The 142522-nt window shown below is 40.0% G+C and overlaps 11 protein-coding genes across 27 annotated transcripts in view; 6 read left to right on the forward strand and 5 right to left on the reverse strand.

Moving 5' to 3' along the window:
- The window catches only part of gpr61 (G protein-coupled receptor 61), a 6957-nt gene extending 4214 nt beyond the window's left edge, over positions 1 to 2743 (reverse strand). Inside the window, exon 1 of the mRNA XM_027007038.2 lies at positions 2583 to 2743. The gene's annotated coding sequence lies outside the window, so the exon portion shown is untranslated. The remainder of the gene's footprint in view (positions 1 to 2582) is intronic.
- Positions 2744 to 19888: 17145 nt separating this feature from the next.
- amigo1 (adhesion molecule with Ig-like domain 1) lies at positions 19889 to 26259 on the forward strand. 3 transcript variants are annotated; one of them, XM_027007076.2, is made up of 2 exons: positions 19889 to 20315; positions 20751 to 26259. In XM_027007076.2, exon 2 carries the CDS (start codon positions 20866 to 20868, stop codon positions 22345 to 22347), a length of 1482 nt encoding a protein of 493 aa, XP_026862877.2. In that variant the 5' UTR covers positions 19889 to 20315; positions 20751 to 20865; the 3' UTR covers positions 22348 to 26259. The 3 variants fall into 3 exon arrangements, with proteins under 3 accessions (XP_026862877.2, XP_026862879.2, XP_026862878.2); XM_027007078.2 differs by having other exon boundaries at positions 20756 to 26259; XM_027007077.2 differs by having other exon boundaries at positions 19889 to 20310.
- On the reverse strand, positions 24486 to 32775 carry atxn7l2b (ataxin 7-like 2b). Of its 2 annotated transcripts, none has more exons than XM_027007074.2 (10): positions 32659 to 32775; positions 31468 to 31536; positions 30951 to 31269; positions 30350 to 30558; positions 30120 to 30202; positions 29454 to 29665; positions 28905 to 29088; positions 28563 to 28684; positions 27434 to 28265; positions 24486 to 27325 (listed from the first exon to the last, which is right to left on the reverse strand). In XM_027007074.2, exons 1-10 carry the CDS (start codon positions 32753 to 32755, stop codon positions 27308 to 27310), a joined length of 2145 nt encoding a protein of 714 aa, XP_026862875.2. In that variant the 5' UTR covers positions 32756 to 32775; the 3' UTR covers positions 24486 to 27307. The 2 variants fall into 2 exon arrangements, with proteins under 2 accessions (XP_026862875.2, XP_026862876.2); XM_027007075.2 differs by lacking the exon at positions 32659 to 32775 and adding an exon at positions 31677 to 32507.
- Positions 32776 to 33446: 671 nt separating this feature from the next.
- Positions 33447 to 38771, reverse strand: sypl2b (synaptophysin-like 2b). Of its 2 annotated transcripts, none has more exons than XM_027007085.2 (5): positions 38603 to 38771; positions 37653 to 37768; positions 37307 to 37508; positions 35267 to 35430; positions 33447 to 34682 (listed from the first exon to the last, which is right to left on the reverse strand). In XM_027007085.2, exons 1-5 carry the CDS (start codon positions 38669 to 38671, stop codon positions 34553 to 34555), a joined length of 681 nt encoding a protein of 226 aa, XP_026862886.1. In that variant the 5' UTR covers positions 38672 to 38771; the 3' UTR covers positions 33447 to 34552. The 2 variants fall into 2 exon arrangements, with proteins under 2 accessions (XP_026862886.1, XP_026862885.1); XM_027007084.2 differs by having other exon boundaries at positions 35242 to 35430.
- A 2182-nt stretch (positions 38772 to 40953) lies between these two features.
- sort1b (sortilin 1b) lies at positions 40954 to 54338 on the forward strand. The gene is made up of 20 exons (XM_027007106.2): positions 40954 to 41522; positions 42791 to 42850; positions 43699 to 43772; positions 43912 to 44014; positions 44309 to 44470; positions 44753 to 44826; positions 46316 to 46365; positions 46926 to 47053; positions 47264 to 47408; positions 47586 to 47741; positions 48114 to 48220; positions 48477 to 48579; positions 49337 to 49508; positions 49751 to 49941; positions 50199 to 50388; positions 50740 to 50856; positions 51097 to 51205; positions 51455 to 51567; positions 51675 to 51804; positions 51979 to 54338. Exons 1-20 carry the CDS (start codon positions 41271 to 41273, stop codon positions 51991 to 51993), a joined length of 2451 nt encoding a protein of 816 aa, XP_026862907.2. The 5' UTR covers positions 40954 to 41270; the 3' UTR covers positions 51994 to 54338.
- Positions 54339 to 54562: 224 nt separating this feature from the next.
- ngrn (neugrin, neurite outgrowth associated) lies at positions 54563 to 58190 on the reverse strand. 2 transcript variants are annotated; one of them, XM_027007103.2, is made up of 5 exons: positions 58118 to 58190; positions 57653 to 57759; positions 56477 to 56722; positions 56278 to 56388; positions 54563 to 56110 (listed from the first exon to the last, which is right to left on the reverse strand). In XM_027007103.2, the coding sequence occupies exons 3-5, from the start codon at positions 56680 to 56682 to the stop codon at positions 55510 to 55512; spliced, it is 918 nt and encodes a 305-aa protein (XP_026862904.2). In that variant the 5' UTR covers positions 56683 to 56722; positions 57653 to 57759; positions 58118 to 58190; the 3' UTR covers positions 54563 to 55509. The 2 variants fall into 2 exon arrangements, with proteins under 2 accessions (XP_026862904.2, XP_026862903.2); XM_027007102.2 differs by lacking the exons at positions 57653 to 57759; positions 58118 to 58190 and adding an exon at positions 56910 to 57083.
- Positions 58191 to 58455: 265 nt separating this feature from the next.
- nfyal (nuclear transcription factor Y, alpha, like) lies at positions 58456 to 66830 on the forward strand. Of its 7 annotated transcripts, XM_035521965.1 has the most exons (11): positions 58456 to 58560; positions 59428 to 59524; positions 59884 to 59970; positions 61121 to 61267; positions 61466 to 61597; positions 62771 to 62873; positions 63307 to 63479; positions 63927 to 64100; positions 64452 to 64559; positions 64782 to 64824; positions 65861 to 66830. In XM_035521965.1, the coding sequence occupies exons 2-10, from the start codon at positions 59450 to 59452 to the stop codon at positions 64782 to 64784; spliced, it is 1002 nt and encodes a 333-aa protein (XP_035377858.1). In that variant the 5' UTR covers positions 58456 to 58560; positions 59428 to 59449; the 3' UTR covers positions 64785 to 64824; positions 65861 to 66830. The 7 variants fall into 7 exon arrangements, with proteins under 7 accessions (XP_035377858.1, XP_035377854.1, XP_035377857.1 ...); XM_035521961.1 differs by lacking the exon at positions 64782 to 64824 and having other exon boundaries at positions 58457 to 58560; XM_035521964.1 differs by lacking the exon at positions 64782 to 64824 and having other exon boundaries at positions 58457 to 58560; positions 63307 to 63461.
- Positions 66831 to 67329: 499 nt separating this feature from the next.
- On the forward strand, positions 67330 to 81466 carry ahcyl1 (adenosylhomocysteinase-like 1). 4 transcript variants are annotated; one of them, XM_027007039.2, is made up of 17 exons: positions 67330 to 67825; positions 73991 to 74108; positions 74767 to 74910; positions 75791 to 75891; positions 76096 to 76198; positions 76593 to 76687; positions 76900 to 77006; positions 77329 to 77445; positions 77571 to 77634; positions 77780 to 77868; positions 78166 to 78236; positions 78683 to 78777; positions 79212 to 79310; positions 79399 to 79467; positions 79609 to 79687; positions 79788 to 79908; positions 80278 to 81466. In XM_027007039.2, exons 1-17 carry the CDS (start codon positions 67640 to 67642, stop codon positions 80282 to 80284), a joined length of 1665 nt encoding a protein of 554 aa, XP_026862840.1. In that variant the 5' UTR covers positions 67330 to 67639; the 3' UTR covers positions 80285 to 81466. The 4 variants fall into 4 exon arrangements, with proteins under 4 accessions (XP_026862840.1, XP_026862842.1, XP_026862841.1 ...); XM_027007041.2 differs by having other exon boundaries at positions 73994 to 74108; XM_027007040.2 differs by lacking the exon at positions 80278 to 81466 and having other exon boundaries at positions 79788 to 79912.
- A 1859-nt stretch (positions 81467 to 83325) lies between these two features.
- Positions 83326 to 84880, forward strand: hspa1b (heat shock protein family A (Hsp70) member 1B). The gene is given in 9 exon segments (XM_035521856.1): positions 83326 to 83608; positions 83611 to 83838; positions 83841 to 83910; positions 83912 to 84068; positions 84070 to 84296; positions 84298 to 84341; positions 84344 to 84532; positions 84535 to 84669; positions 84672 to 84880. Coding segments are annotated over 9 exon segments (1506 nt in total). The 3' UTR covers positions 84845 to 84880.
- A 1461-nt stretch (positions 84881 to 86341) lies between these two features.
- kcnc4 (potassium voltage-gated channel, Shaw-related subfamily, member 4) lies at positions 86342 to 102901 on the forward strand. 2 transcript variants are annotated; one of them, XM_035522162.1, is made up of 5 exons: positions 86342 to 86503; positions 87323 to 87629; positions 97406 to 98339; positions 98525 to 98719; positions 101147 to 102901. In XM_035522162.1, exons 2-5 carry the CDS (start codon positions 87426 to 87428, stop codon positions 101212 to 101214), a joined length of 1401 nt encoding a protein of 466 aa, XP_035378055.1. In that variant the 5' UTR covers positions 86342 to 86503; positions 87323 to 87425; the 3' UTR covers positions 101215 to 102901. The 2 variants fall into 2 exon arrangements, with proteins under 2 accessions (XP_035378055.1, XP_035378054.1); XM_035522161.1 differs by having other exon boundaries at positions 86342 to 87629.
- An 11087-nt stretch (positions 102902 to 113988) lies between these two features.
- On the reverse strand, positions 113989 to 138087 carry slc6a17 (solute carrier family 6 member 17). 2 transcript variants are annotated; one of them, XM_027003890.2, is made up of 12 exons: positions 137758 to 138087; positions 130663 to 131077; positions 127997 to 128154; positions 126736 to 126862; positions 125803 to 125984; positions 125404 to 125514; positions 124612 to 124853; positions 122967 to 123159; positions 122636 to 122828; positions 121133 to 121292; positions 120832 to 120994; positions 113989 to 119722 (listed from the first exon to the last, which is right to left on the reverse strand). In XM_027003890.2, the coding sequence occupies exons 2-12, from the start codon at positions 130958 to 130960 to the stop codon at positions 119354 to 119356; spliced, it is 2196 nt and encodes a 731-aa protein (XP_026859691.2). In that variant the 5' UTR covers positions 130961 to 131077; positions 137758 to 138087; the 3' UTR covers positions 113989 to 119353. The 2 variants fall into 2 exon arrangements, with proteins under 2 accessions (XP_026859691.2, XP_026859692.2); XM_027003891.2 differs by having other exon boundaries at positions 119354 to 119722; positions 130663 to 130997.
- Between the last annotated feature and the right edge of the window lie 4435 nt (positions 138088 to 142522).

Below are 142522 nucleotides of genomic sequence, written 5' to 3' on the forward strand. Positions count from 1 at the left end.
TCACTAAAGATAACACTTGCAAACCTTATAACACTTCCTTGCTAGCTCCTTTTCCTTGCTAGGACCAAAATGAACATTACCATTTAATTTTAATGCATAAAAATATGAAACACAACCATTTTTCAAACTTCAGCTTCTGATGAACCATATATTCCTCTGGCAAGCTACCAGCTTGCTTGAACTTGCTTGATACCTTACTACATATCATTACATCATTACATATAGCCACCACTCTGCCCTGACATTTACTCTCTCAAACTGTTCATCTGTAACTTTCCATGTGTAACTTTTCCACACACTGTGCTCCACTAAAATAGTAGGAAAATTCATTGAAACACTTCTACATCCCTGTCCACCTCACTAAAACTGTCAAGTTCCTAGGTGATGTGGTTGATGATGTGACCAACTTTGAAAATGTATCAGGATATGTTTACATTTATATTTATGGCATTTGGCAGATGCTCGAATTCATTTACTCATAGAATGTATCCTAGCCAGTAAAGTAGGTTAGAGACTTTGCAGCCTGAGGCCAAAGACCACATTGATCTGGCAATTAATTGAATATGACAATGTACAGAACACAGATCATTGAGGGCCTTTATGAACATGACCTTGCTGCACTCTGGGAGGAGAATGGTTTTTACAGTGTTGCATAAAACTGAACAAACTAGAGTTTGTTTTTGGTGATTTGCACAAACAATATTAGTATGCTGTTATGAATGATAATAGTCACTCTACTCTCCTCCTTTGTCTTTATTTTCTGTACTACCTGGTCTCAAATGTATGTGACTGGAAGAGTTTTCCAGCAAAGTGGAGCAGCTTCTGTAGTTAAGTGGACCACTACTGGAGAAAACTCTGTAGTTCAATCACAGGCTAAAGGCAAAAGCACTACACAGTACGACTGCCATTTTGACCCACTTTGGGTTTGAAAAGATGGGCACAAACCTATTACATTCGCATTTACCCTCAGACCCCCAGACTGCCAGCCCCACAGCACTGACTCCCAAAAGGTGATTAGAGTGAACCAACTGCCCTCAGCCTGTCCATCAGCCCACAGTGGTACGTTTTTAACTCTTGCATGGCCTGGACTTCACATGGCAATATGCGGCGGTTACATAACAGCACGGTTGTTTCTAAGTCAAGACACAAAAGAAGCTCTTTAACCTGCAGCCTGAGGTTAAGCAGCAATATCAAGCAGTAAAGCATGTGAAGAGCCCCAGGAAAATACACCAATCGTCACAAGGATTCTTTGATAATTAGTGTGCAATAGGCAGAGTTCCTCTTGAGTGGAATTTCTTCAGCCCGTGGAGTTCTTCACAACATTCACCCTCTCTAAATCATTGTCTTTACTGATGTCATACGATAAGTACAAATGTTGGAGAACAACACTGAAATTTGAGGAAAAAAATACACTACTTATCATTTATTAGATACTCACTAAATATATGCAATAAATACAATTAGATTTTATGAGTTCTCATATAATCTATTCAATGTCTGTTGTAATTATCCATAGGAATATCAGTCAAAATAATATACAGCAAGAGATTCCTGCAATACTTATTATTATTCAAAACAAGTAGTGTAAATCCATATGTGGCTTGTATTTGTTGACATTAGAGAACATGTTAAAGATGTTAAATATCACACTGTTAGTGTCACAAAGCTTTGAGAAACTGCATTTAACATAAAGTCAATTAAAAGTAATCAATGCCTCTTGTAAACCCTACAAATATTCAAATATATACCCAGAAATAGTCAAAAACAGTGAAATTAATAGCTTAAAAGGTTGTGCTTTTCTGAGCTTTTTATGAACTAAGAAACATATGACTCCATAATATGCACATGACTACATTCCAGCGATGAAAACCACCCATGTTGTTTAACAACTTCTTCACCCCACTCTTCAACCTCATTCTCATCCACAGAGAGGCACATTGTGGGCTGTCACGGTAACTAATCCACACCACAGTTCTGTATATTTTCATATACCTATAGTTCCGTTGGCCCTTGTAGTGAGCATGGGGGCAATCCGTCTAGCAAGTGTTTGACATAAGGGTCTGAGGCCTGGACTCTCTATAAGCCAAACACACCAAACACTTTTATGGTAGATACCACACCAAGCACTTTTCTAACCACTGCCACTGTTCTAACCACTGCTGAGCTGCAATAGCGAACTGGACAAATGGACACCCTTTGTGCTTGCCAGCCCCATCTATATGACCAGTCACCAAGCTCAGCCATAAGTGTCTATGGTTTGTGTACTTTATTGGACACACCAACTTCCAACACTTCAATGTAAATGTTACTGAAAGTGAGCTCACATATAGTTCACATAAATTTAGAAATACAGTTTTCACAAAATCTTGTCTGTAGCTAACACCTCTCCACAAGCAGACAGCTAGCAGAAGTATCTGGAACAAGTTCATAACAGTCTGGATTTCCTTACTATGACTGTGCAAATCCTGCAGGAGCAAGAACAGGTGAGTTTAAGCAAGCGCAGATTTGCCCCATCTGACTCTTGGCGGCGGGCACAGAGACACAGCAGGTTGGTGAGTGACACAAGAGTGTTGGGGACATACCTCAGCCTCCAAAAGGTTGCTATGGTGTACATCAGCTCCAAGAGGGATGGTCTCCTCCAACGTTCCAAATGCTTGTGTCGCAAAACAATGTAAGGGAGCGAGAGAATGACGGTGAGAGAGAGAGAGAGGCACCCGAGTCTTCTCCTCACCTGGCCCTTTCATCTCTCAGCCCTCCCCCTTCACCCGCCCACACGCGTGTGCACACACACGCGTGCACTCACCCTCACATTCCACACTCCCCGTTGCCCCCCGCCCCTGTAAACTATGCTCCAGGCAGACGGCCGGTCCAGGTGGTCAGGCTGCTGCTTGAGCGAATGAGAGGAAAAAACATGGGAAGACATGCGAAACCCTCTCCTCAGACACTTGCTTCTAGCACACACATTCATGCACGCACACAAACACACACACACATACATACACATACATACACACACATACACACACACACACACACACACACACACACACACACGCGTGCGCGGTTCCTCACACACTCTCTCTCTTGCACACTCACACATGCACACATAAACATGTGCTCTCCCTTACACACACAGGGCAACTGCAGAATAGAGTGCAGTGGAGATAGGGATGCTGCCGGTTAGGCAGCTCTTGTTTTATCACAGGGTCTTAGTGCCCCTTTCTTGTACTAGGTGCCACTGATTAATTCAGAGACACACACACACACACACACACACACACATATATACACACACAGACTTATCCTCATGGGATCACTCTAGGCTAAAGTTGGGGAAAAAATGGAAATAAATGCATTCCATTTATAAGACTTGACAGCGTTATTTCTGTGTATCTCAATGTGTCCAAAGAGGTCTGGGTAAGTGTGCCCATACTCATATCCTTCCAAATCCCTTTCACAACAGAGAAAGATAAATGAAAACGAACAACAGATATGCTAATGAAGGGCAGGATTGAATGGGATTAGCCAAGTGCTCTCAGACTGCATTGCTAGGAGCATGGCAAGATGACAACGGGTTTATCCAGTCTACAACTGCATCACAGTCCTAGGGAAGACTATTAAATAAATCTGTCACAAATTAATGGGCCGTTCCATGTTTGGGGGTTTGTTTCTATTTGATTTGCTTGTAGCTGGATGCTTGAGATCCGAATCTGGATACTGGTGGGATTTTTCATGCTAAATGTCTGTCTGGATGTATTCCAAAGAATATGACACACATGTAGTGGCAATAAATAGTTAAGAGTACTGTTTTGTGCTTGATAGAGTAGTTTAAATTTCAATACAGTTTGGTGAGCTTTTGTAAGTTGCATTTCCTTAGTAATTAGAAATGAAATACAATCAACCTAGCAAATGAATAGAATAACTTTAATGGCATACCTGGAAAGAAATAACGTATTGTAACAATACTTCTACCTGAATATTTAAAAAGTACATTCTTAGAGTAGCTTTATTATAAACGGACTGGTCTTAGAAGCTTTTAGATAAATCTTAATATTTTCATTGCAAAAAGGTTTATCCATTAATGACTAAATAGCTTATAATATAAATAACCTTTTATAGTTTATCTTTGATAGAATATTAGTGTTTGTTATTTGACAACAAGAAAAGTTTGTAAAAACATATGAATAGACTTAAATTGTAATAAAAATGCAGAATCTACTTGTACTTAAATTACCGTATAGTATTATAGTACACTTTGGGTTAAAGTCCCAACATTTCCACAGTACTAGAGCACCTTTCCACTTTCATTAAAGGAATGAACATAAATCAAACTATTATTCAAAGAGATACATAAAACAGAACTTGATGGAAAAATGAGCTATATGGGGAAATAAGAAGCTCCCTCTCCAATATGAAGGTCATGTAAACATTGTGTAAGTGTACCTATGGTGCTGTCATGTGAAAGAGTGGATGGATGGAGTGTATTACGCTATTCAGAAGTCAGTTGTACCTTTGCGGCACACTCCTCGTGTGGGAGTGGGTCACCTCCCATCTCCCACTACACTGTTCCACTCCTCCTGGAGGGTGTTGGGAGTGAGTCAATCACCTCCCATCTACCCCTGCACTGCAATGTTCCACTCCTCCTGGAGGGTGTTGGGAGTGAGTCAATCACCTCCCATCTACCCCTGCACTGCAATGTTCCACTCCTCCTGGAGGGTGTTGGGAGTGAGTCAATCACCTCCCATCTACCCCTGCACTGCTATGTTCCACTCCTCCTGGAGGGTGTTGGGAGTGAGTCAATCACCTCCCATCTACCCCTGCACTGCTATGTTCCACTCCTCCTGGAGGGAATGGGGAGAGGGTCACCTCCCATCTACCCCTGCACTGCTATGTTCCACTCCTCCTGGAGGGAATGGGGAGAGGGTCACCTCCCATCTACCCCTGCACTGCTATGTTCCACTCCTCCTGGAGGGAATGGGGAGAGGGTCACCTCCCATCTACCCGTGCACTGTTCCACTCCTCCTGGAGGATGTGGGGAGGGAGTCACCTCCCATTCACTCTTGCACTGTTCCACTCCTCCAGAGAGACATTCATTAGTGATTACCCTTCTCTGTCATCAACAGCAAGGACACTGTGAGAAGGGCGGCGCCAATGTGAAACCAACATTGATCTATTAGTGGATCAATACAGCTCCATCAAAAGGTTCACAGAACTTTGTGAAGTGACTGTTAAGTGTATTACAGAGTTAGGGATTATTATATCTGACACAGAAATTTTAACACTAACACCTGGCATGGCTCCTTGTGTGTGTGATAAGGAGGGTGGTGGGGCAGGGGGGGTACAGAGAGAGAGCGCACTGAACATGTTGAATAAAGACAGAAATAGCACATACTTGCTCACCCCAGCAGCACCAATCATGGAAGAGGCAAAATACAATGGTCTCCATGACAACCTTGGAGACCATAGACTCTAAGCTACCTCTGAGTAATAACAGTTCAACCATCTCCCTGTGCGACAGCCAGTTATAACCAAGTATAAATGTAGCAATCCCAAAATAAACACACAAACGCAAACCCTGTTAGAAAAATATGATTCATAATGTTTGATCCTATTACATCAGAGGCACACAATAAAAGGCTAGGGCAGCAATAATGATTTCTATTAATGATTTCCTTTTAATCATATATCACTTGCTGTAATTTCTAGTGTTCTTTTCTTTCATTTTTTATGTCTTGGCTTAACGTATATGCACAAAATTACATGTAAATTTTATAGCATCCTTACATTAACATTATTTTGGCCTACACTACTAGAAGGGAAAAAACAAAGTAACCATTTTAACATTTTTCTTGTATGTGAATAAAAATAAAAAAAACATATTGTTGACTCACCGCTTCCAAGCAATCTAGGAGTCAGGGATGCACTTCTCTCATCTCCACTTTCTCTTCTTACATCTCCCTTGCATCTACTATTTAATTTGTCAGCTAACGTCCATATCATAATCCACCAGAGGAGGGCGCTGTTACATAAGTACATGAACATGCTAAAGAAGGAACGTACTCCCCTGAGATCACGTAGCACAATGTGGATAAATATGTTAGACATATCACTGCTGCTTGTCACAGTGGCCTCTCCGAATTCATCTTAAAGCCTCAGTCAAGCATTATGGCTTCAAGTAATGGTTCTATGTTCAGTCACGGAGGGCATATTAAATATACATGTTGTGCTGTTTAAATATTATCGGCTTTTTAAATGGAAATGTGTTTTGTTTTTTTTTAAGAGTGAGTATTGCAGTGTTAAACACTAGCCTTTCAGTTGTATTCAGTCTCAAGGGTTTGGGGATGTAATACTCAATAATCAATAGTGAGCAGCTACGCCTGAACAGTCTATCGTCCTTGTGGAGAATAATCAGAACTGAAATAATATGATTATGTATTATTCACATTTGAAGGAAAGTACATAAAACTTGTTGTCCGTACGCATCGGTGAGCAAAACTCAATAGTCGCCCACTTTTCTTACCCATGAGCTTTTGGTTTTCTGAGTGAGCAAAAAGGATTGTGAAACCATCACAGGCTTGTGCGTGTTTGTCGATTTTAGTGTGCCATGGATGATCAAGCAAGAAGGGTACATTTATTTCTCTTTTACTAAAACGATGGAAATAAATTCCATAGGTTCCAGGCATTCAAACTGCTCCAACCTACTTCAGAGTGGCTCTAATGGATAGGATGACACAGCAATAAAACTGTGCTAATTCCCAGCTACCAAAGCAAAGCAAGTGCGCTACATCTGGACATGGACTGCAAGTAGCTGAGCTGCCTGCGAGCGCACAGGACCCTCCATCTCGTTTCCGACATTTTGAATCTGAGGACTGCAGGGCTGCTGGTGCTGAAGCCCTCCCCCCTGATAGCAGAGAGATGAGCAGCTCTAGTCTCTGACCCACTTAGAGCTTCCGCAGGAGAGAGAGATATGATTGAGTCAGTGAAGAGCATTACTGAAAACATACTTACACACACACAGGCAGACAGACAGAGAGAGAAGAGAGAGAGGGTTAGAGAGAGAGCCAGAAAAGGCCAAAAAGCTTTTTAGATAATCACTTGTTGCCTAACTTGTCTCTCATCCCAGCCTTTGTCTCAACCTGCGCTCAATTTACTGATCAGTGAGATCCACTTATCAGTCTTTTAAAAAGAAACATATTACCAATGATTAGCAAAGTTTCCATTTCCTTTTCTAAACTGATAGCTAGTGGCCTATTGGACTTTAGTCTGTAAACTGCAAACAGACAAAGCCAGTGGGGATTAATTTGAATATGTACATGGCATGAGAACAAGGCCTGGTGTCAGATTAACAGCCTGGACAGAATACGAACAAAACCGTTGCTCTTTTATTTCTCCATATAATCCGGTGAGGGGGTCACTCAAAATAGGCAACCAATATAAAATAACATGGAGGATTTGCGTTCGAAAAACCCTGCATCTCACACATGCCAATTTACAAGTCAACAGTGGCACCAGCAAGCAATTATCAATGAAAGCGCTGGCGTGCAGACTCGAATAACGTGCGGGGAGAGCTGCGAGTGTCCATGAGTGGGCGGTGCTGTATAGTAAAAGCGTGATGTGTTTACTGCCCCTGAGCAAGGTTTATGACCGCAGTCTTCTCTGGGGAATTTTAAAAAATCAGGAAAAAATATATGTACTGTAATCTCAAGTTCGACAGCGGACTTGCCCGACGACAGTTATGAGAAGAATATAAAGACCTGAAAGCTAAGTATGATGAGAACATTTTCAGGGATTCACAAGGGAGATGAAGGATATGTTAACCCTGGATAGAGTTTCCCAGCTCAGGTTGTCTCTACTGAGGTGTGATGCTGCACCAGATCAGTTTCTTTTTGCTTGAAACTCAGTGAACTCGTTGGTTTAAAAAAGAACCCAGCAGTATAAAGAAAGATTTTCAGCAGGTTGTGTGAATACAGAGCAAATACACGAGTTTTTAACTCAATGTCTCCGTGCATCACAGCTAGCGTTTTCACCAATAGGGGCGCACATGTTCATGACCTTCTCATGCATGCAGGACTGCTGCAGCTTTCTTCTTTATTCTTAGACGTTAATAAGTGTTGGTTCTTTTAGTATAGCGCTACTAATATACCAGTTGAGGTAAACTATACAAAAGAGTTGTATGCAAATGCCAAGTATAAAAGCGTCACTGTGTTTGAGTGGCTTTAAAGATACAATAAGATTAGCTGTCCATTAAGAAAACGTTAAGTAAAGGGTCACAGTGACACAGGAGCCTGGGGGTGGGGGTGTCTCTTTTTTTCAAGAACAGCAAGTTTCATATTTATAACAAGGCACTTGGCAGCCAGCCATGCAATTCACAGAAAGTCAGTAATGCTACTCCAAAACATTCCTGAAAAGGTACTACTAGAATTTGCTTCTCTAATTTCCTTGGTGCAGGCCCTTGCTCTGCACTTGCAGCTGTTTCGTCCTTGAATGATGAAGATCAGTCCCCTTGAGAGTTGACATCGCACTGTGGCAATCGGTGATCTTCACAGGGAGACGGCAGGGTGCCTGGCCCTTCTCTGTTCCCGGGGCTCCGTGACTAATGAGTAGGTGGAGAAACATTCTGGCCCCTGCTGTCTCTGCATCGGTGCAATAGAAACGTGTCATGTTGGCCCAAAAGAAAGCAGCAACCATGCAGCTATTAGGCTCTTAAAGGCTGCTAGCAAGGGTCAAGATGAGCAGAATATTTAAAAAAGTCGGCAAGTTAGGTTTTTTTTTTTTTTTTTAAAGATGCACTCACACAGCAAAGCTTTCAAAGCAAGCTGTCTCAGTCATTTAGCTACATAAGGGAAATCCGACTCAGATGCCATCACTGAAGTCAGAAGACTGCTCCCTAAAACTATCATAAAAATACATAGATAGAGGGGATAGGAGAAGGCTTTTTTCAAAGAGAGGAAAAGAGCAGATCACTAGAATGAAGCATAAATCAGGGAGATGAGTGAGCCTGGAGCCTTGGACAAACTGAGTCCTCTTCACAAAGATTCAAGGCCACTGGCAGCCTTTAAAAGGCCTGGAACATTTCATCACTTGAATGGCAAAGATGTCTGCTACTGAACACAGGGTGCTGCTTTTTCAGGCAAGCAGATTTTTAAAGACATAGCATAGGGCAGTTTCTTGAATTACGATTAAGAAAAAAAAAAAAAGGGGAAATATGTGGTGACATTAAAATAATCCCCATTAATTAATCAAAATTGTCAAAATTCAAAATTCTCTTAGCTTGTTTAAGCCCTAAGGAATGTTGTTTCCTCCTATTACAAGCAGTGTGTTCTATGCTTTTGTGTGAAATATGGTTCTGTTTTTATGATTATGAAGAGAGGAATTCAACATTTTTTAAAGATTCGTACATTTTGGCCAGTAACTCTTCATTGAACTTGCCTTAACTATACGTCTACCACAACCTCCCTTTTCACCTTTATAGCAAATAATCCAAAAAAAGAATTAAATAAATATGTGCATGGAGGCAATGTGGGATATTTCACCCCAACAGGTAGCCTCTGTGTGCCTGGCACATGTCTGAAATAACAGCTCCCTCTGTTTGTGAACATGGCTTATGCCACATCAATAATTAAGGAAGGTACAAGATAAACATGTAGGCCTGTCTCGTGTTCAGTGCTTGACATTGCGTACATACACATGAGCATACACACAAACAAACACAGCCTCCCAAAAGAAAAAGGTTGCTAGGATTTGTCCTCTGTGCCATGTTATGAAACTGTGTCCTTTGATGACAACATTGTGATTTCATTAGTCTTTAGTCAGTTATTTTTATATGGTCCCTGTAACCAGATGAACTGATCTAAATGGAAAGAAAAACTTTATCATGGGATAAATAAACCGAAGCTTATATTCTAATGCTTATAAAACTAACTAAAACATATAGAAATATGTTACTGTGTAACATACTGTAAAACAGCACTGTACTGTATTTTCCACACACTACCCTCTTAATCCCTAGTGTGTAAGATATGCACATGCGTTAGTTCTGGTCTAGGGCAGGGCTGTGGTATTAACCTCAGGCACATGTTGGCAGGTTAATAATAACACTTGACTACGGGAGGCTGGAGCAAACCAGCCATTTCTTCTGAGGACACCAGTGACACACCATCAGGACCCACTAACTCCAAATACTGAGATGGCAAAAATCTCTAACAGCAGTACTATTTAAGAAATATTCTGTTCTATGTATAGAATGCTTAGTTTTATAATTATAATACACAATGTGAACTATTATAGAAATGGGGACTAATTTGTAGTTTGTTACCAAAGGATTCACTTGCTCAGATGCCTTCTCTGCCAATAGTGTGCATAATTTACATTTAGTAGACGTTTTTATCCAACGCAAGTTACAATTATAACTGACTACAACTTGAGTAATTGAGGGTTAAGGGCCTTGCTCAGGGGCCCTTTGTGGCAGCTTGGCAGTGGTGGGGCTTGAACTGGCAACCTTCCGATTACAAGTTAAGTATCTTAACCATGAAGATACCACTACAACAATGTTAGGTTGGTTTCAATACCATTATGAAGCTGAGATGATTTTGTACTTTAATGCAGTTTTCTTGCTATCTAACAATCAGGAGAGTGGACAAAAGACTTAAAGGCCTTATAGAGTGTGGTAGAGAACCACAAGGTTAAGATCCTGAGGGACTTCCAGAACCAGACAGATAAACAAATAGCGGCAAACCAATTGGACATTGTGATGGTTGATAAGTTGAAGGAAACAACACTGGTAATAGATTCCAAAGTCAAAGAAACATCCCAAAGAAGGAATATGAAAGGATGGATATATGCCATAAACTGAAAGAGAAAACCCAGGCAAGATTTTTTTTTAATACATACAGTATCATTGGTTTATGTGTGTGTGTGTGTGTGTGTGTGTGTGTCTGTGTGTGTGTAAAATATATATATATATAGCCATCCAAACAACAGTCAATCTATGGACTTGGACAATAAACAATAGACAATGGGCAACTGAAGTGGAAAAGTGAATTGTGAATGGGCCCATCATTTATTTCCTCTTGCTCTGAAGGTCCAAGTGTGGCAGCAGGTTAGACCTTAAGTCTCACAATAAATTTAATAATGCACAATAATTTAATATGAATCAACATATTGTATACAATACTCCTATGTCTAAGTTCCTGTTAGATAGTGAGAGCTGCAATGTTTACAGATATCTGTGTTTAACTTGCAAACTCATCCTCAATAAAAGAGAGAGAGAGAATCTAGGAATATAGTGCATGTAGACTCTGAAACCTTATACAGTTTCAGTTGGCTACTTACTGGTGGACCATATTAACAATGCCAACAGCAAGGTCTCCTTGTTTGTCTCAAGGGAAGTTCCTGCAGGTGTGCACATAATGGTCAAATAAAACATTCATAGATAAACAGATAAACAGTTTACAGGAGTTTTAAAATGTGAATGGACCAGTCACAAATTTCTTTTAAAATGTACAGAAACTTTTAAATTGTGAATAGACCAGTCATGGGCATTCAGATATATGAATGAAGTAAAACTTTAACCATAGAAAACTCCCCATCTGCGGCTAAAAACTTTGGCCTATGCTGCAATTTACAGTACGAGGCTGGACTTGCAAATGCACAGCATAAATCACCAGTGTAGTTTTACATCATTACATCATACATTATTATCATTATGATAAATGTAATTATCGCTAATGCCTTTTCTTCGTTAACGTTACAGCCTCCCTGACTTGAAGCCAGTTATATTTCATTGTGCCACAGCATCACAATGATGAATACTTTATCATAATTATGGTTTGGCTGCCATTAGAGTCTGAGCAGTAAGGAGAGAACCACAGCTCTTATTGTTATGTTTCTTAACTATTCCACCACATTTTCCTATTTATTATTAATGTCCTCTGTTTATCTTTTTCCCACTTTTTCTCTCAATCTTAAATAATCCACAGTTTCCCATTGTCAGCAATATGTAGAGAGGAGCGAGACTAATTATATAACTCAGTTTTCCAAATCATTAGCTGAGGTGGGTGAAGCAGGAGGCTGCAGGCTAGAATAACATTGTGATGGGGAGAAATATGTAGATTTTCTGCAAACTGCAAACTCCAGATCATAGCTCATCTGCCTTTATTTTCCTGTCCTCCACTGGATAATCCCCAAGACCTCTGAACTACATAACCTGACAGGCTTGTATGCGTGGGAGTTGGTCAGAGTCTTTCAATTGTTTAACTATTTGTGGTGCTGTTTACAACAGTTGTCTCAAACTCACAGACATTAAGAGGCAGATATTTACACATGAAATGTTCATAATGAAAGCATGTTTGTGGTTTGGACACACAGTATTTGATCTTTACGTGCAGTTTGTACTTGTGTTTCATGCAAACAACTGATATGTACCAGGAATCAGATGTAGATAGACTTCGGGGTGGGGGGTGGGGGGGGGCTCATTAGGCTGTGACACTAGGCATGAGCGTAAAGCTCCTCTGCACAGGCTCATAAATCTTTGCACACAGACAACTGCTTCCTTGTCATTACGACTTTTTTCGCTTTTTTTACGATGGACAGATGTGCTTGAAATTTATTTGATCTCTGTGGAATAAAAGCTAAGCATCTGGATAACAACCTACCAGGTTTCTCATAAAATTTAAGATTGATGCAGCAATGTAAAACCAAAGGTTTCAGTATATTCATCTATAGATTGCCATGCAAAGCTCCTCGTGTAAGTACTTTTTGGAGATTACCGTCTGAAAGAAAAAACTCTCAAAATGCCTGAGTTCAAATTCTTAATGAGCTCCTTCAACAGACGTTGGCAGTTGAGCAGAGAGCGATCGAGAGACTTTCTGACAGCAGTAGTGCCACGAGGCCCAACATAATGATACAAATGGTGCAGTGCCTCCAATCATGCACAGCCATTATTTACCATAAGCACTCAAAGCACAACTGGTCAATGTCAAGAATATATCTTCCTGGGGGACAAACGAGTAGGTCATTAAAGTGCTATTGAAGAAACTATTCATATTCATACATGCTTTCAGCGGTAAGTGACCTTGTCTGTGCTTCAGCCTAACGAAAAATGGCTTCTCCCTAGCAAAGGGTTTTAGTGACTACACATTGCTGGAGTGCCTTCGAAGATGCACAGTACAACGAAGTGCTTAATCTTACCTTGGACCGCAGGCCGCAAGTCAGAGCAAATGTCAAACTCTGCATTTGCTTAGACATTATCCATTAGCGAGAGGATGTGGGCGACTGGCTGGTTGTCCGGATATGGGCACCTGTTTTCCTGTCTGCCCGCGCTAATGGGCAGAGACAGATCTGTTCGGCTGGAACAAAAAGCAAACAAGGTGTTAGGTGAATTAATGCGTGGAGGGTGGAAGCATAACTCAAGCAACTACATCTGGAATTAGCTGCAGCACTGTGGCGCTGCTCTAAGTTCTTTGTTTATGGTGGAATTAATATAACTAATACAGGTGTGAGAGAGCGGATCCAGAGACTTGTCAAAGTGATGATGAATCCAGATACAGAGATTGACACTTCCTGTCTATGGGGCATAGTACAAAGGCCTAGGGTGTCTGGCATAGAGGGCCAAATTCTGTTGCTAAGCAGTGAAGGTGGAGGGACATAAACAGAGAGTTCCAGTTGTTAGCACATTAGCCTTTTACATGTTGTTTTACATGTTTTGTGAGTGACAGCAACAAAAAGACCCACACATCGTAAACCAACAGCTTTGAGAGGTCTGTGAGTTTAATCTTTTTCAGACTGAGGCCAATGTAGAGTTCAAAATCTTTGAATCTACCTACTAAGATTACAGGTAATCCTGGCTCATTTTGCCATGAGTTTGCTGTGCTCTTCTCTTTCAGTTACAGCTGTCTCCAAGAGCCCTGATCAAATACACGTGAAAGTTAGGGGGGCTGCCTTTGAACCAAACATCTGCCATGCTATTGTTCCCTGAGTCAGTCAGATTATTCTATAAATAAATGCCTTTTGTCTTGCACATTACATTTCCTTGCAGGTGCAGTGGGATAGACTAATTTAACAGCAATTTATCCATCTTAATATCCCGTAAGTGAGAAACACAAGCCCTGTGATATGGGAAATAATTTTGAACTATTTAGGAAATATTGCAATCATAATCAAAATGCAGGAAGGTCCAGTTTTCATTCCATTTTTCTATTGTTAAAATTATTAGGTGCTTTGAATTGTTTTCTTGTTTTGGACATCATCTCCAGCACCTCTCCAAAGACAAAAAGTGATTTTTAGCTCGGTGTCTCCAAGTAAGCAACTTATTCTTTATGGTGGATTAGAAATGTGGTGAAATAGTGCTATGGTAAATTTTAGAATGAGGTAATGGTGTGCTGCATTATTGAGGAGGCTGGGCCAGTAAAGTTTAAATGATGAGAAATAAGCTCTCTATCATTTAGGCAACCAATAAATAGGCTTAATATCCATGTGGAGGAGAAGTTTGTCTGTGTTAATGATAATTTTGCATCAAATAGAAACACACACTTTCTCTGTGTAAATGGTTAAATATTTACATGTTTCTATTGCACAATGATGGACGTAAAATTAATTTTAGAACTAACTAGGTATTGTGACCTAAGTGAAGACATCCTTTGCATCTTTCCATCTCTGTTAATGAGATGTCCTTTTCCCCTGGCTAACGTGAACCTTGCAGACATCCCATCAGCAGTCAGAGGCCACACAACCATCACTACACATGGAAGACCAAAACAGTTGCCAGGCAACACTATCCCGTTCACAGCAGGAGTTGGAGTGAAATCGAACATTAATCATTTTAAATGCAAATGTTCTGGACTGGCAGGGTTGAGTCAACCAGGAATTCTACTAGTTAGATTGTGTGAGAAGTGTGATCAAAAACAAACAAAACCAACCATGGTGTTTTTTGGTTTTTTTTCCAAATTCACAGAGATGACAATAATCACACAAGCAGGTGTGTGGTTTAAGATCTTGAGGAGTAACTGCTTTGGTATTTTTGGAATTTTCATTTCTCCCTTACTTCCATGGCCAATCACCATCGGTCACCAGTTGTAGTTTATGACCCTGGCTACCATGACAACAAGCTTTGACTCGAATCTTACCTTCTTAATGTCTCCCATGATTATTTGTACATAATAACTGGTATTCTGACTGGTCTTGTTTCTGTTAAGGGTTATAAGTGATTATATATAGTATATCCAGTATAAAGCAGTTCTGTTATGGTCAAAAGTATCCTGAATTTATTAATGGTCATTAATGATGAGAGGAGAAGAGGCTGTAGTGTGATGGTTTCAACAGGGAAACATGGAATACCAGAGAGTTGCACATATTTGGTAGAGTCTGAGGGAGGAAAGAGACAGGGTTAATGAGCTTTGGTACTTTACATGAGGTCTACATACATGGGGGAGAGCTTGCTACAAGGTAGGTGGAGCCAAAGGTCCCATGCAGACAACCAAACTGGGTGGAAAAGAGGAGTCGGTCGGCTATTAGCAAAGGTTTGTTGCATCGTGCGGCATTTTAGAGCTTCAGATGGGAATCCTCTCAAACACAAGCATATAGGCAGCAACATTAAGGGAGCTTCAGAAAGTGGGGTGTCCCATGGAAACATTGGTGGCTGATAGCCCAAGATACACTGGAATGGTGTGGCTCAAAGTTTTCTGAGCATATTAAGTCTAAGGTAGGAAACGGTGCCGGTCCAGTTGGTACTACAAGAGAAAATGCTGTCCACACATGAGACATGAACTCATCTCATCCTATATCTTTGGGCAAACTAAATTAGCAAAAGATGTAATGGAAGAGTAGTTGAGCCAGTTCAAAAGTGAAGGGAGTTTTGGGAAAGGTAGCAGTCATTGCATTTTAGAAAACGTGTCGACTACTGTGGCAAAGACTGTCTAGGTTGAGCCTTAGCAGAAAGGATGGAGTGATGGAAGGAGAACTGGAATAATGTATAACTGAAATGACTGGAGTCAAAAGAGTAGCAGTAAAGATCAAAGCATGAAATAACAGACCAAATGATAAGAAAAATAACGACAAAACAACAGTAAGCTCTAGGCTCCCAAACAGCATCTTCGAAGATTCTTTCATAGTGGCCAGAATTCCAGGAGTGGCATTGCAAGATGCCAGATGTCATCACAGGAACACAGGACTGGCAGAGTTCCGAGTCAGTTGCTCAGGTGCTGTAACTGATGGAGACAAACAGATTATGATGCATGTACTCATACAGACACACTGACACACCGAACCCCGGCTGCAATGGGGACAAATGCATAGCTCCCAATGCAAATGTGCATTGGGAGTAGATTCAGAAGGAGGAATGGGTGAAGGGACGGCATAGGCACAATCTGGACAATGGGCATGAGCTTGCCTACCAATATGGCCATTTGAATTCTTCTATATTATTTTTTTGAGCAGGCTAGTTCAGTTTGGAGGGCCAGGTTGAGCTCTGTATAACAGACCATCAAAGAGCTGTGCTGCTCCTACCTGTCATGTTCACCTCTTCCTGGTGCTGCGGTTCCCACAGCAACTCTACCTGTTTGTTTACTTACTGGTTTTGTTTCCTCGTGCTTCCTTGTTTTGGTTTCTGTCAGTTCCGTCTCCTGATTAGTATCCCCACCTGTTATTGCTTTCGCCTGTATCTTGTTTGTCCACATCCCACAGCCAGCCATTGACTCCTGAAGCCTCTTCGTTAGCCTTCTGGATGCCAGTGTCCCCTGTACCCTCTGTGGTTTGCCCCTCCTTGGCGTTGCGATTCCCATGGCAAATCTACCTGTTTGTTTATTTCCAGGTTTTGTTTTCTCAGGCTTCCTTGTTTTGGTTTTTGTCAGTTTCGCCCCCTGGTTAGTATATCCACCTGTTATTGCTTTCACCTGTATCTTGTTTGTCCTCATTAGTCTCTGTATATAAGCCTTGTATGTTCAGTTTGTCTTTTTTGCAAAGTCTTGTCAACTCGTGTTATGTATCTGAACCATTTGTCATGATGTTTTTTTCTTCTGGTTTATTGGAAGTCTTTATGTTTTATTGCCCTCTTTACCTGTTCCCTGTTTGTTTTGGTTTGCTTCAATGAATGCTTTTTTTGGATCTACAACCTTGGCTTGTACTTTGGATTATGTCTGTAAACTACATGTGTTCTCTAATAAACTGCATTCACCATACTGCATGCAACTTAATCTCTGTTCGTGCTCGGAACTTTAACCTATAACTGCTTGTCGCAATATTATGAAACTATCACATAATTGGAAGCTGTTTTTCATCCTTGGCAGATCTTGGGTCTCTAGAGGGTCTCTGCCTGAAGTGGGATGATCAAAAACAGATTTAAAAAGGCCATGGAATTGTGCTTCAGATTCAAGAACTGGGTGGTTACTATACCACAAAATACTTAACTGGGCATGTGCTCTCCCAGAGAGCAAAGAAACCACAAACTGAATTCTTGCTTGGCTGGTAGGAAAGTGGTAAGCATGGTGTTCTAGATACATCAAGCAATATAATGAGAAAACCTTTACACTTATTTTGAGTACCATGATATGTCTCAGGGATGATGACCAGGACTGACTGATGCGGGGCTAAGTTTTCTGGTCTGGTAGAAGGAGACCAAGTGGTTTCAGCCCATTTTTGCTGAAGGTCATTGATCGCAGTCACCTGCTTCTCTAAACAGGACTGGATGGTTTCATGTGTCAGGCGAAGTATTCTGTCATGAACAACCAGGACAGGTAGAGATCCAATTACAAAGCACTTAATAATCTGTAGCAATACAGACAAATCAGGCAGCAATCAGAAGCACAAAAACACAATCTGAATAACCACTAAAATGTAATGAGGTATGGATTAGGAAACCAGGCATAAAAAACAAGGAGAAAATGCTCAGTACATGGACAAGCGCCAGCAGTACTTTGAAAACAGGAAGAGGCAATGAAGTGTTTGTAGATCCTTAATTGAAGAGACGTGTATATAGTTAGTATTCTGGCCAAGATGTTCTACGCTGGTGTTATTGACTTATCAATGATGGACAGGGTGTTTCAGAGTGGTTTATGTACATGACAATCATAGAGCAGGAATGCTAATTATATGGCACTTAGTAATAAGGGACTGTGCCTTCACACATCCAAAAATGCTAAGAAAGCTCTGTAAATACTTGCTCATGCTTTTGAATGTTTAAGTCAAAGCTGACTTAATAGCAACAACTTGACATTCAATTAATTCCCAGTGCAACAAGGTCTTTGAATCATCCAGGGGAATTTCACTAATTAAGGTACAGTATATTTATTCTACATCTAATGAGAACATGAACAGGAGGTAAGGGTCCTGCTGGGAATAACCATAAATAAAGAACTAAGCACATTGCTTTCTCAATGGCCTTCCCAAAAATTACGCAATACATCCCAATGGTTGGTGTAATATAATCTCATTCACCTGTCAATGAAGCCAAGGACTGGCCTATGTGGACATTAACCAGGGCATAAAAATACTAAGGCCCCAGTTAGCAGCCAGCCAATCAGAACAATGCTTTTCAGTAAGAACAAAGATACTTACTATTGTCACCACTATCACAAACTTGGCCATACACACAATCAATTTATTACTAACCTGCTTTGCATCTACACTCACTGGTCACTTTATTTGGTCCACCTATTCTATAGGTCCATTTTATGGTTGAGCAAAAAGACTAGCCTATTTGCTTGCTATGCTTAGCTGGACAATATACCTTGTTCATCATCGCCACAAGACCATTGCTGACTGAAAAATGTTTGAGTGGTGGACCAGACTCAACACAGGAATGACATGGCATGATAGAGGGTATTGAACTGGCATGATTGTATCAAGCACAGCCAATGTCACTGCTAGGCTGAGTTTAGTATGCCACCCAAAAATATCCATCCAGCAGCAGTCCTGATCAATGAGAAAGAGACTGGGGATTTCTAATAAAAATTGCATATGGCATGTGACTACTCTAACTGTACACTACAAGTGTGTGCTGAATGTAGCTTCCCTGAGGAATTCAATGGGCTTTCATCTGACAAACCTAATCTGTGTCTATGCAGGTAGTCATTAATGTGAAGGATTAGAATTAGTGTGCTGTCTGAAAAGGGTTTAACAATTTTAAAACATGTTTAAAATGGCAGTGTCGTTTCGCTTTCAACTTTCCTTTAGCAATTCGAAAGGCCACATATGTTTTTGTATAAACTTTTAAAAGCAGTCCAGAGCCCACAGCAATACAAAAGCGTTTTATGCTGTTATGTTTAAAATATTAGGTGTCTTTTAAATTCCCATGTCATTGTGGTGGAGATAAACATTTGAACATTGAAGGAATAAAGGGAGCGTGCACTCGATGAAGACCACGGCCGAATTTAGACTAATGTAATGTGTCTACTAGGGTGTAATTACAAACCCCCATGAGAGTCAGTGTAAGCAAGCTGTGGGAACTCCTCTCTGTTCCCCAGCTGGGTCTAATATAGCTGAAAGTACTCCCTCTTAGGTTGCTACAAAAGCTCCTCACGCCGGCTATGTGACTATCGGCTTCTGCATCGGTTTATTGTAAATAAAATATTTAAGGGCTTCATTTGCTTCGGATGCTGGTGGCCATAAAATGGACTGTAGTGTTGATGACAATGTATTTTTGACAGTCCAAGGATTATAAAGTACAAATACACAGGCCGACATGTACAGGGACAGCATTAAACTGTCACCCTATTTATTCTAAGAGCGCTTGAGTTTGTTAAAAGCAGACCGTGGATTAAATATTGGCCACTATACGGAGCATAGATCTGGTGTTTCTTTCTTATTGTAATATCCGAGAAGGGACCACCGAGATTCCCTGTGCGCGACTGCTCATGCGCTGATGTGATTGACCATGAAGCGATGCTGATCGGACTGTGTTGCGTCTGCTGAGGAGTCGGGCGAGAGCATATTTACCAGTGCTCAATAGCCACAATATCTACAAGCCTCACGGAACGGAGGAAATGTACATTCTAAATGGATTTGTTCCGTCCTGCTTTGTTATGTTTCGAGGATTATAACAAGATTGACAGTCACTGCGTTGTTTTCTTTACGTAATCTAACTATTTGCGCATTTACCCTTGATTGGTTCATCTGCTATATTATTTCGGTGTGTGCACGCTGTCGGGGCGTTTTGTTTTGTCCAGAAGAATACATTTTCTTCGGCGTTTCTCTTTGGCTTTCTTAATGGGAAGGGCATGCCACGTTACTGTGATATCCAATGGATAAAGAAACACAAGCTTGTGATTTATTTTCAGGCAAATCTTGATGCACATTTATCCAAGGCAAAAAATTCGGGAGGTAAGGTAAGACAACCTGCATTGTTGTTCTTTTATGTTTTAGAAATCTTGTTTACCTGGATATATTAAAGATGTGGCAGCGTATATGGGAAATGGTGCAATGCAACATCACTTGTATTGGGTCACTACAGGCCATAACATCTCACCTTTCGGAATGATTCTTACTTGTCAAAACTGTTGATGTATCTCTGTGAAATGACTTTGCTTTTAGCGGCAGCGCATGTAAATTTATCTATCGATGTGCCAGTTGCTTTAGACTGTGTGAATGAATGCCTCTTGTTTGTAAACCTGTTATTATGCATGCACGAGTGAGAGCTTGCCAGTCTTTTTTACGGGCGATGTAATAAATGACTCATGCTCATTTATGTCCACGCTACACTCTAATAATGAACTCTCTTTGTTGTAACAATACTTAATCCCTCTTGTTTGTTTCTGTTTCAGTTTAGACTTTGGAACTCCGTAAACCTGCACAGCTGATTTCTCCATTCTACGTGGAGAAGGCATTTAAAAGGCAAAATTTAAATATTTAAAGTAAATATTTTGGAAGCTGGGAGTTATGTTATCTCCTATAGGACGGTGCATTAAGTGGGCAGTCTGTATGGCCCTGGTCCTTATCCATGCATCAGGGACTGATGGTTCTATATTGAATTTCCACAAAACATGCATATGTGCCAGTAACATTGTCAGCTGCTCCAAAATGAACTTAACTACTGTTCCAGTCAACCTTCCCAATTACACAGCAGTGCTTGATCTGAGCTACAATGACATCACCAGACTGCGTGCTGAGTGGACCACATACAAACTCCCTAAACTCCACAATCTTTTACTGAGCCACAACAGCTTGCACTTCATCTCCACTGAGGCATTTGTTTATGTGAGGCACCTGCGCTACCTGGACCTGTCCTCCAATAACCTGCGCCAGCTGGATGAGTACATCTTCGAGCAGCTGGAGCACCTGGAGGTGCTCCTGCTCTACAACAACCATATCTCCCAGATCGATCGCACCGCCTTCTCAGGCATGATCAGCCTGCAGAAGCTCTATCTGAGCCAGAACCTGGTCTCCCGCTTCCCCGTGGAACTGGTCAAGAACAAGACACGGCTGCAAAAGCTGAGCTTGCTGGACCTGTCATCCAATCGCATTAAAGTCCTCCCCATCCCAGAGCTGCAGAGCCTACCAGCCTGGCTCAAAAATGGACTCTACCTCCACAACAACTCTCTTATCTGTAACTGCGAGTTGTACAGCCTCATGACCCAGTGGTTCTTACGGCGGCTGAACTCTGCGGTGGACTTCAGAGATGACTACACGTGCATTCCACCAGGAGCTGACAAGAAAATCCTGCGTGTTTTCGAGCTAAACGTTCACATGAACTGCAGCACGTTCAATGAGTCTATGGAGGAAACCTTTTTGGGGCAGACTCTTGTCCTCAACTGTGACACCCGGCATCGGGAGATGTCCAAGACTTGGATGTTACCTGGCAACATAATAGCATCCCCTGGCAATAACCACAGTGTGGAAGTCTTCCCAGATGGCATCCTGAAGATCAGCTCAGTAAAACTTGAAGACTCTGGCCAGTACACCTGTTTTGCTGTGAGTGAGCACCTTAATGAGACCCTGTACGTGTGGGTGAAGGTACATAACTTCACTGTCAGTGGAACTGGTGACACCCTCAACACGGGGTACACAACGCTAGTGGGTTGCTTAGCCAGCGTGGTGTTGGTGCTCATCTATCTGTACCTGACCCCGTGTCGCTGCTTCTGCTGCCCAGGACAGGGCAAGCCGAAGAACCATCATGAGGACAGCATCCACTCCTCTATACTCAGTGCCACACCAACGCATGAAGACATGGCAACCAAAGCAGAGCTCAGCAGGCATGTGGCCTTCATAGACCCCAAGGACCTGCAGGGTCAGAACGGGAAAGTGAATCCCAGCGGGGTGGAGGAGCTAGATGATGAAGCCAGGCAGGGGAAAGGGATGCGGAAGAAGTCTGTTGCAGACTCCATTAGTTCAGTCTTCTCTGACACACCTATTGTGGTCTAAACAAATACAGCCCAGTGTTCAAATTGGGTGGGGGATGGATGCTGTGAAGAGTTGGTCTAGACACATTGAGCTGTTGTGACCTTGCTGGATAAAGAGACAGACAGAAATTCAGCTTGCACCCTTCAGGATCTGTATGATAAACAACAGAATGTTATATCAATTTCCCTTGTGAGTCTGACAAGGACAAGGTAAAAAAAAAAAACCTTTCCAGCATTTCAATCTGTAGCACCTAAGTATATACTGTGAACAGGTCTTGCCATGGTATAAATGGTAAGTGGACTCTAAAAAGTGATCGTTGAGAAACAGGAAAGTAGATGGCTTAAATGACAAGATTAATTTCTCCATGCATAGAAAGTATAACTTGGAAGTCTTATTATTCAATAAAAGTTGTTGAAAGAAATATACATCCACTATATAATCAAGTAATAAGCATGATTCTTACAGACAGCTAATTAATTAAGAACATCATAGCTTTTACCCTATAGTTATTAGTACTTGGAACATTTACTTCTTCCTTTCCCAAATGCTACCATACCAGCATCACCATGTTATATATAGACTTCAGTCATGAGTCATTGCTACAGGAGTGTCATGCTGTTAACTATCATTATGATGAATGCTGAGTGTATTTGGAGGAACACAGCAAGGTTTGCATCTGCTTTTAGTAATTTAGCACCTCGAAGCTATCAAGGAATACATGCGAAAATTTGTGTAAGCACATGCCAATTCAAAATTCTGCCTGTATCGGTTTTGCAAGAGATGTATAATTGAAAACGAGGTATTCTGACAAATTTCAATCTTAGAGAAAGGTCATTAGCATTGTATTACAGTAAGGAATCACATGTAATATAATTAGGTTATCTGTCTGAAATGAAGCCAAAGTTTATTTCATTACATTGCAATTTCGTACACACTTGCAATAAATCCCCAACCAGTAACTGCTGAAACAGGGTTACAGCTAGCACTGAGTTTTCTAATTAAAAAGCTTGGTAAATGTAAATTTTTTTTAGTAGGATGTTGGTTTGTATTGTCCATTCTAGGTGGGTTATTGAAGGTTTGGGTTGTAGCATCAAAACCTGGATTTGACCTGCCATCTTCTGTGATCCCTAATTGGGGCTGTAAGGGTCACTGAAAACTGATGTCATGTGAGCAGCAGCACTGGTTTTAATATGCCGCTTAAGAGCAAATTAAATTGGTATGTTCTGCACAGAGCGAATTTGAATACAAAAACAATGGCTCGTAATGACTCATGGCTCGACCGTCATCCTGTTTAAGAAAAAATATCATCTGCATAGTATCATTTGCATGAGGCTGTCTGCCATGTCGACCAGAGAAAGATACATTACCTGAATTCTAATTACCTCTTTAAATAGAACAAGGCCTTTTAATATAAAAATAAGGCCATTTCACAATTTGAAACCCGACTCGTTTTCTTGTTTTCTAAACATCTCTGATTCTCATGCTTGTTCTCAAGTTCATTTTATTTGCATATTTTGGTGACATTTCTGAGTCACCCATTGTCAAACAAATGACTGGACCAGGCTGCGCTTATGTATCCAGCCCCCAGAGTGCCTTGCAATCTCGGTAAGAAAAAAGGACCTGGGACAAAAGGGGGAAATTATCGTTTGTTATGGCCCTGAATCACCAGTAGTAATTTGAATGTATTTTTCAGGGTGTTCTTAAGATATTTATTGGAAACTTCAAGTCATTTTATTGGAAACCTGTTAGAAATGTACATGTTAAGATAGCTATAGATAATTATTAAAGCTACAGAAATTTAGCTCTGAGTGGTTATATCTGTATATGCATGTGTATTACCTTGATCAGTTACATCCACAGAAAAATGGTCAGAGCTCCTTAGAAGCTCGGATTGAATATTATCACAGTCTAATGGCAGATGCAATTGAATCTTTACACAAATAGCATAAACCAAATCAGCAGCATAACACAGGAGAAGATCTGCCAACAGCCACACACAGATGCAGCACACACATTTGAAGGTGCAGCATTGGCGCATCCTGATTCTCAGTGTACTGGCACACACCGCACTCTCAGTCTTATGTAGCACTCAGGCACGACACACTATAGCTCTGTTCCAACACCATTAATAATTAGAGCACTCTAGTTGTCCATTTGCTGAGACTGCGACATGATGCAGATGAGAGTGAAATGGCTGTCAGATCAAGCTTATTTTCACCCTTCTTATCTTACACGAATTTTCAAATGGAAATTGAAGGAAGGCTAATTCAGAATGCCAGGTCTGACCCATCTCTGTGGTAATATGCAGAGGACAATTCTGGTGTATTATTGGCTTTAGTAGATCCAGTTTTCGAATGCTGGGTGGCACAGCATTATCTCAGGGAGAAGTCATGGAAAAAATGAGAGCAGCTATGACAGACAGCAGCAGGCAGTGAGCAGTGCAGGCCTTGGAAACGTCTCTCCAGCTCAAGCCAAAATTCTGTGACGAGTTGGTGTCCTCACTTTCATGATATCAATGAGAAGAGGTCAGTGTATCTCGTTTTCAGAAACAGTTCACCTTAGCAAGAGACACGACAGTAAAGCCTTTCCTAAGCAACTCTACAGCCACTGTTGTGTATTTTCAGAGTTCTAACCCTTGGGTATTCTTAGATGGCAGCAGTATTCTCTTGTTAATCTCTGTTCATCATGCTGCATTTTATGGAAAACATATCCATGCTTTTGTGTGTTGGTTCCGTGTTTGTTCACAACGCTTATGAGGCAGTGTTATTGTAACTAACAAGCCATCTTGTCCATGGTGTCTCAAAGGCTGAAATTCTTCTTCTACTGGAGTGACCAAGCCTGCTTCTGGAGATCTATTCTTTTGCAGAGTGGTTCTTACTACACCTGGCTCTAATATGCAGATGCTTGTAAGGAGCCTGTTTAGGTGGTAAGAGCTAAAGAGTGCTAGATCACCGCAAGCATGTTGGCCACCCCTACTCTTTATAATATTGAGCTCTTTATACAGTTGTGACACAAGATGCTGATAATCATTTTATAATAACATTATCTGTAAAGGTTGTGTCTGTCATATGATATTGAAGATACGTTTACAATGTCTTGTCATTTAGATATGTAAGTTGTATTAAGAAATTAATTAATAAACTTTACCAAGCCATTACAAACTGTACCTTTGGAGGCAACAAAGCACTGTATTATAAAATAGCTAATAAAATACGCTTCTTCAGGAATACACTGTTTTATGTAAGAGACATTTTTCAATTCATAGAATTGTCTCGACTACACTTTACATTGCTTGCCTCTAATCTTTGCTTGTATAATGTAAGCACACTAAAATTTGTGAATCCGTTTACCATTTTCTTACTGTGAGCGTCATTTTCATGTGTCAAGTGCCAAGTGTGTAATGTAAGTATTATTTCACTATCTCTGTGTTGAATATTATGTTGTATTGTACTGAAATTTTTGGTATTAGAGACAATTCATTTAAAGTGGCTCCATCTGTCCATAGTCTGCCAATGGAGATACTAGACATACAAAATTTTTAAGCATATTCCAGTTACACTGACCACATCAAAAACTTTTAACATCAAAAAATTTTAACAAATTATTTTGTCCTGTTTTGTGAGAGAAGGAAGATACTGGAAGTCACATTAATACAAAGTGAATGTCTTGAGGGTAGTAATAACCTCATAGTGCAAACATGGCCCATGTCTCAGTAAGCATATTACAAGTGCAATATCCAGTAGATGCTGCATAATGCTGGTTCTTTATTAGGAATTAGAGATGTTTCACTGTAATAGGTCTGTATGTTAGATTGTCTGCAGATTGCAATACCTGCAATGGGGGAGTTTGATAAAGCAAATGCTAGACTTATAATGGTTTTAACATAGACAAATTATAACTTCTTTAGAACCTGAATAAAAAATTTATATCTTCCTTTTTTGAATCAGATTTGTTATTGAGTCTAAAAGTACATTTCGAATGCTGGCTCGATTCTATAACCATATAGTAATTATTCCAATTCTATTGCTTGATATACAAAATAGACCCTTATCTATTTTCAGTTAAGTTCACTTCCAAAACATTGCAATATAATACACCCAAACAGGCCTTTAAACTGACGCTGCAGTGCAATTTTTATTTCCCATCTATCTGCGGAACATCAGTGCTTGACATTTTGGCCGGAACACTAGGCAGACCTCATCAAATACCAGACTGTCCATTCATAGCTAGAGATGCTACTTTGAGAGAACAAGAACGGTAAATACAATGACATTATCATAATTTAATGGTCCTTATACAGGTTTGAGTTTTAAAGACCATAAAAGCTCAAATAAAACTCACATAATAGAATCTAATACAGCAATCATGAATAAATATGAACCAAGTTATAAATTTAACATACATGGAAATGTTTTTGTGCTTAAAATTAAAAAATAAAACAACCTCTGGCCATTCACACAGGTATAAATTCTGAGTATCCAAATAAAACATATTTATGCTGTTTAAATACTGAGCATATTGTAAACACAACAAGTGGTTACAGAACACACCATAGACCACTCTGTTGTCATAGCTATGTAAGCTATTTGTCCAGGCCTTAACTGACTATCAAAGAACAAAGTGGTGACACGATGCCATCTACTGGTGAGGTTGACCACATTCTTGTAACGGTATGATGATAGAGAAATGTATTTCAAGTGTATGGGATATTTATTTTATATTTCAACATCCGACATTATTTAGCAGCATAAGATAGGACTTGAGGTATTTCTATACTCACACACAGATAATCAATTCATTTCCATCCACACATGTAGAAACTCAATTTTAAAAATTCACGAACACACACACAGACACACACAGACACACACTTACATCCTCCTGGGTACATTGCAAAGGTTTGGACAGTCCTGTGCATAAAATTAGTGGCAATACGTGGCAGTAGATGTCTAACTCCTGGTGGGTTTAAGGCAGACTGCCCTCAGTGATGAAGCTTTGGCTGTTAGAAGATGATTAAATTAAAGATTAATGAATTAAGGAATAGGCTCTTAATTTGCCATCTTATTTTGTTTATTTATCTGTCTAAAAGAAGAGCTAAAGAGCTCACCTTCTGTGCTTCGAGTTTCTTCTCCATACTGAGGGAGACTGGACCTGCCTTACTGTCTCTCCGCCAGGCGAAGAGGCTGGATGGGGTGTGGGTGGAGGAAAGGCTGTTGGGTTTGGGCTGGCGTGAGAGTACCTCGAGAGAAGAGGCACTGCTGGTCTGGCGTTTTTTAACGGGCCCTTTCTGCTCATGGCCAAGAGCCCTCCGGTGCAGCCCTGAGGCACCGCAACCATCATGAGAGGAGGATTCTGGCGGAGAGAGTGGAGATGTGCGACCGGAAATCAAGCCCCCTGTTTCGGAAACATGCAGCCTGGGGCGTGGCTTGCTGCCTGGCAAAAGAACGCCATTTATTGGTCCATAGGAGGGGGACAAAGAGAGTCTAGCTGAGGAGGGCTGCCGATCTCTATGGCAAGGAATGGAGATGTTCCTGTTTTGGGTCAGTGAGTCTTCTTCCTCTGGTGGAGACTTCCTGCGCTTTCTGGGTGTGGGGCTCTCCTGCAGTTGCCTAAGCCTGGCCTGCAAAGCTTGCTTGCTGGGGCGGCCCACAGAATTGTGAGGTTGGCTGGTGGCAGAGGTGATGTGGGCTTTGGTCAAGGTTTTGGAGGGGTGTGTTAAGCTAGAGGCCCTGGCTTCTGATTGTCCTGAGGTACTAATATCCCCAGGAGGCCGCTTGGGGACAGAGGAGGTGCTAGTCCTAAGTGAGGAGGCACTGGGGGTGGGGACCCTGCTAGGTGGGCTGTACATGGCATCATGGGAAATGTAAGCAGACTGCAAAGCAGATGTGTAGGCTGATGAAGTGTGATGAGAGCGCAGCTCAGACACCTGAGGGATTTTCCTATGGAGACCAGATACATTTTAGAGAAAAAAAACTCAGCTTAATAAAATATTACTCAATATTTGGTATAACTGTATATTTTTAGTAAGTGTGAACTTATTCACTGCACATCTACTATCCACTAACAACAACAAATCACGCAAACCACATTGCATGGCATTTCCTGCCACAAAATACAATGTCAGTTACCCTCAATATTATGCAATTTCCTTCAATTTCAGTTCTCTAAAACACAGAGTGGGTGATTTGGATGTTCAGTAATGTATGGCAGCCACTTGGCAGAATTGGCTCACTTACTTCCACAGATGGGCACTGAGATGCTGTTCCACCATGGCACTGAGCGCTGAACGCAGGTGGAAGAGCCTACGATCGAACGCCCACATGTTGCAACCCAACACACGCGCCCCAAAAGTGCACAGCTGCAGAGAGAGGAAGTGCAAGAGGGGAAGAGAAATTGACATTTACATTTTACATGATTATTAAACCTATTATTACATATAATAGGTTTATACAATAATTAAATAAATTAATCATTACACTCATTAAATGACAATTTAGAATGCTTTTTTCCCCCCAAAACCAAACTGGTTCAAGTTTCAAAGGGTTGTAATCAGAAACATAGTAAAGTGGCCCACTCACCCCCAGAGGTTTGGGGTGGCATGTGCTGGTGGGTAGATCTTTAGATTCCTCATAGTTTTCACCATCACTTTCCTCACTAGAGGCTGAGTGGGTTGGAGGGCGCAGGGTTGACACCCCCTCTACCCCCTCAGAGCATGGATCCCACTCATTCACCTCCACGCCACTCTCTGATGGAGTCCTAGACCTGTTACATGTGATCACAGAAGACATTCTGATGCCAATATGCTGTGTTACTATGCAGGCTTACAGTGGACCTCAGAAGAAATCATTACTATCAATATAAAAAAATCGCTCCCATTTGCCGTGATTAATGTATCATGCTATATTCTTTAGTACCATTTATAAAATCTAGTCAAGTACTTCCTATACAACTACAATTTCTCTTTATTCCAAGTTGGTCCTGACAGAATTTCAAACTAGCAAGTTCAGCACCTTTAAAAAGAAGTAAAATTCATTGCAGAACTTTATTTACTTGTCAGATGAAATTAACCCATGAATGGCCAGAATCTGATGTACAGAGACCCTGCCAAGTGCATTGCTGCTCCATACCTGAGAGAAACATAGCTGGCCGTATGGCGCCTACAGGCCTGGGGCCCTGGCTCTGCTGTAGGGGCCTGAGGGCAGGGTGAGCCTTCAGTGGGTGCGTCTCTGGCCAGAGGAGCGCGCTCCCGAGCTTTGGCACTCATCTTCAGCTCCAGAACCAGCTGATCAAAGCTCTTACTCCTCCCTTCGACTTGCCTGCGCTGGTGGATAGAGTGAATCTGAAGGACACGAGACGATAAGCGGAGATATTGGTTCATTTTTTAACAGTGTTCTGAAAGCAGGCTTATAAATGTTAAATTTTATAGTTCATGTATTTTAGAAGTTTCAGTGCAAGCATATGAAGGAATTTTCGTCTTACGTCCCGCAACTTCTTAATCCATACTAATGCCACCATCTCCATGCAGAGAGGTGGCAACATGAACTTGCATCACACTTGTATTATATATAATTGTATTATATTATATTTAACTTGTATTATAATCATTGGTGTAGTATTAAACAATGTTAATTGTTGGCAATATCATACGTTTATAAGCAGAACATCATGAACATAGAAATACCCTGAAAATGACAAAACCAACCACAAACCTTTCATAGACTCATAGGTTTTGCTCCAAGCAAGTAATCTAGAAATGTTCTAATGCACTTTACATATATTAATTTTATACGTACATTACATGTGAGCAGTCTGGTGCAGAGTTTTTTCCTTTCAGGATCAAGTACTCCACAGTGCTTGTCCAAATCACATTCTTTCTCTGGACAAAACAAAGACATTTTTTTATATGTGAACTTTTTCACAATTTTTTGTTGTTGTTTTTTAACATCTGTTCTGGTCCAAATAAGAAGCTTTATTTTAGACAGCCACAGCCATTTTCATAAGAATTCAGAAATTGCAATCATACTGGGGACTTTCTTATAAGTCCTGCTGTAGGTCCTGGGGCCGTGCAGGGCCCGGGGCATGTGCGTCCCCTTCTGCAGCGCCTTTTCTGCTGGGGGAGGCATCCTGGGTGAGGCGGGCCCTCGATGCCACGGTGGGTCTCGGGGAGTCGGCATGGACAAGCATGGAGGTGACGGTGGGTTCCCATGGGGGTACTGATCTAGCTGCAATACGCTGAAAGATATAACAGGAAAGTGAAACTTTGCTGAACTTTGTGGTGAGGAAAGGGTTAATGACAAAACGAAAATAGCAAAAGCAAAGAAAGGCTGGTAGAGCAGGTAGAGCATGGTGTTAGTAACACGAGTCACGGGTTCAATTCTCAGGAAGCACACGTACTGTCATAACTAACGTACTAACCCTAACCCTAACCCTAACCCTGCAAGTTGTTAAATATGTATGTATGCAAATGTTTAATTTTTGGACAAACTATAAGATTTCATACATCCTCTGGTAAAGGAACTGAGATTGAAAGAAAAAGAACATCCAGAGGAGATATATACATATATGCATGCACACATATACATATACATAACTAAAGAAACAAACAGCAATTATTTGTTGCTTACCTGGTCCTGTCCTTCTGGGCTTTGGGTGCTTTGTGGATGGGGGACTGGAACTGTGGGACCCTGAGGGGTCCGGCAGCTTGCTGTTTCCCGTCATGTGCCTCACGGAGGCCACCGTGCTGAGCAGGGGGCCGGCCGATGTGTAGCCAGTGTGACTGTGGCAATGAGAGGGACGCGTGGGGGCCATAGAGCTTGCTGATTGGGCCATGCCGATGCTCGCAGTGTTTTTCAAAAGCTTGGGGTTTCACTACCTGCCCACAGTGACTGCACACCACCAGGTAGAATTCGTCATGCGCAGGGCAGTGGCCGTATATGCACATATCTGTGAACAGGAAATTATATTTTTAATGCCAAAGTGGCTGAACATATTTGTGTCAACTACAAGTAAATTGCAGTTGTTTTCGATTATGCCATGTGCCACTCCTTCTTAATTACAGCACACTATGGGCAGTGTCAGGCATCAAGTGCTGCTGACAAAAGTAACATCTTTCAGGACAGTGGGACAGCAAGACCTGCTCACCCTCTTTTCTAAGAGTCATGGTTTCCATCCTTTTTTTCACATTCTTGCTGCACTCTTCTCCAGAGGACCCTAAAAAGTACAGTCAAATGAAATAACAGATAATATACAAAACAATTAGAAGGCAAAAAGCTGTTACATGTTTTGTTCTTAAAATAAAATTCGTGCTCCTTTATCAAGTGAGCTGGGTGTAACTTATTTGGCACACTTACACCACTGGTCGCAGATTGAGAGGCTTATCGATGTTTTCCGCCGTCAGAATAGGTGGCCCATTTACTTTAAAGCATACTATCACACAATACTGATTTTAATGTAGATATTTATTCGTGGTAGCGCATAGATCTTTGTAAAGATATTGTTGTTAAGGGTGTATCAGCTTGGACCTAATTTAAGATGCCATAAGTCAAAGAAGGCGCGACATAACACAACTTGAGAGTATCACAAGGAAATCAAAATGCGCCTCACATTGTCCCAGGCAAATACAGGAAGAAAGGGCAATTTGATTTCACCAACTTCTAGTGAACATTAGTGTACACAGCATTAGAAGAATGGTTATACTACTGGCAAATCAGTACGAGCCAATGATTAAGGCACTCGTAACCCAAACCACTGGCCTGTCAACAGGACAGTCAGTGGGCTGTGTGCTGTTGTTGAATTGAGCGCAGTAGTTTGCTAGCATATTTGCCATGATAGTTTTGGGGACTGAAGATGAGCTCCACATTCACTTCCTGTTGTCTATAATTCATTTATCTTAGCAAGCTAGCTAAATGAATTCTAGACAACGGGAAGTGAATGTTAAGATAGATTGCTAAGCTATCTGCCATAACCCACCTAAGCTTGGTTAGCATGTTGGCTAGCTAGCCTGACAACTGAAACCGGATCATAAAGCTTTTCTGTAATATAAAAGCTAATAAATATACGACAACTTTAAGCACAATTCTTTTCAAACTCGTATAGCGAAGTGAACCTTTGGAAAAATTTGTCGTTTGTCTGTCAATCACTTAACTGAGCGCTAGGACCTGGGAGATTTTCCAAAGTACGGTGCTGACTTCAAACCTATGCCGCGCTAGGACCCAGTGGGTCTTTTGTTTGGGTTATGGTGAACGGTGTGTCCATTTTAAATAAATTATTTTTACTGTGACTGGTAGACATAGTGTCAGCCAAGATAATGATTAGGGCGATTCTGTCACTCACCCTCCGGTGTGGAAACGTCGGCTTTATCTATCCAAGAGTTCCAACTTTGCCCTACAAATTCATCAAGGATGGAAATACGCCGATCTAGGGCAGCCATTACTGTTTAGCGCGCGCACAGCCCGCCACCATCACTACACGAGCGCGTATTCGACGTCATTCCGCGCGTTCGCGATAGACAGACTTGTGCTCGGGCATGCATCTGCAACGTCCTTACGCTCAAGTATACAAATAGCTTTCCCCTCCAAATAGAGCAATACGCAAGGATATCATTAAACTCGAGGAGAAATAAAAACAGTAACCTTTTCGTGGCAACCAGTATCCCTTTGCTGCTCCATGTATAACCAGACCACTAGCCACTTTGTGTTGAGATCTGCACTGCTCAGAAATGTGGTTGCCTGTTAACGCCTTTACATATATAGAAAAAGGCCATATCCCCGAAATTGTGACATAACTTCACCTTAATGTCTGAAAACTGCACCAATAGGAATGTTTATCTGAACATAGGAATACATCAGATTGGGCCTGCCTACATTAAAAGCTTTCACAACCAGTACCCATATAATGTATAACACCAGATTCACAGTAAAAGAAAAAAAAAAAAAAGCTTTAAAAGTCAAATTTAGAAATACTGCTGACAAATAAAACCTTCGAAGAAATCATTTTCAAATTTCACTCGATATAGCTTAGCCTTTTTAACATTTACCAACATTAGAGTTCATAATCTTAATTGTGTTCCATTCCTTAAGTATGAAAAATTGAAATAACTTAAAAAAAAAAAAACCAAAAAAAAACCCCAACACATTTTATTAACCTGGATTCATTTTAAGGTAACACATTAAAAACTTACCAAAATGTACTTTACATTGCATGCTTAACATTACAAGAGCTAAGACTAAAACAAGCCTTTTTTGACAAAACACTGTAAATTTGTACTTTTAAAATAAAACATCCTGTGCTAGAGTTTTGCAGCCATAGCTATTCAAAAGTTTGCACAAGCTAAGTGGTAGGTAAACACTCTTCCATTGCATTATATCTGATTGTTTCAATATGTCCTTGTGTATAAATGTATGAACAGAACTACATTCAACAACATCATAGTGATGATATTGCTTGAGATGCTGCTGCTGCTAAATTATTACTAAAATGGACCCTTAAGATAATTGGAAAACTTACAACACATTGATTATGTGACCTCAATCAAGTCTATAAAGGAGGCATTACTGTTTCATGGAACAAAAATATTTAATTTCTAGAAATGGGCTACTTCAAGAGCAAAACCCAAACTATTACTAATAGAATGATTACTTCTAACAAATTCATATTGTAGTCAGAGTACCTCAGGCACAGAGCTACCCAAATACAACTATCTGACAACCAAAATGGTCTTTCCTTCTTACAAGCTCTCTCCTATTAAGTGTGACTTCTTAAAAAAATCCTATAGTTTTCGGTATTCAGACTTGTATTCAGGAATGTATGTTTTCTATTTGCTGGCCAGTGATGGTTTTCGTGCTGATGGTAAACCCTGACAGCTTTGAAGCTTTAAACAGCCCCTACATCTGAATGTGTTTTGCAGCATACTTGTCCATCTGAAACATCTATGCTCAAGTTAAGAAATGTTAATCTACCAAAAAAAAAAAGACTAATTTTGCTAATTCACATGACATTAAAAAAAGGAATATGACACCACAGTATCTGTATTTCAGATATCTGTCTTACTGATACCATTAGGAAAGACTTCGGTACCAAGATTGAGACAGGAACATAATTTCAACTGACATTCTGAAAAATTCAGACTGAAACCTCTGCTGCAGTAAAGTACAAAGTTGAGTTCCTGAGCTCTACCATATCGGAAATGGAAGCAGACAACACCTGCTTTATAAATATAAACAGAACGTCATTTGTCAAGGCTGCCTTGTTCCTTCTTGCTGAGTGACAGAAAAAGCTGATGATTTGTGGAATGGTGTCTCCTTAAAGATGAACCAGCAGTTCCCTCCCCATAAAATAAGATTGAGGAACCCAGAAATCTATAATAGAAAAAAGTATTGAGAAAAACATGATTGAAATGGCCTAATTATAATAGATCCACTTTACAATATTCAGCTTTTAAATTCAGGTTCTTGGCAAATTATAACAGCTGAAGTGTCTGTTTGGATTGAACACTTTAGTCACATCTGTTTTGATGCAAAATGTCATTGCTATAGCAACTGATCAAGCAAATAAGTGAGCCTCCCACACAAACTGAGGATTAGATGTTGAATATGACTCTGACTTCTGACTTTATAATAAAATGTACAGTTAGTACAGAACAACATCAGTATAAAAATATTAGAGGGATTGTTGTTTAATAGTTATCAAAATATTATATTTTCATTTATAATGTGTCACATTTCAGATGATAGGTTGTTGGCTGTGTCTTTTGAAGATGCTATCTTTAATGTTAGTATAATGTCATGGCTAAAAAATACAAAATACCATGGAACTGGGAAATATAACAGTATTGCAGAGTTTGTACATCACTACAAACACAGGTTTGTAGAAGAAAAAAAGTGGTTTGGAATATTACAAAATTTTAAGACATCTTACCACAGAGGAATTGAGGGGGCCAAACCTGGGAAGGGCACCAGGCGAGCATTTTACAAGTTCCTTACAAGCACGAATGTAGGAAACCAGCACAGTTGGACTTGTTGCACTTTTCACATCAGTAAGGCCTTTTCCCCATGCACAAGAGGACACCAGCCACAGGAACGTGAAGGCTACAGTAAGCAGCAGATCCTGTAAAATAAAGGGTTTCATTGTTCCTGTACATGCCTTGCTAAAAATGAACTGCACACATCAAGGACTCCTGCCATGCAGAATTCAATTGCCAAAGGTATTCGTTCATCTGCCTTCACATGCATATGAATTGTAGTGACATCCCAATCTTAATCCACAGGGTTTAATATGATGTCAGTCCACCCATTGCAGCTATAACAGCTTCAACTCTTGTGGGCTTTCCACAAGGTTTAGGAGTATGTTTATGGGAATTTTTGACCATTCGTCCAAAAGCGCATTTGTGAGGTCAGACACTGATGTTGGCCGAGAAGGCCTGGCTCGCAGTCTTTGCTCTAATTCATCCCAAACGTGTTCTATTGGATTGAGGTCAGGACTCTGTGCAGGTTAGTCAAGTTCTTCCACACTAAACTTGCTCATCCATGTGGACCTTGCTTTGTGTACTGAAGCACAGTCACGTTGGAACAGGAAGGGGCCATTCCCAAACTATTCCCATAAAGTTGGGAGCATACAATTGTCAAAAAGCTCTTGGTATGCTAAAGCATTAACAGTTCCTTTCCCTGTAACTAAGGGGCTGAGCCCAACTCCTGAAAAACAACCTCACACCATAATCCCTCCTCCCCTCCACCAAACTTGGCATAATGCAGTCAGACAAGTACCGTTCTCCTGACAACTGCCAAACCCAGACTCGTCTATCGGATTGCCAGACAGAGAAGCGCGATTCGTCACTCCAGAGAACACGTCTCCACTGCTCTAGAGTCCAGTGGCGGCGTGCTTTAGACTACTGCATCACATGGCCCACAACTTCGTGGCTGAGTTGCTGTTGTTCCCAATCTCTTCCACTTTGTTATAATACCACTGACAGTTGACTCTGGAATATTTAGTAACAAGGAAATTTCATGATGACTTGATGCACAGGTGGCATCCTATCATGATGCCTAGCATGCTGGAATTCACTGAGCTCCTGAGAGCGACACATTTCACAAATGTTTGTAGGAGCAGTCAGCATGCCTAGGTCCTTGGTTTTATACACCCATGGCCATGGAAGTAATTGTAACACCTGAATTTAATGATTTGGAGTGAATACTTATATTATATATATATATATATTTTAACAGGGCTGAAAAAAATGCCCTTGCTTTGACTTCTGATCTGTCAGGCCTGCATTTGCTGCTGCTGACTGTAAAACACAACCTGCTGTTTTTCATTTACACAAACGTGTGAGGACAGCTAACTGCTACCTCAGCATCACGTCAGAATGCACAACTCATTTAATTCAGCCAACGCTACTAAAGAGCATATAGCTGTTCCTTAGCTGTGAAAGGTTTCAGCTATTGTCTGGTAGGACATTCTTTCTTTAAATGGCTCAGAGGACAACACTTCAACACTTACCCCTGGACCCAGAAAGGAAAAGAAAGAAAACAGTTTAACAGTAAAAGTGAAAAACAACTACTACACATCTTAAAAAGGAAGACACTGAGCTTACCATACTTAGAATCAAACATACCAGAAATTTCCCACCATGGTTAAAATCAGTAAATCTACAAAGCAATTATGACAAACACTGTGTAGTAGCATAGAATGAAAGACTATTTACTCCCATAAACCTATTTATTTAAGCAGGAGTGCTAGGATTGTGAGGATCTGTTGCTCTGTCTTGTCTTGATATCTGTGGTTTCTTATCTTGTGTTTTTGTTGGTTGAAGTCAAGTAAAATCATTTTAATGCACTTCAACAGAGAACAGTGTAATGCTCAGAAAGTTAAACATCACACATTTTGCTTTTCTTAAAAAAAACAAGTATTATTATGGAAAGCATAACATCAAGCCCAAAGTAGATTTCAATTTACACAAGTAGATAGTGAGCTAAAACTTACTCACCACAACAGGTCCACGGTTTGACTCGCGATACTGGTGCAGGTAGCCTGTGTACAGTATGAGAGTACCGGTGCAGTAGAGGAAGGCCAGAACTCCAACAGTGACAAAGAACTCTGCTGAAGAGGCATGATTTCCAATCAGGTTGTACTCAGTTTTTGTACCATTGACTGAGCACACCGGGACCTGGAATGCCTGTTTATTGAGTCTATGTGAGAAAACACAGTGATGGAAGAAAAGCAGAATTTGTGTATTGCAAAATAAAAATAAGGCCAAATTAATTCAACAGAATGATAATATGGTAGTGTGAAATCACTTAATAATGTTTAATAAAAATATGAATTACATTTACCTAAAAGGATATCCAAAACTGATTGAGATCTCGTGGATAAGTCCTTGGCACTGGATATTAATGTTTGTTGTGCCAGAATAACTGCCAGTTGATGCAAATGCAAATATGGCAAAAACCTGAGGATGCAATCCATAAGATCAGATGAATAATAAAAGAGAGGTGATGTCTTAAAATGAAAGTAATTTATTACTTGCAGAAAAATATGTTCTAGGCCTTTTAAGGTCCTGTCGATAATAAAATATGTTTGAGGGCATAGAGACGAAAGGGTAACAACATAGGGATTTTTTTAAACTGCCATTAAAAAATAGACCGTGGACCCAATACCGACACCAAAAACGTATTTACACTCATTTTAATACTCATTCGTTTCCTCTCTTCAACGACATCCTTCCGAAGAGGAAGTTGTTATTTTGGGGTGTTAACAAGCACTTTATACAAAGTTAAACTGAGAAGTCAGTATTAGGCTGCAAAGATGGGTGCTGTAGTACATTACATATTAATTCCTGTACAGCCTCAGTTCTAGCTCAGGGAAACAATCTTTGATGGGGAAGAAAGATATTGCTCATCATTTTTGACAGTTTGAAGACATTCTACAAATAAATGGCTCAAAAAATAATTTCCGATGCTTAAAAATGTGACAACAAATTTGATAAGAATATCAAGTGCTACCAAATAAAATGTAAAGGAATTAAAATCATCTGACATCCATGCACAAAAACGGTTTGAATCAAGACCTGGAATGTTGACTTAGGCCCATCTCTTGTTGTCTTCACTTGTGTTCAACAAAACTTAGATATATACTATAAGTATTAATTTGGGTTTTTGTTTGTTTGTTTGTTTGTTTGTTTTTTGCTGTTGCTTACTTTACAGTCAACAACGGAGTAACCTAGTCCGGTGCGGGCATCACTCCGTTTTTCGAAGCGGTTAACGTAATGAAAAAGTAAACTCACCCATTCTAGGACGCGTATAAATCCCAGTGGTTCTTTCAGCAGAACCATATCTAAACCGAATACGGTCATTGATTTCTGATTATTTGCACAGCAGTTCAACGGTGACGGACACGAAAGACTGGACGTCGACACTTCTATAAGAGATGTTAGCTAGCTAGAAAACTTGTCAAACTTTTAGCGCCCCCCCCCGAGTTTTGTCTTTTGGCAAGACGGAATTCACGTAATCCACTACGTTGTGTTCAAGCCATCTGTGCTTTAAATCTGAATGCGCCTATATGCGATATTACGGTATTTCGCCGCAAAAATAATTTAGGACAGAAATCCTGGGAAACGACAAATTCTTAATTCTGATGCTCCGAAGGTGTTCAACAAATCGATAAGAAAGCCTTCTCTTGATTTCTCCAATACAGGCTACAGTACCACAGCCATTATTTGAATGGTCATGTCGTTGATATTTTTGTCTCATCTGTAGGTCTCCTCATCGTCCTGGAGGATTCTAAATATATCATTAAGTATATCAGCCACTGTTTTATTTGTAAGATATTAAGTTAGCACCAAGGGAATTCTTGTAGTCTTAACAGCAGATTGTTTGTAGGTTCGCGCGTACAGCGCCTTACAGCGCGTACACTCTCTGAACAGGTAAAACACGAGCAAAGGTGTCATCTACGACTTCCTCGGGAAACCCACAGTTTTGACGATTTTTACACATTTCCATGCTTTTCTGGCGGAAGTCTTCCTTCTCACGGCGAATGTGTTTAAGTCTAATTAGCTGTGAGTAAGGGATGGGTTTTTCTTTTTTTTTGCTGGCCTTGGGATGTGAAGAATTGGAATTCATATAGGAATGAGAGTCTGTATGTTTATAATAGAGAAGTAGGCTAACAGTGAAGTAACAGAAGACTTCTCAGGGATAAGACATAACTGACATGTCTGCTATTTCTTCATTGCTAGCCTACATCGTTGAGAATGCGATGCACAACATAAAAAAGTTCCATATAAATCCACTAAATATTATTAACAACTCCTGTCTCAGGGAGACTTACTTTTACATTTACCGCTTTCTTGACACCATGGGGAGCTCACCTAGCATCACTGAGGATTGATTATAGCCATTAGAGGGCGACACATATACAGCACATATCTCAAACAGAGCAGGGTGAGAGATGGCAGCATGTCAAACAGCTCTGAAATATTGCAGGACTTTGCTTAGAATTAATGCTCCATGCTCTTATCAGCTCCTGTCTTGGTTGTTGTAATATTCTTCTTTTAAGTCCTTTAAGCAGATTTCACAAAGTCAGTTGCACTGGTTACCTGTCTCTTCACATATTAAATGCATTTGCATTGACTCACTACTTTCAGAGACCTTCTTGGTCTTACTCCCGTACATCTCAGTAAACTTCCGGCACTCCTCTGTCCTTCCTTAGGTCATCTGGTAGTGTTTTTTTTAGTGGTACCCACACACCAGGTTCCCCTATATGGATGGTATGTTGTTCAGTGCCAAAGGACATGAAACCTTAAAACTCATATCTTTGTGACTGCTATAAACACATCTAAAAACTTTACTCTTAACTTTACTCTCCTGCTATTTAATAACTTTTTTTTTCTTTTTGATAGTTCACTTGTTTTTGTTTTATATTTGTTCTATTGTCAGATAACCTTGGGTCTTATGAAAGCCACTATATAGATACTGCAGAATTAGTGATGTGATTTGCGTACAGTTACACGCAAATATATGTCTGTGATACTCATTAGAAAGAACTTGTCTAATTTTGTTGGGTGTAGGTTTGGAACTCATGCTTCAGAGTGGGAGTCACACACGGTCTTTTATCACATGATTTCCAGTCATAGGTTATCCATCGAATCTCTCCGTTTCTCTCTCTCGCTCTCTCTCTCTCACACACACACACACACACACACACATATACAAAAGTAATTTCATTAACATCGAATATTAATAGACTTCCTTCAACAAATGGTAAAGCTGAAACCTGTATGACCAGTTCCACCGAATCTAAACTATTTAGAATGCAGAAAAAAGGAATACTGTTTTTGTTCAAGAGGCAGCCGTTTTTTTTCACAATGGCGTAGCTGAAACTGATCATGCATCTTAATTATCTACGCTTTTATACGAAATAAATAAAGCTAGCTGTTTTATCTTAACACAGAGAGTGCCGGAATTCCCGGCGAGCGAGGAATCGTTCACAAACGACGCATTTCTCCGTACCAAGGAGAGACGTCTCAAGCAAACATGACTCACCTCCAAGTCTCAAGAATAACCAATCAGGAAATTCCAATCCCAATTGTCAGCCAATCTGTGCTTGCTCTTTGCAAGGTGCATCCTTTTTTTATCGTTGTAAAATTTCAATACCAATTTTGAGGTCCGTTATTACATAGGGATTAATATTTTTTGTGATATATATGAATCTATATTATTATTCCTACATTGATTTTGATTTATTTTTAACTGTGGTCTTTTAAAAGCAACTTAATTTGAGTAAAAGAACATGGCGTTTATATAGGGACGCGCCGCCTCTGCTCAGAGTGGCGGTGAGGAGCTGGAGCTTACTGTCAGAGCTACTTTGTTGTTGTTGATGTCGTCTGCGGCTGCACTGGAAGGAATCGAAATTCACGAGGATTATATACACATTTAACGGATCGTTGAACGCGTTGTATGCTGAAAATGGGACAAATCCAGCACTTTATATTAGTTTTATTTTTTGCCGTGGTGTTCAGTTTGGATTTCCGCGGAATGAGAGGATCACGTAACGCGCACTCGGTTTATATGAGGACTCTTTTATCCGCAAAAAGTCCCATCAAATCCGCTCCAGATCTTTTTTCTCAGGACAGAATTAGCAAAAGAAGACAAGACACCTGCAATGCTCTTCAGGGATATGACACGAAATTACTCAACAACACTTACACAGTAAGTTAAACTGGTGGCCCCAGTTGCCCGTCGTTATGACTTGGCTTGTCACGTTATTTTTTCATTTGTAAAAACCTGTTGTCATACACTTTCACAGTCAGTACTAATAAGACAAAGACTGTGGCTTTGAATTGTATGAGGCAGCGCTAGAATGAAAGTGCGAAGAAAGACTTCCTGAGCGTCTCTGCATGCAATCATCATTTCGTTGTCGCAATATCCTTCTCTCGGTCTACCCAGTGTTTTCTCCTGTAACAGCCTTCAGTATAAGCATTTTGTCTGTTTTGCTGTTTATGTAAAACGTTATAGTCTGTTTTACTGTTTGTTCATCGTTATAGCTATATATATGGCCTATATTTTGTTATAAAGTTGCATCAGTCATACATACATATATAAGCGAGCAGGCCTAAGGTTTTGAGGTTGTATGGTGAGCGGCGATTCAGGTGATTCAGAAAAAAAGCTGGGCTTTTGCAGAGCCGTAGTACTAAGCACCAGAGCAAGAGTATTTCCAGCTGGAAAGACCCCACTACAAAGGACCACTTTCTTTCATTCTTACCCCTTTTAACTTTAAAAAAGGTTTTTTTTAAAAGGTTGAGGGAGCAATCATGGAGTATTTTAATTCACCCTGATGTACAACTAGTATTTTTAAAGTTTTGCATTACACCTTTCATTTAGTGTGAAACGCCCTTCTTGCTCAACCTGCCCTGCAAGTCGCCAAACCTGTTCATTTATGTCTAAAGTGATCAGTTCACCATTAACTCTATTCATCAGTCACAGTTTAAAAATAAATAAATAAATAAATTGAGAAAGCTGGAATGTGTTTCACCAACATATCGACATGTCTGTTGAAAGCCTCGTATCATCTCCTCTTTATCTTTAGTGTAGTTTGTGTAATGTGTGATCAAATGATGTGGTAGACACCCGATAAAGTAGTCTTATGGTGTTGGGATGCCTTTAGACATTTAAACTGTGAAGACCTACTGTAATTAACTGGTGTTGTAAAATCATGTAATGCCTATAACACATTTGCTTACTGAAAAAAATACTGAACACGTCACCCTAAATGTTAGCACTTAACCTAAGTTTAATTAAGCCAAATTATTGTAACACATTTTTTAACTTTCTACCTTAAATATGTTTGAACTTTCAAAAATATGAAAGTTGTGTAGTGGTTTGTTCATATGATTTTGTTTGTTTTATTTTGCATTTGCCTATCCTAACATCTTAAAGTGAGTGTAGAGTCATGTTATTCATTTCATTAATTCTTCTAGCATATCTTTAATGATCTTGGTGGATCTGTGGCTCTGGCCTGGATAGGAGACGGCACAGGGGTGAGTGGGCTTTTACATTCGTATCATTCTACCACCTTATTTTGTATTAATAAGTCTGACATTCAGCATGTTTCAAGAAGACATCAGTGATGTGTCAGTATTAGCCGATTTATCAACTTTCTGCACATTTTAAGTTTAATTTTCATTCATCTTAGCTGTGCTTTTAACAGCAACTGTGAGGATAACAAATCAGAATGAAAATGTCTCCTAGTGTTATAATTGGAACATCATCTAATTCCACTAGGAAATCACAAGTCAGAAATCTTGATTGGTGTTATTATGGTGTCAAGAGTACAAACCACACTTTTAATGGATTGTAATTTGAGGACCAATTGTAAAACAGTAGCTGGAAGGCCAAAAAACTTGGACTGGAGTACTGTGTGACACATACACTCCTGTCTTGGATCCAGAGTAAGAATCCTGGAGAAAAGGCCATAGAGACAGAGCTGACAGGGTGTTCAAACTCATCATCGTGAATGGTAGAAGCAAATGGTGAAAATATTAGCTAGAGAGAGGACATTCTAAATTTTACTTATTATAGACATTAGTGTAGAAAATAGTGTAGACAAGTAGATGTCTAAATCTATTGTTGGTGATATGCAGGCCTTGAAAGATTCATACATCCTTCTTAATTAAGGTGCGAGTAGTAGATGGCTACAGTCAATAAACCACAACGTTGCTGTAATCTACTTCTGCAAGATGTGAAACTCATTCCCTTGCTCTGTGGCAGTCTGATTCTGTAACATCATAACTCCCATACCAGAGATAATACAGGCCTTTTCATGCTTGTGTACTTTGAAACTGTGTATTAGGCTGGAAATAACATTGCCTCCTTTTCTCCTTCCCAGGTTCTACTGGCCCTGACTACATTTCAGGTCCCTTTGTTCATGCTTAGATTTGGCCAGTCCAGGCTCTACAGGAGGTGAGCTCATCTCAATTTGGTCTTTCATGTCTTTCATTTCATATCTGCTATTTAATGATATTTCTGCCTGTTATTGCTTCTTTTTTCTCTTATGCTGTCTGTCTTTCTTTCTTTCTCTTTATTGCTCTCTTTGCCTCAGTGAGGATTATGGCAGATCATTTAAGGATGTCACAGACCTTATCAATAATACTTTCATCAGTACTGACTTTGGGATCGCTATTGGGCCTGAGAACTCAGGGAAGGTGAGGGGTCATTCTAGTAATGTCTAACATTCAGTAACTGATCTGAACTATTAAAGATTAATTAACACCAACCATTCATCAAATATTCATTTATTTTGACACTAGACACTATACATGCAGGCAGGATTACCAATCTTGCTTGTTAGAACTGACTTCCAGCTCAAGTTTGCATAAAGATCTTGGAGAAAACTTTAACACAATGAATAAAAAAAGACTTGATGCTTCAGCCATGATATGATGTTTATTTTTTTTAAAACCACATTTCCTGCCTTTCCACTCCTGACTTTCATCTAGGTGATCCTTACAGGAGACATCTCAGGAAGCACTGGCTCCAGAATTTTCCTCTCCAGTGATTTCGGGAACAGCTTCATGCCCTCAGATTTGCCCTTTAATCCTCGGATGCAGATCATATACAACCCTCAGAACCCTAATGTTCTGGTGGCTGTTTGCACTCAGGTGAGAGAGGGTATATGGAACTGTGTGTATGTGTATGTATGTGTGTGTGTATATATGTGCGTAACCACCACAACATGGATAACAAGATGGATAACAAAGTTTAAGATGGTATTAATGCCATCACTGTATTACGATGACAGTAATGTGATAAGTGGGTTGGTTATGGACTTCAAAAGCTTAAACAATGCTAATGAATCAGTACTATAAACCAATGTCTGATTACATCCTCATTTATCTTTCTATCTTAACATTCTTATATAGCTTTTTTTATTTTTGTTTCAGAATGACCTCTGGCTTTCAGAGAATTTTGGTGGGCATTGGACAAAAATCCATGATACTGTGTGTGTGGTGAAATGGTAAGATGCTTTCACCTGATACAGATTTTGAGTGTGCAAGGCCCTGCCTTCAATTATGAAAATAAACATTGCAATATGGCTGCCGTAGCACTGAGGTAACAAACTCGGCTGAGTCATCTGGTTTCCTGCTCAGCAGACCTCAGTGAAGCCTCTGGAAATGGCTTTATTTGCATTCTGAGGCCTTCACTAGCTCTCTGGTATGTGTGGTTTTGTTTTTTGTTTTTTTTTGTTGTTGTTGGTTTTTTTGCAGGGGGGTTTTTTGTAAGGAGGCAATCAAGACTTTCAAAGAATGTACCTGCACAACTATTTATAATTTAACTAAGGTGTCTCTGTCAGGTGAAGGCTTGAATGCTCTGTTGTAGTTTTGCTTAGTAGGAATGTTTACTTAAGGTGTACTCTGTGTGTGAGTGTATTTGTAAACCTTAGCGCTAATATTGAAACTCTGTTGCCTGTGACTGTTTACTTTGGGGGAAAAAAATGAGCATCTCCAATAGTTCAACTTCTGGAACAACCATATCAGTGCTCAACTCATGCATCAGATCCATACTAAATGCATGTATACCCAGAAATGTGCATCCTTTCACATTCCTGCACTAGCAGCAGTTCGGTGGTATGTTGATTGTCTGGTGTGCAAGTCAGGGCCTGAGTAGGGGCTCCTGTATAAGTCTAATTTCTAAATTTCACTTCTGAGTCAGTAATGTAGTCTTGAGCACTGGTAGCTCACCTATTGGAACAGATAGCGGAAAGTGCTGGGCAACTCCTGCTGATGGGTATAAAGTACTGATTAGCGCCCTTGGCACTGAGCCTTAGGAAAGAGCAGACTTATGCCCTGGTGCGAGACACCTCATGTCGCCAGCAGGCCTTTCACTGCCCAGGCATCAGTGTGAGGTGCCGAGCTCCTCTTCACACCTCATGAGCAGGTGGTGCAGGTGGGGAAGCGAGCAAGTCCAAAAAAATGGCTCCTATGAAAGTATGTGTGACCAAGAGAAGAGTAGCTAGTTATGCTCAAGACTTTGAATATATTTTTCAGTAACATTCATGTTGTTGACAAACTCCTCCCTATTGCTGCACTGCAAGTTTTAAAGCTTTCCCTGTTATAACCGCTCTCATTTTAAACATTGAGAGACTTGTTAAGTTTGCTCTCTTAAACTTTATATTCTAATATTAATAACAGAATTATGAAGAATACTGCTGACTTGGACAGAATGCAACACGCTAAGTAGTACCTCATGAGTTGGTGAAAGTAATTTAACTGATAATAAATGAAATGATTTAGGAAATGTAGCTACTTAACTTTGCTCCAAGACCAAAAAAAAAGGTGTGGAAAAAGGACCGTCATTCACGTTTGCTCAAAACATAAGCTTTATTGCTTCAGCAAAATTTAGGACAGTTGTTTATACTAAAATAAAGCTATTTTCATCCTGGGTAGGTGAACTATATTGCATGCCTATAACATGACTGATTGATTTGTGCATGTGTATGCTTCCAGGGGGACTGATCACACACTCTTTTTCTCCACTAACCTGAATGGGTCCTGCTGTGAGTAACATTTATTTCAACATTGTGGACAGAAGGGTTGGAGTGTGCCAATGAGTACCGTGTGAATGTGTGTGTGTGTGTGTGTGTGTGTGTACACATTTTTATTATCTGGCCTTTTTATTTATTAAAGTTGGACTATCTTATCTTTATTTTTGCCAGAAGTGATAAAGCTACTTTTCAAAAATGCATTATTGTTTCTTTATCATACTCCTTACTGTAGTTCAGCCTGTTTTCACACCTGTGCTCTGGCTCAATTTGACTCTAGTTAATTTTCACCCTTGGTGCAATTCATTAGGGTAGGTGAATACAGTAATCACACACAGATGCAGACCAAAACAGCACAGAGACCCTTGAGAGGAAGTGGTCTTGGTCCACTACCAAATTATCTATGGAGCGGTTCCATTGTGGTGAGAACGTGATCTGAACTTGATCCAATTCACGTATCAGGAAAACGCTCCCAAGTTTACAAACTTGTTAATTAATTCAGACCAGCGGTTCAGGATTGCAGACTGGCCAGTTTTTCTTTTTCTGTCGGAACTCAGTATGTTTCTCTCTTTCAGCCGAAAGGGGAGTGCTCGTCTTGAAGAAGACGACAGACTATGGCCGCACTGCTGTAATGATCGCTGAGAAGCTGTACTCCTTCGGTCTCGGCGGGCGCTTCCTGTTCGCCTCTATCATGACTGGCACGGTGAGCTTTAGTCTGTCGGCAGCAGTGTGCTCCTTTTTGATCACTGTAGATCACAGGCCTGTGATGCCATTGTGCATGTTGCCACTTGCTATTAAGCACCCGGGTCTAGCACTGTGCACGATACATTTCCATCAGGGCTGTGGGCACAACAGCATGTATGGGGGTGGGTGTGGAAAGGTGATTTTCGGGCCTGATGTTTGTCTTCTTCAGGGTATGATGCGAATGATCCACGTGTCTGCAGACCAAGGGGAGGAGTGGAACATGGCCCAGCTTCCTCCAGTAGGCCATGAGCAGTTCTACTCAATATTGGCTGCCAGTGATGAAATGGTCTATATGCATGTGGATGAACCAGGGGGTGAGTTTTTAAGTAACAGGAAGATGTGGATAGTGTTTTGCAGTATGTGAAACATGAAAATATTTAATCAATAATGTAAATGGGATCTGATGGTACGAATAATGTAACATCAATATGACTTTTTTTTTTTCCCCCTTGTGTGTTATTAGCGAATCCTCATTGTCTTCTTTTTCTCAGATACTGGTTTTGGTACCATCTATGTGTCAGATGACAGGGGCTTGGTGTACTCCAAGTCCCTGGAGCGCCACCTGTATACATCCACAGGGGGTGACAACGATTTCACCAACATCACCTCTCTCCGAGGGGTGTTCATGACCAGTGTGCTAGCTGACGGTATGGTTATTTGCCTCAATATGGAGGCACAAGACACATTGAAAAGTGTTCCTGTTTCCTTTTATGATGGAGTAATGAGAACTATTTAGAAACTTTTTCATTTGCTTTATGAAATCACCTTTCCCAAGCACAGCTCTAGAGACAATTGTGCAGCACACATTTCTCTGCCGGGACTGAGAATCAATGAACTGATGTCTAAGATCCTGTCTCAACTCAGCTAGGAGTCTGCTAAGAATATAGCAATGTTGATATTTCTGAGCTGTAGACTGATCCTGATGCTCCATAAAGCCAAGCATTCTTATGTTTCATGGAACCTTTGGTTGTGGGATGTTAAGTTTGTTGGCTGACACTGTTTTCTTGGTCCACTCATAGATGGCTCTGTGCAGACCGTGGTAACATTCAACCAGGGAGGAGAGTGGGTGCCTCTGAAGAAGCCAGAGAACAGCGAATGTGATTCTACAGCTATAGACAAAGACAAGGTGAGGGTTGGTGTTGGGGAAATGAGGAATTTGGAGTCAGTCTCAACAGAAGTGAAAACCCACTTTACAGTACATCTATTAGTAAAATGGACAGATGTGACTTTGGCAAGAAGGTATGTAGTTTGTGTGATTTTAACAATGTGTTTGGTAGAGCTGTTCCGTTTAAAAAGTGAATCTTGCACATGTGCATTCTTTAGTATGTTGTATGAGAGTGTGCATGCATGTATTAATATGCTTTTCCTTCTGTTCTCTGCAGTGTAGTCTCCATATCCATGCGTCCTACAGTATCTCCATGAAGCTGAATGTTCCAATGCTACCTCTCACTGAGCCCAGTGCTGTGGGACTGATAATTGCTCATGGTACTGTCTGGAGTACACACATGTGTGTATATACACACACACACACACACACACACACACACAAATGTTTCTCACATGCAAGCTGCATCAAAGCGGCACTTCTGATACACTGCATGGTGTTTAAATTCTCACCATGTCTTATGCAAACAGGGTTTGTAGACTTTGACATGTTTGTGTCTAGAGCTGGCCTGTTACTGGTTTATGGAAGCTCTTCTCTCAGGATCATGTACATTCTGGGAGTTGCTCTATGTTAACCTTCAGTAAAATGCAGAGCCACACCTTTTGGAATAATGCTGGAGAATAATGTTGGCATATACCTTTTTCTCTTGGCAGCTCTGCAATGATGTCTCTGATGTTGAGCCCCCCATTTTAAAAAAGCACAATATTTAAAAGGCAATTGGTGTTTCGCCTCTCCAATTTTATGTAGACATGTGAATTGAGCAAACAAAAGCACTTGCCTTGATAACCAATGCTTATGCTTAAGCTTTTTATTTTTTATTTTGCTGTTAGTAACGCATAGATATTATTTCTTCACACCTAATCCTCATTACAATCATCATTGCTTTTTTAATATTGTTTTGTCCATATAAAATTACTACACAATTTGAGACATCTTTGACCTACTGATGACATTTTACAACCCTGCATCATGGTATTAGTATATATTACCAATAACCATATGGCTGATACAAATAGGGTATCGTGAATGGTACAGCTTGTGCTTAGACTGATGTTTTCCTTCTCATTACCCTCTCAGGGAGTGTGGGCGATGCCATCTCGGTACTGACCCCAGATGTGTATGTGTCTGACGATGGCGGGTACACATGGCTGCGTGCGTTGACAGGCCCACACCATTATGCCATCCTGGACTCAGGAGGCCTGCTGGTTGCCGTGGAGCAGAACCTCAACGCACCCATTGCTCAGGTCAAGTGAGTGCCCTCACATGCTCGCCTGAAGAGAAACTATTTAAGGTTAGTCAGTCAGACCAGCTTTAGTACTTCGCCATCAGTATGCTTACTCAGACTTGGAAAGTGTGGAGACCTTGGCAGAGAGAAAAAAAAAACAGATAAAAAGTAAATAACTTTTGTTAGTAACATTGGTAATGGTAAAGAAGGTCTTGGGCCCTTTTCTCTCTCCCTGAATTGTCCTCTGACAATTCCTCATTTGTCAGGTTTTCCACAGATGAGGGTCAGTGCTGGCACACGTACAACTTCACGACGGAGCCACTCTACTTCACAGGGCTGGCGTCAGAGCCAGGGGCGCGCTCCATGAATGTCAGCATCTGGGGCTACAGAGACAACATATTCACACAGAACTGGGTCTCCATCACTATTGATTTTAAAGAACTGCTCACCCGTGACTGTACGTGTCTCCAAGTAGTGGGATCTAGTTTCTATATGTTTCAGACAAATGGTTGCTTCATGGAGTGTGTTCACACAGTGATTGTTTATAAAGTGTCGATGTATAACATCAGTCTGAACCCATCAAAACCGATCATGAACAGTCTCGAGTAAAGGGAGTGAATGTAAATGGTTTTTGTCTTTTTAATGCTTACAGTGCCTCTTTGGATGAGTCATTATAAGACCTTCCATCGGTATGCTCCTGTTTGTTCTTGTCAGGTGGTGACGATGACTATGTGCAGTGGCTGGCACATTCGGATGACATAAGCGACCCTAATGACGGTTGTATGCTAGGTTATAAGGAGCGGTTCCGGCGTCTCAGGAAGGACTCGGTGTGCATGAACGGGCATGAATATGCAATAACCAAGCAGCACACCCCGTGCCCTTGCACACTGGACGACTTCCTGTGGTTAGTGCTCACACTGACTAAACTGTACATTTTCAAGGCATGCATCACATAGAACCACTCTTGGAAAATCATTTCAACCTTGTTCTGTGTCTAGTCTGCAAAGCTAGCTTTGCATGCATTGGACAGCAGTTTCACTGCATTATAAGACCTGTATGTGAATCCTTAGATAGTAGCGTTAAATAGTATTTAATTTACCTAAAGAGATGTTATTGTGTAGGCAAGAGCAACAGCCTTGTTGTAAACTACCTTCATGGAGGCTTATGTAAACCAAACAAACACTTCTTGTAGATAACTTATTTAGGATACAAGTGTCTGGAAAAATATGCCTCACTCTCACTTTCTTTATCATAGTGACTTTGGATACTATCGCAATGAGAACAGCTCAGTGTGTTTGGAGCAGGCTGAGCTGAAAGACCACGACCTAGAGTTCTGTATTCATGGAAAGAAAGAACATCTGCAGACCAATGGGTATCATTCCTCTCCATATCTGTGGTGTCATTGCATAACCTATTAGCTGCTGTATCCACAGTACTGGCTAATGGAAATGCAGTGAAGAGTGATGCATCCTTCTTTGTCTTGTGCAAAATGTACTAACAACAGACAGACAGAATGGATAGTGGCAGTTATAACTCTTGATCCTATTCTCAGGTCTCTGTGGTGATGATGAGGACATCTCATGAGTCATTTTAATGCTGATCTTACCTTCAGGTACCGGAAGATTCCAGGGGATAAGTGTGAGGGAGGCAGACAACCAGAAAGAAGAGAAACTGATATGAGTGAGAAATGTATCAGCAATTTGATAGACCGACAGCTGCAGGTGAGGACATGGTGACAGTGAGAAAAGCAATAGAGTGACAGATTGAGTGAATCAAGTCAAGTGAATTGTTTAGAAAATTGATGTGTTGCTGAATAAATAACTTGTACCGGGTACATGTTGTGACAAATGGGTATTTCCCATATTGGCTGAGAAGCATTGAGCGTGCGTGCGTGTGCACGTGTGCGTGCGCGCGTGCGTGCGGTTTATAAGTGAGCTATATATGTTTAATCTTCTGTCTTTTATACACAGGAAGATGGGACACCATCACACTCTGCCCCTATTATTGCAACACTCATCGCCATCTTGCTTATCAGCTGTGTAGCTGGGGGTCTTTTCGTTAAGAAATACATCTGTGGTGGAAGGTTAGCTAGTTCACCTGCTTAAACAAACCTGTTGTCATTTTTACTGGCTACTATTTGGTTGTGAATGCCTGTAATAGTTGGCATCTGACTTTCTGGTGTTTCTGCAGGTTCCTGGTGCACAGGTACTCAGTTCTGCAGCACAATGCAGAGGCTAATGGCATAGAGGGAGTGGATGAGCCTCTGGATACGGATGTGGCCAGAAGTGCCAAGAACACCTTCCACGAGGACTCAGACGAGGTACAGTGATTGTTTGCTCGTCTGACATCTAAGTATCACCTAAGGCTATGCAGAGCATTGTTTCAAGGATGCTAGGAAGAACTGCTTCAGCTTTGCTTTCTCAACATGTACTGTTCCAGTTGGATGACACTGGTTTGAGATTTGCCACTTTGCTGTGTTTTTGTTCCTCTGTAGGATCTCCTGGATTAAGAGTGCTGATGCAGCCTCAGTAGGAAGAGGGAGGTCTCCTCTTTCCTTCAGGCATATTTGCTGCTGTTTTTGTTCTGGTTAGAAAGCACAACCCAGCCTCCAGCCTTTTCTGGCCTCCATTGTGCTCCAGTTCTGCTTCTCTCATAGTAGAAGTGACATGAGTTTTGCTTTTCCCATTTTAAAGGTATCTTGTGAATGTAGCTGTTTTAGCAACTGGCAGAACCAGTCTAGTGCAGTGTGGCAGGCCAGTGTTTAAATGGCTAGAATGTAGATAACTTTAAATTCATGTCACCTGAGCAATGGGAATCTTGTTGGTTTATTTGAAGGATACGCTGTCATTTGATGCAAGTGAGAGTGGGATACTATCAAGGCACATATATACAGAATTCTTCACCTCTTTTAGAAAGGTAGACAGTTCTCTACATTTAGACAACATGGTTTGGGTACAACATATGAAGTTAATACATATTTGGGTACAACATATGAAGTTAATACATACAACCAATGATTCAGTCACATCAAAATTAGACTGTAGCATTAACTATGGCTTTCTGAAAATAGATATATTTTGACCTATACTGCCGCCATCTCCCACATTCTTGTGAATATCTTGTTGAAAAATATTTCCTCATTTTGTTTTTGTGGAGAAAAAACAAACAAAACAACTTTGCTTAGTGACTTGATGTCACAATATACAGCACATCCGCATGTGTTGGCAACTATACAGATTATACCTTTTTAACTTTCTCCAAAGAGAGAAATGAAAGAATATTGAATTTACCTAAAACAATGCTACTATGTTTATAGGTCATAGGCTGCCATTATTTTAAGGTTTATTTATTTTATGTGGTGGAATGAGAAAGGTAATTATGATAAATGTGTAAAGAATAGTTGCAGTTGTCCAAAAAAATACTGTACATGTCCAGATGATAACTTTTACTGTAATGGTAGTTTTATAGAAGACTCAAATCATTCTTAGGTTTTATGACATTTGGTGGTTTTTGCACTGTGAAATATGAGGCAGATATTCAAAGCCTACTTCACCCTTTGGAAAACTGTTGGAAATATTGCAGTTACAAGCACCAGCACAAGCCATGAATGCAGGAATGACATTCAGAATTGGGACTGCTGGTGGCATGTTCATAAATAATTAATGGCCCTTTACAGCATTAATGTGATGGTAATTGGAAATTATGGAGTTTCTGGTAACGCTTTAAGGCAGAAGCAATAATAGTGTCTGACTTTTACATTTTGAGTTTTTGAGTCCAGCTGTTCAGATTTAATTTTCCAACTGGAAGCTACATTAATTCCAACATAAGATTAGACATAAGTGTTTCATATTATAATTAAGTGCAGGTATGTGTGATCAGTGTGTGTATATTTGCCCCATTGTGTGCTGCTTACCTTAAACGCAGATAGTTGGCTCCCACTTTTATTATTTGAGTTTGACTGTCTAAATGCAAGAGTACACATTTTTAGAAAGATTTACAATTTTTACTAGGTTTTGAGTTCTGATGTAGTCAGTGTTTGTAGATAAAGCTTTCCATAGCTTTACAGTGTCACAGTTCTGTAACAAATCCCAAAGAAAAAAAATTACACATCCAAACTCCAGCACCCCAAAACAAGGATTTTTCAGTTATCCCTTCTGATTAGTTATAACGATAATCTTTTATATGTGAGAGTTAAGTCTCGATTGCACAGATCAAAGTAATTGTTTTTGTTTTTTATATCACTGGTGTATACTTCAGTGAAGTGCCTACTGTGAAAGTTATGTGCGTGCGTGCATGCATGCATGCATGTGCGTGTGTGTGGCTTCAGAAAGACCCCAAAGGTTTATCTTAAATAATTTACAGCAAGAAAGCTGATATGAGTATCTAATTTCTTGAAGAATTACTTGGTCCACAGAGGTGTTGGGACTGATTAACCTGTCATTTAGTTAGTCTGAGTGAAGGTCTTTCATGTATGAAGACCAAAGGACTCCAATTTTCAAAAGGCTGTGTTTTACCTGGCAACTGCTAAGATTTACACATTTGAGATTTTGGCAAAATTACATTTTCTCACTCCTCTTCTAGATTCCACTTTGAAGCTGTAATCTTGTGTATGTTATTTTAGCAAACAGGTCACTTCCTACTTCTGTTACACTGAGGGCTTAAAGGGGGAATGGTGCCTAGAGCATAAAATCTAGATGAGTTTTCTACTTGAAGTTTTCTGCTTTCATAATTTTTTCTTGCAGTTGAAAATCAGTGTATATATTGGCTCTGTAAATAAATTTGCATTGCCTTTTTAGTTGTTTTGGCTCTGTATGTTTGGTGAAAGAACTGCTTTGACTAATAAAATAACTTTTTTTGGGGGGGGGGGGGGGGTGTTATGTAGGACATCTAGAGTGGTTACAGTACCAGATGTCTGATCATTTATCTAACCTTTGATGTTTGTTTTTTCTAGGATGTAGGTCAGTTGTGGAAGCTCGTTAAGAAGTAGACTGTGTCATCTTGGAGGATTCTGAAATGTTTGAAATGTTAGCTAAAGTATCATTTCATTTGTAGGATGATAACAAGAATTCATACAGTTCTCATTTAACACTAACTTTGTTTTATTGGTTAATGCATGTTCTCAGAACAGATAAAATACAAAAGCATCATCTACATCTTCCTTAGGAAATCCAGAAATATAAAATTATTAACAGATCTCCATACTTTTCTGGAAGAAGTCTTCACTCACATTTCTCATGTGTAAACCTGAATAGTTGTATGAATTGAGTTTTGCAGGCCTTGGAATGTAGATCTGTATTGCAAATTAGAATGAGTGTAGATTTATAATAAATGGCTTTATTTAAGACAGAATTCTCAGATTTAAACATACAAGAAATGTTATCCTCATAACATATAGCAGTTACAAAAATGTCATCCAGTCCAGTATCTTCTTCAAAAAATATTTGACAAATCCAAGTTTTCATTGAATTAAACCCACAACACCTCCAGAAGGCACAGACCCATCACTTTCCAAACTTCTTTAAAGATGAACAAACACTGGCCTCCCTGGTGACTAAGGCTATACCCAGCCCCAATTAATACAGGCCCAGTGCCACTAGTTCCATATGGACTTTACACTCTACAAACAATAGATAGCAGTACTCCCTGGGAATAAATCCCATGATCTTGGTGTTGCTAGCATCTTGCTCTACCTGCTTTATCAGTTCGAGGAGGAAGGTGGAAGCACAATTACATTCAACACTGTAGATGTTTGAACCATAACATCATTTCATAACTTCATTGCTACCATAGCAGAAACTGGTAATGCAAACCAATACGTCATTAGTGCAATATGTGTTAGCATAAAAAAAAAACAAACTGGAATGGACAAGTTAATATTGATCTTTTTACAATATACAATGGTTTGATTAAATTCTGTGACATATATAGATATTTTTATTCCAACAGTATATATGAACAGACATTCCTCTTAATACAGTGGCATTTTAAGCAACTTTTACAACATGGTGGAGTACTAATGGTTTCTTCAAATTCTATATAAGAAGTTGCCTTCACTGTCAAAGAACTCCCTACCCTTTTGTTTCACTGTACTGGGCTTTGCACACAGAGTGTAGATAAGGTCCTCAAGTTGTTCTTCGGTGAAAAATACTCCATCCCAGTTCTCCTCCTCCCCCCAGTCCTCCTCAAAGTCCACTGGCCCTTCTTGTTCAATAAGCCTCTCCTGTGACTTTCTCTGTGCCACAGGCAGACCATCTGATATTTGAGATGTCCCTCTTAACAGTAATGTAACATTATCATCAGTAACAGCCAGTCCTGTCTCAAACTCCATCTTAGCCAGGGCTCCTCTACTCTGACATGTCAAGGCATGCGTATTACCAAACAACTGCCTGGCTGGCTTAGTGCTGCCAAGCACAGGCAGTCTTGACTGACCCTTATTCGACCCTTCCATTTCACCATGTCCAAGAGATTGCTGCCTGGCCATAGCTTTACAGTCCTGTTTGAGCTTTCTCTCTAGGGTAGGAGTGAACTTGCTGCGGAGGATTCTGGAGATAACGTCAGGACTGACGCAGTAACTGTCTGCTAATTTTTGCACTGTCCATTCCTGTGTGCACTCCTGCTTTAGGTATCTGCAAACAGGTTATGTTTAAGTAAGTGCTCATTTTGGGAGCAGCTTATAAAACATCAATTTAAATAAAATGTAAAACATAAAAAGCACTCATACCATGTTTTCAGAGACAAAACAAATTTCATGTGTTGTACCGCAAGTATTGTCCAATATTGAATGCCACAGTACCTTATCTGCTCAATGGCATCCCAGGTCAGTCTCCTCTCTGGGGCTCCACGAGTTCTCAGCTGTCGTCTGATCTTGTGAAATTTGGTAGCTTTCCATCTTTTCTTCTCCTCTCTGCAGGGAAATAAGAAATCAGAGTAAGAAATTGAGTAAAGGATGTTTCTTAAGATTACTGTCCTAAACATACACGACAGGGTTTTACTTAAAAAGCGACTCCAGTTTGGCCTCCACTGCATCCATATCAAGGTCATCCTCATGGTCTTTCTTTCTGTTGTCCGAGTCAGAACGAGTTGACCCCATCCAAACACGGACATCCTGGTTAGCATGGCGACAAATCTGTGCGGTCGTAGGCACTGGAAAAGCTACTTTCAACGCCACCATGCTGGCAACCCTTAAAGTGCTGAACATATTGATCAGCAAATAAAGGATTGTAGTGGAGACGAGTCACCTATTTTTTGTGGGGAAAAAAAAAGTAAAAGTGGAACATTACACTCTCATTAAAAATAAACAGACTTGAGCAGAAATAACACTGGTGTCCTTTCTAACCAGCCAAGTTACACCAAAACAAACTAGCTAGCCAGCCAGCTAACTAGGACCTTTAAAAATCATGAGTGATTGGAGTTATTCAAACATACGGCACAAAAAGATCCGGCAAACCAAAGCTTCAGAATATTCGAGGGATGTGTTTAGCTAAATAATTTTAACATTTCACTCGCACGCTAGCTAGCTAGCTAAATAACACATGGGAAGGAGGTTAGGACATCTAGCTAGCAAATCAATAGCGTACGACTGTTGCGTACTGACGCCGCTCCGGAAGTACTCCATTAGTGTCGTGCGATCAGTCGCGGATGTATGGAACACTAAATTGGTCAAAATTCGTCTCACACTAAACGCGTTTTATTTGTAAAACGACGAAAAAAGCGGCGGTTTGGACGTGTGTACCCGGCAAATACGCCTTTATTTATCAAAACGCCGTATTTTTTGCACTGCCCATTCATGTGTGCACTCCTGCTTTAGGTATCTGCAAACAGATTATGTGCTCATATGGGGAGCATCTTATAAAACATCAATTTAAATAAAATGTTTTCAGAGACAAAACAAATATCATGTGTTACACCCAAGACTGAATGTCACAGCAGCTTTTATATTCTAATTTCCAAACACTTAAGCAAAAGCTATGCATTCTTAATAATCTAAAGTAGATGTGAATCTTGGCAAGATTACATCATATCGTCTTGATTACTCTTTGATATATAAAATAGACTCATTTAAGTAGCCTAACACTCAAATTAGCAATACATAGTGCTTGAGTGTACATTTTGTATTGTTGACAGTTCTACCTTGTCTGACCTCTAGCTAGTTATTTAGAGGACAGTACCTTATTTGCTCAAAGGCAGCCCAGGTCAGTCTCCTCTCTGGGGCCGAGTGCTCAGCTGTTGTCTGATCTTGTGAAATTTGGTAGCTTTCCATCTTTTCTTCTCCTTTCTGCAGGGTAATAAGACATCAGAGTACGCAGAGTACGAAATTGAGTAAAGGATGATTCTTAAGATTACTGCCCTAAATATACACGAAAGGGTTTTACTTCAAAAGAGACTCCAATTTGGCCTCCACTGCATCCATATCAAGGTTGAACTCTAAAATATATCGGCTGTTATTACTAGTCAAGTGCAGCTATTATGTGTCCATCAACAACGCAAGATGAAGTTTCTATTCACCATCTTCCACTTGTGGTAGGCATGGTCACTACTGCTAGGTCTACTAAACTTCTAGCTAGCTAACTACGAACTGTATGAATAAAGTACTAGTTTATCAGCTCACAAGATCTGTAGTGAACTGGACTGACCTTGTTCGTGAGCGATTAGGCTAAGAAAGTTCAACCGTACTGGTTGTCAAAACCGGTAGGTGGCGCTCATTATTTTTGTATAAAGTGGCGCTTTTAACACCGTTGGAGGGACAGCGGCGTAAAAAAACAAAAAAAAAAAAGAAAAACGCCATTTTGGAGCACTTAAAGCGGTTTTGATGGTTTTTGCGGCATAATTTGCGGCGAAGTGAACAATAGCGGCGTAAAAACGTTCTAAACGCCGCCGTGTTGCAAATAAAACGCGTTTCGATCGAGGCGAATTTTGACTACTTTGGCGTTCCACAGTTCTGTTCGCTTATCACGAGCCCCGGCCCCGCGCTTGCCCGCGCGGCTCATTTGCGCCATTTTGTCCAGTCGCTGTGGTGATTGGGTTTTTGAGAGCTGTACTGGAGCCAATCAGAAGGGTACCGGACAACTGAGAAACGGTAAAGAGTGCGCAGCTCGAGGGGAATGGTAGCAGACAACACGGATTGGTTTATCGTTGACCAACCAAATTACTAATTCTGCAAAATACAGAAATCAAATTCTGTAACGTGAGAACGGTTAAAATGGACGCCGCTTTGTTGCAGTCAGCGCTGTAGTTAACTAACAGCTACCCAACAAACAACAAAGGAGTCAGCTTGGCTGGACAGCTAGTGCAGCGTAACAGTTCCCCGCCCCCACGTAATTTACTAGCGAATTAATTGGATGACAGTGTGACTAGCTAACCAAGCAGGCATCTAGGTATCTTAGCTAGGTTAGCAAATAAACTGAGTGGTTCAGACATTAAATTTCCCGTAGTAGGATAGCCATAGATGGGGATGGTGCTAGCTGGATAAACTAAACAGCAGTTAGCTGGCGAACGTTAAAAAATGACCATCAGCATATTTGTAGCCAAGATAAACTCAGTTAACTAACCTAACATGTCAACGTACTAGCCAAACCTGTGTGACAAACAATTGCTTGAGGTTTTATAGCCTTCATCTAAGAATTTACTGAGTTCTAGCTAACCCAACGCTAGCTAAATTACCATACAGCTTGCTTGCTAACTAGTCTACTTTGTTTACTGGCTTGGTTTAGCTAACCTAGTTAGATCTGTGATTACAAAATAACACGTAAGTCAGCTGTGCTAGCTAGTCCTCCATCACTCGCCAGGGACTTTTGCCTTGTAAAATGTTATCTTACAAATGTCATCATATTTACGCGCCAATAGTGATGCAGCACCGAAATAGCTAGCTATGATAAAACAAGCCCTGTATATGTCGACAATAATAGTCTCGGACATCACTGAAAACTTGTTGCTTCCTCCCCAGAATAGTGAAGTCTGCGAAGAAAATGGAGCAATACACCTCCACAACCAGTGGAGAGCAGATAGTCGTTCAGGCGGCTAATGGCCCGATCCAACAGCAGGTAAGTTAAGTGACCGGAGGGAAATACTCAGTCTTAGAGGGAGGGCGTGTACCATAATAAAATGACAGAGATTTTAGCTAGGTACATTTATATCAAGCAAACTGATTATGGGGATTATGTCAATAACCTAACTGATTTGTGTTTTAGTTTTGGATGCGTGGTCATTACCCAGTAATCTACCCTTTCACTATTAGTATACCATATAGTAAGCTAGCTAGCTAAGTGTCGTCATAACTTATCAGGGAGCTACTAGCACAGGCCAGATTCAAGCATTTAATCAAAACCGGATTTTATGTCAGTACATACGTTTTCAGACACCAACAAAAAGGAGTGATGGCGTTATATGGGCTTATTCACAGGCACAGGGCACGGTAACAGCTGTACAGCTGCAGACCGAAGCGCCCGTCGCCACGGCGACGGGTCAACAAGTGCAAACGCTCCAGGTAGTTGTGAGACCTCTGAGCTTGTAGCCTTAACCTTTCGCATGCAGCCTGTATCCGTGACGCCGTGGACTGACGAGCATGCCCTGCTTCAATCCATAATGGGCCAGGGTGGAGTTTCCAAAGCCACGTGTACCTATGGTGATCTTTGATTACAGAGGTAGATGTTGGATTCACAACAGTTTGATGTGTAGTTTTATTGGTATTGTGAAGAACAGTGCTTTTTGGAAGCTCAGCCCTGATCTGTTGACTGAATCATTTTTCTTTTTGACTGTTTCTTTTGACAATTGGTTCACTTCAGATATGTTTAAAACGGGATGCATAGAATGTGCCCTTAAAAAGGTCATTAGAGGATGCGAAGAGCCTGCACATGCCATTGTTGAGTGCTTCTATGTTTGCAGTATGTTGCATGCGGCTTCATCTGCAATATGAGCCATAATCATAATTACACATTCTGCAGAACACTGGTTTAGATATACCATGCAAGAGTGAGTTGTAGGTGTATAGTGGAGTTGCACTGAAAGGTTTTCTGATGCATTTTATTTCAGCATGTTCTATTATTAACCATATTTGACTCAAAACATTTCCATTCAAGCTTTATATATATATAAATGTAAATTGCTTAGCCCTTAAAAACTTTTCAATATAAACTACATTTGTAACATTTTAAGCTAGTATTTTACAATTTCCATTTCCACTGTATCAACAAACATTGTAAGCATGAAAGCAATTTTTTTAAAAAAAAAAAAAAAAAAAAAAAAAGGAACAACAAAACCCACTTCAGTGAAAACAGCCATTGTCAGACCAGTCCACTTCAGAATGGGTTTTCACATAACTACACAAAATACCTTCTTATTTCTGTTCTCTTGAATATTATATAGAATAGGCGAGGTGCATCAGTGATGTTGCATTCACAGTGTTGTGATATTTACTTTGTGTGTTTTTTAAAGTTAGAAAATAGTCATTTAATTTGCTTGCATACCTTTGCTGTGGACTTGTCTGATAAGCCATATTCAGTCGAAATGCACAGCCTCGATATGTTTTTGGTCATATGTCACAAGCCTGAAGCTGCATGCAGAAATCTCCTCCCATTAAACCCCCCCCTTTCCTTCCCCATCTCAGTACAACCTCAAACTAATCTTGTGCATGTGTGTAGGTCCAAGGCCAACCACTGATGGTGCAGGTGAGTGGAGGTCAGCTGATCACCTCCTCCGGGCAGCCCATCATGGTACAGGCCATGTCGGGAGGGCAGGGCCAGACCATTATGCAGGTGCCTGTTTCTGGAGCTCAGGGCCTACAGCAGGTAAGCGAGCACAAATTGACCTATGGGTTTTATAATGAGTTATTTATACAGTCATTGTGAAGCAATATTTGTACTATTGATAAGATGGAGAACTTCTATTTTTACCAAGCTAGAATACTTCTAGTATAACTAGCCTAATGGTTGCACCTGTTTAAACACACACTTGTTACCTCCTTGGTTTTTCCTTTGTGTGTTCAGATCCAGTTAGTGCAGCCAGGGCAAATCCAGCTACAGGGGGGGCAGACACTGCAGCTGCAGGGGCAGCAGGGCCAGACCCAGCAGATCATCATCCAACAGCCCCAGACTGCCATTACTGCAGGCCAAAACCAGGTCAAGCCTCCTCACCATCTCTTCTCTCAATCACCTGCTGTCATTCTATGATTTAGTGTTTCCGTAGTGATATGTTAGCAGTAATGGTAATTACCGAGACATAGACTTTCTGTATTTGGAGTGTGGATCTGATGGGCTCATGTGGAGTAGTATTGTAAGTAGCCAGGAGTGTGTGCATACTATTTGGTACTAGGCTTGGGTGGTGATGTAAATTTTGACAACTGATTATCATGTCCACAATTATAGCGATAAACACTACTGAGTTGTGAATTCAGTTTGACATACCCCATGTGAGTATTACAGGGCCTTTCATCTGTTCCTATTGTTTGATGCTTTTCTTGGAGCAGCTATGCAAATGATGTGTTGCCCCTCAGTGGGTGAGCAACAGAGAATTAACACAGAGATTTACAAGAACCTTAATTCTGGAAAAACAATGCTATGTTAAAGAAATAAATAGCATGTTTTGGTTCATGTATAGTAGACAGATTTGGGCTTGAACATACTGCAATGCTTATAATCTTTTTAACTTTCAGCCATTCATACTAGCGAGCATTTTTTGTATTCACAGCCACAGAAATTTAAATTCAGTTGCCATTGGCCAAAGCAGATGTATTACTTTGTTATAATGTTGACATATAAAGTTCTCTGTGTGTTTAGTTGGAAACCAAAATATTGCCTAGATGGCACATTGGCACCCTTCTTCTAGACGTGCTCGCCCATTTTTTCCTCTAATGCAGAGTAGATTGTGTTTTGGAGTTTATTTTTTCATTTGAGTTTATTTTTTCATTTCACAGCATTCCTTGCTCCATACAGATAATCTGTTAGTCTTCTCAAGTGGCATTGTAAAATTTTATATTTGTAGTTAATTGATATTTTGTTGTTTTCAATTAAATGCAGTCATTTTTGTTGTATGAATATTTAACTACCTATAGATTAGAATTCTCGAACAAAGGGAAAGGTTAAACAAAGGTAAAGCCAGTAAAAAAAATAATGTGGCAGTGGAATGTGACCAAAAGCAAAACCTGCTTAAGATTGTTACTTCTTTATTTTATTGTTGTGTTCAATAATATTGTGTATTGGCCCAAGGCTGTTTGACACAGGTTTATTTTCTAAAATGTCTCCTAGTTTTTTTTCTCCCTGTGTGCTAATAAAACCTGTCTGTTTGTGTGATAGGGCCAACAGATCACAGTACAGGGACAGCAGCTTGCACAGACTGCTGAAGGGCAGACTATTGTGTACCAGCCTGTGAATGCAGATGGCACCGTGCTGCAGCAGGGTATGACCTACAGAGCCTCTCACCCCACCCCCACCCCCCACCCCCTTTGGAGCTGCATATGATTTTCATGTTTACATTTCATTTAGTGATCCTTTGTTAAAAAATATATATATATAGTGTGTGTGTGTGTGTGTGTGTGTGTGTGTGTGTGTGTGTGTGTGTGTGTGTGTGTGTGTGTGAGAGAGAGAGAGAGAGCATCCTATTGGCACGCTGCTGCACTTCTAAATGTTATTTACTCAGCCTGTCGCAAGTCTTTGCCAACCTGCCTCATCAGTATAGGACAGTATGTCTTATTGCGTCAAAATGTTAATTTGTGTAAAGTTAAGCTTTTATTATTGCCAACACTTATTGACAGCATTGGTGCATTGCAAGCAAAAAAAGGAATTTTGCTATTATTGTGACTTTTAAATGTGACGCTTCTCTACATCCACAGGCATGATCACCATCCCAGCAGGCACTCTGGCTGGCACGCAGATTGTTCAGGCCGCAGGGGGCACCAATACCTCCACCACCAATAGTGGGCAAGGAACAGTTACAGTAACCCTGCCAGTGTCTGGCAATGTGGTCAATACTGGAGGGATGGTCATGGTAAGAGCTTCCAACGAGGTACATAACCAGCTTGAATATACTTTTTCATCAGTCACAGTGGTTGGGGGTGACATGCTTTCTTTTTCCATTACCCTGTGTATTGGATCCAAAAACCTTGCCCTTCTGAACAAATTCAAGCACTCTAATGTCAGTGGTGAACTCATTAATTGAAATGCTTTTGAGCAAATCAAGCAATTCTTCTTTGTGGGAAATCTGTAGTGTGGAATTCTCTTGGTGTTTGCACTCACTCTGGCTTGCATGTCACTGGACTAATGGTATGAATTATAAACTGAAAGTAGAGGCTGCCAATCCTCCCAGCAAATTATACACACAACTGCTCTGTGGGTGTCCTTGCCACAAGGTGACGCTTTCTTTTAGTGACCTTGCCAAAATTCCACATAAATCACATTAACTGCCACCGAATTGAATTAACATGGTTCTGGCCCGCTCGGGCTGGCATGTCAGATGGTGCCGGGAGGAGGCACGGTGCCCACCATCCAGCGCATCCCTCTGCCTGGCGCCGAAATGCTGGAAGAGGAGCCGCTTTATGTCAATGCCAAGCAGTACCATCGCATCCTCAAGAGACGGCAAGCTCGCGCCAAGCTGGAGGCCGAGGGCAAGATCCCCAAAGAGCGCAGGGTGAGTGAAGGACAGCCAGCAGTTCCCCGCCAGTGCGGCCAGTCTGCATAATAACCGCTTCCAGAAACATAAAGCGTACTTGTTCAAACTATTTGACAGGGTGAGGAATATGGCTTTCCTGAGGCCACATGCCTAGTTTCTCCTCACCAAATAATGTTTTGAAGTCTTGTGTGAATCCCAAGCCTTGTTTATAATAGACTTTCTGAGTAGTCTTTCAGATCTGATTATTAATGTAAGTCTGGACAACTGGAACTACTAACCATGCATAAAATAAAATAATGATCCCCCCCCCCCCCCTTTATCCTCTCCCTTCTATATGAATCCTAATCCCCCCCCTTTGGGTTTGCACAGAAATACCTGCACGAGTCACGTCATCGGCACGCCATGCAGCGGAAGCGGGGCGACGGTGGCCGCTTCTTCTCGCCCAAGGACAAAGAGGAGGTGGGCCTAGCGGTGCAGGTGAGCACACAGGAGCATGCCGGGGTGAAACAGGAAGACTTCCCTAGGCCTGCCAACATCCCAGGCTCCCGCTGGCTGTCCGAGCACACAACTCCTCTCGCTTAGCCACTAACTGCTTCTATTGGCCGCTCAGCAAGCATCAAGTTAGCATGCTTTCTAAAGCTGTTTCCCTTGTGGCTTATGGTATGATGTTTGATTTTTGTTTTGTTCTTTTCAATGCAGTGAGTGTGCTTCATCAGCAATTTAACACTGGACTAAACCAAAGGTAATAAGCTAAAGGCTTTAGCGCTTTTCTTGCATACCTCACATACTACTCGAACAAGCACTGCTGTAGCCAAGGAACTGTATGTAACTTTATCAGAATACACTGTAATGTAAAATTATATCATCTTAGGTTGGTATACAGTGACTACTGAAAAATTTGTTAAAAGAAAGAAAATGCTACTTTGCAAAAGCACTATTGCAAGTGTGACCAATCCATTTGCCTTTGAACAGAAATAGAACATTCAGTTGCTCAAGTGTTACTTTTTTGACTTGAAAGAAATTATATTGTATATGCAGGAAATAAACTTAATGTGAAATTTTGAATTAAACTAGCCGGGATTCTATTGCATTTTGAAAGAAAATTTGGCAGTCAGAGAATTTTGCTTTCAATAACCCCCCCCCCCAATGTCTTAATTTTTATTTTTATTTAAATCTCCCTCATGATCCATGGCTCTCTTTGTGGTTGTCCTTTTTCCTCCCTGTGTTTGCTTGCTTTAGTGTATTCTCTGCCCCATCGTTGTTACATGATTGTTGTTTTGTTTTTGTTTTTGTTTTTTTAAATAAAAACACTGAACAAAAAAAAGGTAAACATTTAGTAGCAAAAAGAACCATTGAAAACTTGCTTTTTTACCCCCTTCTTTTCTTGCTTCTGTCTGTGTTGCTGCTTTCCATGGCCTTGTGTTTCTTCATATATTCCTGATGGAGCATTTTATCCATCACAGGTTATACATACATTCACTCATAAACCAAAAAGTAATGTGTACATAGGGTCAGGACCTGACAGACTCCCATAAGCATGTATAGGCTAAACCATTTTGTTAATTATTAGGCTTCATAATTTTGTTTTTGCTAAGGGTGTGCTTTCTCTCTTCCCTCTCTGCCTAAATCACTTCATTCATGGAGCTCTTTCCACGTTAACTAGTAAAAAGCAAACAATGACTTCTCAGGCTACTGAGTGGAGTATTTTGTGCGTGGATTATGTATATAATAATTGATCCACCTGCTTAACTCGGTCCCTCCTCCCTCCTTCTCCGTAGGAGCAGAATCAGGCTGGAGAGGAAACAGTGGCTCAGATGATCCGGGTGTCGTAGCACCAGGTTCGAGAGCCTCCTCGTTCTTGAGTGACTTCGGAAGCCCTACACAACCAAGTGCCCCAAAATAAATAAGACCATATGAATATGGTTAGACCTAGCCCTTAATGCGATTGTATAGCGTTTTGAGTTACAATGTCCCTCTCCCCTGCTGCCAGCAAGGGCCTGGCTTTAATCTCTAGGGCGTGCTCATACCAGTAGTGACAAGCATAAGGTTGGAAAATTGCATTACCTCTAGTGGTTAGTTTGTTGCGTTCATAAAGCATGAGACTAACGGGAAGATGTGGGCATTGTTACTGTGATCTGTTCCTCAAAACAGGCCGTAGAAATCTATAGTGACAGCTGTCTAGGTAGCTAGTGTACAAAGATTGATTTTAATTTTTGGAGGCTTTATGTGGCTCTTTTGCATCTAAAAAGTGATTTTGTTTAAAAGTACGATTTGTAGAACCATGTGACCTATTTAGTGCAGTTACCTTTGTCTGGTATTAACTCGAGATTAGTGTCAGTGTGCTGTGACATTCTCAGTGATTTATTTTTCTTTTTCAATGGGCCAAAGCAAGGGCTTTTGGAGTTTAACCTGTTCCAGAGGAGCTCTCTCTGGGCCTCTGCCTTGTACATTACTGATTTGTAACATGAATACCTTTTTGCATTTAAATTTTGATATGAGGTTTTGTAATTGGAGAAACTTTTTTCCAAGTTTCATTTCATCTCTTTGTGCCCACTGATTGTAATTTCTGCAGTACATATTTTTCTGTTTAATTTGAAATGGCCATTATTAACTCCTCTCCTCAAAACCTGCTGTACTGTCATGGCAGGAACGTGTAGATACAACTGATGAATTCTGATTGTTAGACATTTGAAGTCTTTAAACATGATCTGTTTTGATTAAATTTTGTCTAATCAATGAAGATTTTAACATTTTGTGATGGTTTTTTTCATTTTCAGTGTAATGTGTCTTTTCAACACAATACTGTTTTGAGACTGTAAATGATCCTCATTCTATCAAGTTGCATAAGTTGCATTCTGTCCTTTAATCCTCTTAGCTCTGTGGAATGAAGTCAGAGTTTTTAAATCCCTAATGTTCAGGCCAGTTTCTTCATACTTACCACTCATTGCTACTCCACTGCGTCCCTAGTTTACTGTATGAAGTTGTGTTGTGTATCTCAATATGCCTAGAGATAAAGTGCCACTAGAACATAGAAGTCTTCAGTTTGGCAACACTTAAATTGTGTAGACTAGACTTTTTATTGTTATTGCATTACTTTGTAAGTTATATTTGTGGGCATTTAAAAGAAAGTAGGCAATTTCGTCTGCATTGTTTGAGATGGTGTGAAAACGCGCCTCCCACTTATTGCTGCTGCGGGCAGGTGCCTGAGCTTAGGCCCCGCCCACTGTTAATACTGTCTATTGCGGGTTGGGCAGTAAAATTGAAATCTCTGATGAGCCCCTCTTTATAAGTCAAATCACTTTGTCGATACGTCGATGCACGCTGCTATTCTTTTTTTCTTCTTCTAATTTTCACTCCAAGTTGTGTTATTACGGAGATTTTAGTGTAAGCTTGCATTCGGCTATTTCTCTTTAACTGCTACAAGCACCATAGGCTAGAGGACGACGCAAAAGGTTACAGTATCCCAGCGAAACAAGCCGATTTAATCGTTATATACCGGCGAAGGGGAAAAATTAATTGTAAATAGCTGTTCGTTTTAGGTTTAGCCTTCAAATACAATGACCGATTCCATCGTCGATGCAAAGTTGGAGTTGAAGCAGGCCAGTAAAGAATTCAAAGAGAGCGAGAATGTAGCAGAGAAGTATTCCGCGATGACAGTGTCAAAGAACAGCGACGTGAACATGAACGTCGGCGAACTCTCCGCCGCATTCACTGCGGTCCCTACTCACAAATCTGTCAAGAAGGTAAGATCTTTTTCACCCTAAAGCGAATTGTTATGGGATAAATATGCATGTTCGTTCAAAACAGAATATGGCTGCTGTCAGATTGGGACAGGCACTCTCTTAAATAGGCTAGTGCCACATCCTACGGAGCGCAAAATTGGGATCAGAATTCAAGTAATCCTGGATAGGTTGTCTCAGGCAGGTTAGCTGGAGTGCTACATTTACGTATCGTTGCTTTGAGTGAAGAGCATTTTTACGAAAATATTTTTTTCCCCGGCGTTTTCAAGCCAGCGTCACAAACTAGGACAGTTTCACCTCGTACCAGAACCAAGTGCAAGGGGATCCTGTGCATCCTGTGAATTTGACATTTTAATTATTTTTATTTGGTGGCCCGGTTCCCACCTTTTTCTGTGTGATATCAAGCAACTGAAACATTCCAAGAACTGCAGTGGAAATAGCCATCAATTCTTGATTCTATTCAGAACTGACCTTAACCCTGATATCTCTATGCTAGCCTAAGGCTACGCAAACAGACACTCATTATGGCCTCTTTTTTCAATTAGCAAATCTCTATAGACTAAAAGATCAGTAATGCAAATCACTGTGTGAGTATATTAGAAAAATCAAACCTCGGGGAAAAATCCTTTTTGATCATAGTGTATAAATCTATGAAATGCCTCTGCCAAAAGTGTGTGTGTGTGTGTGTGTGTGTGTGTGTGTGTGTGTGTGTGTGTGGGCGAAGTAGCCCCCGTTCTCAACCCACTCAAACCAGTTGAGTTATGCAATAGATCTTACAGCAGATTTCTACTGTATCTCAGTGCCATATGTTCCGTAACCTGAGTTGATTTATGTATTTTGAATTTAAGGTGTTTAATTTGTAATCTTTCATTCTGGAGTATGTGGAGACACTTTTATATATTGTTGTATGTTATATGATTTATGTATTGGTATAGCACTTTGCCTAGACACTCACAGCAGTGTGTATAATGGAGACTTAGCTGAATCACTGTTTTGCCATGACTGCCTGGATGAACAATATAGAGGTTGTGATTTCCCTGGTAGATTCTGGTAATGGTTTGCCCTTAGTAGATGTTTGGTGTTTTCTCTTAATTGGTAGGGCCGCTAAACGGTACCATTGCATAAAGAAAGGCCTTTTGTTGCCTCTCTTTAAATGACCAGTGACGGACATCAAATAATCCATTTAATGAAGTAATGGGTCAAAATTGTCCATGTTACTGTTCTAAAAATATAAATAAAAATACAAAGCCAAACAAAATATACACTGTTTACTTTGCAAGCACTGGCCCTATTCCCTTTCATCACCTAAATGTGGGAGAACATTTCTCTCTCTGTATACACAGTATTGTCATGGCTCAGATGACTTGAATCCCAGTAAGGGTGAAGTTTTGGTAACACCAGGAGAACTCGCTTAGAGCAGAGAAATATGATGCATTTCTAGCGATTAGCTTGGGACCGTTGTCCCTTGAAGTTCTCCGGCTGAGAGCTGGCGTATGGCCACGGCTCTGCCCCACCTGCTGAGAGCTTGGCTCTGGCCTTACTTTCTCCTTCTCATCATGCTCCTCTGTTGTTTTTTCCCCATTCTTTCTTTCTTTTTCTTTTTTGTCAGAATTCACATAGGCCTGGGGTTTGGAGTTTTGTACTAACACAAAAATTCAGTCTTTGTTTTCTTATTCAATTGGAGCTGCTCTTCTTGGGACGTTTGATGTGATTTCATTAAGCTTGTCTGTCTTTCTCAAAACCTATGGGTTGTATGTTTTGGGGTAATTAGGGTTTTCTTTGGTCACTGTGAAATGAACAATTGATTTAATTAATTAATTTAATTAATTATTGATAAGATAATTTACTTTTCATTTTTGATTAGATAATATTAATTTTTACATTTTCTTCTTAGAAAATTTCAGAAGTTTTTTTAGCAATAGATAAATCTCAGCAGTTTGAGGGCTAGAGAAGTAGTATCTGTATTAAATTCACAAAAACAATATGTTTATTTAAGTTTAAAGTTATGTTTGCTTTAAAACCCATGCTTTACCACGTTAATACTAACTGTTTATGTTAAAAGCTGGCATTTGAGAGAGCCTAGATAGGGAGCATGACCTTTCATTTGTTCATGGTTTGTCAGGACTGCTTAATTCTGGGAGGTCTGCTGTGTCCAAGGTTTCTGGATTCCAAAGTTTCCAATTTTGTAGACCAACATGGTGTTGGCATGGAATTCCCTAGCCTTGGAATTATGGGGAATAGCAGTACACTAGGACAGAAACACTAGTATTGGAGTATGGATTAGCAGGGTATCAGTAAACAACTCTGGAGTACCTGTACATAAACCTCTGGGGGCAGCTCTCGCTCTCGCTCTCTCGCTCTCTGGGGGTGGGGTTAGGGTTTAGGTAGCTCAGTGGTTAAGGTACTTGACTTGGATTGGATGGTTGCTGGTTCAAGCCCCACCTCTGCCAAGTTGCCACTGTTGGGTCCCTGAGCAAGGCCCTTAACCCTCAAATGCTCAAGTTGTACTCAGTCATAATTGTAAGTTGCTTTGGATAAAACCATCAGGTAAATGTGGTTGACCCCTATTAGATGCTTAAGGGGCTTTTTGCAAATAAAGTTTAGCCTAATTCCTTTTTTATTAATTCTGAAGTGTGCTTTAGGCCTTTTTTCAGATTTTTCTTACATGTACACATCTTAAAAACATACACTTGTATGTGAAATATTTGTACATACGTATGTGAATCATGCATGCACAGGTAAAAAATTTGAACATGTTTATGGAAAGAGTAAGAGTATACATGTTAATTTACACAGGATACATCCTCTTTCCCCAGAAAATGTGTCTTTTTTTTGGGACCTGAAAAATGTGTTTGGCTGGGACTTACAGATCTAAAATGGATATATTAGAAGTAGATGCATTAATGGCTGTATTAGACAAGATTGACACCTGGCAAAAAAATATCTGTGTTTTTAAAATGTACTTATTTTATTTTTAAAGAACAGTTGAATGTAGAGGAATAAAATGATCTGCCCATGTAGGCTCTGATGGCAATTGTCATTATTGCAAGTAAGCCCAATACATTTTTAAAGAGTGGTTAGGTATTAACAAATTCTCTAGTGCATAGAATGGGGCCTTCACTGGATGGGAATTACCTCTTTTTGGGGGGAAAAGCCATCAAATTTTATTTAGATACACAAAGTTATGGTGCAAGACTGTAGTGTAAGAATTTAAAAAAAAATCAGTGTTCACCATTTACAATATAGCTTCCCTTCCTGATATAGCAAAATGCCCTTTTGGTCTGTATAACCACCACAAACTTGCATGCCTAAAACATTGAGTGTAAATAGGAAGAAGAGAAGGTTACTGGGAAGAAGAAGGTGAAAGGGGGAGGGTGTTGTTTTGTTGTTGTTGTTGTTGTTGTTGTTGTTGTTGTGGTATACCTCCACCACTCACCTCTGTCAGCTGCATGTCAGCCATGAGGATCGTATCCATTCTCAAGAACCTCCCCCTTTGATGAGGATGACTACATCTAATGGCACAAACAGGGGTAGCATTTCACAATAGTGATGCCCTGGAGCTAGAGGTAGGGACCATGGATGCTAGTGACTGTTCAGGGGTAAGTGTTGGGACATCTTTTTTATGCATGTTGTTGAGCACAGCTCACCAAAACAGGGTTAAAAAAAAGGTTTTACTGTATGTATGCAAAGTGAGTATGTGGCTCTTTTGTGTTAGATAAGTCTAAAGAAAGGTGCCCTTTATCAGGAACTTTGGACACATTACATCTTTAGATGACGGTGATTAGAACCAACCTCAACTTTGTTACTTTTATTTATGAATTCTGTGGTTCCTCTTTGGAATATTTTAAAACTTGTATTTCAGTGTTCACTAACTATCTATAAAGGCATTGCTGTCAAGTTCCTCTTAAAATTGTTTTATACAAAACATGATTTTCAGTGATATATTTAGAACTGAACAGAGCAAATGAGAATACATTTAGCTCAGTGTTATCGTCCACTGGTTTGACATTTTTGTTCATCCTTAAAGGGTGGGAAATGATAGCTCTGCTCTTCAACTTCATAGCAATAGTGACTTTAACCATTAGAACTACCCTGAAAACTTCTATTCCATTCTTATTTATACATCTATTTAAAAAATGTATTTTAAATTTTTATTTTTTAAATTTATTTTAAAATTTATTTACCTCTTCAGTAACTGCATACCACCAGCTGTAACTATGTTTTGTCAACTATGTATGGCTATATCCTGCAGTTTTTACTCAAAACACACTTCTAGTCTCTTACTGGAAAGCTTATTAAATGTTAGGAGCCTTATTTATAGTACACATTGTGATTTTGGTCCTTTTAAAAAAAATTGTCAGCACTAATAATCTAAGACGGAGAAGACAGACATGCTTTCTCTTCCTCATTTACATCTCCCCAACATGTAGTTTCTTTCGCTGCTATAAAGGGCTTAATTTACTGAACCACAGTTCCATTTAATTGAGTAGTCATTGCTCTTCTAGGCAATACAGAGTTTACACTTGTTTTGAGGTATATTGTATTTGATAAGATATGAACCACTGGCCCAGGAAAACCACATGCACATCTTATCAGCTCTTTCCTTTCTGCAAGACATGTTAAGGTGGATATCAAAATGTAAGGTCACAGACAGAGTGAAGTACAGGTTTTGCTTGATATTCAGAGTACTGTACTGCATGACATATAGATTGCTGTTATTATTAAGATTTTTTTTGTGTTTTTTAGTGCATATTATAAAGCATAGATACTATAATCAAATGTTTCTAGCATCTTTCCTCTTTGTGATCTGTGTCAACACTCAAAAGTGACACTCAAAATGGCCTCCATACGTTAAAAGAAACTCAAATCAGGCCTAAGGAGCAAGGTTGTTCTAAAAGCAATCCCTGTTCCAGTGACTTATCACACCACTCTGTAAATTGGCTTCTCTCTTTCTCTCTCTCTCTCTCTTTCTTTCTCTCTCACTCTGTGTGTGTGTGTGCGCGCGCGCTACATGGTTTGGTTTAGCTGGAATTATGCAATATAAGGAAATGCATAGTTCTCTAGTGTGATTCTTGAATTACAGATGCCTCACGTTTGGCTAGAATCACCCTGAATGACACACAAAGAAGAAAACAGGGTTATGCTTTTCTCCTAGATAGCATGCTTGATTAGGTTCTTTTGAACTCTGGCCATGGATGGCTATGGGATTTACACTTGTGACCTCTCAAATATCGGCCAAAGCCTTAGTCGCATAAACCCACACAAATATATAAATAACATGTAAAACTCTGATCTCTGTTTTGTTGATTGCATTATCATTCACATGAAAAGACTTGACCACTATTGAATATTAATAGTAATGACAACTATTTCATTGCTATTTACGATATCAAATATTTACAGTATACATTTACTATATTAACATGGAGTAAATTTAAATGAGGTAGTGCATCATGAGTGGAATTCCAAAGGTGCTTTTGTGGTGTGTGTTTGAAATGTTTCTAGAGTCTCAGTAGCTCACAGCTGTTGCATTGTCTGTCTCGGAAGTATTTCAGTGTTTGTGGTCTGGCAGAGATGCATAAGAAGTTCCTTTCTAGCCTACGTTTTCACGTGCCAACAGATCCTGATGTATCTGGGGTAGGCATTTGAACTGCCCAAGGCAAGCCAATGACACCACTAATGACAGTTGACACCATTTACAGGACATGCACTTTCGCCTCCCAATGCAATACTCAGAAAACAGCATTCAGCGTAACCAAAGGTCTCATTGTTTGTGAAACTGGGTTGGGTGTTATTATAGGAGTGGCTGAAGTCACATTTTTGTTTTTTTGTCAATTACATAATCATATAAAATTTCAAGGTGGCCATAAAAATTTAGTAGAATAGACTTACAGACTGTAATGCAAAGAGATGGGAATGTTCTGTGTGCAGATTTTATTTTAGATTGTAATATTTTTATTATAATATAGTGAACAGATGGAACAAAGATTAAGAACAAAAGGTGACGTAATGGAAGATGCAGTTATGCCCTGTAGTTAATTTACTGTCTGTCAATGGATAACTTCATTAGCTGTAGTATTTTCTGACTCTTGGTACTTAAACTCTTGTTTATAGTTCCACATGCTGTGTGGTCAAAAATTAAGTCCGCTTTCTTTTCTGAGCTTGCAGCAGCTCCAGTTTGCCAGCCAGGAAGAGAAGCAGGAGTTCAGCAAGTTCCCCACGAAGACAGGCCGCCGCTCCCTGTCCCGCTCCATCTCGCAGTCGTCCACCGACAGCTACAGCTCCGGTCTGTCCTGCCCACTGCTTCTACAACCACTCAGAATTGTTAATAGGTCCCACAGAGCAAGGGTTCTTTTTCCCTGTTCCCAATACACCTGATGCAACTGATAAACTGTTTGATATTTAGTTAATGAGGTAGGACTGGTGTGCTAGTAGCAGAACCCCTAAAACTGCAGAACCCCTGACATAGAATATGGTATTTGATATTATACACATTTTATATGTATATTAAAAATTATTATTTGTGAAACGTGAATCTTTTTGTAGAAAATGCACATTGATAAAGAAACCCTTGCTATGACTGTTAATGTTTGGCGATGGTTTACTCTGCTGCTAGTTAGAGAGAGACAATGATACATGTGTTTAATGTGCCTGATGGTATTTCTAACATGTCGATGAGGTATTCATTCCTCTAATAAAATCTTTTACATTATAGCATGACTGATGGCAGAAGCACCAACCCCAGCAGCAGTGTACAGTGTTTACAATTAAACTGTCTAATTTTGTACATGACAATGGGGAAAAAGTCAGTTAGGTATTTGAAAAATGTAGAGATTTTTAAAGAAACAGTATCTATGTGTGCAGCGTATGTGAGTAGTATTTGCTGCAGTGTTGTTTGCAGTTGTAGCCACTGGTCATTCTATCTCTGTGTGCTGATTTCACAGCTGCTTCCTACACGGACAGCTCGGACGATGAGACATCTCCTCGAGAGAAGACTCAGGTGAACTCCAAAGGCAGCAGCGACTTTTGCGTCAAGAACGTAAAGCAGGCGGAGTTCGGTCGGCGCGAGATTGAGATTGCAGAGCAAGGTGAGGGATTTAGCTTTCTGGGGGACAAATAATACATGTAAAATGTCTCATTCCTTGGTCCCAATTACTTCCACCTGTCCTTAAAAATGTACTCTATGTGCAATAGCTGTAAGTTGGTAATATTTGTATATGTTATTATGAAATACTGCAAAACTTCGTGGTAAACCTGAGGTAAATTGTGTTGTATTTTCATGGTGATAGTTTTTTAGTGTGCAGTAACTAGTTTCAATTGCAGTTCGATTGCTGTGGCTTATCAATAATGTCTTACATAAAGATGGCTATTTTTGGTCATGATTCACACTCCTTAACGGATTAACTAATTTATAACCTTTATACTGTACTTGGGCCACTTATAATTCTATAAATGCATAACAGCCTCAGTAATTCTTACACTGCCAAGAAAAAGATGAGAAAATTACAAAAATCTACTTCAGTTTATAGTTGCTTGTATAGAGGTGGAAAATGCTTTCTGATGGATTACCAGAACTGGTTAACAGCAGTTCCTGGCAGCATTACTCAGCTGCTATTGTTTGTTGTGTTTTTTTTTTTCAGCTGTTTGTCACCATACATCTGTTTGGAATGAAACAAGACATTTCACATTTTTATTGCTCCAGTTTTTTTTTGGAATTTCAGGATTAAAGTTAGAATCATGGTTCTGTTTAATAGGCAGATAAATCCCTGGTTTTGACTCCTGCAGTGCTGAATAACATCTCTGGTGTTTCATGTGAAATACAGCTGAACACAAACACATACTGCAGGAGTTAATTCAGGCCTGGGGATTTTGCTGTGTATACAAAATATTTTTGGCAACTTTTCTTGTTCTTGTTTTTGGACCTAGTGGTCAGTGTTAAGCGTATTCATCTTTTCAATTTGCTCACAGACATGTCTGCTCTGATCTCCCTGAGGAAGCGCGCCCAGGGGGAGAAGCCACTTGCTGGGGCCAAAGTGGTTGGCTGCACCCACATCACTGCACAGACCGCAGTATGTTTTGCAAAGCCCATGTGATCTTCTCTTATTCTGAAATCTAACAGAGATGTTTAATTTCTTTAGGCCTGCTGTAATAAACTGTCCAGCTGCCACTTCTGTAAATGCGCATGCTACCCAGAGTGCACGTACGCATCTATGTCTACGAATGGTTTTATGTGTGCCTCTGGTCATTTGCCTGTTTGTGCCGGTATCATGCAGGTCCTGATTGAGACGCTGGTTGCCCTGGGCGCTCAGTGCCGCTGGGCTGCATGCAACATCTACTCTACTCAGAATGAGGTGGCGGCTGCCCTGGCAGAGACTGGTAAAATGAACCACAAACCAAATTTGTCTAGTGTCTAGTCCTCAAGGGCCACATCACTGCAGATTTGAGTGTTGTGCCTAATTTATCATGTTTCAACTTGTCACTTGATTATCAAACCCAATAGTTGACTTGGAGCTCAGAAAGCATGGGAACAACTAATGTCTGCTGTGTTATGACCCTCAGTGACCCTACTGCAATAAACCCTTGAAATCATCTATAGTTAGGCCCACTCCAAATTCATCTAAACATCTATGGAATGCAAGTGATGGTCAAAATCATGTGGACCATGTATTAAAGAATATGTTTGTGCCCACACATCACCAATCACCCTCATATGTGCATGTGCCAGATGAGATAACACTTCCCTATCATGCCAGCATTTGTGTTTTAAAAGGAGTGGCAGTGTTTGCCTGGAAGGGAGAATCTGAGGATGACTTCTGGTGGTGCATCGACCGTTGTGTCAACACGGAATGCTGGCAGGCTAACATGGTATGCGCATCGTCTCATTTCGCCCAATCATAACAATTCCGTTATCCAATCCCACTGCACTGGAATACTGATGTTGAGTTTGCGCAAGAACATCAGATTAGTAGCTACTAACTGGCAGCTGCATAGTGTTACTAGCAAACCTTTTTGTTCCCACCCTATACTGAATTACAGTTTCCACCCATATTTAATTGTCATTGCTTTCTCAATGACAGATCTTGGATGATGGTGGTGATCTGACTCATTGGGTATATAAAAAGTATCCCAGTGTGTTTAAAAAGGTGCGAGGAATTGTGGAGGAGAGTGTCACTGGAGTTCATAGGTGAGACGGGTATCACTAATATACTCTACACTGTGCCACACACTCTAGAGTGAGGTGTCTCTTATAGCAGTGTGTACCCAGTTTGCAACATACCTGAGATAAGCAATCAAGAACACTAATGCTAGTTACAGTTGTGTGGGGAGCTAAGATATGATCAAAAATATGGACTGGCATGACAGCTTTATAATATGTTGTACGCTGAATCATCAGCTACATATAGTGTATTTTGAAGCATCAGCTACATAATAAATCACACATTGAGCAGTGTCACTGGGGATGCAACTTACACATTTCCTTTGATATGACTCCCTCATGGCTTCAGACTGTACCAGCTGTCTAAAGCTGGAAAACTCTGTGTCCCTGCCATGAACGTCAATGACTCTGTCACCAAACAAAAGTTTGACAACCTCTACTGCTGCAGGGAATCCATACTGGATGGGTAAGACCCTTTGATGCTTTGCTGAAATTTGTAGCTTGGTGTGTCATCTCTTTCTGAAGTGCTTTCTTAGTTAAAGCCCTGTTCTGACAGTATGTTATTGTGACCTGTTTCTGTTCCCTTTTCAGTCTTAAGAGGACCACAGATGTGATGTTTGGCGGGAAGCAGGTGGTGGTTTGTGGCTATGGAGAGGTGAGTCAGCACCAGCTCATTTCAAGGAGTGATACAACAGTATACTGTTTTAAAAATGTCCCCAGATTGTGTTTTTTTTAAAAGTGTTGAATACATAAGGCCCAATTGTGCTGAGGTTTGAATTTTGGTGTTTGCTGTCGTGCAGGTGGGCAAAGGATGCTGCACTGCTCTGAAAGCATTGGGAGCCATTGTATGTGTAACAGAGATTGACCCTATTTGTGCTCTCCAGGCCTGGTGAGACACACACACACACACCATCTACATTATAATTACTTGTCAACTTGCAATGAAACCTGATGTAAAGTAAATACAGTTTTATATATATGTTTAAAAATACATATAAATAAACACACCATGAGTGATTTTTTATTGGAGCCCCTTTCATTTTAGCAGCTGTTTTAGTTTAATATTTATATTTGCATAGGTAATCTGGAAAATTTCAACCTGTAACTTTTTTTTTTTTTTTTTTTTTTTTAGAATATTTTAACTATCACAGTTAACTTAAACAATATGTCTAATGTTTTTCCACAGTATGGATGGTTTCAAAGTGGTCAAACTCAATGAGGTAGTTCGCCAAGTGGACATGGTTATAACCTGCACAGGTAGCCATCCTGATGTTTTATTACCAGCTTGTGTTTTTTCCATGTCGCCCCACTCCCACTTCGAAAGCTATTCTCCAACTCTAATCAGCACTCAAACATGCCACCTGATGCCCTAGTTTCCAGCCTCTTAGCAGTTCCCACTGGGTGCAGGGTTTGTTTGAACTGCCTGGGGGAAAACCAATGTTTGCACTCAAAGTGCCGTAAATCACAGTGGGATGTAGACTGAGAAGGAGGCAGAAAAGGGTGACTGCTTTTGTAGTCTTAGGGTGTTCGGTCTCGCTTTGCCAGTGAAATACTTTGTATTCGCTAAAGCCATTTGAGGAAAGAATTACTATAAATGCGTCGTTAATTTCCTAAACATTAATGACTGTTCACTTGTACCTAACTGCATAGACCTGATGCTGTTCTCTAGGGTCATGAAGGTTGGCATGAATCTGTGTTCACAGGGAACAAAAACGTGGTTACCCGTGAGCAGTTGGATCGTATGAAGAATGGCTGCATTGTATGCAACATGGGCCACTCCAACACAGAGATTGATGTGGTGAGTTTTGGAGAAACTTATGAACCAGTCTACTCTTGAACTCCCTCTACCCATATTGTTTCTCTATTTTCTTTTTTTTCTCTCGTACGTCCCATCTCCAGTTATACCTTGTGTAAAAGCAACTTTACTCTTATCCTGATGTGTTGGGATGACTGAATTTGAACAATGTATGAAATGGATCCTCCCTCGTTTGGTCATACTATTTTAATGAAATCCGCATTAGGAGTTAAACGTGGCTGTGAGAATGTGAGACTGAATGGCGTAAACCATCAGAAAGCCTCTGATCCGCCTATTACTCAACATGGTGAGGATGTGTGGATGTTCTGTATTTGAGCTGAGTTGAAATGAAGGTGTGTGTGTGTGTGTGTGTGTGTGTGTGTGTGTGTGTGTGTTTGTATGGTGCTCACATTGTTGCTGATGTTCTCCATGCATAGGCAAGTCTGCGGACCCCAGAGCTGACCTGGGAGAGGGTGCGCTCCCAGGTAGACCATGTCATCTGGCCTGATGGGAAGAGAGTCATCCTGCTGGCAGAGGTGCTTCACTGCTTCTCTTTCATCTTTTGAATGTTGGTCCCATAATATGCATGATGGGATGCAATAGCTGCTTGTGTTATGGTTTCAGGGGCGCCTTCTGAACTTGAGCTGCTCCACAGTGCCCTCTTTTGTGCTATCCATCACAGCCACCACACAGGCGAGTGTACTGTGCTCTTGAGTTTAATCTTTCTTTTTTTTTTAAATAATACAGTTTTGCATTATTAAAAAAAACATCAGTATACATTTTGCTGCTCTGCGTTTTCAGTCCTATTTATCTGTCTGTCTTTTTGTATTTTAGGCCCTAGCCCTTATAGAGCTGTACAATGCACCAGATGGGCGTTACCGACAGGATGTGTACCTGTTGCCCAAAAAGATGGGTAATACTGCATTATGGGGAAGCTGCACAAAATGGCTCATAATAAACAGTATCAAAATGATCAAACACTGACCATGACAAAATATGAATGTGTGTTTAAGATGAATATGTGGCAAGTTTGCATCTGCCCAACTTTGATGCCCATCTCACGGAGCTGTCAGATGAGCAAGCTAAATATATGGGCCTCAATAAGAATGGACCATTCAAGCCAAACTACTACAGGTAGTAGCATCACATGAAGTAATGTAGAACTACTAGGCTGTACAACATTTTTGTAGCAATTTTCAATTCAAGATTGGTGTCACAGCTATTAGATTCTTTGAATAATAGAATAAGCACTCCATCTCACTGACAGTGTACATGATTAAGAATAAAATATATTTGTCACCCGCTACTGTTTCCAAAGAAAAGGTCAGTTTTACCTTCAGCATTTGTAGAAGACCTAGAACATTCTAGGTTATATTATTCGTACCTGAGACAAGTTGAATCATAAAAAATTAATTGATATAATAGATGCAACATAAGTGCATGATTTCTTTCTGACATGCTATATAGTATATTGCGCATAATCATGTATGTTTACTTTCACAGATATTAGTATGTATGAATCACAGTGACCTTCATCAGGGAAGGAGAGACCTGCATTAGCCAAGCAAACCAAGAGATTTATTTTCTATTTACTGTACATTTCTAAAAGGAATACTTGATTCAAAGTGAATGTTATTCTTATTTATAGTGTTATTAACATATAGTGACCAAATTTATGTTTTCCACATGTAAACTATAATCACCTAGCATTTCATTAGATTATATTATACTGTATGCATATCTTCCAATCATATTATGAGGGGACCATGGTCTGTAGGCCTAACATTGTGCCATATTTTGGTGGTGGTGAAGAGTCTAAGGGGTACATTCTGTCCCCCTTTTTTTTTTTTTACGCATTTTAGCACTCATTTTGGCTTTCAACATTACATAGACCCGTCTGCACGAAACTCAACAGAAACAAGATAGTCAAAGCACTGAATTATGCTCTCAACAATTTGGTTCATGACACACTTAAACTGAAGTGTGCTTGTACGCGCATACGTCAGTGTTACATTTATGGAATTTAGCAGACATCACATTACATTGTAAGAATTCAATTTCTTTCCTGAGTAAGAAGTTATCATAAGTATACATGTCAGTTCTCCAGAAGAAAGTAACTTTGTCTGCTGTTATGCAATATGTATATTACTCCCAAGGGCTAGAGTGTTCTAGAGTTAGATACTCAGTATAAACTGGGAGTACCAGGACAGAAAGTTGCCTGCAAGAATTTGTACAAATAGTGACAGCTCTTCTCCCACCCTCTCTACTCATTTTATCAGTGTCCTTCGGCGGTATTTTACATGACTTCAGAAATTCACCCAGAGCTGTATGTGCAAAGTAATAGATGGGTCAAATGGACTTCATCCAACAATCAGATAAGAGATTAAACATTTTGCTTTTGATGTGAGTTCCATGATTCTTTTTATTAACAGCAGTTTCCCCAGCACATGCCTGGCTCCAGGCACACAACCTTTGGTTAATATATCAAAATCAGTGAAAAAGTCTCAAACAAATATCACTGTGAATGCATTGAATAGGTGTACCTATTTATCTTAACTGAACTAAATTCTATTTGTTAACAAACCTCAAATGTTCAAATGACACATTCCCTGCCATGTTATCATCATTAAATGTCTGATCTGTTCAAAAAGTGGATTGGGTTATTGCTGGAAATATGGATAAGAAAAATTCATATACTTGTGTATGCCTGTAGAAAACTCCTTATAACTTTTACCAATCAACTGGACTCCTTTATCCTTGAGTTTATTTCGGCTGGAAAACCACCTCGGATTTGTAAACAGTTATTACAAAGGCTAAAAGCGTTTAGAGTGGGGAGGAGGGTTGGACTTACCAAACTTTAGATTCTATTATTGGGCTGCCAAGGTCAAGATTATCAGATTGAACTGGGATGTACACGGTACGCAGGACTCCTACGTTTTAGTCTTGCGCACCTTTCACAAGCTCAGCGTACTCTTTTCTTCTCTCTCCATATAACGTTTTCGTACATGTTTTTCCTCTCTACAACCCTGCTTCAAAACAACGTAATTCTAGTCTAAATAATGATAATGCCAGATAACTATGTTGACCTGGCTTCAAAATGGCACAAAGAGAATGACACAACAAGCTTCCGCCAGAAGCAAATGCAAGCCGGAAGCAGCAAGCTAACGTTAGCACCACTCCTAGCAGCAAGGAGCCTGTTGATGTAGCATCAGCAAAAATACTTGAAGCTACCACTAACACAGCCAACTAGGAGGTTAACAATACGTCAGTACAGATGGTCCGATTACTTATAAAGAATCAAATTATATATTTGTGTGTCTCTCTCTCTCTCTCTCTCTCTCTCTCTCTCTCTCTCTCTCTCTATATATATATATATATATATATATATATATTCAAAATTATAGTAAAGTAAGAACGTTTCAGACAGAGGTCTGTGCAAGCAAAGTGCTTCTGAATTAGCGTAAAATTCCTTTAAAAAAAAAAAAAACTTCCACCCAAATTAATTCTAACGTCATTCTATATAGCCTTTTTTGTGTGTTTTGTTTTCATTTTCTTGCAGTTTTTTTTATTTTATTTTATTTTTTATTTTTTGTATTTTATTTTGTCACTTGTTTGTAACCATGACTGGAAATCTTAATAAAATAATTGAAGGGGAAAAAAAGAATTGTTATTTTAATTGTTACTATTAAACTGGAGCAACAATTATTATTACTATGTGGGTCATGGATAAAATTGAGTACTGAAACTAGTAAATAACCAGCGGGACGGTGGTGGCTCAGTGGTTAATGGTCTTGAGCAGTAATCAGAAGGGTGCTGGTTCAAGCTCCACCACTGCCATGTTTCTCAGTGTTAAGGGCCCTTGAGCAAGGCCCTTAACCCTCAGTTGCTCTAATTGTGTTCAGTCATAATTGTAAGTTGCTTTGCTTAAAAGTGTCAGCCAAATGCCATAAATGTAACTAATCCAGTTTAATATTAAAGTGTGAATTTATCTCCTTATAGGGAGCTGATCTCCAATTTGTGGTTGGACGATAATTGAAACCTTCCGCCCGTTGTAATTTTTATCCGTTTGGCTTCAGGCAAGTATTATTCACAAGACAAATTCTTCTCTTTAATTACATCTTCGTCAGACCAGAGAAAATGTAGTTTTTTTTAGAACCAACTTGGGTAGTATAAAAAGTAATGGATCTTCAAACTGCGAGACATACAAACACAGATAAAGACTGGAAGACTGTACATTCTGAGAAATGCAAGAAATCCACCTAAGCCAGTCCGTAAGTCTCCTTTATCTTTTCGTTGCATTTGTAATTGTTCCAAATGGTCAGAAAAAAAGAGCCACTATGAAAAAATTTTAAAGTAGCCAAATAGTGTTGCATATTAACACAGAATAAAACAAGAAATTATGATTATGTGTTATACAAAATGTAGTTTTTGTTCTACATCATGAGAAGTTGTTTTAATGTCAAATATCAAACAGTATGTATTGTAGTATTAAGCACTAAAACCATGTTTTGTTATGGCAGTTAATCAACACTTAACACCAAGAATACTAGAATGAGAAAAGGAGTAGCCATTGGAATTTAGCTGGAAACTACATATTGTTGTGCTTGTGTATTTCAGAATGGTAAAGTTGAAATTATCACCAATGATCAAGGCAACAGAACAATACCAAACTATATGGACTTTACAGGCACTGAGAGACTCATCGGAGATGCTGCCAAAAACCAGGCTGCCATGAAGCCAAACAACTTAATATTTAGTTCCATACGCCTAATTAGTAGAAAATTGGACAATCCTGTGATTCAGTCTGACATGAAGCTCTGGCTCTTTAAAGTGACCTGCACAGCGGCAAATCAAAAATCCAAATGGAGTACAAAGGGGAGATGAAGACACTCTACTCTGCGTGGTCCTGGTGAAAATGAGAGAAATTTTCCAGGGCCTATTTGGGTCAGTGAGTCACCAATTCCATCATCACAGTTCCATCTTATTTCAATGACTCCCAGAGGTAAGCTACTAAGGATGCTAGCATCATTCCTGGTTGGAATGTACTGAGAATAATAAATGATCCAAAGCTATTGCCTATGGGCTGGTCAAGGGTAAGAGAGGGGAGAGGAACATTCTGATCTTTGACCTGGAGGGAAACCATTGAGGATGGTATCTATGAGGTTAAGTTAAGAGATAGCGACACTCACTTGTGTGGGGAGCATTTTGACAACCACATTGTCAGTAATTTTGTGGAGGAGTTCAAGCGAGAGCACAAGGAAGACATCAGCCACAATAAAAAGGCAGCTTGTGAAAATACTATACATACTATACTCAGCTTGTGAAAGCAAAGAGAGCCCATCATCTAGCACTCAGGCCAACACTGAGATCAACTCTCTGTTAGATGGCACGGACTTCTACATATCCATCACTAGAGCTTGCTTCGAAGAGCTAAATACCGAGCTTTTTAGAGGCACCTTGGAACCAGCAGAAAAGGCACTGAGAGATGCCAAAATGGACAAGTTCCGCAATCATGACTATGTCAGTTGGTGTTTTCACAAGAATCCTGAAAATCCAGAAGTTTCTGCAGGATTCTTCAATGGCAGAGACCTCAAAAAGAGCATCAACCCAGATTAAATGGTATCTTATGGTGCAGCAGTACAAGCTGTTGCCCTCATGGGCGACACCTTTAAAAATGTCCTGGATTTGCTGCTGCTGCATGTAGCTCTGTTGACACTCGGCATAGAGGCTGCCATAGAAATCATGTCCACCTTCATTAATGTAACACCACCATCCCCACCAAGCAAACCCAGGTCTTCTCCACCTATTCTGATAACCAGCCAGGTGTGCAAATCCAAGTGACTGAAGGTGAGAGAGCCATGACCAAAGACAATGACTTGCTCAGAAAGTTCCATTTTTGATCTCCGCAACTCCCTGCATAGTTCTGAAAATTTAAGTGACCTATGATATCGATTCCTATTGAATCCTGAATGTGTCCTCTATGGACAAGAGCACCAGCAAAGAGAATAAGATCACCATCACCAATGCCAAAGGTTGTTTGAGCAAAGAGGAGACTGAGAGAATGGTGTGAGAGGGAATGAAATAAAGAGGCAAGGTTAAAATACAGAGAGAAAAGTTGCTGCCAAGATTAACCTGGAATTCCTATGCCTATACACAAAAAAAACAGCATTGTGCATGAAAACCTAAAAGGGAAGATTAGTGAGGATGACAAGAAGAAGGTCATTGACAAGTACAAAGAGGTAATCAGTTGGAGAATAATAGGCTGGCTGAGAAGGAGGACCATGTACATTAGCAGAAGGAACTGAAGATTGTGCTGAATCCCATCATCTATAAACTGTAATCAGGGAGGATACCTGCCATGGGATGCTATGGAGCCCAGGCACAGTCCAACACACTGTGTGAAGTGGTTTGAAGACAGAGTAGACCGATCGATTAAACACATTCATATCACATAAAAAGGATAAGTGCCATACTAAGTGATGTGATCTGTTTTTGAAGTGTATAAGTGAACATGTTTTGCATCCTAACATGCCTTTGTAAAGTCTTGTTTTTATACATACATACACACACACACACACACACACACATATATATATATATATATATATATATGCATAATATCTTAGCTATTATATGTATAATGTAAACATGTAATACTTTTATATTTTCTACATAGACATAACAAGCTATAGTCTACATCTGCAAATTATTTAAGAAAGCATCAAAGGCAATTACATAATTCTAATTATAGTTATTAAAGAGTTAATAAGGAGACAGTATATATATATATATATATATAGATGAAATAATAATAATTATACTAAAATAGTCTATATTCATTATGTATTACAAGTCTAAAATTACTTCTCTGAAAATAAAACTTGCATTTGCTCTTTACTTTGCACACTAGATGGCATTGTAGGTCAACAACTGCGTTTGAAAATGGAAACGATCGGAGGAGGATGCTTCAGCAGATATGCCTTTCATTACTGATATACAAATAATGGTAGTTAGTTTCTAGAGTACCTATCCGCATTCAATATTTTTAACAATTTGTTGTGGAAATATGCTATAGCACAAAATAACATCAGCTGAAGTAAAAAGCTACATATTGATATTGTTTACTGGAACCAATACGGGTCAATATTGGTCAATCGACAAGTTATTAGAATATTTAGGCTATTTCACGTTCATTGCACTAATCAACAATAAACCTTACATACTAAACTGGTTTTTGGTTTGCAAAAACATTAACATAATATTTAACAAAAATATACACAGCGCAAGCAGTCATTTTATCTTGGTATTCTTGTAAATTTATGATTTTAAAACTCTTGTTAGTATAAAAGTAAATGTAAGTTTTCATCTCAAAAATGTCTAAAGTCAGCAGTTTATAAACACGCAACATTCTTAGACAGGATCTGCTTCTTCAATTTCTATACAGAAAGGAAAGAGTTAATCTGCCGTTGCCGGCGCTCAATCCATCCCCCTGGGTTGTGGTTCGTCGCCTGGCTGGTAAGGGAGGATACTTGAAGAGATGCAACAGATCTTTCTCAACAAACTGACTTCGACTCATCCTTTGTCAGCGCTTGGATTCTGAACATTAAAATAGATTTTTTTAAAATAACGAAGTCTGTCAAGGCTCTATTTTTTTTTTACTGTAGTAAAAACACTGTACTTCTTGAAACTTTGACATATTTTGGGGGATTTAGAGATAATGCAAGCGCAGGTGAGAATCCTTTACATTTTTGTAATTTTTGAAGTTCAACTGAGGCTTTAGCAACAAGCATGGAACTTAACTGATAAATGTATGACCAAAGCTGCAGTTTCCACGCACCGACGTTTATTCTGTACTTCAAAATACATGATGGAGCCTTAGAGCTGAAGGTGTATGGACCTTTGAAACAACCGACTGAAATGATATATTTACTTAACTATCTTTTTGTTCTTATTTTGTCACTATACGTAGAAATTAACGATCACAGCCAAAAAACGCAAGTTTCCTACCTGACCTAACAATTTTTAATGCAGTTAAATCGAGTATCAGGCAGAGTACTCGTATAACAGGTGGTTTGTCATGTCTCCAAGGCCTTAGCGACCGACGTTGCCCTGATGATACTATGTTGATAATAACGGAAACTCCCTCCACTAGTTTTGCTTCCTTGCGCAGATGATACATGTTATAAAACACAGAGATTTATCAACTAAGGGAGTTACCACGGGTAGCCTCTCCATCTAAATCTATGATTAGCTCGGTGTGTGTTTCGTCTTATCGTGGGCGCAAATCAGGCAACAAACCTCCGTCTAAAACATGTCTAAAGGAAGAGATGGCCAGGGGGGAAGATTCGGACAAAATAATAATCAACGTTGGTGGCACGCGTCACGAAACTTACAAGAGCACCCTTAGGACCATACCGGGCACCCGACTCGCCTGGTTAGCCGACCCGGAAACCCAGGTCAACCCAGACGCAGACACGGGACAGACCACGAATGAATTTTTTTTTGATCGACACCCAGGCATATTCGCATATGTGTTGAACTATTACAGAACTGGCAAGCTTCACTGCCCTGCTGATGTATGCGGCCCACTGTTTGAAGAAGAGCTGGCATTTTGGGGCATTGATGAGACCGATGTGGAACCTTGTTGCTGGATGACTTATCGCCAGCACCGAGATGCAGAGGAAGCCCTCGATATTTTCGAACCACCAGATCCCGAGGATACCGAAGATGATCGAGACCTGCCGCGACGCTTTGGTATCGAGGACGGTCCAGACCGGTCTAGAGGCTGCTTTGAAGTTTGGCAACCAAAGATATGGGCCCTCTTCGAGGATCCCTACTCCTCCCGTGCTGCCAGGGTAAGATAGCATAATTTTACATTTAGTGAGTACATAAATTAAATACAGACAAAACATCTTAAAATGACGTACGAAGCACGTGAAGCGTCGCAGTCAACAGGTGCTGTCACTGTAGTTTGATCGAATTGACAACATTATAAATGACGTAATTTGCAGAGGTTTTACTATTCAGACCTTTGTTTTGAGCTTTGTGCGTAATGACAACATACGAAGTATCGGGGATTTGGTACCACGGTTACCAATGGAAACACGTTCGGCACCGATTATTTGCATTAGCTGCACCTGCATCTCTGCCACAGTGGATGAATAGCAGACACAGATGCACTCTCATACGGTGTTCACAGCTGTAAAAATCAGCCTTCCAAATAACTGTATTGTATATTGAGGTACCTTAAAACATAGCACTGAAAGATTACTGAGTAATACTTTCCAATATGCTTTCATCATTAAATGAAAATTACATATTTGCTTCAGTAGATCCTACCTGATGATGGCTTAAAACTACTAGATTGGTTTGTTCAGCATTAGGTTATAACCACACTCAGAAATACAATTGCTTAAGATATCTTTCTTGAAAACTAGGAAATCGTACTTTATACTAGATAGTGATTATTTTCATGAAAAGATGGTTAATTGAACATGAAATATTTATACTGGTCGATCACATAAATGGAGAAAAGTAACCATATTGATTGGCTCCTATAAACTGTCCACTCACATCACCACAGCCTTAAAAACAAACTTCAAATTAACTAGTGAATGATCTATTTAGCAAATTGATCCTATTGCGTGATTTACAAAGAAAACTGGTGTTACTATATAGACATACATGGAAAAGCCATTACATTGGCTTAAAGGGTTTCAATTGATTTTCAATATATGCTATCAAAAGGCAGCTGTTAGAGAACAAGAAAGCCAAGAAAGATATAACCAATAATGCAGGTAATTTGTTTGTACTGCCACCTTTTGGGTTTATCGGATTGAGGCATGCCAGAGCTGTAACACACAATGACATCTACATTGTGTTGTTATAAATCATTGCCTTTCTATATGCCTATAACTCTGTCAACATCCTGTGTTTACCAGCAACCTAAGTCACATGATTAACTATAGTACAACTGCTAATACATTAATATAATGTACATAATGTACCTCCAGCCACAGAGTTATAGACACACATATACAGATAAAAAACAGTCAAACCTTTGTCTTTTTGTTTGATATATAATACCTGTATGCTCCCTCTCCTAAATTAAGTCATGAAAGGCTTATGAATACTACTGTAAGACCCAAAAGATGCCTTTATGAAAGTATTTCATGTATTACTGTGATTGGATGAGTTAGTGTTTTGGTTTCTGAACTCCAAATCAGCATTCCAGATTTCCTCACAGTTGTTAGCATGCTCTATTATTCTTTTAACTTTCACCACTTTGAGAATACATGATTTCGCGGTCGAATTCAGTTGCATCAGATTGCACTTTATCAGGCTTGCGCACAAAAGACTAATTCTTAGATTAGATATTGAATTTCAAAGTCTGAGTGTGAAAATCGGTTAAATATCATATTAAAATATCATAATATTAATAATACTAAATATTAAAATCATGTATTTAATTTGTATATTTTTATATTTATATCGTTCCCTAATTTTACAAAGGATAGATGATATATTTGGTCCACATGTATGTACCACATGTATGTACCACATACATCTCAACCACATGTATGCAGTTATACAGCACCCACACACACAGAGACACACACACAACCCCCCCCCCCCCCCCCCCCCGCCCCACACATACACACACCTCCTTCTGTTTTTAATTTAGATGAGCAATGAGTGAGCAGGCATGGCACTCTACAACAGGTTTAACTCCTCCTGAAAAACAGGTAATGAGGAAGTGGTATGCAGAGCAGGTACACTCTACCCACACAGCTCTTAAAGCATGTAAAACACCATTGCTATCTCTCAGTTACATCATAGAGCATATGTGTGACTTGGTCACTTCTGGGTGCTTCACCTCCTGAGGTCTTTTGCCCTCTCCAATTCATTGCTGGGTGCATTATAAGCCAGAGGGCTCATGTTTCCTGAATTGATGCTTCTCTGTCTGGCTAATGCTATTAGGAATAGAATTTAGGTGGTTACTCGTTCTGTAAAACTGTAGCAAAAATGTTTGGGTGGGGGGGGGGGGGGGGGGGGGGGTCAGGTGAGGATTGCTTGGTGAAAAAACAGGATATTTTTCCACATGCATGTTAGACCAGGACCATGCTAAAAACTGATAGATTGCCCCTGTAATCTCATCCATACACAGGACAAATGCCCATTCCAACACTTACTGTGTCAGGGCTGTGTGTACACCTCTTATAGAGAGTACATTCACCTTAATATGCTTTAGGGTATGAAAAATGCTATTGCTCAAAAACACTGATACTCACAATAACTGTGATATATGTAATTTTTAATGTTCTGTGAGTCAGTATATAGCTTGTGAATTGGATCCACCTTGATAACTGGAGCAGCGGCTTTAGAAGAACACTGCATGATCATCTATGTGGTGGTGTTGTTGTTTTCATCCTACCTCATCATTACTGAGTTCGTGGCTGGGCTCAGCAGTAATTAATCACTGGCTGGGTAATTGGGTAAGGCGTGACGAGTGCGCTCTCTCAGGCTACGCTGGCTTGCTCCTCTGACGCTGTGCTGAAAGCAGCCCGAACCAGGTGTTGGCACACAACGCACCGATGCCTTGAACAGCAGAATAAACCGCCTATTACATTTCATCTCATGTTATCAAAGCTCCTTTTATCTCTTATTAACATGAATCCAAATGAATATGTCAGCTCTGTATAACTGTTTTAGGCTGCTTTTATTAAACATGCCCGAAGCTTAGGTTAGTTTCTCTTGCTTTCCTTAGTACTTTATGTATTTGTATGTATGTTTGATTCTTCTGTTTCATCTTCAAGAAACACACAGCATCTACCTTGATGGCCATTTTTACAGCTCAACTGTTGGATTACAACAAAACAAGTAGCGTGGTGAAAGATAGGATTTGCAATCTGGTGTACATAACCACAGTGCGAATGAGCTTTCTGAGCTGGGGCACTTTCCCTGTCCATAGTGCACAGTCCAGGTGCTTTTTGACACCCAGGAGAATAAGTGGATAATGCTCTCATGAATGTAGGCAGACAAATAGTAATGCATGGTATATCATAAGTCCATTTCTGGTCATTAACAGCCACTTAGGCTTCAAGAGAAAACATTAGCGTACACTTTGCTTATATTACTTCCATACTTTACCATTTACACTGGTTACCAGTTTCAGTGTGTGTGCGGTATAAAATCCTGCTGTTAGTCGTCAACGCCCTGGATGGCCTTGCACCCACCTGAACAACTACTAACCCATATGTCTTTTCTCACAGTCTCAGGTCCTCTGACTCTGGTCTGCTAGCTGTTCGTAGGTTCAGGCTGTCCACTATGGCTGGTTGGTCTTTTAGAGTCTTTCACTGCTTTTACCCTTAAAAATCCTTTTACCCTTTACCCTTTACCCTTTTTATTTTCTCAGAAACCTTCCGATGCCTCTTAACTACTTCTATTTCTGACTAGGGAATTAAAAACATTTTTTTAATAGTTTTTTGAAATTGTAAAGTGACCTTTGGGTATGTGAAAGGTGCCTTATAAGTTTAACTTGTTGTTATTTAAAATAGGTGTAAATAGATACCATTTGGAGAAGTCAGAGCACTCAGGAATGTGTTGAGTCACATTTATGAATTTCTGATAACTTTTTTTTGTTCAAATTGAGATTAGCCATGGTTCTGTGAGTATAACTATTATTTTACCCTAAGCATACACACTACTACAGTTAGTAATGTATAGCGCAAGAGTACTTGGTGCTATTCTTGTTCATATATCAACATAATCTTCTCACCCTAATCTAAAAAGTCATGGTCTTCTGAAGTATACAGATATTAGTAATATTAGTATTACATTTATACAGTAGTAATTTCATTTTTCCCTCATATTGCAACATCTGGTGACAGAATCAGCATGAACTGACTTCCAACAGGCCTAGCTAGAACTTCAGTATGTCAGAAAGCTACTGCAACCACTGGAAAGGGTTCACACATAGTGACAGTGTTTAGAAAAACATAATTTTTAATTGTAAACTTAATGTCTTTGTAAGCCTCTTGAAATATTATACTGACATCTTTCAGTTATCGTTATATATGAGGACACACACAGGTGCACACACTCCATATGCAGCTTGTCAAGCCCCTAGGGAGTACAGGGTGTTATAATTAGTTCTCTTAGGAGCCTTTTATGAGCATGATGATGGTGTCTTCTTGGTGTGCCAGGCGTTTTTTCGTTGTCATTACCAAAGTGCTTATTTCTTCTTTTTGTTTAATGCTTGGATAAACCATTTGGCGTTTAGATAAACCAAACGCAGAGGCCGACTGCTCTGCCTTTCTGGCGGTAATTGAACTTGAAGGTCTACATTTGCTCTTTCAGACACTACCATTCCTTTTCTGCATACTGGTGCTGTACGTGAGGGACTGATTATTTAGCTTGTGATGAAAAAACACTTATTTTAGTTATATACATAATTAATAGGCAGTGCCTTCTATGGAATTCAGGTCTGTGCTGTACATTTATTACTGAACCAGGGTTTGGCTGAGGGAATAAGTGAGTTACAAAGTGTCAATCAATGAAGTAATCAAACAATTAATTAATCAGAAAACTGACACAGAGACCTGCAATAAATTAAATGTCATGAAAATGAAATCTTAACAATGACAAGATTATAAGATATGATTATAAATATTAAAAGAGTGTGTGTATATATATATATATAATGAGTATAAATATTGAAAACATAATTGAGATATCTCTGAACTAATAGCTTTTTTGTAATTATCTAGCTGTCACAATGGAAGGATAAAAGACTAATTTATTCACAAAAGCAGAGCAACAGAGCATTACTCTTCCGATTCCTTCACTATCCATTCTCAGTTTCTCACAGTATTCTTCGTTTAAGCATAACTTGCATCTTTACATGTTACAGCAGTGACAGGGTTTTATTTATTCTTAACATTTACGTTTTTGTTCCGTCTGATAATATTAGCTAATTGTACTAGGGTAAAACAACGGCACATACTATTGCCATTGTCAATGACAATGCCTATGTTCTTGTCCAAAGACATATTAAAACACTGACTATGTGGGCTTTGGGGTCATTGTTTACTCACATGAGGATGGAGGCCTACCAGTGAACATATCCTCAGAAATGCTTGGCTCCATAACTCATTGACTTCTGGTTCAGAACACACTGAACACGTGTTATTTGATATCCAAAATACCAGCAAGTTAATATAGCCCCCATGTTTATTGCGGCCTTTGCTTGCACACTAATTACAGGTGCGCTGTTAGATCATGCAGAATTATAGGCTATGACCGTATAACATGTCATCATGTGCTAGCCACATGATCATATTCTTCATAATTGGTTATAATTTTTCTCAAAAGACATTAAACAATCTTAAATGTAACTATGTTGAGTTTTGGATCCAGTAGATTCAACTGGAGGATGGAAAGCCTTGGCTGACTTCATTAACTCACACCTCATCCTGCCTCTGGGGTTATTTGAGTAGCTGGAAAATGGCTATATTTGAAACTTGCTCAGCCTTTCCTCAGTCCCCAGTGGACTAATTTCTTTCCAGCAGGTGTATCCAACATGCCCATATCAATGTAACAACTACATGCAGATGCATGCAGATACATGCAGATATGTGCATAAATGCAATTCGGAAAGATAAAACAATGTGGTATATCAATGTGGTATTACAGTGCATAATGCATACTGAATGCTACTTAATGTAGGCAACAGATTTAGGTTTGAAATTCAAAATATTTAATCATCAACCAAATTGATCTTTTTTATTAATCATGTGGAAAGGATTTAGACAATGTTATTCTATCTTGATTGAGTTTTCTTTTTTTAACATAATTGTAAAAGTTTATTTTTGTCAGTATATAGTAGGGTAATGGGACAAAACATTTTTTGTTATAGTGGATCGCTTAGTGCTTATTGCAGTGAATCCTATGGGTTTACTGCACTCCTTGCTCACCCACTCAAGTTTCAGAAAGGTATAATATTAGATGGTGTAAATTCACAGCAGGATTTCAACCCTGGTTTTGACTGGTATAAAAGCTCATGGTTCACTGGGCATTTTGTAAGACCTTCCTAAATATGTCCTATTGTGTTGTTCTAACATTCAAGAATGGCTTGATCCAGTAGATTCCACTTGAAAACTATCCAAAGCTTAATTTAGCTCAGTGTTTAAATAATAAATATTTTGCTTCAGATAGATTTAAAAAAAAATGCTTTCCAGGCAGGTTTGTTAATGGAACAGGAACCACAGAATGAGCAACAGGTGCATAACCTGTTGTATGATCTCCCTGTAAGATGAGATAGCGCTGAGGTAGAGGGCTGCCAATAATGAACTGCTGGCAAGGAAAACAGCATGTTGCCTTTAGCAGACACTTACAGCTGTGCCCGTATACAGACACATACATCCAGTCACACACACACACACACACACACACACACACACACACACACACACACACACACACACACAGAGACATAGATGCATACACATACACAGATAGACACACACATAGATGCACACACAGACAGACGGTCACACGGTCATACACACACAGACACACAGCACATAGACACACAGATAGACACACAGGCTATGACAGGCCGTTTAGGCCATTATTCAAACGTACCTTTCACACTCACCATCATACTCTCTCTCTCTCTCACACTATCAAACCTCTTGGTGAGTGTAAGAGGTTTTGATAGTGTGTGTGTGAGAGTATGATGGTGAGTGTAAGAGGGTGATAGTGTGTGAGAGGTAAGTTTTAATAATAGCCCAAATGCCTTTTCATACCTCTCATATATGTGTGTATGTGTGCTTGTCAGTTCATTCGAAGGATAAACAGCTGCTGATTCTGCCAGATATCCTGTATTTCTTTTTCATGTAAAGCTAGGACAGTATGACAGAAGATATGAAAGTATAATAAGATATGATAAGATATGAAAAAAACCCCATGTAGTGGCTTTATCCAGTGTAATTGTTATGTAGTTTAATTGAATTAAGTTTCAGTAAGTTTAGATTAATATATTGTTTAAAAGTTGGAAAAATCATCTTGGCCAGAATTCTCACAGCTCACTTCTGCCCCATCTGAAAAGGCTAAAGTTACCCTGGACTATAGTGGCTATAGGTATAACAGTATGAGAAAATTTTAAACTTAGCGTTATTTTCCTATTCATTCATCATGTTTTAGAATTGATAACTACATTCTGTATTCTAAGATTAATTCTGGCCACCAGAACAACAAATATTAAATTTGGAGCTAATGTAATGATCTCAAATATGATCATAATCAAGTACTCCTATAATCAAATCATTTTGTCAGGTAATTGACCACAGGAAACTTTAACTCATTAAACAATCAATATCATTTGAACAAGTGACGTTAAATCTCCATGAAAAACTTGTAGGGCTACAATATAACATCTGATGAAGCCCAGTACTGGACTGATTAAAGGTCATGGTTCAAGTTGCATATCTGCAGATAAAAGTGCCTTGCTAAGTACATTTTTCTGTTTTAAAATAATGATACAGTATGATGATTGCAGATGAGTAAAAAAACACTTTCTAAATTATGCCCTTTTTAAATGTCCTTGACCCTAACAAAAACAAGCTTTTATCCCCATTTTTTGGGGGGGGATTTCCTGTTATCCAATGTCTTGCAATTACAGTTTAATAATTGGATGATTGGAGTGGATTCTGGGGTCTAAAGCAAAAATGTTTAATGCTAATAAAATATTTTCATTGTACTCTACCCACGTGTATATTTAAACAACTGCTGAGTGAGGAACGAATAGTGGTGCAGGTATTGTGTTCCTGACAAGGTCAATAACAGAATGACGGACGCTTTATTGGACTATCTGTTTCAAAGCAAATCCAGAATGTGCTTGAATCAAGGCTGTCTATAGTTATATTCTGCTGGCTGTGAAGGCAGCAAAAAGTCAACTGGCTTAAAGTACCTTTGTCAAAAAGTCAACTGGCTTAAAGTACCTTTGTCAAAAAGTCAACTGGCTTAAAGTACCTTTGTCACCAAGGTTTTCATTTAGTCATGTGGGCCACGTCCACCATGAGCATGCGTGTAAACATGAGCAGACCTGATCGTGTTGAGCTCAACCATAGGATGCATGTCTCCTATTGTGAAACCCAAGCAAGGCACAGTCGTCATGGTCACTTTGCTCGTCCTCCTCTTCCTGTCCGTAGTCTCTATTCATTCATTCCATCTCCCTCTCTCTCCCCTCAAAATTCACTTAGTTGGTTGCGACTACAGCTAACAGCATCATTCAGAGGGCTACCAGTGGCATGGCTAACCTGCTTAGAGATTTGTGCTCTATGAATAATGAGTGCTTTTTCCTCAAGCTATCATCTTCCTTCCAGTATTCCTGGCTTGACAAATCCAGCAATATTCCAATTGTTTACTCTTCTTATTTGTGAATAGCTGTGATTTTACGAGTCTAAATTTGGTAAAGCACATCAGTCATTGCAATAGCCAAATTTTTATTGTCTATATTGTTTGCAGGTTTTGTAGCAGAGTCTCATTTAGACGATTGTCTTCAATGCTGCAGCAGCAGCATCTAAAGACCTTCACTTGTTTTATTCCTTGTTCTACTCTCAACTTTTGTCACCACCAAACACTGAAATATACTTAACCAATACTAATGTTAAATATAAACTCATAGTTGTGTTGATGACATCTTTAAATCCTATATTCTTGTCAAATTGATTATTAAAATAAAATAAGTCAAATGTACTCTTAGGTACATTTGAAGCTTGAGTTTGAAGCTTGAACTTTTGGATTAATAAAATAATTTATTACTGAACATTTTAGTGACAACATAGATTCTTGTTTCTTCACATCATAGCCCACCAATTATAACAATCATTGAGAAAAGCTTCCCTCTGATGTCAGATGGTGTTCTATCTTCATTTCTCTGTGTTACTTATTACTGTTTCAGTTGATATGAAGACCCACCCACTGTGCCTGTTAGAACTGAGGAGGCCATAATTGTTTGAGCTAATGGAAAAATTATTTCACACAGCGTCTCAGTGTGCGTTATTGTGGTTTATTGCTTTGATTAGTTTAAATGAAGAGACAATTTTCTGAAAGCTGTTTTATTGTTATTGCTAAATAAAGAGTTTGACGAGATAAATTGAAAGCCACATTTTGAAGGGAGATGTATAAGTTTCAGTATTATGAATAATAAAATAGAGTTTTTGCTCCCATGATATTTCTGTTATTGGGTTTCAGGGTTGGGCTCAGATAATGGACAAGATACTGTAACTTTTAATATGTAGTAATTCTAACATTACACATACCTTATATAACCTACATAGATTATATACTGTACACTATATATTTGTGAAGGTTAGTATGTAAATAGCTACAGTTAACAGAATATGTAACTTTGGCAGGCTCCTAAACACATTATGCGAATTGGTAAATCAGTAATAAAACTGTTTATTGTTTCCTACTCCTGACATGTAATCCCATTAAAATTTGACTCATTAAAATGGCTTGGCATAACATTATCATAACAAAGGAATTTGAGAAATAATCAAAGTATGTAATATCTCAATCCAGATGTTTTATTAGCTAAACATGATGGTTATGTGTCTTGCAGATCATTGCCTTTGTCTCTCTTTTCTTCATCTTGGTCTCAATCACCAACTTCTGCCTCGAGACGCACGAGGCTTTCAATGAGCTCCAGAACCGCACCAGTGTGATTTCTGATGGCAACATCACGAAGGTGACGTTCACGCTGGAGGTGGTCACCAAGCCTGTGCTCACCTTGGTGGAGGGCATCTGCGTGGTGTGGTTTACCTTTGAGTTCCTGGTGCGCATCATCTGCTGTCCCAACAAGCTGCTCTTTATTAAGAACCTTCTGAACATCATTGACTTTGTGGCCATTCTGCCCTTCTACCTGGAGATGAGTCTGAGCGGGCTGTCCTCCAAAGCTGCCACAGATGTGCTTGGCTTCTTGCGGGTGGTCCGTTTTGTACGTATTTTGCGCATCTTCAAGCTGACCCGACACTTTGTGGGGTTAAGGGTGCTGGGCCACACTCTGCGTGCCAGTGTAAATGAATTTTGCCTCCTCATCATCTTCCTCGCCCTCGGTGTCCTCATCTTTGCCACCATGATCTACTATGCTGAACGCATTGGTGCTGACCCGACCGACCCCAGTGGAAGCAACCACACTCATTTCAAGAACATTCCCATCAGCTTCTGGTGGGCTGTGGTTACTATGACAACGCTGGGTTATGGGGACATGTATCCTCAGACCTGGCTGGGTATGATGGTTGGGGCTCTTTGTGCTTTAGCTGGCGTGCTGACCATTGCCATGCCCGTACCCGTTATTGTCAACAATTTTGGGATGTACTACTCTCTGGCCATGGCCAAGCAGAAGCTGCCCAAAAAGAAGAGGCACCACCCAAACCCAGACATGGCATTGGACTCAGCTTCATTTGGAAAATCGGAGAGCAACTCGCACAGGAACAGCACGCAGAGTGACACGTGCCCTCTTGCAGCTGAGGAAAACATTGTGAGGAATCGGTCAGGTAAAAACACTGTCCCCTCAGTTCCTGAACTAGAATGAAACTGCACTAAAATAGGCAAATGGACAACAGTAAACATAGCTAAACACATGTGTGGGAAACAAAACCAAACCGTAAGTGTGAAACTGAATTAAGCATAGCCATTAGTGCTGATGTCTGTGTCCTTTTATCCTTGGTTCTCATGTTAGACTCAAAGCAGAACGGGGATGCCAATACAGCCCTGGTGGAGGAAGAGGGCTGCAGCCTGACCCAGCCGCTCTCCCCCAGTGAGAGGTGGTCCCTCTGCCGCTCACGCAACCGGGAGAAGGGCAAGAAAGAGGGCATGTGCTTCCTCCTGACCTCCGGGGACTTCTCCTGTGCAGCTGATCCCACCATCCGCACAGGTACAGAAGCCAGACCAGAACCACAAATCAGGCATCTACAGTAATTTTATGCTGTCATTAGAAGATACAGAAAGCAGCACAGTTTAAAGCAAAAAGGAAAGGTCAGTCTGAGCCAAACCCATTTGGGACTTTTAACTGCATTACCCTCAATATGAGGATGATTCATGATTTATTGTGTGGTTGGATACAAATGCATGGCTTGAGAGCAACGATTGCAGACTCTTACAGCTAAGAGTGTTTCTGTTCAAACCATCAGTCTGCTATGTCAAAAAAGAATGGGAGACTGGATTCTGTTGGTTACCTTTGGCTAGGGCATCAGCTCTCAGAATTAGTAGAGGTGGTATTTTTCTCTTCTCTTTGGTTTCGTCAGCACTTCCAACTTGTCTCTTTGTTATTGCTCCAGACCAGGAAACCTTGTTACTCTGTAAATGCAATAAATGGATCACAGATGTAAGATGCTTCTCTTAATATCCAAAATCTTATTTCAACTCCTGCTTTTGGATTTGAAAAAAATAAAACTGACAAAGATCAAGCAGTGCCTTTAGCACTGCACTATAAGAGCCACTCCTGGGTCTACTCATATGTTTTTCAAATCCTGAAATTGTTCTTAATGAGGGCCTAATTTTCCTCTTAGGCCTGAAATTTCACTCTGCTCTGACAGATAGTGGCCAGATTAACTGCAAATAATGAGCCCTACAGCACACTGCTGGAGTTTGCACTACCCCACTAAATCCTAGAAGGTTTTTGACTGATTGATGAGTTTCCAGGTTCCAGTGCTTGAAGTTTTCCAATCCAGTGCTTGAAAACAATCACATTCTTCTCCTCAACACACCTGAGACATGGTATATAGAAGGTTGATTATCTTGTATCAGATGGGTGGTAACTGGAATTCCTTGGAGACTGGACAGGGAACCTAAAGGCTGATAAATGGCAGAAAGTCATTAACACATTTCTTTTGAAAACAGCAAGCCAGTAAGTGAGAAACACTCATTGAAACCCAGATTACAACTTTAATTAACTGAGATATATATATATATATCTCAGCTGTGCAGGCAGTGAAGTACTTGGCTTGCACAGCGTGCAGAGTTGATGAACAATCTCGGTCTTAAACATTCTATTTCAATGGCAATTTTTTTTCTATCTCTGCATTGATATAGACAGTTTGTTAGCTAGACAATTTGTCATTTGATTATTTCTGAAATAGGTTGTGTTAACAAGGCTGATCTTAGATTATACATTACTTTTAAACAAATACATAAAAGTGTGCCGGATTGACATAGAAACTGATCTGAAATACACATGGGTGACAATTCTCTACAAACAACTAAATACCTGTATTGTATCACACCCCACACTCATGACATCTCAGTATTGCACTGGGCTGCAGTCAGGCTGCACCAAAACCTCTCTCACTTCTAAATATTTATTATAATTTTAGTCTACATTTCAGTCAAATTTACCAGGCAGACATGCCACAATGGACTGTTTGAGATGCCGTGTAATTTCCCCACATGGCGATGAGACAGATGCACTGTGGGAATCTGTAAGAGGCTGGGCATTGGCAACATTGGCAGCTGTGGCCTTGTCAGAGGATGAGCTGTGATTAGTGACACAGTCCATGACCGCTGCTCTGTCCTTACACAGATGTACTTATCTGTGCTATCCTGCCAGTCGGAAAACATATTATTATGTGTGTTTCTTATTTCTTATTTATAATAAATGTTAGCTATTGGATCTTGTGCGATTTGATGAGGCCTAAAATTTTGGTAGCACCTAACATTGTGCAAAAGACAGTAGTTATTTCCTTTGCTTAAGTTTCACTGTTGACTAAAACATCTTTTTTAGTCTTGCAACAGATGCTGCAGATATTTGCTCTCCTACAAAAAAACAACAAAGAAATGATGACCGTCTAGTATGGCACAGCCATGAATGGCAGAAAGCTGCTGTTCACCCATCAGCTCTCTGTCTGATTAGCATGGCAGCTGGATCTTTTCTGATGGGTGTGTAATGGTGCAGCAGAGATGTCAGCCTCTTGTGAAAAGCAACAGCAGCAGGCAAGACACAAGTTATGGATGTGCCACTGGTCCCGAGTGAGAGCTCCATTTTAATTGCTTTAATAGGTTTCCACGAGCGTTACGTGTGAACCTTATGGCTTCCCAGCTGTGTGCATTTTGAGAGAATGCTTGGTGTCTACAAGGGCCAAATGTGGTCTGGCTTAAATCAGCCCTGCACTGCAATACAGGAGTGTACCTCTGTGTACATTACTATATAAATGCCTCTGGGGCTGCTAGGTGTTCAGTTCAACAAACAAAATGTTGCTGTGGTCTCCAGCTCTTCTGTGTGTGTGTGTGTGTGTGTGTTTGTGTGTGCATGCATCAGTGCACTGACTGTCTCACCTCTTTCAATCGTTCCTTTTGTTGGTTGCAGAGAGCTGCAAAGATGCCCTTACAGCTGCAGCCACCTACACCCAGCCTGAAGTGACTACCCTGACCTGAAGAGGCACACGCAGCATGGCCGGATAAGTGGTCGAGAGGGTTATGTCACTGTCTGTGTAGGGGTGTGTGTGGTGGTCAGGGGCAGTCACTCTCTCTTCTAGCAGTCACACCCACAAAATAAATCCAATTCCGTGTCCCTTAAAGGACGACACATTTGTGTGCTGGTAGTATATGTAAAGCTTCCAATGGCGTCTCCCCATACACATCTGTCTGTTGTGTATCCCAGCATGTCTTTGAGTGACCTAGCACTGTATAACCTTGGTCAACACATAACATTGCTATACATAATGTGTAGGGCACATCAGACCCTGAGTGTACTCTATTTGTCGTCTTTCCTGAAGTGACTCCTCAGGGTGTTGCTAAAACTGTCAACACATTTGCGAGGGGCAGCATTTTCTGAGGCGTGCAATATCAGATGTCAGAGTAGTGTTTTCTAAAAATGAATGCAACTCATGAAAATGGAACGTAGTGGAGTACAACAAAACCTGTGCTTGGTAATTACTGTATGGAGTTGTGTACTAGTATTGGACTGGTCTAGAACCATGGCTCATCAGTCTCCTTGCAATGCAGACTGGGAGGCCGGCTTTGTTTTGACTAAAGTATGACAGTGGGAGCGGGTCTGGGTCTGATCAGCATCAGAGCGGAGCTACGCTACAGAGACAGCCGCTCTCTGAACTAAAGAAGCCTTCTAAGAAGCCTTTTGTTTCTGGGAAAACCTTTTCAGACAACTGCTTTGAAGAACCATTTTCCAAAGGCATTTTGATTCATAAAAGGTTTTTTTTTTCTTTTTTTCGAAGAACCATTTGAAAGGGGTTATTTTAGAGATTAAAAAAGGTTCTTTGATGCACCTTTATTAAGTGTAGAATGTGTAAGCAGGCTAATTTTTATGGATTTAAATCAAATGTCCACCAATCAGTTTATCATAAAAGAACCTTGCATCACTTATCTTAATTTTCGTTGACCATTTCTATTGTTACTGGTTAAAAGGGGACCAAGCATTGGTAAAGTGTGTGTTCGTTATCTAAGAGAACTACCTGAACCTCTTTAATGGATATCCATGTTATAATCTGTCCCAGTTGTACCTGTAAGGTAACAGAGAAAAAAAATGCACAACTGTCCATTGTTCTCTGTGAATGTGATCAAAATGTCCTTCATGAACAGTTGAATATAGAATATAGTCTCATGCAAGTGGGAGTTTAGCTTTTGTTTTTTTGTTTGTTTGCTCTTTCCAGTATATAGTCTGCCATAGTTGCCTTATGTTTAAGAAACAAACAGAATGTTAGTTTTAATGTACAACCCCGCATTTAAATAGGAAGTGTAATTTGTAAATAAAAACACAGTCATATGTAGCACAATATGTTAGTTCATTGCATATATTATAGAGATAGCATAATCTTGCCACAAAATGCATTATCTGCTATTACAGTAACTATATATGAAATTAACAGAGATTATTTTTTATATTGTATTTACTTTTATTGCTGCCTCTCCCAAACATCTGTGTGTATCAGGGAAGACAACACATAAATGGAATTTTCCTCATATAGGATTGTAGGGTACAGTTCAGTAACTGTTAATGAAATTGTATCATGTTTGTCTATGGTAATGCTGTTAATATATTGTATCATGTAGGCATGTGTTTCTATGCACCTCTGCAGAAAGACAAATAAATAAAATATTCCCAGTACTGAAAGATGGAATGTTGTTCTTAATCCAAAATCTTCACTTGTGTTTCCAATTCCTCATGAAGCTCCTCCTCCTGTAGCTCAGAGGCAGGAGTTGCACCCTGGCGACAGTGTGTATTTTGGTATGTTGCTGTGACTTGAACGTGTAAAATGAGAGCGATGCCAAATCCTCCCTCTGTCTGCCTGCCTGTCGACCTCAGCTGCCAAATGCTAAACACTAACTGCGGCAGAATACACACGTCGCCATGGTGATCAGGACAGATAAGCCTTTCTAATTATTGTATTCCCTCCATCTTTCTCCTTGCCTCTCCCTTCTTTTTTTGCTCTTTCTCCCTCTCTCTGTCTCTCCCCCTTGCTCTCATTGCGTGGTCTATCTCTTTTATTTAGCATTCTGTCCTATATAGAGATTGATGATAGTGAGCTGCTTTCCAGGAGTATTTAGGAACACTATCTGTCATATAGCAATTCAAATAAAGCAATCTAAGTATTAGCAATTGGTACACTTTAGTTATTAAATTACTCTATTCTGTTCTTCAAAATAATCTTTGTGAGTAATGCATTGGCTTTATTTACATAACTCTTTATTTACATAATCAAAAACAAAATATCAAAATTATCTCATTGTACATATTAAGTACAGCATCACTGTGTCACACATTGCAACTCAGTATATTACACTAATTATGCAGTTACAGTGTTTCTATATTGATGTTATCTGTACTGATGATTTTTGCTAGTCTAAATTCTTTGCATTATTTGGGATACTTCTTAACACTACCAGTATACACACCACTAAGGACACAGTAGTTGTGGATAATTAAGTGGATAACTCACTTTTTTCCAGTGATTCACCAGCTGCATGACAGCATAACTTGTCCATTTTAGTCCACTTTGCTCAAAAGAGCTTTCAGAGAAAAGGGCTTTCTGCTTTTGAGAGATGTTGTAATATCTGTCAGAAACATCAGCTGTCATCCCCTCACCATTTCATTTTGGTGTGCCCTCGTTCAACCTTTGTTTTTTTTTGTTTTTTTTTTTACCCCTCAAAACTAGTTGTCATGGCAATAGTGAACATGGTTGCCATGGGGAGATGCTCATCTGCTGCTTCGGCCAGGTCGCAAAAGTGGCCAATTGGAAATAAAAAAAGAAAAGACATTTCCAATGAAAAAGTGGGTAGATGTTTGTAAGCTCAGGAGAGAAAGTGGAAGGTTTTCACAGCAGAGATCCAGGGCAGCCAGGCGGAAGACCCGGCTCTGCACTTGTGCCTGTTACGGCGCAGAGTTCCAGACTAAAGACCAGCCTTATTCACCTCAGTTTTGTCTCCACCATACCTGTCTGTTATAATCATTTTATTCTATTCTCTCAACATTTAAATACACCATTATCGCAATGCTTCTTTTATGACTGTACCATAAACATTTATTGGTTATTGGATAGTTATGAGCTTTGCTGAGCTGCTTGTTGGTAGATATTGACATGACAGACAGACTGCGAGTACTGGCCTCTGTGAATTGATGCATGTGACATGGCAGCAGAGTGTCTTCAGGTTATTCTCTTACCCTTAGCCTATTTATGTGGCTAATCAACTACACACATGCATACACAAACACCCACCAACTTAAACACACACACACACACACACACGCATGCTCCATGTGGCACAAAGAAGTTGTCATGGTAACAGTGCTCTGAGGCATCTTTTTTCCACTCCATTCTTTCTTTCACTTTTTCCTTGTCCTCGCAATGTAAGTCAAGAGTGACAACTCTGGCCACCACCTTCAAGAGTCAGGTGGAGTCACCTAATCTCAAATCAGGTGGAGTCACCTAATCTCAACTGTTTCTCTCACAGTATATCTTGTTTTGGAATGTTTCATGGACAAGTGAACTCCCTTGTTAACGCCACATATGGACTCATATTTCATATCAGTTTCTTATTATTGTATTTTAGTTTGAAGATATATATATATATATATATATATATATATATATATATATATATATATATATATATATATAGCACATAAACATAAAAGGCAGAAGTCTTCTTAGATTTGGCCTTTTGTGTGTAAACAGCTGTGAATAACTAAACCTCATTCATTATGTGCAGCACAAGTAATGATGATTATGATCTAGGCCAGATAGAATGCCTTTATTTGTGTACAGTACAATTAAATGTTTCTATTCACATATCCCAGCTTCTTTGTGAGCTGGGGACAGAGCATAGTGTCAGCCATTGTACAGCGCTCCTAGAGATGAGACGGTTAAGGGCCGTGCTCAAGGGCCCAAGAGTGACAGCATGGCAGAACCAGGATTTAAATCCACAGCCTTCCAACCGATAGCTCATAGTCCTAAATACTGTTTTTCTCTGAAGAGTTTTTAAATTCTCCAGAAGGAAACTAAACCTGAGAACTTTCTCAAGCAGTCCTGTCCATGGACAGGACATGGCACTGCTGGATTTAAAATCTAAATCACAGTGGTGAATGGGTGCTACTTGAAGCAGAGCCAGGGAGTGCTAGTCTACAGTTGTTATGGGGATGTTAGGAGCTAGGCCAACATGCTCTTTACTGTTGAATTGCATTACAGAGCCAGTGGGAAAATATCATCAGCTACAGACTGCTGACTGAGACAAAGCCCCACCTCCCCCCCAGCTGGTTAATAGACACAACTCTGCTTTTGTTGTCTACCTTATGTGTTACCTTGTAGCCCAGCTCCTGTGTGTGTGTGTGTGTGTGTGTGTGTGTGTGTGTGTGTTTCTGTGTGTGTGTGTGTGTGTGTGTGTGTGTGCACGTGTGTGCACGCATGCTTCTGCAAAATAAAACTATATAAATGAAAAATGTGCCGTCACTTCTATTTCAGCGCTAACGTACAGCTCAGCTCTGAACCCAAACGTTAAAATTTTGGTGAATAAACAAATGTGTTCCATGTGTTTATGCCCTGCTGCTTGTGTGTGCACGTGTGTGTGTGTGTGTGTGTGTGTGTGTGTGTGTGTACATGTATTTGTGCTCGTATGTGTGTGCACTTGCTGATTACCTCCTATACACTGCATTCCTCATATGTTCTTAAAGCTAAAATGTTTCGGTTAGATATTCCAGTAAAAAAAGGCAGTACTTTATAATATATAGTAAAAATATGGTTAACGTTTACATGTGATCAATCAAACTGTATTGTGTTGAATTATGTTAAAAAGAACAGAAGCTATTGCTGTGTCCTGACAACAGATTTATTGTAGGTATTGACAACCCTGTATTTCTGTGCATGTATCTATGCATTGTGAAATGTCACCTACAGATCCAACTGCATTACATTTCTGCTGGGTACCAGGTTTGGAAGAGAAGGCCTGCCCACTGCTGCCAATGACAGCACATGAGCCAATTACCTTGGCTGAAGGCCCAGGTACAACAGAGATATAACAGATGAAAGCCAAACCTGGGACAATATGGAAATGTGCATGAAAGGTCCCTCATATACACATAACAAACTGAGCAAACCACAAAATAATGACCCCATTTGGGTGGAGAAGTTTGCGGGTGTGGCTGGATATCAAAGACTGCATGCCTGCCAAAAAGAGGCAGGACTCGGACTTACAGTTTCTATTGTGATGGAGTCTGTTTTGCAGGTGATAGGCTTTCTCAAACTCGTGTGACGAACATGACATTAAAATGTAAACTGACAGGTTGCCAAATAATGAAAGTGAGCAAAGTTCTTTTAATAGCTCAACAACAGAAATTCAAATTGAGATGCATGTTGTTCATTAGCTGTCATTTGGACTGTGACAAGCATACACACCTGCACATGGCCTGTATACACACATTGACATACAGAACATCATCTTTATCTTGTACCACAAGAATAAAGCTAATGAGTTGTTTGTATTTTGCCCCATTCAGTGTAAGGTTTGAAGGGTCTGCATAGCTGCCAGTTCTTTTATTCTTTTGCACTACTAGCTGGTGTCTTTAGCCCAGTCTGCTCTGTTATAAAAACATCTGGCATGAACCTTTCTCTCAGTTCTAAAAAAGGAAGAAAAACTGCCCAGATTTGATTCTGATTTGAATTACCAAACCAAATAAAAGAACATCATAACATTGGTTCTAGAGAAATTAATCTCATTTTGGTTGTTCAAGTTCTGCATGTTGCATGCATTCTGTCCTGGGATCTTGACCTTTATAGGTGAACAGAGAGCCATTAGCAAATTTGACTTTTACTTGGTGTACAAGTGCTTCACATAAATCAGTACAGCCTAATTGGATGCCAATATGATGCATATGGACAGATGCAGTACTAAAGGGCTATGATTATGTGGTCTAGATATTTACTTTCACCAGTACAGCTGCAACATTAATAGCTTTTATGAGTGCAGAAACTTGAAGTTTGTAGCATTGGTGACTGATATACTGCACAGCACAGGTAGACCCATTTCCACTATGGGAGCTGAAAAGATCCCAGTAATTTTAAAATTAATGATGGAGAGGATGGAGCAGAGCTGCTTATGGTTTAATCATTTAATCAGTGCTCACTCCAATCTAGCCTGCATCCAGACAAGCCAAGGGAATGTCCATGGCAACACACACTTACTGCAAATGCAAAAGCATGCACATAAATACGTGCGCACACACACACACACACACACACACACACACACACACACACACACACACACACACACACACACACGGAAACGCATGCACATCTTAATAACAGGCAACATACTCTTGTTCAGTTCTCAGAATAAGTGACACAGAGTCTGATATGCTGAGAAGCACACTCACTTTATTCAGAGTTGCATGAGTATATGTAGATAGCAGAGCAGACGACTAAGTGAAAATATGTAAATTATATAGCAGGTGCAACATGTTCAGACATGATAGGATGTACAGTATCTGAAGTAAGACAGACATCTGTTGCTAACTCAGATCATATCTGATATAGCTGTTCTCCTACCTAAAAATAGACATGACAGAGGATAGATCTTTGATGCAGCTGCATAGAAAATATTTATCTACATGAAAAGAATTCTCCTTGTAGGAAATTCTAATGGTTTTTAAAAAATGCAATAAATAAAAATACAATAAATAAACATTTTGAAATGCGTCGATTTTTGGGGTTAAAATCTTTTTGTTGTTATCTGTAACCTGTTATCTGTTATATGTAACCTGTTTAACTGCTTAATTGTTATCTGTTACCTGTAACCTGTTTACCTGCTCCCTGAGCTTGTAAACTCTTGCTGATAAACTCTGAGCTTCACACGCTCAGACAAAAAAGATGACTCATAATTATCCATAACAGTCAAATCAAGCAGTACAGTGCTACTAGACTTTAAGTCATAAGTCATAAGTCATATTAAGACAGCAGAACTGTTGGAGAATAATGCACCAGTGCACTAGCAATATACATTTAAAAGAGCATGTCTGTTGTCTTATTTTATGCCCAGTGGAAGCTTAGAAATAAATACTTTAGAAAGGTAATTTGCACTGTACTTCAAAAAGGTAATTATTTCATTGTATTTGGATTTAGAAGCATGCATATACACAAAAAGAAATTTTAAGGCAATGTGGTCTATGAAATGTTTTAATTTTCCTTTCAACCAGAACATTGTGGTTCATTTTGAAGAGAAAAGACCGTTTCTCTGGTTATGTAATTAAATTCTATATTACATTTCTTTGTGAAGTTCCTTGGCTGTAGTGCAGCCACTAGAACGGTGGCTAGCAGCACATAAGATGGCTAAAGCAGCAGTTCTTAATGGTGCTTTGTGGGAGGTAAGTGACAGGGGGATAATGGCTGCAGTCTGGGTCCTGCTGCTTTCAACTCCTCTAATGCACTTTTTGAGGTCAGGAGTGTGACACATAGCCAGTGGTCAGGAGACCATTATGAAATCCACCATCCTAATGACATCTAAAATTCATTTTCTTTTAAAGTACATCTCAGTATGCGTTCATAGTGATTGTTTTGGCCACTGTATTTCAATAAAACCGCTTTTATTTAACTAATAATTAAATATGTTGCTACCTGTTGATGAAGCAAAATAATTTAATTTGTTAGTATTTCTATATATGTAGTATTTCTTAATATGCATGGCACAATTAAAAAGGGGCAACTGAAATAAGCAAATGCAATTTTTTTTTGTCAACCAGCTGAGTAAACTCAGATATTTATACTAAGAAGACACATTGACTGGGTCCTCATTACTTAACTGTGAAGTGTAGAGTGAGTGTCCTCTTTCTCCTTCTGCTGATATGGAAAGTTTTGAAATTACAAATGTCCCTGACGTAAATGCACTCTTGTCCAGACCGACTTATTTATCAGTATGACAGTATATGCGTTGCCTGGAAATTGAAATCATGACATGTCAGCACCATGCTGTAGCAACTGCTCTAGCAGTTGAAAAACAACATAAAATGAGAAGGTGGCTTTCATAAACATTAATGCTGGGGTGTGCCAGAAGAACATATGTCGTTGCAATTATCAAAATTTCCTTAGTTCTGCAGTTATTTTGATAAAACAGAGTGGTAGTTGGGACAGTCAGTAAGTAGATTTGGTGCATCCTTTGTGATTGCGTTATACTTCCCTTCAATCGAGAATCAAGTGGTTTTGCCTCTGATGCGATTACTTCTTTCAGAACATCTTCCACAACAGCAACCCTAGAAACACAGTAATGCCACAGCTCTGTATAAGAACCTTTCCATAAACTGGGTTTTGAGTTTATTTGGCTTGCAGGAGCTCAGCCCTCTCCGAGCGCGTCTGGTGTGAGTGGATGATAAGCACTGGAGGTGGGAGGCAGCAGGCGAGAGGCCATCAGCGCAGCCTAGGTCGCAGCTCCTTCTCCCGGTCCAGCACACCCTCACATGCCCCACTCCCCATGGGTTGTGGGAAACATATCTAGCTATCTTATGGAGGAAAAGTCACGCACTGCTCTGCACCGCCAACAGGAAAAAACAAAATTAGTATGTGTTCCGTTCACATCTCTGTTCTACCTGTTCCCCTTCAAAGATACAAATTATTCTCATGAGATTTCTCTCTCTCTCTCTCTCTCTCTCTCTCTCTCTCTCTCTCTCTCTCTCTCTCGCGTCTCTCTTTCTAAAAAATAGCCATCACAAAACCTATATAGTAATTAATTTTACATAGGATCTTGCATATATGTACAATTAGATATACATATAAAGTATTCCATTAATTAGGTTGTATAAGATTTTGAAGTGTCATTTTTCTACCATTGCTTATTTGTGGTGAGGGTGTAGTGGTAGAAAAGGAGTGGCAGACTGATGGATTTGTCTTACATGAGGTGAGGGTATTGTTGGAGTAAAGGAAAAGGTGACGAGTGATGTTTGCTAGGAATATTTTGTTGTGAAGAATCATGGGAATCAGACAGATGCTTCTGAGAGACTGTGGCTAAATCAGGTGTCCCAGTGGTGGGAAAAGGGGAAACAGCCACTGGCCCTTCAGCCAAGTAAACATCTACAGAGGAACCTGCAATCCAGCGCATCCTCTTCTTTAATTAGCATATCAGGATGTCAGTCCCAGCTGTAACGTGTGTGTGTGTGTGAGAAAGAGAGAGAGAGGATGTCTGTGGTTGTGTGATTGTGTTTGACAGTGTTTTGTGTGTGTGTGTGGGTGTGTGCTTATGTGAGTGTGAGACAGAGCATGTGTGTGTGTGAAAGTGACAGACAGAGGATGCATTAGTGTGTGTGTGTGTGTGTGTGTGTGTGTGTGTGTTTGTGTGTTTTGTTTGTGTGAGATTGAGAGACAGAGGATGCGTGTGTATATGTGTGTATGTGTATGCTTGTGTATGTGAGAGAAGCACTAGGAGACCAAGGTGTTTTTACAGGATACAGATGAGAAGGATGCAGTTCAAAGAGAACACAGGACAGCATGTGAAAGTTCAGGCATGACGCACCTACAGTGAAAAACAGAAATGTGCCCATAAGCCATGTCAAGAATGTCTCTTATATCCTTTATGGTTCTGACAATCTCTGTTTTTGCAATGGAGGAAAAATAGGCATACTTTACACAGGTGATCATGGATATGTGTCTTTTTGAACAGAGAATGGTCGAAGTTCTCTAGATGGACCTGTGAAAACAATAAATAATGATAATAATAATAATAATAATAATAATAATAATAATAATAATAATAATAATAAAACACAGAAACCAATCAATCACTCAGGGTCTTCCAGGAGATTAAAATAAAACTCCTCTACAGGGCCATAACTGCTCCTTTTGCCATTTTCATTCTGTTGACATTTTGATTCTGTTGTGTGAAGCTTTTCCTAAAGCTGTTCAGATTTCCTCTGCTCTTTAGTCAGTCCCCATGCTTTTGCCTACACAGGAGAGTGTCAGCACTAAACAGCTCATACTGCTGTCTATGTCCCATGGTCAGCCAGAGTGGATAATGCTGGCTGATGCTGAGTGAGGGTCACTTGCCTTCATCACACTCATGCAGGGTAATTTGTGTCAGAGCTGAGATATGCACTGTTCTTGAGCTAATCTAAAGGCCACGAAGTTTGGAAGTCTATAGCAACTGACTCTGCAGAAAGTTGGAGACCTCTGCACACTATGCGCCTCAGCATCCGTAGATCCCGGTCTGTCATTTTACATGGCCTACCACTTCGTGACTGAATTGCTGTCATTCCCAATCACTTTCACCTTCACAATACCACTGACAGTTGACTGTGGAATATTTAGTAGCAAGGAAATTTTACAATTGGACTTGTTGCACAGGTGGCTATCCTATCACAGTACCACGCTGGAATTCACAGAGCTCCTGAGAGTGACCCATTCTTTCATAAATGTTTGTAGAAGCAGTCTACATGTCTAGGTGCTTGGTTTTATATACCTGTGGCCATGGAAGTGATTGGAACACCTGAATTCAATTATTTGGATGGGTGAGTGAATAGTTTTGGTAATATAGTGTAGCTCACATGCCATGTTTATAAATATGTGATATGGTAAAAGCTTGACTAGACATGAACCACAGTGTGGGTGTGCTATAACGAACTAGTGGTCTACTCTTGAATGATTTACCAAATGCATATGAATTTCCATTTGAATTAAGCTTTTTTCAGTCAAGATCTATTTGTCTGTTTTATGTGAAATTGAAAATTTGGCTTCAATTTTAAAGACTGGGAAATATCTAAATTTACATTTACATTTATGACAATTAGGAGATACTCTGATCTAGAATTGTCACGGGACGCCCCCCAGTCACGTGGTACGGCCTGCCGCGTGCAGGGGGTTTCACCCCATTTGTAACCACGCCCTCCATAATTGCACGCACCTGCACGTGGTTTAACTTCTTGTGTTTCTTTGTCTATTTAAACCTCTGTTAGTGTGTGTATTGTGTTGGTTATTGTTAGTCTGCTGCTGTGTGTCAAATACGTATGTAGTCTGCCGTTAATGTTGTGAGTGCCACCGTTATTCGTATGTTATGTTAATAAATGTATCACTTTATCGAGGGAGTCTGTGCGTCCTGCTCCACGCCCTTCGGCACTCGGGCCAGCAGAATCGTTACAAGAATGATTTGCGCCAGTGCTTAGGTGTCCACTCAGAAAAGTATGCTTAGGATATGCTAGTAGGTTACAATCCAAAAATACTTTTAAACCAAAAATACTGCCAGAAACAAGAGTGTGTTCAAATGTAGAATGAGATACAAGGCAATTCAAATGCTATTACAAGACAGTTAAAGTGCAAATATAAAATCTGCCTATAAGTGCATGATTAGGCTACATTCAAGTAAGCTTCTTAGATTTTAATTTGAAGATTGCAAGGCTGGTCAGACAGCTAGTAAGAGTTAATTTCTCCAGTTAAATGCCAGTACAGAGAAGAGCCTTGATTTTATACCATGAATCTTGAAGGAAGGTGGGTCAAGCCAGACTGTATTTGAAGCTTCAAAGTCTTGATGCACAGATTGGGAGGAGGTCCATTTCTGCCTTACTAGGTAGGAGTCAGAGTTTCTAATCTATTTGTTTAACATTAAATTACGTAGACCCAACCATCAGTGGGCTTTACACTGTGCCATCATCTCTAATAATGAAATCATTCAGAATTTTCATGTTTATCCTTACTTTCCACTTACCCATGATGTGGTTCAATGAATATGATTATATAATGGAATCCAATTATCACTGGGCATGAGCTAGCCTAAAAACTCCCACAACACACTGCAATTTGTGAAGGAAGGATTCAGAATCAGAATCATTATGCTCCAGAATGATGCAGCTCTATCAAGTCTCATGTCTGCCCATCATGAGTGCATTTACAATTCTCCTCTGTGATGGACGTTTGAGTAACAAAAACACACGTCAACATACCTTTTGGTCACTTGGCTGATTTCAGGTCAGTAGAGAAAGCAACAAAATTTAAATACGGATTATGATTTCCTATGTGCACCATATTTATCTTTGTGTATTTTCTGTAGATATCTTTGTTTTCCTGTTGGTATAATTGAGGCTGTGTGTTGAGTAACAGGCAGAAGGCATATCACAATATTTGAAATTGAAGAAAGAAACACATACAATTCTGAGAATCATCTCTTTATTTTTTTGTGATGGTCCGTATACAGTAGTCATATAGCTCATTATCAAGTGTATCAGAAATACTGTACAATATCAATGACACTGACATCAGAAGAGTCTTCAGCACAGCTAAGTGTAAGTGTGGCTAGTTTATGCATGTGCTTGCATAAGGAACAAGGCTTGGTGTGGGGTCATATCAAGTTAAACAGCCTAAAATATACTGCATTATGGCAGCTTTCTAGTGTGTGAAAAGAGCTACACCAGTAAGAGTGTCCCAGGTTCTACATGCAGAGCTGGTCCCAACAGACTCCATGACTCTGATATTACCTCACACTTAATCTCTCCTACTGCCCGTCAACCCATATTTAGCTGAACTACCTGGAGAAATATTGCTTTTTGCACCTTAGACTATTACTGCACACAACGTGGAGACTTTACATCATTTAAAGTTTAAACAATTCATAAAAAAGGCATGGCTGTGCTTCACACTTAAGTTTATATTACTTTTTTAACTATTAAAATAATATGGCATTTACATTCACCATAAATATTCCTAACAATAAAAACAGCACTTCCACAGTGCATTACTAAATAATTGATTTATTTTCCAATGTTGTTTATATTAGCACATTATGTGCCACTTCAGCTAAAACTTTACTGCAAAATCATAGCAATGATAACCAACACACTCAACATTATCACTTTAAACTAAGAAATGCATGAAGTTTTTCGAATTTTCACAAAATCTGTCAGCAGCAAACAATAATATTGCAGATACCGCACACAGAATGAAGTACAAAAGGTGCAGCTGGCAATAAATGATATGTTGACATCTACATCAACTATTAAATCAACATTTACAAAGAAAGCTTACTTTAAAAAAAAAATGAATTAACATTCTATGTAACATGACGAAGTCCAGAGCACATTTAGCACAGACAGGTCATGGTCCTGAGGCCCTTTAACAGGGAAGAACCACTGAAAACATCAGTATTCACATCAAACTTAAAAAGAAAATGAAACACCACCCTGCATTTTCCAACACACATTTTTGACACATTAGACACAGTCATCACACACAACACATACGCTGTACACAGACATGTACAAAATAGATATTCTATGTTTATAATGTACATCATACATACTCAGTGATACAGTAATACACCTGTTTGTATACAGTCATATATACTGCTCAAAGTAATTTAACAAAATTTACACCAATATTTACAGTTATTATATTTTGAATCACAATTTACATACATATAAATTATAGTAATTTGCTCACAAATACCATGGCCTCAACACCACTAGAATATGATACAAAATGCATGTATTGCATTTCATGAAAATAAAGCAAGCTAGAACTGGATTCATTTATTCTACTTGTGAGATCTAGTAAACATGATCAGAGGCCCCAGAGTTGCAATTACTTTAATAGTTTTAAGCAAATCCAATTGAGCCTTGTTAAGCCAACTTAGTTATACCACCTAACGCTCACAGTGTGCTGCATTATGCTGCAGTGAGATTTTCAGCAAGCAGCTAAAAGGAACTGAATATAAATATTTGGTCAATTTTGGATTGTCTTAATGAGTCATAACCCTAAATGAAGCGCTTACCCTCCCCCAGTACACGTACACACACACACACACAGGCTCTGTACAGACACAGCTCATATGGTGTGCAATTACAAAGTATATGTGATTGTTTTCCATTTGTCACACACTGTAACATGCTTTCCTCATAACAGGATATATTACTTCCTCATGAATAAACAATGGCTTCTATACACCTGTAGATTGATTAACTCTTCTCAGTATCAATCTGATTGCAAAGCATCTTAATGCATTAGAATAATGTTCTAACTTTTGATGCCTTATGATGTTATCAGGCAAGGTTTCGGTGCTCTAAAATTGTAAATATTTTCAAGAGTCCAAATGTACAGAGAGATGTAATGAGAGATCAGCAAAATTCTGTTTGGGAAAATTACTGTATTTTCAAGCATTAGCATCCAGTGTTCTAACTGAAGATATCACACATTAGAACATAATGGTAACAAATATTATAGCCTAGAAGTTGTTTAATTAACTTGTACTTAGAATTAGGTGTCAATGTATCTCACTGTTTTTTGTTTTGCTTTGTGGTGTGTGTTTGGACCTCTCCATAGCAGTTCATATGTGAATGTGTGAGTGAGTGTGTGTGTGTGGGTGCTTGGACCTCCCATTAACAGTTCGTTGTGTGAATGTATGTATGTATGTATGTGTGTGTACTTGGACCTCCCCTTAGCAGTTCATTGTGCGTGTGTGTATGTATGTGTGTTTGTGTGCTTGAGTGCTTGAACCTCTTTGTTCTTCTCTGTTTGTGCAGCTCTCATTTGTCACAGAGCTGTAAATATTTGTAATGTCTAAACTGAAGGTAGGGGAGCAGGTCTATGGTGTCCACAACGGAAATTTGAATAGGAGGCCTTCACCTCCCTGTCACACTCACTCTGTTTGGCCCTCCTCATTAATCAGTTGAGCAGCTGAGTGCTTTTCAAACAGTGTCCCTCCATCAGGGATGTGCTTGCAACAAGCAAATCTGGGACCTCGACTACAACAGGGTTAAAGTGAATATGCTATGTCTGAATGGGCAACAAAAGGCATACACAGAGACTAAATATCAAGACAGTGTTACAGAAATGATTATAGGCTCTACCTTGCAGCTGTGGCAAGGGAGATTGGAATATGGGTCAGGGGCCGGTCCACTGACATTTTTGGAGACGCTGCGGAAGAGTTAAAGGAGGCAGACACGCCTTCAAACTACCTTTCGTTGGCAGACAGCGACACACAGTGGTTGCAATGAAATTTCAAATGAAACATCAACAAGCCTCGGCCTAAGTGCTTGGCCTAATGTCAACGAAGAGCTGTGTTCTTAATATTTTTATTCAAAGAAAAGTTAGACTGAAATAATTCAACCTCACCTTATCTGATTTATGCTAACTCATGCCGTCTATGTAACACGTCACACAGTCGAGAGAGCAGAACCGTGTGAAAACGTAATACCGGTAGCATCGTGAAGTATCTGCGTTTGATGAATCGTGGAAGCCCCCTACATGTTTTGACACCGTAGACACAGCGCACTTTGTCGCCAGGGGGATCCACAAACCGACGGTAAACAGCGCATCCATGCAGAGAACTGCAACCCGCCCTCCGCCTCACTCGATGTGCCTCCGTTAGCATGTAGTCGCACTGTCTGGGACGCGGGTTCACCCGTGTAACCGCTGCCTCGCACCGAGCAGCCCAAGTCTATTTTTATACCGCGAGTCATCATCGTGACAGTCGCGGGAGCAAACAGAGAGTACCGACGGGCTGCACAGCGACCAGTCGACCAGGGGAACGGCGTGAGGTGCACATTTACACGGGGAAGAGCGCACAGAGGCCGGGGCAAAGGTTTCCGTCATTGTCGATACCTGCTTATTCCCTGCCTCTGCCTGTTATGTGTGTGCACAAAGTCAGAAAACATAAACGACTTCCGAAATAATGTCTGGTCCTTAAAGCTGTCATAGGTAACCCGTATAAAAATAAGTTTGTCATATTTACTTAAACTGTCACTGCTCTGACAGCAGTACACGAGACAGATAAACTGTCCAAAAAAATAAAAAAATCAAGCTCTACTAGCTCCACCTTGAGCTCCCAACGACACCCACCGCTTCCATATCAAAGCAACTAATCAGAGCCAGGAGGAGTGTCAATCACTGCGCGTGTGAGCGCGTGAGGTCACTCGGAAAGCGCCAAGAGTGAACGGTTTCGGGAGCCACCAGCAAAAAAACACCACAACAGCTGCTCATTCCTTATTTAATCAGCAACAGTTTACACGACAATGACGGATGACAAATGAAGAAAAGCGAGTTTACACAGAATTAGACTAGACAAAAACAAGAATATAAATTGGAGCGGCTTTTCAAAGGTGGATGGAGGCCTAGCTAGCTAACCTAGGGAACTTCCAAATAATTCAAAACCTTGTTAATGCCTAGTATTTCTGCTTGACATGCAACTAGCTAATTACCCCTGATTGGTTAATTTTTTAAAACATAATTTAATAATAATTTTTAAATATCTAATTTGATAAATAAATAAAATAACAAATACCAGAACGCTAAAGATGGCTAGTTAATGTTTTACATAACACTCCGTAGCATATTTCTCATTTTACTGTGATGTTGCAGTCTAACATTAGCTTGTTTCTCATGCTAAGGCTACTGGTTAACATTGTTATATGTTAAAAGTAGAAAATATCTTTGTGAAGTGCCCAGGCACTCGTATCGGTTTGGTTTGTCCTAATAGTTAATTGTGCCTGTGCTCTCACAGCTAACTAAATGTTCTCATAAGTGGTTTACTGCTTACATATCACTATTCACGACAGTTTCTGTTATCAAACACCTAGCTAGTTAAGTAAAGCGCTGAAGTGTGTGGTAGTTCTTACAGGACCTTTTTGTTTTTTTTAATCAGAATGTAACTTTCAAAACAAGATATTTTTTCAATGAGTATGTCGTGTTGCCGTATTTACAGTAGGGTGGTTAGCCTTTTTTTCAGGCAGCTCATTTCCATGCAAAATGATACAATCTGCATTTTGTTTTTTTTGTTGTGTGTCACCACGATTATCGCTCATCAGGCATTGGCATCTCTTCCAGGCCTAATGGGTAATGAATAGCCCCTTTTCCTCTCATAAGCTATATGTATACTTGATTATAGTGCAAAGTTATTAAATCTATGTTATAATATGGGAATTATATAATTGTGCTCAGTGAAGACTCGTGGAACTCTTGTTACTCATCTCAAAAACGTGATTTTTTTGTACTCCTTTGCCATCAGGCATTCGTTTAATTTCTAAAACTAAATGAAGACTGTCTACCTCTACATATTTGTTTGAGGATTATTTTCATAAATGCAGTGATGCCTTTTCAAGGAAACCCTAAGGAAAATCAAGCATTGATACTGAATTGATGTTTGTATTGTGGGATTTGTTTTGTACTTATATTGCCCTCTAGTGGAGAGACTTGGTCAATAACGTGTGATTTTAGGATAGACTGCTGAGCCTATGCACTCTATGGGAGTAAACACTTATAAAAGACAAAAATTACAATAAACACTATTGATTAAATCTGCATTAAATATACAGCATATTCTTCACTGTTGTGGTACCTGGTCAAGTACTTGGTTAATGTGCTTGGTTAAATCACACTTAAGAGGCACACCATAGATAAGATTTTTTTTTGTGCTTCCTTTTGTCCCACAAATAACAGTTCTGTAAATGCATTTATGGAAACAAAGACACCAAGAGGTCTAGAAGGTTCTTCCAGGGCCTCAAACCACTACATCATCTTAGGTTACTGCAATTTTGTGCACACCTTAACCCAGGCAGGAGATTTACAGAGAAAACCATACTGAAATGCCTTAAAACTGTGCTTTATCCATCATTGTGCTAAAGGGCTAAGTCAGTGATGTAAGCTTAATTCATATTCATCTGTAGGCAAATTAATAAATAATATTGATCAGGGCAGTCATAGTAAAACACTCACCAGCAGGTTGTGTGGGCCTCAGAATTGCAGGGAATTGCAGTGTTCCCTGTCCCTCCCCTCATCAGTAGAAATACTTAGTAGCTTTCATCCAGATGGGTGGGTAGGAGAGAGACAAGGCATTAATGTACCCTATGCTAGTTAGAGCTGGGTCTGGTGACCTGGTGATTACAGGGTCCTTGGCAGGTAGTTTTCTTGTTTTCCTTCTGTTTTGTCTGTATTTGTTATGAATCCCTCATCCCTCCCTTTTGTATGGCTTCGGTTAAAGTGTGACAGATGCTGCAATTCTCACTTCTAGTCCTTGCCTTTTTTCCCCCCTCTTCGTGTCTCTCCCTTACTGCATCCAGCTCAGCCTCAGTCTCTGCTGGACAGGTTGGGGGGAGGCCGGAGCCTGTTCATGACTCAGATTTGGGCGGGGCAGGGTTGGTCTGATAGCTGCTGCCATAGCCGCTGATAGAGGTGGAGTTGGTGATGAGCTCCACTGGTGATGTGCTGCCTGGACCCAGGTAGGCCCGGTGGCTGGGCATGGGGGAAGGAGCCTCACTGGGATTCTTCCCCAGGATGAAGCGCGTCTCATCCTCCAGGTTGGAGGCGTCCTTCGTCAGGCTCTTGCGGTAGGAAACGGACAGCTTATTGGAGCCGTCGGGGAGCCAGTTGAAGTGGCGAGCGAGGAAGACGAGGGGCAGAGGAAGCATGGCTACTCCAATGAGGGCGAAGCACATGGCCACTGCCCATGGAGGGTAGCTCTGGAACCTCTCTAGGGCCTGGAGCAGGAAAGCGTAAAGTAAGATTCGTGAAAAAATATTGGGGCCAATATAATTACCCCTACTCTGTGTTTTAGAGTCTCATCTTGCCCCTTAGAACTGAGTTAACGGGTAGTTGTTGAAATCTTCCCCTTCAAGAACTTCATATGTCATCAGTAATCATAGTTGATGGCTTTTATATAAACAGACTAAACAAGTTTTTGCCAGATGTTTCCAACATACTCTTCTCAGCTGTAGTGATCTGTCTTGCATAGACTATAGACCTTTTGTGATTGTGTACAGTTTTTGTTCACACCTTCAATTTCATGTATCACTTGGTCACCAAACAAAAAACAACATTGCTTCATTCCAGGCAACTAGCAGTGCTCTGTTGGCAACCCTGCAAGTCTGAATTGATATTTGAGGAATGGTAAAGTCCACCTCACTGCTGGACTTCAGTTACATTTTGGAACTTATAAGCTTTCAAAGTGTGGGGGGGGGGGGGGCTGTGACATGAAAATGTGTCATAATACAGGATTGTCATGCACAATCAGCAATAACGATGCAACACTAGCCATTTTTAAATACTTATGAAGAAAAGGACATGATGCATTGAAATGACATGAAACTAAAGATAAAAAAGTTGTCTTACTATTATAGGCTACTTAGATTTGTAGGATTCTTTGGTTACTTGTAGAGCCATGTTCCTGGTTATTCCCAAGACATTATAAGAAAATTCTCATACTACTTCCATTTGGAGAGTACCTCTGATAAATCTCCATTTGGAGGAACATGTAGCAGAGGGATTGCTAAGTGGTAGGGGCAAAGGGTGAAATGGCATTGGGCCTAAGTCTTACTTGGACACAAAGTTGCTTTAAAGGTAAAGACAAAAAAACCCAACAAACAGTTTACAAAATGGTAAAAGACATTACATAAAACAACTAGCAATTATAAAATCGCAGTTTGTAATGTATAAAAGAAAAACAATGGACCATGTAGGAATGTTTTTGCACTTGATAGGCGTACTAAAAGAAAGTATGCATGTATGTGTGTGTTTGAGGATGAAAAATAAAAGGCAGGACTTTTATCAATGAGTGAGATAAGCAGGCTTTTAAAACTGCTATACTCACCAGGTCTTGAACCCAGGCATTATATCCAAGTGGACTAATGGCCATCTCCACAACAGTGGCAGAAATGAGCACAATAAGACAGACTGGAGACACGTACTTCCAGAGGTAGAAATAAAATGTGTATGGTTTGAAGCCCAGCATATCCTCAAGATCCTGCATGAACCTGGTAAACATCACACAAGTATTTATCATTCAAATGGGCACAAACGGAACAACTTTAGATTTAGATTAGGCATCTTGTGCTCAGGAGCTTGTGCAAACTTCCACAACCTGAATGTGATGCTAAAAATATGCCGCTTACCTCTTGGTGCCATATATCCAGGCCACAGACACATTCTCCAAGATGACTACAATGGTGAGAGGCAGGCCGGCAGAATAGTCATCAAACATGGTGACAAAGTAGTTCCCCGAGCGCTGGACGAAGAGCAGTCCGCAGAGAAAGGCCACGATGCAGCAAGCCACTGAGGACATGTGAGGGTTAGAGGTCATATATATAGGGTCCTAACGGAGGTCAAGATATATGCGTCCACTAAATAAAAGCCTGCATACATTTTGACAGTGCATCTTGAGAACTGTGGTAACAATACACTGTAAAATGGGGTCAGAATTTGGCACAAGCAGCATAAGTTAATGAACCCTTCATGTCAGGTGTCAACAGTTCAGGTTGGTGAAAACGTTTCCCTCCTCAGTCTATATCTATACATAGTTTATTGTTCTGCAACACCTAAATGTACAGTTCTTATGGCATAAGTTCATAGTATTCTGAGATCCTGTTCAAGCAAGTCACCTTCCTCCTTGTACTCTTATTAGAGTTGCAAAGTTTTCCATCATGCTCACTTCAAAAAGACCAAAAATGTGCATTTTAAATAAATTACCTAAATGGGTGCATGTGCACAATTTTATAGATTTGCATGTGTGAAATGATCATTGAGAGCTGTCAATCTGGACAGTCACGTTAATGTCATCTCTATATAAATAGATTATTTGAAGAATATATCATTACATTTCACATGTGAACATAATACACACTTTTATTATGCTAGTAGTCTGTATGCTGCATTAACTAGTTTGTCATCATCATGACATCTCTTGGCTTAAACGGGCCGTGGAGAGCAACTGCAGGGCCTGGCTCTGAAACCTGTAGCTCCCTTGTGCTGACAAGATTATAATGGTGTATGTCATCCTAACAGAATCACAAGTCTGAAAAAAAATTAAAATAAGGGACATACTCTGTACCGATCCAGGCGGAGAGCAGTCTGCACTGTGCTGTGTTAATTTGAACAAGTCTATAATGAATCGTTAATGTAATATGCAAATGAAGATAAAATGCAGTAGCACCATATCATGCAAATGATAAACTACACTGGAAAAATCCAGTTATGAATGAGGACACGTGTTACCACGGCAACATTTGCTGTTAATTTCATGTTAAATCTGGCAGCAGGTTTTATGAATTTGGCTCAGATTGTCTTAGGGCCTTACAGTATATTGTTACGAAAAGTCACTAGATAATTTGCCAAACTGCAAACAGGTTTTTCATTTTCTGGACACATTTATCTTCTGTACAAGAAATCAGCCATAAAAGTGTTACCTGAATATGAAATCAAACTGAAAAGTGAAAAGCCATGTAGCAGACAACTGTCCTTTTCCACCTTTTTAATTGTTCAATTCAGCCACTCAAGGAATAAATGGGTCTTTGAAAGTTGTGACATATATAGAAATCAAAAATCATTTCAAACACAGACCTCCAGACTGTTTCTATATAGGGCTAAATCCTGTTCTCTGTTTGGGTACTAGCTCTCACCTGTGAGGATCTCCTTCCGTATTTTAAAGGTGTCGAGGATAGGTGTGGTGATGCCCGTCATAGTGCCAATCATACTACCCAGGCCCAGATTAATCAGCATGAAGAAGAACATCACCGACCAGAACGGGGATGCTGGAAAATGGGTCATAGCCTCTGTGAAAGCAATGAAGGCCAGACCAGTGCCCTGGACGGCCTGCGGGAGGAAGTCAGAGACTCAGAAACAGTTTCAGTCCCTTGTAGTTAAAACAACTGTAGTTGTCATTCAAAAGGACTGATCTAACAGTGAAATATTAGTAAAATGCTAGTTTACAGGTACATTTTAGCAGATCACCTTATTAAGTTCATCTTCCAGGAGACACTGTTCCAGGCCTAGCTGAGCGAAACTGTCTTCTCTCACAATTTTAATCACTTCATACATTTCAGTGTAATCAGATGAAGACAGGTGGGAGAAGTTAACATGAGGAGGAATCAGATCGTGACTCAAGACATTTGAGTTCAAGTAGCCCAAGATCTTCTCAGCATTCCTAAAAACAAAGATAACACAGCTTGTTCTGATATCTACCTTACAGTAATTTTGGATTTCAATGTCAATATTTTGTGTCATCACCTATCAATGTTTCTATGCTTTCATAACAGGTTGTACCCTGAACAGTAACTCAGAAATGCCCAACTTACAGTGAATGGCCACTTTATTAGAGACACCTGCCTTTCACGATTGGAATGTAGACACATATGAAAATTAAACATGTGATGCCGGAGTACAGTATTAAATCAGGTGAGCAAGTTTTCCGTGGATCATTTTCACTGTGAATACACATTAGAATTGGAAAATCAAGCAATCTGTGCAACTTGGAACAAGGCATGGTCATCAGTGCTAGACAAGCAGGGGCCAGTATTTCAAAAACTGCCAACCTTATGAGGTTTTCCCCCTGCAACGATGCTGAGAATGCCAGGAATGGTGGGGGAAAACATCCAGCGAAAGGGGATCCTGTGGACATAAACAACTCGTCGACAAACGGGGTCAGAGGAGGATGTTAAGAATCATTCTAACGAACATGCGGTACTCAGTCAAGCAAAATGCAGCCAAATACAATGCTGGTGCTCCAACTAAATGTGTCCAAATGCACTCATCATTCCTTAGCATGGATGAACCATAATAGCAGACAACCAGTTCAAGTGCCATTGCTGTCTAAGGAAAGGCAAGAAAGGCAAGACTCAAGTGGGTAAATATTGGATCACTGAGCAGTATAAAAACATTGGCTAGTCAGATGAATCAAGATTTCTGTTGCACCATGCTGATGGGAGGGTCAGAATTTGGCACAAGCAGCATAAATTAATGAACCCTTCATATCAGGTGTCAACAGTTCAGGTTGGTGAAGGTGGAGTAATGGGGCGAGGAATGCTTTCTTGGCACAACTTGGGTCCTCTGATACCTGTGGATGGTTGCTTGGACAGTAGTGCTTACCTAAACACGGTGGCCAACCAAGTTCTTCCCTTCATGGCAGCTGTTTACCATATGGCAGGACACTTTCAGGACAATGCACCATGCCACAAGGGTTGTATAGCCATGGGCTGGTTCCAGGAACATGACAGTGAGTTTTCCTTGCTTCCTTCGCCTCCACAGTCCGAAGATCTTAATCCTAGAGAGCAGCTCTGGGATGAGTTAGAATGAGCTGATAAGAGCATGTTGGTACCCACATCTAATTTTTAGCAAATGTGAGAAGCTCTTCTGTTTGCATGGGCCAAGATTCCTGCAGAACAATTTCAACACCTAATAGAATCTTTGCCATACTGAATTGTTGTGGTTCTGAAGACCAAAGGGGGTCCATCTCTACAAGATGGGTGTCTCTAATAAAGTAGCCTTTCAGTGTACATTAGGAATATTAGATATAATAATCCTATTCATTACACTCATCCATCCTCATTGACATCAGTAGCAAATGCGGTATGTAAATAAAGTAAAGGACACCACTCACTCTACCACACATTTCTCATTCATGATGTTGGCCTTGAATCCAAGCACAGCAAATACCACCAGCGTGGCCAAGATGGAAGTAAGGAAGTTGATGACGGAGACCAGTACAGCATCAAAATGGCAGTTGTTGTCCCTCTTGTTGTAGCTGGAGAAAGCAATCACCCCACCGAAACCCAGGCCCAGAGCGAAAAAGACCTGTGTGGCAGCCTCACGCCAGACCTGCGGCTCCAGCATAATCTCCAACTGCAGGGACACATTACAGGAGTAAAGGATAATGACCAGACACTGAAAAAATATTTGGTGGCAGATGTGCACTGCAGCTGATGCATTATGTCACTTCTGCACTAAGTGTAACCCATGCATGATCATGACACATCAAAATACTTTAAGAAAACGTGGCATTTTGTCACTTTGAGACAATTCCCTCACCTTTCAGTGGCAGACCCATGCGGCAATAATTTATTACTTTAAAAATTATACCTTCTTATAGTCAATTTCTTAATCACTCACTTTTACATCTTAATTTACCTTCTGGACATGCATGAGTAACGAGTAGCTCTATGAATATGGGCCACATCGCTCTGAGTTCACCACTGGGAGGAGACAACAGTAATAGTAGCACACTATGACACAGGGATAAGTGGAGGAGAGTAAGCCCTTGCAGTCAGCTACATTTCAGCAGCATTTTAGAGCTTTGTATTTGCTGTGGGCACATGAGTTCTGTTGCAGCTCTGCTTACAGCCCTGGGAAACTGAACCCTTGAGGCATTCTTCAAGTGAGTTTGGTATATTACCTTAGGGGTGAACATGTGAGCGATGCCATCCACAGCTCCCTTAAGAAAGAGTCCACGTACCAGGAAGCAGAAGAGCACCACGTAGGGGAACAGGGAACTGAAGTACATCACCTAAACAGAGCACGCATACCCATCATGTACAGGGAGGTGGTGAGAGAGTTCTCTTGTCAAGATCAGTTACATGATCTGACAAGGTAGGGAAAAGTGTTTGTGTCTAGGAGAATTTACATTTGCATTTACGGCATTTAGCTGACTTCTGAGTTTCATTTCTGAAATTGTGGACTAGATGCTACTCCTTAAATTTAAAGGTTGTTATTCTCTTCAGGTACAGTAGAAAAACTGGACGCATGAGATTTCTTTTGTGTAGTGTAACGAGCATGTGTATTGTGTAGTCCTCACCTTTCCGGATGACTGAATGCCCTTGATGACTGCCAGGCAGACGATGACCCAGGCGCCCAGCAGTGACAGGGTCATTCTCAAGTTCAGCCCTCCACTGTCAGCAATAGAGCTGGTAATGTTCAGGGTCTCACGGTACCAGAAGTATGTGGTGGCTGAGCTCTTCTCACACTCTGGCTCCACAACTGCTCAGGTGGAAGAGCAACAAAGAACGTTACAGAATGTCGTTGTCTCACTGCAGAATATGGCATGCAGCTGTTAGATGTGTTCAGTACAGCCCATATTCCAAGCAGTATATAAGCAAAATTTCCATTGTCTTAAATAAATAATATTACAGTTCTATTTTTAAATATTAAAAAGCACAATGAAAATTTTAATCTGCCATGATTGGTTTTAATCTACATTCTATACATGATTGAAAACTAAAAATTATGGGGTTTCTTTAGTTCACGCAAAGCCCCCAGCTGCCTTCTTGTGTTTCAGCAGACAACAAATGTGTCTGCACCAATGCACCCTCAGGTCTGTCACACAAAGGCACTGGTGACAGGGTATGCTGGGAACATTCATACAAATCAACCCCAAGGCAGGTTCTATCAAACTCTTAATAGGGTTCTTTCAGAAGGATGCCTGGACAGTGCTTAACACAAACATGCAATAATCGATGGCAGTCTGAATAGTTTTGAAAGCTAAAAATTAATAATGATGGTAAAATCAAACAGATCTATATCAAACATTCACTGTTCTTTACCAGGCGTTTTTCATGTTAGACAAGATACATGACAGGTACTAATTAACCTTGCCCATTTTCATTTGGAAAATAACATGGCATAGATTATTTAGCACACTACAGATTCATATCATTCAGACCAGTTATATATCCAAGAGAAGGAGCCAGTGAAGAGTGGGTTTTTCATGTGGGTTTCATGCTGCACTCACTAGCTTGGCTGCCGTTTCTCCTGATGGGACAATCGCTCCAGGGCAGAGGATACTGGAATGACTGGAAGAAGTAGAAGATGCTCCAGCCAATGATCACATTATAGTAGAGACCCACAAATCCACACACCTGACCCCAAAGAGAGAGAGGGAGGGGTAGTTGGGGGTTGGAAAGAGAAAAACTATTAAAATCTTGGACAGATCCAGATGTTTTTCATTATTGGCATAAGCAATCTTTCTCATAGAAAAGTCAATGTTCATATTTATAAATTGTAACTGACAATAGTTCATCAATTGCTTATTTGAAAATAGCATTATTATCTACATTTGTCTGGTTCAGGACCATTGGGCAGTTAATCTGTATGTTTTACTGGCAAAGTCTCTCGACCCAGTAAGCAAATGGTTTCTGGCTACGTCACAAGTCCACAGCCACAAAAGTTACTGAATTATTAAAGCAAATTTTCTCTCTGGCATGTCTACCTTTCTGGGTATTAATAGCAATTCTCCTTGCCGCAAACCCATTTCCTGTTTTCCTGGTCTTAACTACTTACATGTGCCTTAAACCATTTCTGTTCCTTATGTTCATGGTAGTGAACAGAATCTGAAGTCAAAATGGCTGTGGTGCAAGACCAGTCATTGTTCCTTTGTAAGACCTTTCCAAGACAAGACACGTGTACTCATTAGGTTCACTTTCTTTTGTCAACAAGTGGTCTTGATGGAGTTACTTTTGTGAAATGAAATCAGTTTTCATCCCTTTCTTTTTTGATGTAGGGAAGTTTTGTAGATGTTCACCTGACTGAAGGTCAGTGTATGATTTTAGTACAAAATGAAAAAATGAGCACTCAGCCTTATCAAAAATGTAAGGTTCCTTCCCTTTACTGACCTTGCCATGTGAACTCTGAGTTCTAAGATTAGAAATAAGCAGATATAGTCACTGTTGTAGGGCTACTTCTGCTGTCCTGCACTGGAGATGAAGATGTTAAAGACACAGGCTAAACAAAGCACCTGATAGGTGTGAACTGTGTGCGACAATGTGATGAGTGAAGTATAGCGAGTCAGTGACTTCTGTTTCACCACCCGCTCTGGATTCCGTCCCACCTAATGTTGAGCACCTCAAAGGTATACAGAAGTAGTGAACTGTTTTCAGAAATGTCCACTATCTCTCTCTTTCTACACAGAATTTGGAGCCCTAGTGAAACAAAACCCAAAAGACCAGGTAAAGAATGATACCACCAGCCATTGACCTTAATATCTGCCCACTCACCATCAGGCTGGAAACGCCGATGCCGCCCAGCCGAGGGCAAACGTAGTTCCACACTCCAATGCTCCCTCGGCGGATCCTCTGACCCACAGCCAGCTCCAGGAAAAAGAGTGGGATCCCGATGAGGATGAGGAGGATGAAGTATGGGACAAGGTATGCACCTGAAAAGACAGTTGCATTTATCATAACCTTACCAAGAGTTGCCCTAATCAGAAGCCAGAACTGTCATCTCATATAGGAAAAGATCAATTATTATAGTCTATTATTATGGTATTTTTGTCTTTACCAAATGGTCCTTAGCTTCACGGGCTAGCATTGTGGTTATGTTTTATACCTATTACTCTTATTCTGGTGTATGAAAAGCTCATTTAAGTTTAGACTTAAAAAATAAGTACATTCCACTACCTTATCACCCTGATCAGCTAAAATGGCATTGCAGAAAGCCATGTTATGTAATTTACTCCTGGAGCAAATAACATTTGTTATTGTCTGCCAACAGCTTCCTGACCAAACCTCAGATGCTCCAGATGAGGGTTCTGTGTTGTGATGAATCACAGCATTTACTTTATCTAAGAAATTTAAATAATTTGGCTCAAAGTACTGCAGACCCAACTTTATGTCATATCATGTGTTCTTCAGTATGTATGTTTTACTTAATTGCAAGGCATACTGCAATTGTATGCAACAATGTAATCATAATATACTATTGTTGTCTGTTCTGTGCAATGTGTCAGTGTACCCACTGCTCATTACTCAATAGCTCTTCTCTTCTGTTTATATACTTCACATTTCCCTGCATTATGTACCTCTCTGGTAAACATTAGACACAAAAAAAAGAACATGTGCTCATTAATTGCTTATTAATAATTGTCCAGTGTCTATTTCTACTTTGCAAAAACAGCCAAAATCATATTGGCAGCTCATGCCCCAGCAAACATGAGTGAGATAGAACCTGAAACAGCAACTCAGCACCTGGGTGTTTGATGTCAAGCAGCTCCATAGCGACAGAGATTTCACCCTGAGCTGACCAACTACACCTTGATCCTCTTTTTCACAAGCCACCGTTTGAAGTCAGAGAGCACTCTCGAAACAGTAGCTGAGAAAGCCAGAGATTACGTTATACGAACCTCCAGTTTGTTGCGAGGTTATGAATGTAATTCAAGCTGGGGGTGGTCAGAGAGTACAGCTCTTTGATAAGCTTCAACCAAAAAAAGCCGCTCACCGTCGGTTTGATTGTCAATCTTGCCCACTGACGGTTGCTCTGGTGTGGCTTTTTGTCTGTGGGTTATTTATGTTTGCTGGTAATGGAAGGGAAATTGCAGACCTCGCTTAGAATAGAGGAGACAGGAAGTAAGGGAACAGAGAGGCAGGCAGGGAGGTAGAAGGAGACAAGACCCAGTGGGATGTCAAAGGGAAGTGGCAACTCCATGGCAACCAGACAAGCCGGGACTTGAGATGAAAAAATTCCCCCAGGTGCAATGTTTGGCTTGTCGGCACATCAGCATTCATGCCCAACATAAAAATAAAACTATACACAAATGCAGTGGAGCAATTGTCAAGAGATGTCATTTGATATATGTCTGCACAAAGCAGGCAAAAATCCTACATTGAGATGATATTGTATATTGCAGTTGTGATGTGTTTGAACTCAGTGCTAAATCCCTGAAATGATATGATTGAAGGCTAACCTGCATTATTTGGACCAAAATGTTTTGTTTGTTGGAACATATAAATGGTAAGATTTATCAAAACATAGAACACTCATAGAACCCGCCGGTCCGGATGCTCACAGCACACAAGGATAAATATTCTAGTCCTCTGCAATATCAGTACTGCAAAGGCCAAATTTTGATAATGATTAAGAAACTATGTATTGCGCAGTCCTAATCTGAAAGTCATCTTTTCCATCTCAGCAAATCTGCTGGCTAAGATAGAAAAATAAAAAAACCTGGTGCCTTGATTTCAGGCAGCTTCATTCAAACACAAACAAACCAGAAATCTTACCAAGTCAGAAAATGATGACTCATCACTGCTGACTCATTTTAGTCTCTTTGCTAATGACACTTTCTGGTTTAATTGACATTTGTAAATACCTCTTTCTACTCCAAGGTTAGACTTATTTCATAGCATCCCCTATGTAACATTGTAAGGTATGGTACCTTATGATAGGTTTGTACAGTAGATTTGATGTTAGGTTGCAGTTTAGGCCTCAAGACAAGCAGCCACAGCTATTGCAGCTAGAAATGTAATGGGGAAAGTGCGATTACAAATCATGCCCACCATGGCCTTGACCAGCCTGTTTGTAAATTGCCAGTGGCTTCAGCTTCCCTAGACAACTGCCGCCGTAACTCTCCATTCAATAACTTCCAAAGACAAGGACTGCAAATCCAAAACCTGGTAAGGCCCAAAGGGCTTTCTCTAAAGTGTTACGTAAGGGTTCAACAGTGTGAAAAATAACTCTGATATCGGAACATTATTTTGCGTCGCCAGTTATGTATTACAGTGATAACGCACTTCTAAAATTTTTGCGCAGTTATTTTATTTTCAAACTATGACTTTTACTAAAGAAAGCCGCTCAAAATCCAATTTCTCATCAACACCATGTGGCATTGTAATGACAATGTCACGACTTTGGCTGCAGACACTAAAACCAATCGCTGCTGACTTACCTCCTCCGTTCTTCTGGCACAGGTAGGGGAAACGCCAGACATTGCCCAGCCCCACCGAGAAGCCCACCTGGGCCAGGATGTACTGCAGCTTGCTGTTCCAGGCCGGTCGGCCATCCTCCAGGTCAGGGGAAATGTCCGGCTGCTTGCCCCTTGGTGGTGGGCCTCCCCCGGCCCTGTTCATGCTCATCTGGCTACTTTTGTAGTCCATGGGAGCCTCGAGGGCCAGTAGGTCAGCCACTGACTCAGTGACGTGCTCATTGCTGTGCTCACGTTGCGTCACTTTGCTGCTCTTAGGCATGGCTGTGCTGGGTTTGCGCTGGCCCCAACAGGCACCGCTGGGAGAGATGAGAACCAAGAATGGGGGACAGCAGTGGAAATGCTAGCCACCACGTGCGTGTCAGACAAGGCGGGACGTCTGTGCAGGGTGGGATTGGGGGAAAAGATTTTGAGATTAGACAATAACAAGGGTAAGAGAGTATGGTCAAATTGGGAAATCGCTCAGCCCAGCTACATGTGATAAGTGATGGATGTAAGTGCCATGGCATGAATAGTAGGCCCTGATCAAATTAATACTTCCCATTTGTGCATCCCTGCCTTAAGCCTGTCTATAAAAATATTAAATGGTAACCACTCAGAGCTTCTAATTTGCTGTGGAAATACCGGTGCTTCACCAGCTTTGGTGTTCTCTGCAGTTGGTAGTTTTGGAAGCTGTCTCATGGCTAGCACAGACTAGGCAATTATGCTTCTGAAAGGGAAGAGGATTTAGTTGAAACATTCAGAAACAAGGTCACTAAGGCAAAATCCCAATTATGTTAAATTCTGTTGTAACCTTTGGCAAATCTTTAAATACCAGAGGGTGGCGATCAGTAGCTCCTTACAACAGAAAGTTGGATTTTCCCAAATATGCTATTGGCTAAAAGGCAGCTATTCTCCCAAATGCCCTACTGAACTAGCTTTTTAAAGAGCAAAAGCCAAAACTTCATAGTACAAACCATGACTGAAAGATCTGAGAAGGCTTTTTTTTTTTTTGTCCAAGCTCCCTAAAAAAAAAATTCCACAATTTTCTCAAATAGTTCTCCCCTTCATTTTGTGATTTCTTGGTTTAAACTGAACTGAAGAGGTTTTCTTCTGCTGCTCAGTGTGCATTAGAGGTGTAGCAAAACAGTGGTGGCTAGTTAACACATAGTTGGATAAATGTAAGTTATATGGATGTGAAGCATACACTAGCTAACTAATAAAAGGTTGAATTAGAATTAAGACCTAAAGATGGATATATAAATTCTGATGCTTGTAATGAACAACAAATTGTCCTTGTAATCTAACTGTAAAACTTGAGTGGAAAATGCAGACAGCTGCAGCAGGCTGTGCTAGCAAAGTTATACTTTTTAAATATCCAAGAATTACAATGATGTTAAAATGCAATGTAAACTGAGCAACTACCAAGGAAATGTTTATTAAAGCTCACCTGTTGATTAAGTTCATCTGGATCATTTTTCGGGGTGTACTGAGATGAAAAAAAATAACTTGAGCCCTTTTTAGCTAAACTAAAGTGGTCAGAGGTTTTCCTGCATAGCTTGAAGCAATGTCTGTTTTTCTATAGATGGACATCCGAAAGTTGTTTTTTTTTCCTCACGCAGTATGACCTTATGTGGTCATACTGGGTGAGAGGGCAAATTATATAACTTCTGACAGGAGTTTCTCATAGACAGAGATAGGGGATCGATCCACCTTTCTGACTCCAAACATTTCCTCTTCACCCTACCCAACTGTTACATTTTTTGGATAGCTGTAAATTTTTCTCTTCACCTCTACACAAAGTTTCACAATGAAGTGATGGCTTGGTGGTTTAAACTGAGGATCATCACTCTTTTCCACAGATGCAAAAGTGATTCAACTTGATAAATAAAATAGTCTGAGTTTAAACAGCTGACTACATTTTGGTTCTCTTATTTGGAATGAAAATGTAACTATACCTGCCCTTTGCAGATCAGATTAAAGAATCCTGCTCTACACTGCATGATAACTCACCTTCTACATATGCCATACAACCAGCACCACTATGTCACACACACCCTACAAACAACACAAAAGCACGACACTACCACTACAAGGCCTTAATCTCTGCACACAAATTTTCCTTAGTGTTGTTATATGCCCTGGTCTGCCTTACTGCTGTCAGATGCAGAACTCATTTAGTTATTGTTTCTATATGTTAGGTATTTAAATAGGTCTTAGTTTTATATTTAATGGTTATTAAACTTAGTCTGTTGAATTATTTTCAAAATAAGTATAAACTACATCTGCACATGTGCACACAAATGTGGAGAATGTCCCATTGCATTCAGCTGTTGAAGTATTATACATTATACTCTACTGGGGCTGAGCCCCCTAAGGCTAAAATCTTAGAATTGCCCCTGGCTCAAAATACAGTGCTAAGGAAAATATAGCTGGTCACAAATAAGTAGGCCCTTCATCTTACAGACACAGCCATGTTTGATCAGTGTAGGTCAGAAGAGTCTGAGGAACGGTGGCGTTGCTAGGTGATGCTCACCCGGAGCTCACCACAAACTCAAATGTGCAGATATCATCAATACAGCAGGGTTTTAGTATGCCTCAGGCCTATAGAGAGGGACAATATACCAATCTACCATTCACACTCTTCATTTAAAATATTTGTATGCACACAGATATGCACACACAAATGAGCACATTTGAGCAACACAATAAGATCACATCTGAAGACATCTTGACAACATTTTATCCAGTTTATAGACAGGGTTCTTGATGTGAAAAAGCCAAGTGCGTAGATAAAATCAAGGATAACTCCAATGACTGCTGTCTTGTAACAGTGTGTTAGAATGTATGCGTGACTTCTTCTTAAGCCACATTACACTACAAATAAAACCAGTAATAATTTGTATGAATCTGGATGGAATTTCATTTCTGATCTTCATTTGCATCTCACTAACTGCTCTGTAGGTAAAAACAGCAACAACAAATTCTGGTTTGTCTCATACATTATTAAAACATGAAGTTCATACAAATCAATATCAGTGTCTTTGTATTATTATCTCTTTAGATATGATGCATTAATAATATTTTTTGACAAACCAAGATAAAACGCATCACATCAGAGCAAAACTAATTTGGACCGATCCAATCATGTCCTACTGTGACTATTATGTAATAAGCTCCATATCAAAGATTTTAAAATGCTACTTGTCTAGGTAAAGAAGAGCATTCTGAATAATTTTCTGAATAAGGTTCTACAGAACCAATTCTGCATGTTGTTTTTAGCATCCACCATACAGATGATGCATGGTCTAAATACACTGTCAGCCACATTCGCTAACTGGCCTGCGATAACAGTAGTGCTGCGTATATAAAACAGAACATGTTCTGCTGTTAGTTAAAGGGGCTGGTCCGAAGTGCTATGACTACAAAAATATTGAACTAGTGAAGTTCAGCCCAGAGCACAAGTTGTCTAAGCACTCCTTAGCATTGCACAGTTAAGACCTACTGGTAGGATTAAGGTTCAGGTTCTGGCAGTTCCATATCACGATTCCAGAGAATGCCGCTGGCCATTTTACCACAGAACACAATTCCCAGCATTGACTTAATATTTAAATCAGTGATGGACAGATGGATTTAAACAAACACTGGAGGGGTTAATTCAACACTGGGCTTTTTGCTATGACTGGGAGAGAAGGACAGAAGGGTTTCTTTCTGTCCTGACACTAAATAACAATCCAACCATTCAGCCATCTGCCCTGTCCTCCTGTAGGCACGCTGTGGCACTCAGTGAGGCAAGGCTGTTCATTTAAAAAGGCACGGCAGGTTTAGGGCACAATATGGGATGTTTGTGTAGTCTTCTCCTCCCAAGACAGTGTGATCTGGACACAGCTTATGAACTGAACACTGTCATTAAGTGACTTGAGATAAAACAATAAAATGTATTTATATTATTCAAAAAAGGAATGGATTCAAACTAGCAGGCATGGTATTTTGATCTTTGAGAAAATAGCATAACTTTGGCTCCATTTGCATAACTGGTTTTGACCTGGCAGTGATGTTCTCCAGAGGCAAAGATCCCACTGATCTAACACATTATGTTCCCATTGTCACTTGTAATGCAGAATGCTCTAGTTTATCTCAAAGGGTTGCTAGGCAATAGAGCTTGATGAAATCCTCAGTCCTGTGCTCCATGTGAACATTTTCTAATCTGCACTCTGAGTGATTTTTCTGTCTTTCGAAGAAAGATGCACTGGACAAAGAGACAGACCTGCTGTTTCTATGGAACCAACCTCTATCCAATATACCCAATAAGTAGGGTATGACAGAAAAAAAATCTGGTTTTGGTAGAACAATGACTAGGCAGCCTCATGCATACCAAGCTAGAAACAGAATGTCACTCTGTGAAGTCAGCACATGGATACATTGCACAAGCCTTAAATATCTCTTTTGCTGGCAGTCTTTTTCCTATACCCATTTTCTATGTATGGGTTAAATATTCCAGTGTAGCAGACAGCAACTGTACAGTGCATCCGGAAAGTATTCCCAGTACTTCACTTTTTCCACATTTTGTTATGTTACAGCCTTATTCCAAAATGGACAACATTCATTTTCCCCCTCAAAATTCTACACACAATACCCCATAATGACAAAGTGAAAAAAGTTTGTTTGGAATTTTTGCAAATGTATTAAAAATACCCCCCCCCCCAAATTAATTAATTAATTAATTAAATAAATAGAAATCACATGTACATAAGTATTCTAAGCCTTTGCTCAATACTTTTTTGAAGCACCTTTGGCAGCAATTCAGCCTCAAGTCTTTTTGAGTATGATGCTACAAGCTTGGCACACCTATTTTTGGGCAGTTTCTCCCATTCTTCTTTACAGAACCTTTCAAGCTTCATCAGGTTGAATGAGGAGCGTCAGGGCACAGCCATTTTCAGATCTCTCCAGAGATGTTCAATCAGGTTCAAGTCTGTGCTCTGGCTGGGTCACTCAAGAACATTCACTGAGTTGTCCAAAAGCCACTCCTTTATCTTAGCTGTGTGCTTAGGGGTGTTGTCCTGTTGGAAGATGAACCTTTGCCCCAGTCTGAGGTCCAGAGCACTCTGGAGCAGGTTTTCTTCAAGGATGTCTCTGTACATTGCTGCCTTCAACTTTCCCTCTACCCTGACTAGTCTCCCAGTTCCTGCTGCTGAAAAAAAAAAAAACACAGCATGATGCTGCCACCATCATGCTTTCACTCTAGGGATGGTATTGGCCAGTTGAAGAGTGGTGCCTGGTTTCCTCCAGACATGACGCTTGGCATTCAGGCCAAGGAGTTCAATCTTCGTTTCATCAGACCAGAGAATTTTGTTTCTCATGGTCTGAGTCCTTCAGGTGTCTTTTGGCAAACTCCAAGCGGGCTGTCTTGTGCCTTTTTCTGAAGAGGGGCTTCCGTCTGGCCACTCGACCATACAGGGCTGATTGGTGGAGTCCTTCTGGAAGGTTCTCCTCTCTCCACAGAGCAATGCTGAAGCTCTGTCAGAGTGACTCTTGGGTTCTTGGTCACCTCCCTGACTAAGGCCCTTCTACCTTGCTCACTCAGATTGGCCGGGCGGCCAGCTCTAGGAAGAGTCCTGGTGGTTCCAAACTTCTTTCATTTATGGATGATGGAGGCCACTGTGCTCATTGGGACCTTCAATGATGCAGAACTTTTCTGTACCCTTCCTGCAATCTGTGCCTTGATAAAATCCTGTCTCAGAGGTTTACAGAAAATTCCTTGGACTTCATGGCTTGGTTTGTGCTCTGACATGTACTGTCAACTATGGGACCTTATATAGACAGGTGTGTGCCTTTCCAAGTCATGTCCAATCAACTGGATTTACCACAGATGGACTCCAATCAAATTGTCAAAACAACTGAAGGATGATCAGTGGAAACAGGATGCACCTGAGCTCAATTTTAAGTGTCATGGCAAAGGCTGTGATTACTTATGTACATGTGATTTTTTTTAGCTTTAAAAAAAATAATAATAATTTTGCAAAAATTCCAAACAAACTTTTTTCACTTTGTCATTATGGGGAATTGTGTGTAGAATTTTGAGGGGAAAAATGAATTTAATCCATTTTGGCATAAGGCTGTAACATAACAAAATGTGGAAAAAAATAAAGCACTGAATAATTTCTGGATGCACCGTATACCACATATTGAACATGTAACCAGATTCATTTAAACTTATAATGTATATCCAAGATATAGGTTTGGTCAGTTGCTGGAGCACAGGTTAAGGAGATTTAAGCGCCACAAATTAAACAATTGTCTCTCTGTTCAGAGTTTTATGGAAATTTGCTCACATTTATGATAAGTAAAAGATTTCATCTTGAAGCTTTTCCTTTCCACCGAATAAGCACTGATATTACTCTTTGTGACTCTGGATCAGTGCTTTGCAAGGGATTTAGCTCAGTTCTTTAAAAGCACAAATGCCTTACCTCACACCTGGCAAATCAAGCTAAGCTGAGGATGTGCGATACTACATCGATGGACAAAAGTGTCACATATCTCCTGCACAACAATCTCGTCTTTTATGATCCATTGTCAAACATTAGCTGCGCACTCTTGTTTGGAAACATTGACACGTGGCCCACGCGGAGATTAAACTCTCATATTATGTGGAGGACACCAGGCGTCGAGCATCTTCAAGGTCAAATAACTGTGTCACGTTTCCACCCTAAAGCTCGTGCGTCAGATGAACGACACAGTGCGTCCGTGTCTCTAAGTTCACCGATCTATTGAGCTAATTGAGATGATCATAATTCATCTCCTAATTATTGTCACTGATTTTATTGACATACACGGTAGAAGAAATGCAACATTTGCAGAATACAAAATTAAGTACAATAACTCAAAATCAGTAATGTGCTGAAATCTATCCATCCATATGTCATATGAGCCAAAAATAAATGGTAAGAAAAAATAAACACGAAATCATCGTTACAAAACCAGGTGAGCTGAATGTTGAATGTCGACGCCATCATTTTATGTATAAAAATATTCTATTTATGCAATTGTATAAACCTGAGAATTATATTAAAAATGACTTACCTTAGTGGATGTCAAAGCGTGCTAATCATTAGATGGGGAATTTTAGCGTATAACCATCAGGTCCAATGTATGTGCTTTGCTTTAAATGTTTACTTAGGGAAACACTTGATGGTTTCTTTCCACGGTCAGTATCAGAACTGTCAAACACTGCACAACGTAATCTTGACGCCTGACGCAAAGCCACACCGTAGCCGATACCGCCTTGTTATCGACCCAAAATAGTAACTTCGGCATCACACTGTCCAACCCGGTGGTCAGATGTAGCGAGAGTGTCATCCAACCAACTCCTTGATTTGTCCTCCAGCTGTAAAAAATCGTAGAGCGTCTACCTCTTTTTTAATCACGATTGGTGGAGAGCGAATTAGTATACTATAGGTACACATGAGTCACCAGCGCGCTCATACGTCAGCAGCAGCGTAACCTGGGCACTGCATTAAATCACTGATGAAATAGCAAATGGAGTTACATAGGACGCCAAGCAAGTCTCCGCTCTTTGGCACTGGATTAAATAAAAAGCCGATTTTCTATTCAGACTGGCTTTCAAAACCCTATACGCGAAGTGTGCAGTTAAGATGTTACCAACCCACACACATGCAGGTATATATTTGTTTAATTGAGACAATTTTTAAATTGTTTTTTTAATGGAAAGCTGATAATAAACTTAGGAAATTGCAATGCACTGCAAGGCTTCAAACATATGGATTGGACTTTCGATTGGAGTATTCCAAAGTCTCCAAGCAGACTAGTCTCTGCTATCTGGAAAGGAGTTAAAAGTATTTTTTCTTCTTGACAGCAGGAAATTTATTGACTTTATTTATTGAAGTTATTGGCTTAATTTGGTCCATCATGGCTACTCTTGGCCAATACTCTATTTGGTACTGATATAGATATCAAGCACAACTCATTAATGCTTCCCAGAAAATTGTGCTTTTTCCACTATTTTCCACTATTAGGATGACATTACCTTTTCACATGAAATGTTAGATAGTACATTCAGGTAAATTTTTCTTTGCACATCATACAGGTTTATATGCTCACAAGCGCATTTTATCAGTAACTTATGTTACACTCACAATCATTTTAGTAGGTGTATCTTATAGGACCATTTTATAGGTATACTAGACTGTGGCCCATATGTTTGTATGACTTGCCAACTACCTTGTGCCCTGTTTATTATTGGTCAGTTTCTGTCCACAGGACTGCAGCTGGTCCACCACCCAAATAATATCCTTTCTCAACACAGCAATGACACTGCTATAGGAGCAGCATGGTATGAGGTGAGGAGGCACAACAGTATTGCTGGAATTTTAACACGTGTCAGGGTCAGTACTCATCAGTGGTTCTGTGGTCAGAAACGGACCACTGTTGAAGAGATAGAGGTGGGCTAAGAAAAACTGTATATAGCAACAAATGGATGATAATATCTAGCTCCACACCTACAAAGTCTTTCTAAATAAGAAGTGTTTTTAATGAAGTGGGTGGTGAGTGCAATGTTTCAAGTCAAAGTGAGAATTTGTACCAGGAAGTACCTGTTAGGTTTGCATTTGTACCTGAATTCACAAACTGGAGAACATTTTAATGAAAACTGGCATTCTGGTGAACTGGTGAATCATGAGAAAATGTCATCTGTATAACAGACTTCACACCGTTTTGAATCAAATATATCAGTTAAGAGAACAACAAACAGAGGATTTGACTCCAGTAGAGACAGTGATTGAAAGTGTGTGTGTGTGTGTGTGTTTACACATAGGCTGGTCTAGATTAAGCACCGTACCGTACACAACACCTCCTGTGTTGGGAGATTAGCACTCAGACGCAGCTGTTCAACAAAGGCTTCTGCATAGATCCTGAATCAAAAAACGGGTAGCTCTAGTTAATCCAGGCAGATGTGTGTGTGTGTGTGTGTGTGTGTGTGTGTGTGCCAGAGAAAGAGAGAGATTGTTGTTTGTAAATGAAGACATACCATACAGCTAATAACACTGTCAACAGTGAATTATTATTATTATTATTATTATTTGCATTTATATAGCACCTTTCTCAAATTCAAGGTCACTTTACAAATATCACTTTATTTTATTTATTTTTTTAACACACACACACCTGATGAGATGCAGCAGCCAATTTGTGCACAGCGTACTCTCGAGGTTAAAACCAGGTCAGAGCACCAACCATCACTGGACATACATGCACGCACACACACACACATTATATTTATTTTTATTTATATATATATATATATATATATATATATATATATATATATATATATATACACACACACACACACATACACACACACACACACACACAGAGGACAATTTAGAGTATCCAGTTTTTGGACTGTGGGAACCCACACAGACACAGGGAGAACATGGAAACTCCACCCAGATCAATCAACAGGACTTCCCTGTATATGTGATCATTTTGATTCCCCACACTCTATCTAGCCATGAATACCACTTTAACCTCTTTGTGACATGGGCATGCTACATAGAGATATCCCTATCCACCTCCCAATCTCTTATTCATTGTTCTAAAGCACGTACCCTTAGATGAAGAGGAGCACTTTGAGCCTACAGCATGTGTTTGACTCTGACATAGTTAGCAAACAGCTCCTCTCCTGTCTCATGTGACTCTCCTCGCCAGGGACCGCTGCTGGGATCTGTTGCTATGGCAACAGTAGATCATATGATTCTTACTCATTCTTACTGATCCCCTGCCCCCCACCCCCCATCCCCACGCTCAGCCATCGTCCTGTGCCAGCATACGGGTTCCGTTTATTCGCTACAAAGACATGTCCAGCACGATCGCACAGGATATTAATGCAATAATGTTGATCCTGGCCTGCCCTCAGCATCTTTGATCCTAGATCTTTTTGCTGAGTTGCATCTCATAATTGCCAATATTTCCATTTCATTCACCATCCAAAGCAACCCTCCTCTCCCATTCCAATTCAGCATCGTCATATCTCACATCTGTGCTGCGACAGTGTGTAGCACGTAACAATGTTGTAATGTTTTATAATCTCGTTATCCCACCTACACTCACACATACAGTGCAGTAGAGATGTTTTAATTATTGAAAATCCCTGCTTGGCAGTGACCTTGAGCACACTGTGCTTTCACTGATGTGTGCCTTTTCTGAAAGCCATTGTCTGAATTTGAATGTCATGGTTTGTCTGAGGAATTTCAATAGTGCAATGCTGCATTTGGGTAGCTCTGGCCTGAAATGGAAATGGAACCTTTTGGAATTAATCTCAGATGCAGATTTTTAAATACATCTACTAATGAAGTTTTCTATAGAAACCTGTCCTCAATTAACACTGACCAGAGATGACACATCGTATCGCTGTAATGATAAAGATATCATGTGCTGTGTTTAAGTGTTTGTGATCACTCGGTTTGGGAGCCTGACCAATCAGATATTTATTACTGAGGTAATGAAGCATGGAATAAGCTGTGAATTTACAGCAGTGCTAGACCTGGCTTTTAGGCGTGAAGTTATGGCAGACATTTGTCCTTTAGCACTGTCGGTTACCAAAGATGTCACCCTTTTTCTAAATGACTCCAGTGAGACATATATATTTCTGGTTAAAATGTCATTAGGAGTTCAGATATGTTATATTTTACCACTTTTGATTAAAGAAATTAGATTAAGCTCTAAATATCTGAAATTTTATTACATTAAACCTAACCAGACTGTAGGTTTGAGTGAACCAAACAGGTGCCTGTGACTTCCTTACATTACCAAGGTTCTACTTTAAGTGGTCAGTATAGAGCACATGAGCATAGGGAATGACACACTTTGCTGCCCCCACTGTGATAGAAATATCACAGTGGACACCTTCAGTGAAGGCCTCACTGGGACATTAAGAGCATCTGGTGTCACTGTGTGGTTAGGTAATGAAAGACTTAAATGGGTGACTCCATGAGTCAGATAACATGACTCTGTTCGGGCCTTTAAGTGTGATCCAACTAAATAGTGGAACTCTTGTTAATTTTAATTAGTCGAATCTAATAAAACACAGATATATTTACATTTTAATCTAGAAGCAGTTAATTAATATTATTAGCATTTGTGATATTGAGGTGGATTATGCTGTTATATTACAAAAATGTTTTAAATGTTTTTTTAAATAAAGAGTTCTGTCATGCAGTGTATTGACTATCATGCCGAATGGTTTATCCTACACATCAGATATGCAATAATGACACAGAACATGCTCAGTGCTACATAATGAATGCTACCAGAAACCTTGCACCAAATCGACAGTCAGACAGCACAACACTGCCAAACTGGCTATGTGAGTTCTGGCCCTCCCTAATCCCTCCCTTCCAGACAGGCACAGAACTACTTTCGTCAGCATTGCCCACGCTCATGCACGTCATGTGCTGACGACAGAGAGGTGAAGGATGGAGAGGTGGAGATTATGGGGGGTGGGGGGATACATTAGAGGTAGGGGCGGAGGATGAACTGAGGGGAGGAGAGTGCAATGCTACACACTGTTTCAGACAAGCTTCCTATATTTGCAGCATCAGAAGGCTGGAGAGCACAACGGAAAAGAACAATAGAAAGAATTCCATGACTGCCTTAACAGACAGAGAGCTGAGAGCCTTTTTTTTTTTAGCTGAGCAGCATTATAAAATCAGACGAAAATCAAGCACACTATTTATAGACCGTAGTCACATCTTAGTGCCTAATAGGCACATGAATACAACCAACCCAGAAACACTATCGAAGCCTTGCTCCTGTACTATGGAACAAA

The sequence above is a fragment of the Electrophorus electricus genome, chromosome 23 (assembly GCF_013358815.1).
Source record: "Electrophorus electricus isolate fEleEle1 chromosome 23, fEleEle1.pri, whole genome shotgun sequence".
NCBI classification, from domain to species: Eukaryota; Metazoa; Chordata; class Actinopteri; order Gymnotiformes; family Gymnotidae; genus Electrophorus; species Electrophorus electricus.

Bases quoted from the DNA above. Each gene is read 5' to 3' on its own strand.
- amigo1 (XM_027007076.2), top strand. From the start codon at position 20,866: ATGTTATCTCCTATAGGACGGTGCATTAAGTGGGCAGTCTGTATGGCC.
- atxn7l2b (XM_027007074.2), bottom strand. From the start codon at position 32,755: ATGGCTGCCCTAGATCGGCGTATTTCCATCCTTGATGAATTTGTAGGG. The intron at 31,537-32,658 runs GTGAGTGACAGA...TGTACTTTTTAG, and splicing joins CGACGTTTCCACACCGGAGG to GGTCCTCTGGAGAAGAGTGC. The intron at 30,203-30,349 runs GTATGATTGCAA...TGTTTTGTCCAG, and splicing joins GACTTATAAGAAAGTCCCCA to AGAAAGAATGTGATTTGGAC.
- sypl2b (XM_027007084.2), bottom strand. From the start codon at position 38,671: ATGACCGTATTCGGTTTAGATATGGTTCTGCTGAAAGAACCACTGGGA. The intron at 37,509-37,652 runs GTAAATGTAATT...TTTCTCACATAG, and splicing joins AGTTTTGGATATCCTTTTAG to ACTCAATAAACAGGCATTCC. The intron at 35,431-37,306 runs GTGAGTAAGTTT...TTTATTTTACAG, and splicing joins CAAACCGTGGACCTGTTGTG to GATCTGCTGCTTACTGTAGC.
- sort1b (XM_027007106.2), top strand. From the start codon at position 41,271: ATGCTGAAAATGGGACAAATCCAGCACTTTATATTAGTTTTATTTTTT. The intron at 43,773-43,911 runs GTGAGCTCATCT...TCTTTGCCTCAG, and splicing joins CAGTCCAGGCTCTACAGGAG to TGAGGATTATGGCAGATCAT. The intron at 51,568-51,674 runs GTTAGCTAGTTC...GTGTTTCTGCAG, and splicing joins AAATACATCTGTGGTGGAAG to GTTCCTGGTGCACAGGTACT.
- ngrn (XM_027007103.2), bottom strand. From the start codon at position 56,682: ATGTTCAGCACTTTAAGGGTTGCCAGCATGGTGGCGTTGAAAGTAGCT. The intron at 56,389-56,476 runs GTAAAACCCTGT...ATTTCCCTGCAG, and splicing joins AAACTGGAGTCGCTTTTTAA to AGAGGAGAAGAAAAGATGGA. The intron at 56,111-56,277 runs GTACTGTGGCAT...ACCTGTTTGCAG, and splicing joins GATGCCATTGAGCAGATAAG to ATACCTAAAGCAGGAGTGCA.
- nfyal (XM_035521961.1), top strand. From the start codon at position 59,450: ATGGAGCAATACACCTCCACAACCAGTGGAGAGCAGATAGTCGTTCAG. The intron at 59,525-59,883 runs GTAAGTTAAGTG...GCTTATTCACAG, and splicing joins ATGGCCCGATCCAACAGCAG to GCACAGGGCACGGTAACAGC. The intron at 64,101-64,451 runs GTGAGTGAAGGA...GGGTTTGCACAG, and splicing joins AGATCCCCAAAGAGCGCAGG to AAATACCTGCACGAGTCACG.
- ahcyl1 (XM_027007039.2), top strand. From the start codon at position 67,640: ATGACCGATTCCATCGTCGATGCAAAGTTGGAGTTGAAGCAGGCCAGT. The intron at 77,007-77,328 runs GTGAGACGGGTA...TCATGGCTTCAG, and splicing joins AGTGTCACTGGAGTTCATAG to ACTGTACCAGCTGTCTAAAG. The intron at 78,778-79,211 runs GTGAGTTTTGGA...CTCCATGCATAG, and splicing joins CCAACACAGAGATTGATGTG to GCAAGTCTGCGGACCCCAGA.
- kcnc4 (XM_035522161.1), top strand. From the start codon at position 87,018: ATGATTAGCTCGGTGTGTGTTTCGTCTTATCGTGGGCGCAAATCAGGC. The intron at 87,630-97,405 runs GTAAGATAGCAT...TGTGTCTTGCAG, and splicing joins ACTCCTCCCGTGCTGCCAGG to ATCATTGCCTTTGTCTCTCT. The intron at 98,720-101,146 runs GTACAGAAGCCA...TGTTGGTTGCAG, and splicing joins TGATCCCACCATCCGCACAG to AGAGCTGCAAAGATGCCCTT.
- slc6a17 (XM_027003890.2), bottom strand. From the start codon at position 130,960: ATGCCTAAGAGCAGCAAAGTGACGCAACGTGAGCACAGCAATGAGCAC. The intron at 125,515-125,802 runs GTGAGGACTACA...TGCTCTGTTTAG, and splicing joins GCATTCAGTCATCCGGAAAG to GTGATGTACTTCAGTTCCCT. The intron at 124,854-125,403 runs GTAATATACCAA...GTGTCCCTGCAG, and splicing joins CTCACATGTTCACCCCTAAG to TTGGAGATTATGCTGGAGCC.